This window comes from Cnephaeus nilssonii (assembly GCF_951640355.1).
Source record: "Cnephaeus nilssonii genome assembly, chromosome: 4".
NCBI classification, from domain to species: Eukaryota; Metazoa; Chordata; class Mammalia; order Chiroptera; family Vespertilionidae; genus Cnephaeus; species Cnephaeus nilssonii.
Genome location: NC_137075.1, coordinates 35,713,863 through 35,841,539, shown reverse-complemented (window position 1 = coordinate 35,841,539; position 127,677 = coordinate 35,713,863). Strand labels below are relative to the sequence as shown.

General features: G+C 46.0%; 7 protein-coding genes across 13 annotated transcripts; 2 read left to right on the top strand and 5 right to left on the bottom strand.

Annotated features, from left to right (window-relative positions):
* The first annotated feature begins 15,250 nt into the window (after nucleotides 1-15,250).
* Nucleotides 15,251-27,186, top strand: PARP2 (poly(ADP-ribose) polymerase 2). The gene is made up of 16 exons (XM_079768280.1): nucleotides 15,251-15,401; nucleotides 16,778-16,918; nucleotides 17,442-17,512; nucleotides 18,281-18,331; nucleotides 20,152-20,248; nucleotides 20,662-20,737; nucleotides 21,551-21,653; nucleotides 23,361-23,523; nucleotides 23,777-23,915; nucleotides 24,788-24,851; nucleotides 24,933-25,067; nucleotides 25,342-25,469; nucleotides 25,627-25,726; nucleotides 26,360-26,458; nucleotides 26,678-26,802; nucleotides 26,921-27,186. Exons 1-16 carry the CDS (start codon nucleotides 15,350-15,352, stop codon nucleotides 27,078-27,080), a joined length of 1,704 nt encoding a protein of 567 aa, XP_079624406.1. The 5' UTR covers nucleotides 15,251-15,349; the 3' UTR covers nucleotides 27,081-27,186.
* On the bottom strand, nucleotides 15,411-16,807 carry LOC307097990 (small ribosomal subunit protein uS10-like). The gene is given in 3 exon segments (XM_079768327.1): nucleotides 15,411-16,237; nucleotides 16,240-16,257; nucleotides 16,260-16,807. Coding segments are annotated over 3 exon segments (378 nt in total). The 5' UTR covers nucleotides 16,471-16,807; the 3' UTR covers nucleotides 15,411-16,088.
* An 823-nt stretch (nucleotides 27,187-28,009) lies between the features above and the next one.
* On the bottom strand, nucleotides 28,010-71,009 carry TEP1 (telomerase associated protein 1). Of its 2 annotated transcripts, XM_079768273.1 has the most exons (55): nucleotides 70,888-71,009; nucleotides 65,068-65,657; nucleotides 63,131-63,313; nucleotides 62,697-62,831; nucleotides 61,552-61,713; nucleotides 60,759-60,920; nucleotides 60,375-60,449; nucleotides 58,196-58,320; nucleotides 57,822-57,979; nucleotides 54,463-54,572; nucleotides 53,675-53,765; nucleotides 53,277-53,463; nucleotides 49,294-49,462; nucleotides 48,642-48,800; nucleotides 48,380-48,457; nucleotides 47,488-47,618; nucleotides 47,103-47,162; nucleotides 46,083-46,241; nucleotides 45,211-45,387; nucleotides 44,892-45,012; nucleotides 44,126-44,250; nucleotides 43,697-43,810; nucleotides 43,486-43,603; nucleotides 43,139-43,333; nucleotides 42,844-43,019; nucleotides 42,588-42,744; nucleotides 42,301-42,480; nucleotides 41,749-41,841; nucleotides 41,347-41,479; nucleotides 41,041-41,191; nucleotides 40,697-40,830; nucleotides 40,409-40,497; nucleotides 40,032-40,146; nucleotides 39,365-39,605; nucleotides 39,043-39,166; nucleotides 38,041-38,165; nucleotides 37,816-37,915; nucleotides 37,456-37,611; nucleotides 37,102-37,314; nucleotides 36,713-36,866; nucleotides 36,406-36,618; nucleotides 35,634-35,794; nucleotides 35,326-35,439; nucleotides 34,087-34,194; nucleotides 33,591-33,723; nucleotides 33,412-33,488; nucleotides 33,175-33,307; nucleotides 32,898-33,034; nucleotides 32,621-32,745; nucleotides 31,905-32,048; nucleotides 31,658-31,754; nucleotides 30,386-30,491; nucleotides 30,074-30,279; nucleotides 29,851-29,955; nucleotides 28,010-29,630 (listed from the first exon to the last, which is right to left on the bottom strand). In XM_079768273.1, the coding sequence occupies exons 2-55, from the start codon at nucleotides 65,632-65,634 to the stop codon at nucleotides 29,508-29,510; spliced, it is 7,884 nt and encodes a 2,627-aa protein (XP_079624399.1). In that variant the 5' UTR covers nucleotides 65,635-65,657; nucleotides 70,888-71,009; the 3' UTR covers nucleotides 28,010-29,507. The 2 variants fall into 2 exon arrangements, 1 of the variants encoding a protein (XP_079624399.1); XR_013813392.1 differs by lacking the exons at nucleotides 28,010-29,630; nucleotides 29,851-29,955; nucleotides 30,074-30,279; ... (4 more) ...; nucleotides 32,898-33,034; nucleotides 33,175-33,307 and having other exon boundaries at nucleotides 34,079-34,194.
* An 8,110-nt stretch (nucleotides 71,010-79,119) lies between these two features.
* KLHL33 (kelch like family member 33) lies at nucleotides 79,120-85,643 on the bottom strand (the record flags this gene model as incomplete). The annotated part of the gene is made up of 4 exons (XM_079768279.1): nucleotides 85,480-85,643; nucleotides 80,077-81,001; nucleotides 79,800-79,967; nucleotides 79,120-79,672 (listed from the first exon to the last, which is right to left on the bottom strand). The coding sequence occupies exons 1-4, from the start codon at nucleotides 85,547-85,549 to the stop codon at nucleotides 79,120-79,122; spliced, it is 1,716 nt and encodes a 571-aa protein (XP_079624405.1). The 5' UTR covers nucleotides 85,550-85,643.
* Nucleotides 85,644-99,472: 13,829 nt separating this feature from the next.
* OSGEP (O-sialoglycoprotein endopeptidase) lies at nucleotides 99,473-107,876 on the bottom strand. The gene is made up of 11 exons (XM_079768283.1): nucleotides 107,524-107,876; nucleotides 105,277-105,396; nucleotides 104,935-105,110; nucleotides 102,885-102,980; nucleotides 102,710-102,759; nucleotides 102,490-102,568; nucleotides 100,474-100,539; nucleotides 100,300-100,390; nucleotides 99,998-100,073; nucleotides 99,806-99,904; nucleotides 99,473-99,657 (listed from the first exon to the last, which is right to left on the bottom strand). The coding sequence occupies exons 1-11, from the start codon at nucleotides 107,636-107,638 to the stop codon at nucleotides 99,618-99,620; spliced, it is 1,008 nt and encodes a 335-aa protein (XP_079624409.1). The 5' UTR covers nucleotides 107,639-107,876; the 3' UTR covers nucleotides 99,473-99,617.
* A 257-nt stretch (nucleotides 107,877-108,133) lies between these two features.
* On the top strand, nucleotides 108,134-110,838 carry APEX1 (apurinic/apyrimidinic endodeoxyribonuclease 1). 3 transcript variants are annotated; one of them, XM_079768285.1, is made up of 5 exons: nucleotides 108,134-108,239; nucleotides 108,523-108,642; nucleotides 108,852-109,045; nucleotides 109,711-109,903; nucleotides 110,075-110,838. In XM_079768285.1, the coding sequence occupies exons 2-5, from the start codon at nucleotides 108,585-108,587 to the stop codon at nucleotides 110,590-110,592; spliced, it is 963 nt and encodes a 320-aa protein (XP_079624411.1). In that variant the 5' UTR covers nucleotides 108,134-108,239; nucleotides 108,523-108,584; the 3' UTR covers nucleotides 110,593-110,838. The 3 variants fall into 3 exon arrangements, with proteins under 3 accessions (XP_079624411.1, XP_079624413.1, XP_079624412.1); XM_079768287.1 differs by having other exon boundaries at nucleotides 108,165-108,305; XM_079768286.1 differs by having other exon boundaries at nucleotides 108,186-108,364.
* Nucleotides 110,839-110,929: 91 nt separating this feature from the next.
* PIP4P1 (phosphatidylinositol-4,5-bisphosphate 4-phosphatase 1) lies at nucleotides 110,930-114,800 on the bottom strand. 4 transcript variants are annotated; one of them, XM_079768311.1, is made up of 7 exons: nucleotides 114,511-114,800; nucleotides 113,993-114,183; nucleotides 113,423-113,529; nucleotides 112,882-112,987; nucleotides 112,636-112,688; nucleotides 112,442-112,532; nucleotides 110,930-111,764 (listed from the first exon to the last, which is right to left on the bottom strand). In XM_079768311.1, exons 1-7 carry the CDS (start codon nucleotides 114,671-114,673, stop codon nucleotides 111,621-111,623), a joined length of 855 nt encoding a protein of 284 aa, XP_079624437.1. In that variant the 5' UTR covers nucleotides 114,674-114,800; the 3' UTR covers nucleotides 110,930-111,620. The 4 variants fall into 4 exon arrangements, with proteins under 4 accessions (XP_079624437.1, XP_079624438.1, XP_079624439.1 ...); XM_079768312.1 differs by having other exon boundaries at nucleotides 114,532-114,800; XM_079768313.1 differs by lacking the exon at nucleotides 112,882-112,987.
* Between the last annotated feature and the right edge of the window lie 12,877 nt (nucleotides 114,801-127,677).

Genomic DNA, 127,677 nt, shown 5'->3' with positions numbered 1-127,677 from the left:
TAACTTTTAAGTGACTGTATAATCTTGCATTATATGATCTTGACAAAATTGATTTAACCAACACATGGATTCTCTTAATCTTATAGACTAGTAAAATAGTGATTAGTTAAAAACTGCTAAGTGGTTGATGGAATTATATCAGTTACGAGTGCTTTTTCTCTACTGTTTGAATTTTTAGATTAAAAGTTCCTCTAAGATTTTTTTAAATTGATATTTTACAGAGAGGGAAGAAGAGGAAGAGAGAGAAACATCAATGTGAGAGGGAAACATTGATTGGCTGCTCCTGCACACCCCACACCTGGAATCGAGCCAGAGACCTGGGCATGTGCCCTGACCAGAATCGAACTGACAACCTTTCAGTGCAGGGGATGACATCCAACCAACTAATGAAAAATTCTTCACCTTATTTCTGTCTATCTCAGAGAGGTTTTTTTGGTCAAAAGATCCTATCACAATGAAGTATTGTGGTATCAAATTAATAAAGATTTAGGAATTACTTGGGATCATGGGATAGATCCCAGTAAGTATTCCAAGAATCAGAATTCAATTCCAGGTGTTTGCCCTAGCTTTAGTCTGCTCAGAGCATGTGTTTAATCATGATAATCAGCTGAAACACGGACTTAACATGCATTTCATCATGGCAAACTGTAAATGACTGGTGAAGGGCAAACAAACACGAGCTCCTTGTCCCTAAACCAGGAAAACCCTATTGAGGTTAGAACTAAGGCTTTTTCAACTACCAAATTTCAGCCACTAAGAACACTGAGCCCCAAGACTTGCTGGGTGATTGGAAATCCAAATGAGGTAAAAATGAAGATTTTTCTTTCACACTTACCTCTGATGTCAGATGAATCCAGCTTCTATCTAGGATAAAGTTGAACTACAGGATCTATCAACTATCAGGCATCATCTCTGGAAAATTAAAAAATACACAAAGGTTACAATTACAAGATTTGAATGTACACCAGCCTACTCCACTCCAAATCACACCCATACAGCATCAAGGAAAATTACATCAAGGAAAACTGCTCATTCTTTTACTCAAATCTCCATTCACTATTATAAATTGACCCATCTATTTGCAGGATGTCATCAAATGCTCAAACTCAGTATCAGATTAGGGCAAACTTCTATACCAGCTCTGCTTTTTGTATAAATGTAAAAGTTTGGGTAAAACTATACAATAAGTCTAACCATCCCCTGCAAGTTTATAACAGTCAAGTCTCTCAATAAGAGAACGGGTATGCAAAACAAGAGCCGTGTGCTGGCTGAGAGCTTGGCAGTCATGGGAACAAATGCAGGGAGATGCAGTAAAAATGACATGGGTTACTGCCAGCTTCTCCACTCTGTGGGTGTGTGACTGCAGAACACATGTAACCAGTCATTAAATTTACAAAACTCACTTTTTAAAAAAAATTTTAAGGGAAGGAAAGCTAAGATTCAGGTAAATGAGAAGGTAATCCAAAATAGCTTTCCAAATCATGTTTCAATTTCATTTGAGCCAATATAGATTATATTTAGCCTTTACTATTGGTAAACTTTTTATCACAGTAAACCTTCCCTTGACAAAGCAAAATTGAATTCCCATCACTTGGAGCCCAAGTTGGCCACAAGATGGCAATATAAGAAACTCATTTCCTCTTCCAGAGCTTTAGTGTAATCTGAATTTTCAGGTGAAGCATACTAGACAATAAGTTCATGGCTGCAGGCAACTTTCAGACTATTCCCTATTCTTCACATCATTTACTAACGAGAATATTTTTTCTCTTACATTTACTTTATTTAAAACGTATTAACTAAAAATATTACAAGTATATTTTTACCATGTTCCTTTTTATGCAGCAATGTAAAGATTTAAAACTTCCTAACCTCAAAGACAATCTAATTGGAGAGACAAGATTAATGAAAATTAATGTCTATGGTAAGTACCAAACAAGTGGTAGAGACAATAAGTAATGTTAAGAATCATTGGGCCCTAGCTGGTTTGGCTCAGTGGATAGAGCGTCGGCCTGTGGACTCAAGGGTCCCAGGTTCGGTTCCGGTCAAGGGCATGTACCTTGGTTGCGGGCACATCCCCAGTGGGGGGTGTGCAGGAGGCAGCAGATGGATGTTTCTCTCTCATAGATGTTTCTGGCTCTCTCTCCCTCTCCCTTCCTCTCTGTAAAAAAAAAAAAAAAGAATCATTGGGCAAGGAACACTTCATGAAGAAAAAGGTAGGTCTTGAATGAGCCTTAAAATTGCACTTAAAATAATACTGTATTATATATATGAGAGTTGCTGAGAGTAGTTCTCCATCACAAGAAAAAAGTTATAACTGGGTGTAGTGATAGATCCTAACCAGATTTATCGTGATGATCATTTTATTTTGCAATACATACAAATATCAAATCATGTTGTACACCTGAAACTAATGTCACTTATATCTCAATTTTTAAAAACTGCACTGTCCAGTATGTTATTCCACACAGCCATGCAAATTAAAATTAAGTTAAAAGACAAAATTCTTCAGTCAAGTCACTTTTTTTTTTAGTCACTTTTTAATTGCTTAATATCCACATTTGGCTAATGGTTACCATATTGGACATTACAAATATAGAACATTTCTATCACAGAAAGTTCTGAACAGTAGTGCCTTGAAGGATAGGTATGACTAAAATAAGCTAATAAAACCATAGAAACCATTTTATCCAAACTTTACAACAACCCCATATTTATAAGAAAATTTTAGTCTCAGAGAAATTTAATAAATTTCCTAACACCACCCAGCTATTAAGAGCTAGGATTTAAATCCAGTTCTGTCAAAACTCCCTATTTTCACTTCAACATGAAATAAGCAAAGCTACAGAAGATGGTTTGCTTTAGAATGTAATGAGACATAATCAAAGTGTTATTTTACTTCTTTGTTGTCCTATAGTTAAAGACTTTATAATTATGTAAACTGTTTTCAGAACAGCAGCATTTGAGATTAGCTAAGGGAATGTAGACAGAAAGCAAGACATAAAGTCAGAGATTTCCATAGCTTTAATGTCTACCTCAAAACTTCATGATCCAAATAGATCTTATAGGAGAATAATTATAGATTTAAAGGTACAACTTCTGTATTTGTCTCATCTCACAAAACCCAGATTGCAAAGAGCCTGGTCTTTGGTCTTACCATATAGCACAAAACCCAGCACATAAATCCTGATGTTAACCCTTTGCACTCGCTTGCTTTTTTCTCGATTCCTTTATTCTAATGCTAACCCTGTCGAGTCACACTCGACATTCGAGTGCAAAAGGTTAAATGTGATGCCTTTCCCACATTCCAGTCATGCTTCAGCAAGTGTCATTCTACCACATGAAGGCCACTTCACATTTACCGAGTATTTACTTAGTATTAAAAGTAAATACCCCATAAACAATCTATGACCCACTCATTTGGTTCCCTGTAAGAAGTGCTTCAAAGTACTGGAGCTCATAGCCAAAGGGTTCATTTTATATATGTGAACAGACACTTCATGAAGGCCTGATACAAACTAAAAATTGTTAATAATCAACTGATGCTTCTGTGTAATTATACTGCCACTCAATTTTACTCAGTTCCTACTGTGTGTCTAGCAATTTGGAATACTACAGTAACTCACAGAACTTCCTATCTTTTGAGGGGTTGTAAATAATTTTTGTTTTTGTATTATTGATGACAGAGAGAGAGAGAGAGAGAGAGAGAGAGAGAGAGAGAGAGAGAGAAAGGGAGAAAGTAACATTGATTGACTGTCTCTTACCCCGACTTGGGATGAGTTAGAAAACCTGGGCATGTGCCCTGACTGGGAATCCAACTAGAAACCTTTTGGTGTACAGGATGATGCTCAACCAACTGAGCCACACCAGCCAGGGCCCTCCTATCTTTTTTTGATAGAAAAGACATATATACACGTGACAGAGAACACTGAGAGTTGAAGTACCTACCTTTATGGTCCTATCAGCTTATAACCATTCCTGCTGAGAATGTCCAAATCCAAGTCTACTTGTTTAGGGGGTCTGCAGCAGATGTAACAGGCTTTCAAATAACACTTCTGGGCTAGCACACAGAGTGCTGAAGACCCAGGTCTTTCTTCTCCAGTGGATCCCATTTTTAACCTGAAGCAAAGGAAAATAAATTGGTTGCTTGGCATAGTTCTCTTTTAGAGCTAGCTTTATAGGGCACTACTCTCAAAACAGACTCCAAAATGTTTTGTTTTTAAATATATTTTTATTGATTTCAGAGAGGAAGGGAGAGGGAGAGAGATAAACATCAATGACAAGAATCACCAATTGGCTGATGCACGTCATACTGGGGATCTAGCCCGCAACGCCGGCATGTGCCCCCACCAGCAATCAAACCATGACCTCCTGGTTCATAGTTCAGTGCTCAACCACTGAGCCATGCTAGCTGGGCAGACTGTTTTGTTCCCCAGGCACTATCAGCTAATTTAGCAAATAACAGTGAATGTTATAACCTCTCAGTGCAGGAGGTATGCACTCAGAGCATAACTATATGTATAAAAGCCTAAGCGACCATCACAACCGAACGGACAACCGAACAGGCTGCGCGGGGCGACTAGGCTGGCAGGGGAATTAGTGAGGGGTGACCAAATGACCAAGCAGCAGGCTGCGTGGGGCAATCAGGCCCATAGGGGGGACAGTTGGGGGCAACCAGGCTGGCAAAGGGGGGCAGTAAGGGGCAACCAGGCCAGCAGAGGAGGGCAGTGAGGAGTGAACAGGCCAGCGCGGAGGGGGGGGGGGGCAGTTGGGGATGACTAGGCTGGCAGGGGAAAGTTGGAGGTGACCAGGCCAGCAGGGAAGGGGGGGAGAAGTTAGCGGCGATCAGGCAGGCAGGTGAACAGTTAGAAGTCAGTGGTCCTGGATTGTGACCTAAACCAGCAGTCAGACATCCCCCAAGAGGTCCCGGATTGGAGAGATTGCAGGCAGGGCTGAGGGACCCTCCCCCGGCACAAATTTTGTGCACCGGGCCTCTAGTATGAAATAAAAGTGGTGAGATCAGAAACATCACTAACCATGCAGTTTATCCCAAGAGACCACCATTTCACCCAGTCCCATTGCTGGTGAAACAAATGAAAATATAGGACCTAGGGCTTTGGGTCAAAACAGCAAACAGGAATAATTTGAAATCAGGATGCAGGTGGAAGTAAAGACCTACTCTGTTAACTTGCTATTTTATTTCATCCTTTGCCTATCTTGAATATATATAAAGCACTTTTCAGATATTACCTTTTTGCAAGTACTATGTCATCTCCATTTTACAAATAATGCAAGCAAGGTTAGACTAAATGATAGGCAATTTAGCTTAGTGGATGAGATAATGGATGTAAGTTGGACAGAACTGAATTTGAATCTTGGGTCCCCTACATATTTTCTGTGACCTTGGGCAAATCATGCAATTTCCATAAGCCTCAGATCCCCCCCCCCCCTTTTTTTCTTTTTTAAATATATTTTTATTGATTTCAGAGGAGAGGGAGGGAGAGATAGAAACATCAATGATGAGAATCATCAATCGGCTGCCTCCTGCATAATCCCCTACTGGAGATAGAGCCCACAACCGGGACATGTGCTCTGACCAGGTATCGAACCATAACCTCCTGGTTCATACTAGTAGGTTGATGCTCAACTGAGCCACACCAGCCAGGCCTCAGATTCCCTTTCTGTACAATGAGGACAACTACCACCTACCTCTTATAATTGTTATGAAGAGTAAGTGAGGCAAAATATAAAATTTTAATTTTGAATATGTTGTTTCTATTAACTGTCCAAACTCAACCACCTTAATGAATAGAAATGCAGTTATTCTGCCTAAAAATTTCACTTTTTGTAACAATCTTGAAGCCAAGAAAATCACTGATATGCTCATAAGGTCCCTTCCAAATCCAAGATTTGGCATATTTTAAGAAAAAATTTACTTCTTCCTTTCCCTCATTCCCTACTTAACAGTGAAGATTCCAGTGTAGTCTATATAAAATTACTGAACAAAAGCATACTTGAATTGGAAAGAAACTAATTTTTCTCCCAATCAGCAAAGCCTAACTGGAAAACTAGATGTTTCACAAGACATGATCTTAGCCTTCTCTCAAGACTTTAAAAATGAACTCACATTAAAACCATCAACATGGTGCTGCTTTTAATAGAAAATTCTTTATCACTCAATCAAGATGTTTATGGTGTTGGTTTCTAGTCATTGCTATGTGCACAAAATAAATATAACAGAAGGCATGCATAGAGTCCTTATAAACAAGTATATAGCAAAACCCAACTGAAATGTCTAATGTGACAACTGAGTTATGTATAAGGCTATTCAATTTGGAGGAAATAACATTGTAAGCTACTTAAATGTCCAATGATAAAAGATTAAATAAATGATGGTTATGCACATACATTCGATTACTATGTAACCATTATAAAGAACGCAGTCACTCTATATTTAGTCATTTGGAAATCTTAAGTTGAAAAAGTAAGGTACATGGTGGTATATGCATACAGAAGAGGGGAGGGAAAGTACATATATCTGCATAAAATATCTCAGGAAGAAACTGCTAACAGTGTTATTGGGGAGGGGAATAAACTGGCTTAGGACTGCATTGTATATACTTTGATCCTTTTGAATTTCGAACCATGTGAATGTATTACCTATTCAAAAAATAACATTAATTTAACAATGCTCGAGAATTATTAAAATTCCATACAGATGTCTTTCTTACACCTTTTGCCTGTAAGAATAACAAACACATACATTTTATTCAAAATAATGTATATTAAAGAGACAAATGGGAATCGGGTGAAATTATACTCAAAGACACTAGGCAAAACATTTTATGAGAAAAAGATATACTAAAAAAATAATGTATTGCTTACTTTTAAAAGTTACCTAACATTTATTATACACCAACTAATGCCTGGCCTTCATATGTTTTGATCCTCAAAAGCTGAGCCTCAGACTGAGTAGTTCAGTTGGTTACATAGTGTCAGCTGGATACGTCAAGGTTGTGGGTTCCCAATGAGTGCAACAGCAACTGTGGTCTCTCTCCTTTCCTCTCTAAAATCAATTTTGAAAAATAAAATAAAATAAAATAAAATAAAATAAAAGCTGATCCTCACTGACTCACAAAGGTCACTGGAATGGTAAAGTGTGGCACAAATTTGATTTAAGCTTATATCAAGCTAGGCCCCTGATCTTTTTTAGTATATCCTAAGCTTTCTAGGGCACCCTCCCCACAGTGAGGACATTAAAATCGGGAGCTCTCTTGGAGCTCACTAAAACCATCGGACTTCAGAGTTTGCTGCTTAGTCTCACTAAAAAAACTGGAAGGCTCTGGGCAAAGACAACATCCACTGCAGCTCCCACAACCCAGTAAGGTCCTGGGCCCTGCAGACACCGAAGAATTAAAATGTACTGGTCTGAACTCCTCCCAAGATCTACCCTCTCAGCCAGGGAGATAACATTCAAACCAGCACTAGGCTAATAGCAACACCTTTTTCTTCAAGTAAAAAGAATCCAAGTGTGTTCCAGGAACACGTGCACTGTGTGCATAAAGCCGAGTCTATCGTTCCTAGGTCACCAGTCTCGGGAAGGAAGGCAGACCCAGGACTACAGAAGCCCACGTGGAAACAAGCCAGGCAGAGCATTTCACTGCCTTCCTCCCATCTCCACCAGCCCCACTGAATCGCCTTATGCCTCACACACACACTCTCCAATTCTGTCTTGAAATCAAGGCCTGCCAACGGGAAACGTGGCTCAAATGGAAGAGATATTCAAAACAATTAGGGGACAAAATTAAGAGCACACTTACCAGTCTTTCACCTACAGGAGAGAGAGAAAGTGGAGAGACAGGAAGTGGCTTTAAGAAGGGGCCTCAGAACCTGATTGGCTAATGAGTTAAAGGCAGATGCCCTCCTCTTCTACCTTAAAAGGTACTAAAATAACACAAACCCCTCCTTCACCAACTTTCCTCTTAATGAACCAAAAATGCTACCTTAATTGTTTTAGGGTGAACTTTTTTAACCAAGTTTCCTTTTGAGTTAATGTCGGTAGCACAAGCAAACACTGCCTAATTGAGGCTATTTATAAATATTCTTGTTTAGATGGGCCTACTGCAATCAATTTTCATTCCTTTAGAATCAGGGGTGGGGAACCTTTTTTCTGCCAAGGACCACTTGGATATTTATAACATCATCCGTGGGCCGTACAAAATTATCAACTTAAAAATTAACCTGCGCCCTAACCGGTTTGGCTCAGCGGATAGAGCGTCGGCCTGTGGGCTGAAGGGTCCCAGGTTCAATTCCGGTCAAGGGCATGTGCCTTGGTTGCGGGCACATCCCCAGTGGGGGGTTTGCAGGAGGCAGCTGGTCGATGTTTCTCTCTCATCGATGTTTCTAGCTCTCTGTCCCTCTCCTTTCCTCTCTGTAAAAAATCAATAAAATATATTTAAAATATATATATATATATATATTTTTTTAAATTAACCTGCTATATTTGGCCAAACATTTCATTAACTCACCCCTTTTGGCAGGGCAGACCAAATGATTTCAGGGGGCCTTATGCGACTCAGAGGCCAGACGTTCTCCATCCCTACTTAGGATAATTTCCTATCCTTTGTGACGCCAACATGGTTAATTTATGCATGGTTTCATTATAAACAGTCTAAGTCTGTTCACCTTAGAAGTTACCTTCAGGGTAACATTTAAGTTAATAGGCTTAGTGGTTAAAACATGGGTGGTTAAAGGCCTAGGCTTTGAAATAAAATTTAGCTGTATTAGCAAACCTTGCTAAACTAACCCTTTCCGTTCTAGTTACTTTTTCATCATTTACTACCCCTAGTTCCTACACCTTAGACTTGTCAATTCTTTTTTAAATTATTATTCTTTTAAATCCTCCTGCTAGGCTATTTTTCCATTGATTTTAGAGTGGAAGAGAGAGGGAAAGACAGAGAGAAACACTGATGTGAGAGAAACACATTGATTGGTTGCCTCCTGCACAAGCCCTGGCCATGGCCCCGGCAGGGAGGAGCCTGCAACCAAGATACATGCCCTTGACCGGAATCAAACCCGGACCCTTTGGTCTGCAGGCCTATACTCTATCCACTGAGCCAAATTGGCACGGGATGACTTGTTAATTCTTTACAAACTTATCATTGTCTAGAAGGCATAAAAGGTTCCTGTCCTAGACATTTCTTTGGATCTTCATTCTCTTGTGAAGTCTCCCACGTCCATGTAAAAATTCAATAAAATGTGTATGCTTTTCTCCTGTTAATCTGTCTTTGTCAGTTTAATTTTTAAGCCTAGCCAGGGACCCTAAAGGGGATGAGGAAAACTTTTTTCTACCTTATAGTAGCAAATGAAAACCTCTATTTCAGGGTGCTGCACACAGATATTCCAGGATACTTTCTAGCTGCACAATCTGGAATAAATTTCTTAAAATCTCTGAGACTCCATTTTCTCCTCTGTAGCATGGTGCCAGTAATACCGATCGAGGACTTGTAAGAGCTTTAATACCAGTATCATAAATTGCGGACCAAAATTTGGATTTTTGCAGCTTGAGCTCTGAAGTTGCTTGCAGAGCATAACTTTGTCCTTTTGGGCTCCGGAACTGTCTGCAGAGCCTCCTATGCTGACTGTACTGTTTGTTAATAATACTCTCTGTACTATAATTGTGTGATCAGAGACAGCCTATTTATTCTACAGGCCTGGCTGAAACTAGGACTTGATAAGTGCTTAATTATATATTACCCATTGTTCTCACCTCACAACCCCAACCCCGCCAGTTTGATCAGAGTCACCCAACCATTGAAAGTCCAGTTGCCCCCACCAATCAGAAAACAAACTATGTAAATTTATGGTCTGTTTCCCCTAGCAATCCATTTCTTTGATCAACAGTTCCTTCCAATTTTTGCCTTTGTAAACCCTGCCCTATCCCCTCCATTTTGAACATATGCTTGGTTCATACTGAAGACTGACTACATGTCCCATTTTGCATATTGTTACCTGAATATATTCTCTAAATTTCTTTAAAAAGGTATCTCCAGATTTTTGTTTACATATTTCCCTAACATATATACATATATATGAAAGAGTCTAGCTGCTAGCATGATGACTAATCTATAGTACATGCTCAATTCATATCCTTCTTCCTTCCTTGTTCATTACCCATTCTTGTGACTAGAGGAAATGCAAAAGTAAGAAAATGCTTGCATGAATTTACTTATACTATTCTATTTGTCTATACATCATACAATTCTTTCTGGATACAACTAAAGCAATGGAAATCAATTTTTGCTGTAATTCCCATATGGTTATAAACCTACACTTACCCATGCTGTTCTACTTTAGCACTAGCAAGGTTACTTTGCAAATTTTCTTCTCCAATGAAAGGTGCAGGTGATCATTTTGGAATTCCAGAAGGATGATTGTAGGGCTCTCTGAAATCACTATGGGAAAACTACTTTATTTATTTTATTTTATTTTTTTAGGGAAAACTACTTTAGTTAACAGCTTTAAAATACCAAGATAACATATATAGACAGAGATTAACAGACCCTATGTGTTTTAAAGATTGAAAAGGAAAGCTGCCCAATCTCTAAAGTGGATTCCTGGAGAGGGAAAGAAGAAAGACTGGGTTGCAAATGCTGAAATTAGCTGACTCTACAAACCTAGAGAGGGTATTAAAAATGTGGAGCCTTGAGTGGCTCTAAGTGGGACATTTTGGGCTGTGCTTAGCACTAAACAAGTTGGATCATCTGCCCTTAGAAAACCTTGCTGACCTATACATTCTACTTGAACAAGATGATCATTCCAGCACCATAAGCCAATGCAACCACACCATGTGACAGTGAGTGAAACAGACTCTGTGTTTTGGAATGTATTTGGGAGTCCATAGGCCTAAATATTCGTAGACAATTCAGGAGAAGAGAAAGGTGTGTTCTTAGTAAGGTGTTGGAAAACAACCATCTCCCCACCCTCCACACACATCCTGAATTTGTGGAAGAAATCATTTTGATTACATATCTATAGTTACCAAATGATATAATGATTATAGAGTATCACAGATTTAGCCCATTATCCCCAATTCTTCATGGTGCCATTATAAAGAAAAACAAAACAAAAGCAAAAGAAAGCAAAACTCCCCACCTCAAAACACCATTCCAGAAACCCCTTTCATCCTCACTCTAATCACCTCCTGTGACAGCTACTCTTCATCTCTGCTGGTCCTGCACTTATATATCTGTTCATCTCTTTTCCACTTCCATTCTTCCTTGGGGCTCATCTCATTGTATATAATCCCTGACCTTGAGATTCCTGGGACCAATTTTAGGCCCCTTTGCTTTAATCACAGTCCTTCTTCACCAGGCTTTTTGGCTAACTCCTTCTTTCTTCTCTGAACCTATAATTCCTTCCCCTTCCCATCTTTTCCCATCAGTACCTGTGCTGATATTTCTTTTCTTTCTTCCCCATTCATCAGGGACTGGGGATCTCCTGAAACCTGGCTACTATTTTGCTTTCCAAAAGTTCAACAAATTTATGATGCCACAGCAATATGAGCAGTGCTGGTAAATCCATGGAAATGGTATCTTGTTTTAATGTGCTTTATAAATTACAAACACTCAAAAACTTTAAATACTTAATTACAATCACAAATTTAAAATATTGGATTTTTTTCTAATGATTTAAGCTCCTTAGAAAACATACTAATTACAAAGCTAAGCAGTAAAACTCACATTTACACTCCACAAATGGTGAATGAAAAAGGGGCTATACAACAAACCTGACAAGCTCCTAGGACCACAAGGCAGGCCTGACAAGCTCAGTGACCAAAAGTAACCACACAGGATGGTCTGATTAAGTTCCTAACTGGGCAGGTCCTGGCAGGTAGTCGTCCTAGGCCTATAGCCTCCTAAACAAAGGGCACTCTTTACCTTAAGTGAGCTCTGTCCATGGTTCTTAAGCATCTAGGACAACAAACCTTTGGAATGTCACAGTACTTTTCTTTTCCTACCCGTCAAAGTCACAACCACAGGATTCAGACTCAAGGCCACCAGAGGCTAGGACCACAGAACTCCACACTATTATCTTGTTCCCTGCATACTCTCTCTATGTGCTTCGAATCTTTTTTTTTTTTTTGATTTATTACAGAGAGGAAGGGAGAGGAATAGAGAGTCAGAAACATCGATCAGCTGCCTCCTGCACACCCCCTACTGGGGATATGCTCGCAACCAAGGTACATGCCCTTGACCGGAATCGAACCTGGGACCTTTCAGTCCACAGGCCGACGCTCTATCCACTGAGCCAAACCGGTTTCGGCTATATGCTTCAAATCTTAATTAACTATCCTGTACCCACCGATGTAAAACATGTGTTTCTCCATTTTGCCTTTTATCCAGTCCTGTTATGCTCCCTCCCATCCCCTTAATCTACCACCAGTAGATTTCATGTACCTTCTCTATGTCTTATCCTTTTATTCAAATGTATAAAATAAGCTGCAAAAGTGCCATTCTCCAGAGAATCTGAGATCTTGCTCCCTGGCATATGTCATCAGTTTACCTCCAATAAACACATAAAAATTTTCTACAGGTTTGGATGTTACTCACGTCAACAAAATACTTTTGTTTAAATTTTTATTTCTTCTTTTTCCCTTTTCTTCTACCTCCTGTCTTCCTCGTGTTTCTTCTGCTCCTGCTATTTTTCCTAATTTTATTTTATGTATTATAGGATTTCAGAAATTTTACTAGAAAATAGTTTTATACCTTTTGGGGACCCACATAAAAAAAATAACTCATCTATTTATAGATTGCTTCAGCTGCCTGAAGTTGCATAATCTTATGTATGAACTAAATGATTATTTACCAGGACATGGGTGCTAGTTGCTTAGTCAGATATGATACAAAGCCATACAACTGGTCACTAGGAAGACTCCCTATTTTAAAGACCTATTTGTTTAATCTTGGCTTCATAAATTCCCACTTACCATAGGTTTTACTTTTTGAAACGTGAACACTTCCCCAGTAATAATGTACCTGTATTTTAGCTTAATAATCAATTTTCCTGTAATTTTAATATGTTGTTCTAGAGTACAGATAAAAGAGAAATTTAAATAAATCTTAGGAATATCACATCAAAATCAGTGATACCACTTAAAATGTTCACTTATTAGGATATGAAATCTTGATTGGCACAGTTAATTATTCTCTTTAGTTATACTTTTTTTGATTAGTTTATCATTTTTGTTAATATTTTTAAATTTATTATGACTATTATAAGCATACAGAAAAACAGGAAAAAGAATATAATGAATATCTCTATGCCTATTACCTAAATCTAACAATTATTTATATTTTGCCATATTTGATTATTTTGACTGAAGTATTTTAAAGCAAATTCCATATACAATGACATTTTATCCCTAAATACTATAGCATTCATTTAAAAAATATGTTTTTATTGATTTCAGAGAGAGGAAGGGAGAGGGAGAGATAGAAACATCAATAATGAGAGAGAATAATTGATCTCAGCTGCCTCTCACACACCCTCCACTGGGGATCAGCCCGCAACCCGGGCCTGTGCCACAATGGGAATTGAACCATGACCTCCTGGTTCATGGGTGGATGCTCAACCACAGAGCCACACATGCATTTTTAAATCTTAACTATAATACCATTATCACATCTAATAAATAGTTCCCTAAAGTCATCTAATACTCAGTCCATACCTACATATCCTCATAGGTCTTTTATTGCTGGCTTGTTTAAACCAGCACCCAAATATCAAATGCTGCATTTGGTTGCTATGCCTCAAAAGTCTCTTTTAATCTAAAAAAGTACCAACCTTATTATTTTTTTTCTTATAACAATAACTTATTGAGAGAGTAGGTCAGTTGTTCTGTGGAATATGCATTTGCATTTTTATGCCACGTGAGTCTGAATATTTTTCCATGTGCTTGCTTATCATAATACAAACTGTTTATTCATACCTTTTGTCCACTTATCTACAGAGGTTTTGATTTTTCTTATGATTTTGAGACAGCTCTTTATATGTTAAGCACAGTTAATTCAACTTTTAAAACACTCTGCAGCTTTCCTTTGGGCTTTGTCTCAAATTCTTTCACTTTCTTTTTTAAGAATAGTCAAATATGTTATTTTCCTCTGTTTTCTTGTATTGTCTAAATAAAACCTAAAAAAATTATCAATCACTTTGTTATGGCCTGAATTGTCCCCCCCCCCGCCCCCCCACTGCATATGTTGAAGTTTTAACCCCCAGTACCTCTGAATGTAACTGTGTTTGGAGGTAATGACTTTAAAGAAGTAATTAAAGTGCAATAGGCCATGTAAGTGGGCCCTAATCCAATATCACTAGTGTCCTTACAAAAAGAGGAGACTAGGACACAGACTCACACAAAGGGAAGAACATGCATGGGAAAATACAGGAAGAAGATAGCCATCTACCATCCAAGGAAAGAGATCTTGAAAAAAAAAATCAACTCTGCTGACACCTTTATCTTGGATTTCTTCCTAGCCTTTAGGTAAAGGTAAGTGAGATGGCATACTTTTGTTTGAGCCACCCACTTATTTATGACAGCCCTAGCAAACAAATACACTGTAACATTTAGTAAGTCACTGAAATTTTTGTAAAGATCAATTTAATAACACCTACGCTATACGGGTGTTGTGAGAATTAATATAGTAAGCATTAAATACTCTAGCTGTTATCCTCATGAAGGTTAAATAACATTTCCCAGGCAAAACTGAGCACTCCGTGCAGCAAAAGAGGACGGGGGGAGAGTAGTCTGAATTGGGTTATGAGGCCCCCTGGCGGAGTGCCTCACCTCAGCCATTGAACTCACTTGGCTGGCCGTGAGTCTGTTCCAAGCTCCGCTTGAGGAGGCATCCGCCAGGCCCCTCCCGAGGGCGGGGTCCGTGGCATCTCCTGCCCAGTCTGTCCTCGCGCGGAGACCCGTTCTCTGGGAACTCACCTCCCCGCAGCTCAGGGAGGGCCCTGTTGGGGCCGCTCTTGGCCCTAGTCTCAGACCTTCCCAGGGGACATGGGTAGAGTGACGAGGTGCACTCAGCGCGTAGCCCCACCAATGAGCTTCCCTCCGCCCTGGGGAAGCGAGCGTCACACGGCGGGTATATAAGGCCCCCTGACCTAAAGGCCTTTTACGGTTAGGGTGACTTCCCACAACACCTAGCGACATGCAAATTTAGATGGGCGTGCCTCCCCGTCCCTGTGAGCATCTTCTCTCCTGGACGCGCGCGCTCGCGCTGAGTGTTCCCGCCTTTTGACTCCAGCCGAGCGAATCCTGGGAGAGGGCAGATGACGTCAATAGTCCGGCTCCATGGCGGCGCGGCGGCGGCTGAGGGGGACTAGCGGCAGCAGTCGGGCGTCAGGTTCGGAGATCATTGTTGGGGGGCGGAATGCTGGGCGACGGGAAGTCGGGAACCGAACGGCGCCTCCTACTCTAGCCCCGCCCCCTTCGTCGCCCCCTGTCCCGCACTTGGCTGCCAAACTAGTTTTGGTAATAAACTTACAGGATTTCGGTTTTCAGAGCTTTTTTTTATTATAGAATTGTGGACCTAACAAAGTGCCAGCTCTATTGGGTATCTGTCTAATGTCATCCAACCAAAACAAATTTAATTGTAAGATGCATTATTATTTTATGTAACAGTAAGAACGGAAAAACGCTTCCGGTTAAAACATGATTCATGGTTTATATGTCATCCGTGGTAAGATGCAAGTCTCAGAATTGATGAGATCTTTATTCTCTGTGTTACATATTCTTAAATGCATAGTCCCGTCCAGCAGGTTCGGTATTATTGTCATCCTGTGGATTTTGCATTTGGGGCAACTGATGAGATAACTTCTGCAAGGTTCCACAGCTGAGAGACAGAGCTGGGCTCAGCTCCACACAGACTCCAAAGCGCTTTACTAAACGCTAGCTCATTCCACCACAGGTATTTTTATAATAGGTATTGGGGGTAACAAGTAAACAGAACCGATACGCATGCCTCAGCCTATGAACTCACAAGAGTCCCATGGCTCCCGTTTATTTATTTATTTTTATTTTTTAACAACTGCTAGTCAATTATTAAAAAGGTTGATTTAAGCATCGGCAGTTGTGACTCAACCTTGACTCCTGGCTCATTACTGATGGCAGTAATCTGCTCAACAATCTCAGAAGGGCTGTGCAAGTCTATGAGTCCTCTGGGGATCCTCACCTGAAACCATCCCAAATCTTAGAGCCCTCCCACACGGAATTTTTCTTGTGATTCTCAGAGTTTTGGTAGGCATCTCATCTGGTCCTTTCACTTTGAGATTCTTTTCCTTTGCACTTCTGATCAAGTCAGCACACACCTTCTCCAAAGACCTTACCTTGGGGCTGGTTAGAGTAATTCTAATTCGGTGAAGCACAGCCGCCTCTGGTTCCACGGGTGCCTTTCTGGAATCTTCAAAAGCCATGGCTGTGGTGGGGTTTCCTGACTGACTTGTTTGAGCGAATAGTGGTGAGTAAGGAGCAGGGGTGGGCAGGACGGAGCTCTGCTGCAGCTGCAAAGAGCCTTTTATTTTACTTTTTTATTTGGCCAGAAGAGCAATTTCGGATGCGATTATTCAGACTGTTATCAACAGTTGTCATTATTTCTTTGTAACCTTACAAAACCATCCTAAACCATTTCCTTAAAAAGGCGGTGCTTTTTCAAAGTAGGATTATATTCACTGTACACTCATTCTTTGTTTTGCTTCTCTGTCTGCCCATTCTTGCCCTTAGCTTCTAAAGCATCAAATGAAACCGACAATACAGAAGACTCTCCTCCTGCCAAGAAAACTCGAAGATGCCAGAGGCAGGAGGTGAAAAAAGAACCTGTGCCTGGAGGAAAGGCTGATAAGGACAGAACAGAAGACAAGCAAGGTCAGCCGAGTGTGGGAGGCCAGGGAGGACATGGGCCAGCAAGAGGTCTCTGGGAGGGGTAAACGTGGAGGATATTCTGTTCTTTGAACTCTCATTTCTCCAAGGCACAATAATTTTCTATCTTTTGGGTTTGCTATTTCTTAGAACCTTCAGTTTCATGATTTTTAAAAAAAAATACATTTTATTGATTTTTTACAGAGAGGAAGGGAGAGGGATAGAGAGTTAGAAACATCGATGAGAGAGAAACATTGATGAGCTGCCTCCTGCACACCCCTTACCGGGGATGTGCCCACAACCAGGATACATGCCCTTGACTGGAATCGAACCTGGGACCCTTCAGTCCGCAGGCCGACAATCTATCCGCTGAGCCAAACCGGTCAGGGCCAGTTTCATGATTTGAAACAGATTGAGGCTTGGGCAGATCAGGATTCCTTGGGAAGGACAAAGTTAATTATGAAAAGTTTCTTTCTAACCAGTTTGATCCCCATACAAGTAGACATAGTACATGCCTGTCTTTCCTCAGAGACTGTGAAGACCTTGCTGTTAAAGGGCAAAGCTCCCGTGGACCCAGAGTGCACCCCGAAGGTGGGGAAGGTGAGAGACTCCTCAACCCATTGATTTCTCAGAGAGCAGTGGTCTATTGTTATTGGGATTCTCACTGGAACATTGCTAGTATTTATTTCACGAATCCTCACTAAAATATTACTAGTGATTCATTTTCTGCAAGGCTAAATGATGGGAATGGTGGTGTTAAGGATTAATAATCAGGTTATTAATAAGTCAACCTGGTTAACTTATGGGGCTGTCATCAGCTTTCCATACATCATTCTCTTTTTCAGTTAGAAAATTTTATCATTATCAAGGGAAAAATGAGAAACTATGCCTTGGTATGGCATGAATTACTGAGTATAGGTTTTCTTTAACTGAGAATCATTTGTATTGTATTTATGTAATTATAGAAAGGCACCATGTTTGTTTGTTTTTAAAGTATGTTTTTATTGATTTTAGAGAGGGGGAGGGAGAGGGATAGAGAGAGAGAAACATCGATCAACTGCCTCCTTCATACCCCCTACCAGGGATCTACGGGGGATAGAGCATGCAACCCCGGGGATGTGCCCTGGCCGGGAATTGAATAAGTGACCTCTTGGTTCATGGTCGATGCTCAACCACTGAGCCACCCTGGTTTTTATTATAGGAATGACAGCTTATGTGTGAAAGAAGATACTTTTGCATTTCTTTCCCTGGAAGATGGGTGTTGGTAGTGCTGGAGAATGACCTTTTATGCCTTCTGCCGTGTGCCTTATGCCTCACTTAGGATCTCATCAAGACTACACAAATGTCAGTTTCTTCTTTTCTCTCTAGGCCCATATCTACTGTGAAGGGAATGATGTGTATGATGTCATGTTAAATCAGGTAAGGAGAGAAGCCATTCTATTTATGGGAATTACTTTTTGACAGTTATTGATGACAGTGTTCCAATGCCCAGATCATAATTCTGGAGTCCCTTATGTTAGGCACATGCTCTTTAAAGTAGGATAAAGTCTACCTGATAGCAGAGTCCTCAATAAGAAGCAGATTTTTAAAAAATATATGTATTTATTGATTCCAGAGAAGAAGGGAGAGGGAGAGAGAAATAGAAACATCAATGATGAGAGAGAATCATTGACCGGCTGTCTCCTGCACGCCCCCCACTGGGGACCGAGCCCACAACCCCGGCACGTGCCCTTGGCCGAATCAAACCTGGGACCCTTCAGCCCACAGGCCAACGCTCTATCCACTGAGCCAAACCAGCTAGGGCAAGCAGATTTTTTTGCAGATTTCTTGTCTTTTATTGAACCTATGGACGCTCTATTCATATCATTTTGCACATTTCACGACAGGTTGTTGGTCTTTTTCTTACTGGCTACAAGGAACTTTATATAATATGAGAATAGTGTTTCAACTATAACAGCAATTTTCAACCTCTTTAACCTCTTGGCACATAAACTAATTACTAAAATTCAGTGGCACACCAAAAAATGTATTTTTGTCCACCTGACAAAAGAAATAGGTATTGATTTGATTCATTCACATTGGACAGCTATTGTGTTGGCTGTTGTCATAGTTTTATTTGGCAATCAAAGGGAAAAGAAGTCAGTGCCCCTAACTGAATAGTCAAGTATTGCATGTTTTAAAAATTTTGGGGGACACATCATTTGAAAATCAGTGGTCTGTAATATAAATTGCCAATATGTTTTCCAAATTTGTCATTTGCCTTTTGATTTTCTTTCTGGTATACCTTTTGCCCTTATTGAAGTTTACATTTTTATGTTAAATTTATGAATTTTTTCTTATTAACCTTTTCCTCTTCGTTTATTTTTGTTGTTTTGAATAGATAATACATTTGCCTGGTTAAAATATATATCCTAATTATGTATCTTCACATTTGAACTTATACACCCATCATATATAATTTTAACGGCTACCTAGTAGTCCTTTGTTACTACTTCTTTTACATGAAATATGAGCAGATAGGAAAGATCTTACGGCTCCTTTTTGTTCTAACATCCCATGACTTCACAGGGTGAATAGGTATAAGGTAGGAAGGGGCAGACACTTAACAAAGAAGAGTGCCTGGATAACCAGGACGCAACCTTATCGCACAAACTACTATTCCCTATCATGGACTACTCCCGCTCTTCACTCTGAGTAAGTTACTTATCGTATTACCTCTTTTAAGATTCTAGTCACAGTCTCTCTGAACGTCTCCAAGTCATGGCAGGGACTGATGTGGCAGTGGTTTCTGCCGTCCTCTACCCCTTCCTACCATTGTCCTGCTCTCAGCTCATTGTCAAATCACTGCAGTTGACAAAACAAACCTTAATTAAAGCTATTAAACAGTAAATTGTCTAAACAAGCATAATAGTTACAGACCTTTGAGGCATCAAAATTGTCTTCATTTGAAAAACAATTATTGAGAATGGATTGGGAGCTGGAAAACACATCTGAGATTGGGTAGAAAGTTTGAGGAAGCTTCCGGGCTCCATTTTTAATTCCTAGAAATTCAAAGTTTAATGTAGAACCTAATCCTTCCTTAAATCTTCACTCTTACAGGAACCTGATTGCCTTGCCCCATGCTATTCTTTGCCTTATGGCAATTACTGGCACCTCTGTCCAAGGAAGCGTCATTGGTTTATGCTTCTTCTATTTGCAAGCCTGTTATTTTATGTTTCTATTTGTCTCACTCATCATAGACCAATCTCCAGTTCAACAACAACAAGTACTATCTGATCCAGCTGTTAGAAGATGATGCTCAGAGGAACTTCAGTGTTTGGATGAGATGGGGCCGAGGTAATGACTTATGCATTTTCTGAATTGTCATTCAGAAAGCCAGAAGCAACTTAGTGAGTGGCCGAGGATCCTCTAAGCTTAAATTGGTGGGAGGGAGGTTCTGTAACTTGGGGCGGGGCTTAAGAGTCAGATTGTGCTTTCTGTAATTGGGCAGTGGCAGGCATTTTCAGTAGGAAGCTCTCACTGGTAAAACTATGAGCAGCCTGTTGAGAGACAGAACTCATAGTGCTGCTCATGAACTATGGCAGTTAGTAGGAGGTAACTAATAGCAACAAGATATATTCCCTAAGCCCTTTCACTTTTTCCTGTCCATTTGTTAGAAGTTAACCAGACCCTAGAGAACTGGCTTGTTACTATTAGAGAACTCTTCTTGGGTCAGGTTACCAATCTTATATGTGGCATTTACTTTGCAGTTGGGAAAATGGGGCAGCACAACTTGGTGGCTTGTTCAGGGGACCTCAACAAGGCCAAGGAAATCTTTCAGAAGAAGTGAGTACTAAGAAATGAGTGTAAAAATATACCCTTCTTCTTCTTGGATGTATCTTCTTTAAGAATTTTATAAATGTGATTTGGCCTAAATGTGTTTTTTTTAAAATATATTTTATTGATTTTTTACAGAGAGGAAGAGAGAGGGATAGAGAGTTAGAAACATCGATCAGCTGCCTCTTGCACACCCCCTACTGGGGATGTGCCCGCAACCAAGGTACATGCCCTTGACCAGAATCGAACCTGTGGCCCTTGAGTCCACAGGCCGACGCTCTATCCATTGAGCCAAACCGGTTTCTGCTGGCCTAAATGTTAATGTCTTTCCACTATAACACGCTGTGACTAGAACACCAAACTGCATCCTTAGTGATTACATCACCTGGAACCTTGAAATTGACTAAAAGTAGAAGATGTAATATAATTTAGCACATGATCAACATTTAGGAAATTTGGGAAAAGTGGTATGAGAATATATAGCTAGAGTTTAAAAAAAATACTTTTCCTATGGATGGATGAAGAACTTTTCTGGAGTCTCTAGAAATGTTTCCTTCAGAGAAAGGGGTTGGATAGGGATCTTTTTGTCTTAAACTTCCAATGGCTTGTGTGGTGTTCCGGAGGCTTTGGGAAGCCCAAAGGTCCGTTTTCCCCTTTTTACTTATTTTTTTGTTCCCTTTATAGCCAGAGCCTTACTGTTATTCAAGGCTTTAATATAAAATCCAGATTTATGGAAAGTTGATGTGTAAAAGAGCTCTGTTGTGGGAAATAAAGTTTAGACCCTTATTTGTAAGATTTTTCTCACCACCTTGGACTCTACAGATTCCTTGACAAAACAAAAAACAATTGGGAGGATCGTGAGAAGTTTAAGAAGGTGCCTGGAAAATATGATATGGTACAAATGGACTATACCACCAATACTCAGGTAAACTGACTGCATGTTTAGGGGGAAAACTGTTTCCTCTTAACCAGGGTGAAGTCTAAAAGAATGACTTAGATCAGGTCCTAGATCAGAATGGGCCAAAGTATCCTGAGTCTTGCTATTTCCTACCTAAGAAAAGATTACAGTTCCCTCATGGGTTACCTTCACTCATCTTTGTAATCTTCAAGGGACTATAGAATGAGGATAAATGTGCTTTTTTCTAGTCTCTATTATTGACTAAGTTGCTATAAAATCTTAGGTCCTATTTCCAGAAGTTTAATGTTACAAATCAAGAGAGGAATAATTAATACTCAAATGGATAAAACTACATTTAAAGTTGTATTCACTTCTGGTTTTATAGGGTGGGGCAAAAGTAGGTTTACAGTTGTTTGCATGGAAAATAATACAATCCTATCTAATAATAGAGTAATATGTAAATTACCATCACTCCGCTACGCCCACGATTGGGCCAGCAGAGGCGCAGGGGGCGGGACTCGGGGTGGCCGGGGTGGCCGATTGGCGACGCTGGGGTGCGACAGATGGCAGGCAACTGGCGGTCGGCTCCTGCGATCCAGGATGCTGGGGTGCAGCCGAGCCCAAGGCCGGAAAAGCCTCCATAGGAGGCTTTTCCGGCCTTGGGCAAAAGCGGAGAGCCTGCGACGGATGGCAGGGGATGGCAGGGGATGGCAGGCAACTGGCGGTCGGCTCCTGAGACAACCAGAGGCTGACCAACTGGAAGTCAGTGCTGGCCCCGCCCCCAAGCAAGCGGTTAGGGGCAATCAGGCAGGCAGAGGGGTTAGGGGTGATCAGGTAGGCAGAGCAGTGGTTAGGGGTGATCAGATAGGCAGGCAAGTGGTTAGGGGAGATCAGGTAGGCAGACCAGCGGTAGGGGTGATCAGGTAGGCAGACAGACCCTCACTGGGCTGGCCCCGCCCCCAAGCAAGCTGTTAGGGGCAATCAGGCAGGCAGGCAGAGTGGATAGGGGTGATCAGGTAGGCAGACCAGTGGTTAGGGGTGATCAGGCAGGTAGGCTAGCGCTTAGGGGCAATCAGGTAGGCAGACAGCCCCTTGCATGGCTGGCCACACCCCCCAGCAAAGAAAGAGGGAGGCCCAGGACAGCCAACCCATTGCACCCCAGCCTGTCGCCTGCAGAGGGAGGCCACTGGTGGCAGGGGAGGGGAGGCAGTGCTGCACAGATGGCAACCAGTGGCAGCGGCGGGGGTGGGGCCAGCTCCCTGCAGACCTGGGAAGGAAAGACCCGATAGGCCCTGATCTCAGGCCAGGCCTAGGGACCCTACCCAAGGGGTCCCGGATTGTGAGAGGGTGGTTGGGTTGAGGGACGCCCCTGAGTGCATGAATCTTCATGCACTGGGCCTCTAGTAATTAATAAACCAGGAACCAGGATGTTGAAAGCTGTCCTGGAGAAATCTTAGTCTTAAGATGAGAAGATTTAAGACAAAATAGGTGTCTTTACATACTGATTATATTATATTGTGTTTTTTTGAGGCTTATTCTGAGTGTTTACCTATGGGAGGCAGAGTAGGACTAGAAGGTGGAAGTCATATTGAGTACTCTACCTAGGTAATAATGGTATGGGCCTGTGTTCAAACAGAGGCAGATGTTCACCTGCCAGGAATATTGTACAGCCAGTCCTTGCAGAGAGCTTAAAATAGATCCTTTTAGATTTTATTGTTTATATTTTGGCTGTAGAATGAAGAGGAAACAAAAAAGGAGGAATCTCTTAAATCCCCTTTGAAACCAGAGTCACAGTTAGATCTTCGTGTACAAGAGCTGATAAAGTTGATCTGTAATGTCCAGGCCATGGAAGAGATGATGATAGAAATGAAATATGATACCAAGAAAGCCCCACTTGGTAGGACTTCAGGTTCTATCCTACATTCTCTCTTCATATTTCCTAGTTCCTTTAATGGGATCTTTCATCACTATCATGATTGAAAACTTGCTGATATGAATGAAGAAAAAGAGATTTGGGGTGAGGGGCAGTGTGGAAGGAGGAGGGTCTATTTTGAAAATTGAAAGGTGAGAGTCTGTGTTGGGCAGGGCATAAATGTAGTTTACAGGATAGGACTTTAGTTGTGGAGTCTGATCTCTTGCTGGGTCTGCAGGGAAGCTGACAGTGGCACAAATCAAGGCAGGTTACCAGTCTCTTAAGAAGATTGAGGACTGTATTCGGGCTGGCCAACAAGGACGAGCTCTCGTGGAAGCATGCAATGAATTCTACACCAGGATCCCACATGACTTTGGGTAAGGCCTGTGCTGTTACTTCACTTTGGAAGTCTTTCATTTCTAAGGACATGATCATCTTGAATAGATACAGAGCCAAAATGATTTATAGATAGCCTAACTAATCAGCTTACAAGTATGGAATGCAGTCTTCTGGCCTGATTACAACCATATTCTCTGACCAAGTGGAAGTTACCAACTCAAGCGAGAATGAGTTTAGCTATCCAACCAACAAGTAACTATCCAACCACCTTCAGGCATATCACCCCCCCCCCCCCCTATTTTCTGTCCTTTAAGGCGACTATAACCACACACCATTTCTGTGAACTTAAATATTAGGTATTTACATACCTTTATCTTTGTTGATTCTATATTCTTGTGCTTATTTTATTCCTTCCATTGCTTTATTGAGCTCTGTGAACTAGAAATAACCCTGAGTGGTCTACTGCTTCTAGACACAACGTTCTAGTATTCCTTATTGATAGCCATATATCTTCTTTTTATTTTTTTTAATATCTTTTTTTAGAAAAGCATCCTGTAAAGAAGAATTTCAACTCTAGTCTCAAATGTCAAAATCTATATGTTTTATCCTACTCAGAGTATATACATCATATCTCTCTATATTTGGAAGTTAAAATATCTTTACGGATCTCTCTCTCTCCTTCTCTCTTTCTCTTTCTCTCTCTCTCTCTTTCTCTCTCTCTCTCTCTCTCTCTCTCTCTCTCTCTCTCTCTCTCTCTCTCTCTCTCTTTCTCTCTTTCTCTCCCTCCCTCCCTCAAGAGAAAAACCCCAGTTTCTTATATCTTTTTTCTAAATGGCCTATCTTTAGTCTGTTATTTTTAGTCATGTGCCACAGATCAGAGACTTATTATGGGTTATATCTCTATCCTTAGACTCCGTACTCCTCCATTAATCCGGACAGAGAAAGAACTGTCAGACAAAATACAACTACTAGAGGTGAGAGATGTATGGATTGGCAAGTATTAAATCTCTTATCCCAGGTTCTTCCTATATTGATTCTGTATCTCATCTTGTCAGGCTTTGGGAGACATTGAAATTGCCATTAAGCTGGTAAAGACCGAGCTGCAAAGCCCAGAACATCCATTGGACCAACACTATAAAAAACTGCATTGTGCCTTGCACCCTTTAGACCATAAAAGTTATGAGTTCAAAGTAAGAAAAATGTTAATTTATGTTCATACCTTTAAAACCTACCCTTCCCCACCCCACTGTTTTCTGGCTACGTCTGGTTAAGAGCAAACTTTTGTATAGGACAGAATTTCTATTTCCTAGAAATTTGAGAAGGTAGAGCTCTTTCTGACTGCCCTGTGAGACCATTTGGGAGCAGAAAGGTCTGTCAATTTATACCAGAGGCCCTGAAGTTCTCAGCTTAGTCTGGTCTATTATAGAGTCCACATTAGCCATTTCTTTCATTTTTTTTTCACAGATAATTTCCCAGTACCTCCAATCTACCCATGCTCCCACACACAGTGACTATACCATGACCTTGCTGGATGTTTTTGAAGTAGAGAAGGAGGGTGAGAAAGAAGCCTTCAAAGAGGACCTTCATAACAGGTGTCAGTTTAGCTTTGGGTTTGGGAAGATATTCCCTTGCCTGAAGTGCAGTTATGGAACTAAGGGAAGGATGGCACAGAGAGCTGTTGGCTTTATGCTTAGAGCCTATGTTTGCAGGAGAGCACCAGAGACAACAATAATAATGGCTTTTCCTTAGGATGCTGCTATGGCATGGTTCCAGGCTGAGTAACTGGGTAGGAATCCTGAGCCATGGGCTTCAGATTGCCCCACCTGAGGCTCCCATCACAGGTTACATGGTGAGTAGAAATTGAACCTTAGAAGGAGGCACAAGGTAAAAGGATACAATAGTTTTCTCAGTCCTAGTCCTTTTTCCCCCTAGATCAGTGGTCGGCAAACTGCGGCTCACGAGCCACATGCGGCTCGCGAGCCGCGGTTTGCCGCTCTGTTGACTAATGAGTTTGCCGACCACTGCCCTAGATTATGATTAGTGGTGCCCTTTCCAAGCATTGAACCAGCTCACTTTTTTTTTTTTTTTTAATTTTAGAGAGAGGAAGGGAGAGACATTGATCAGTTGCCTCCCACACATGTCCCAACTGGGGATCAAACCCACAACCTGGATATGTGCCCTGACTGGGAATTGAACCCGCCACCTTTTGGTGTATGAGACAACACTCCAACTGAGCCACACAGGCCAGGGCCCAGCTCACTTTTTACTATGTCCCTCTTTTTTTAAATTCCTAAATATATCCATCCTTTCCCCCCAGAAGCAGAGAGTCACCAATGCTAAGCTTCTCTGGAACATAACTGTGAGGGGAAATGGGAAAAGGTCTCTATTGTGTTTAAGGTTATAGAAACGCAGGGTTAGTGATGTGAGCCTCCCTTTTACCACCATACGTTAAGCTGCTGACGTTGGTGTTTATATATTTCAGTTTGGAAAAGGAATCTACTTTGCTGACATGTCTTCCAAGAGTGCCAATTACTGCTTCGCCTCTCGCCTAAAGGATATTGGATTACTGCTCCTGTCAGAGGTAGGGCAAGAACACCTCTATGATCTCTAGTTTATTATCCCTATTTTTCCAAAGAAAAGTTTGACCACCAGAGAACTTGAGTGGGGAGCCAAGTACAATTTCCACTGCATTCGATTCCCCTGCTATAGGGGAAGAAAGTACTGGTGGGCTTTTCTGTTGGCTTCAGAGCCATCCAATCCTTGGTAGGGGGTGGGCGTTCACAGATCTTTTGCTTTGTAGGTAGCTCTAGGTCAGTGTAATGAGCTACTGGAGGCCAACCCAGAGGCAGAAGGGTTACTTCAGGGCAAACACAGCACCAAAGGACTGGGCAAGATGGCTCCCAATCCTGCGAGCTTCGTCACCCTGTAAGTACTCAAAGCTTGGAGGACCAGAAAACTCCTTTTGGCTAGATAGGGCTCTACTTTCTCTGTTTCAACTTCTGAACCAGAGGCAAATGTTGACATGCTTTCCTCTATTTGGCAGGAATGGGAGTACAGTGCCCTTAGGACCAGCACATGACACAGGAATTCTGAATCCAGATGGTTATACCCTCAACTACAATGAATTTATTGTCTATAACTCCAACCAGGTCCGCATGCGATATCTTCTAAAGGTTAAATTTAATTTCCTGCAGCTGTGGTAACATTAATATTAAATAAACCAAAGAAGATATCTTCAAGCAAGGAAATAAACAATGTTGTACTTTTGAACTTTTTCTTATTTTATGTAATAAAAATAGTACAAATCTATCACTGGCTTCTTTGGGCTTTACTCCTACAAGCACATATTTCTTCTGATGTTAGTGTATCTTCATTTCCAGGACAGAAAGTATAATTCTTGATATCTCACACCTAGCTAGCTGCAGGTTACTCAGGATGATGGGGTTGTTGTTTTCTTTTTCTTTTTTTTTTTAATTTTTTATTAAAGTATAGCTGACATAAGTTTCAGATGTACAACATGGTTAGTCAACATTTATATACCTTATGAAGTGATCACCATAATAAATCTAGTAACCATCTGAAACAAAATTACTATGATATTATTGACTATATTCCCTATGCTATACATTATATCCCTGTGGGATCCTGTTCTTTCACAGCAGAATAGCTACTGTGCATTGAGGAATACTAATTGAAGCTATTACTTTTTGCCATTTAATTCAATTTTTCTGCAAACTGGAATTTGTTGGTTATTATTACAAGAAGAATAGAGGCAGCAAAGGCTGAATTGGTCCTTTTTCCCCAATCAGATCTTCTCACTTGCCTTTTTCCCTGTTTATCAACTGCATACCAGGTCTCCCACCACCTTTTTCCCTGTTTATCAACTGCATACCAGGTCTCCCACCAGGTCTCCCAAAACTAGCTAGCTGTGTTTTAGGACTCAACAGATGTCCAGAATATAGAAACAATTCTTACAATTCAAAGATAAAGACAAATAATCCAAATAAAACCAAGGATTTGAATGGACATTTCCCCAAAGAAGAAATACAAATTCCAATAAGCACGTGAAAAGATGTTCAACATCATTGGATATTAGGGAAATGCAAATCAAAACCACAATGAGATACCACTTGACACCCACTAGAAGGCTATAATAATAAAGACTAATAACAATAACAAGTTGGTGAAGGTGTGGATGAAGTGGAACCCTCATATATTACATGAGAATGTAAAATGGTGTAGCTGCTTTGAAGAATAGTTTGGCAGTTCCTCAGTTACCACATGACATACCAATTCCACTCCTAGGTATATAACCAAGAGAATTGAAAAATGTCTACAGGGTGTTCCTTATGTCTTTATCCTCTGGGTGAGGGAGACCACGAGGCATGGGGAGAAATAAGGTAAAGTCCCTCAGGTGATTTCTCCATGTAAAATCTGGAATTGGTGAAATAAAAACAAAATATCCCACTCAAGTCCCCAAATCTCATTTCTAGACTAGAGTGCAGTTATATTTCTCTGAAAGAACCATAATGGCTTATCACATACAAGTACTTGAATTCTTGGACACAGAAGACCCTTAAGCCTTGTTTCACCCATAGAAAGAACAGATAACTTCTTCCATAGGACAGAATTACAGGAAAATAAGAAGGTTCTAGAACTTTTAAGAGGATCACAGTCTCTGGTAAGTCCGTAAGTAAAAGCCTACCCCTTTCAACTCATTTTAACCTTTGTGAACTTGAATTTGAAAAAGATACACTTTTGTGATCTCTTCCAAGAATGCAGATGATCCCGGCTGGTGTTGCTCAGCGGTTGAATGTCAACCTATGAACCAGGAGGTCACGGTTCGATTCCCAGCCAGGGCACATGCCCAGGTTGTGGGTTCGATCCCCAGTGTGGGGCATCCAGGAGGTGGCCAATCAATGATTCTCTGTCATCATTGATGTTTCTATCTCTCTCTCCCTCTCCCTTCCTCTCTGAAATCAATAAAAAAATATATTATATATTTAAATAAAAAAAGAATGCAGATGATTGTTACTGACTTATGCTTGCAAGCCACGTGGCTGCTGCTGTTCCAGCAGAGGCTGTGAAAGCCAGAAGAATCCGTCTGCTTTCAGTGCTCATCTGGGCAGTTAGTTCTGAGTACATGGGACTGTTTCTCTAAGATGAACCTAGTGTTTTCCCACTTCTATCCCAGTTCTTTCTAAAGGCCCTTGCTAGGGGCTCAATCAACTTACTCTTCCTTCCCTTGTTTTTTCTTGACCAACTGAGAGGTCTCCAGTTCAGTGCTGGCCACCATCACTTTCATTCCTCCTCCAGGCAGGAGTGGTGTCTTGGGCTCCCCAGCCCAGCAAATGACACAAGAATTTTGAAGCCTAGTTTCAAAGAATATCTACTAAAGATCTGGTTCACTTTCTTGCAGTTCTAGTAAAAATTCATCTTAAATCAGAAAAGAAACATTATAACATCCATTTTCTTCCCAGTTGGTCCAAATCCACATGAGAACTCAGGCAGGACTGCACTTGAAATTTCTTGATACTTTATTTTTATAATTTTATCAAGAAAGTTTCCACCGGTGTCTTCAGGCTTGCACCTCTAGCACAAATGGTACCTCTGCCCTGAGTAATGCATCTTCATTCCCAGGACAGAAAGTATACATTGCCCTGTGTGTCTCCCACTGCGAGCTGCAGGGTAGAGTCAGGCCCCAGCCAAGGTTCCAGGCAGCTCACTGCCCCTTCGCACAGAAACAGGCCCAGCTACAATGAGAACAAAAAAGAGGGAGATGAGAACTACAAGCCTACGGCCTCCTTACTACCTTGTTCTTCTCTCACATTAGTGCTTTTTATTTAGAACAGGTTAGCCCCATATTGCAAGAAGGGCAGAAGAAAATAGAATTTTGATCTTCTGAACTTTCTTATCCCAATTTTGCTTCCTTGTGACATCCTTTCATCCCTCCTTGCACATACACACACTTACCAGTTGCATGCTGGGTCTCTCCCACAGCTTAACATCTCTGTCCTTCGAAGCTGTCACCAGCAACTCAGGCAGCACATGGAGGGCTGTGACAGAGCCTGAGTGAATCTTAGAGAGGAAGGGGAAATGTATGGTGAGTTCTCGCGGGCCCTCCTTAGTCGAGAAAGCATCAGGATCAGACCTAGAGCCTCATCCCCTGTATTTGTAATCCTTCCCTCAAACTCACCTTTTTAAGCTGCCGTGTCTTTAGACATGGGGTTGTTGGCCAGTACTCCATGTCACTATTCACAGATGAGTCTGTTTCTGAAGTTTGGGTTTCAGGCATTTGTACTGTTTTCTGCCAGATGTTACCTGTGGTCCATTCTCCTTCAAAGGTGCATTTGGCTAGGTTCCACAGCATCCCGTCGGAGCTGGCACACAAATATGAGGACTCTGCCATTCCAAGGGCAGCGTTAGAGCCAGGTCTCGGTCTTTGAAGGGTCCACCATCCTCCCCTAGGCCACCTCTAGGTTCCTTGGGTCCTCCCCTCGCCACTCACCAGATTCAGGTTTGGCCTGAGTTACTGATATTAGGGTCCCACTGGGATTCTCTAAGTTCAGATCAAAGTCCAGGCGCTCTTCAAACTCTCCAGACTCCTTTTGCCTCTGTGAAAGGACAGGTCATTTTGTTTAGCCTACTTGTGTCACTTACCCCGGCCCAGACGAAAGCAACTGTTTTCTCTTCTGGACTGGTCAGGATTTTTTTTTTTTTTTTAATTTATTTCAGAGAGGAAGAAAGTGGGAGAGAGAGATAGAAACATCAATGATGAGAGAGAATCATTGACTGGTTGTCTCCTGCACGCCCCCTACTGGGGATCAAACCCACAACCCGGGCATGTGCCTTTGGCTGGAATCAAACCTGGGACCCTTCAGTCCCCAGGCCAGTGCTCTATCCACTGAGCCAAACCAGCTAGGGCCGGTCAGGATTTTTTTAAAACTGTAACCCAGATATAGTAAAATGCACAAATCTTAACTGTGCATCTCAATGAATTTTTGCACATCCATGCAATCATTGCCCAGATCAAGACATAGAACATTTCCATCACGTTGGAAAGCTGCCTTCATGCCTCTTCCCAGTCAATACCAGAGACCTCTACCCTGAGAGCTAACAATATTCTGACTTCTGTCACTATAAATTAATTTTGCTTGTTCTTTTTAAAATATATTTTATTGATTTTTTACAGAGAGGAAGGGAGAGGGATAGAGAGCTAGAAACATTGATGAGAGAGAAACATCGATCAGCTGCCTCCTGCACACCTCTTACTGGAGATGTGCCCACAACCAAGGTACATGCCCTTGACCGGAATCACACCTGGGACCTTTCAGTCCGCAGGCTGACGCTCTATCCACTGAGCCAAACTGGTTAGGGCAATTTTGTTTGTTCTTAAGCTTCATTGAAGTGAAATCGTGTAATACGTACTCTTTTGTGTCTGGCTTCTTTCACTCAAAATAATATCTATGAGAAATGTCTGCATCATTCCAGACACTAATATAGTTGTAAGAGACAACAAATGCAATTAAGAAAACACCTAGATTTATGGTTTCCTATGATTTTCTTAAACACTAGAATTTTTTTTTTTTGTATCCATGAAATCTTAGAGGGAAAGTCAATATACAATGTGTTTAAGTATAGCTGCTCCAGTTGAAGGAAAAGAAGGAGGTTTGGAACCAACCACCTTTCCTTTTCTCTTATCCTCCATCATGTCCCCAAGGTTTTAAAATATTGGTTCTGGACAAATCTTTATTTTCACACACACCCAAACAGGACTTACTAAGACAGAAAGAATTCCAGGGGCCGTTGGCTGCAGGGCAAACACACCATAGTCCCGGTGGGTGGACAACATCATAGGATGTTCTGTGTAGTCGTGCCTGGTGTACAAGGAAGAAAGAGGCTGAGCCCAGGAACACCTGACTGTAAGACCCCAGTGCTTGTTCTCAGTCAGACCCAACCTCAGGGTAACCACCAACCCCTTTTCCCTCTTTCTCCAGCCTGAGAGGAAACTACATTTTGGATCTTACCAGATTTCAGAGGGAGCATCCCCTGGCTTCAAGTGCAATAACTGCAAATCCGCCGTAGCCAAGATGAGGGAGTGGCCATCAGGGGCCAGGCCCACACCTGTCAGGAACCCTAAGTCCTCCTGCAGAACTCGGTTCAAGCGGAGACTGTAGCTCAAAAAGGCACATGGGAAGAGAAAGAGCCTACTTCAGTCCACCTCTCTGAGGCTCCTCAGTGAAGTGGAAAACAAAATGTATTCTCTTCCCTACAAATTCTATTCCTCATTCTGTTTTTATTATATCAGTATTCATCATTAACATCCCCTTACTTGCTCAAACTAGGAATCTCTAACATTCTTGCCTTTTCCTTCCCTCCTGACCTCCAAGTGATCAGTAAGCTCTGTGGATCCTACTTGTAGCACATGCCTAAATCTGGATCTCTCCTTCTCACCCCCACTGTCCCTGGCCAGGACCCACATTATGTCTTCCCGGACTATAGCAACTGCTATAACAGTGGTCTCCCTACCTTTAGCATCTCTCTACTACTATCCATCCTCCTTACTGCCACCCAAGTTATCTTTCTAAAATCCAGATAATTATCCAGATAGGGACTGTTTTCTGCCTAACAACTTAGCATCCTATTGACCTAGTTCAAAAGCAGAGGTGCAGTGATTTGAGTAAAATCATGAGCGTAAGGAGACTACCGTTCCTACCACATTAACCCGGCTGCTTTGTTTCACCTGAAATTTCTGGGTGTTGAATCCCTCTGCAGTTCCACTTGCCACTCGCTGACTTTTTCATCAGCACTGACAACGATCAAGGTGTTTGCCGAGTACCAGATTAGAGCACTGATGCGGCCAGGAGCCTGGTGTGCACAACTTCATTTCAGTATTTCTGAGAAGCCAGGATTCACTCTCTTTCCTCTCCGAGGCACCTATGCAACCTCCAACCCAGGCCATTAAACACATAGCAGGGGCAGAATTCACATAGACAATGAACTGAGAGTGCCCAGCTCACCTGTACTGTGGCCACCGCCTTAGCTTCTTGCCATAAGGTTAATTCTCCAGCTTGATTCCCAGACACTGCCATAGAACCATCTGGGGCCCAGGCCACAGCTGTGATGGCTGCAGGACTCCTAGGTATATTTGCCTCATCTGGAGAAGACAGCAGTGGGATTCATTAGGAGCTGGACCTCTGCTGGGATACAAGAGGAGATATCGGGCTACCCTTGACCTTCATGATCCCAGTTACACAACCCTCTTTCATACCTTGCCTCTCTCCGCACCTCACTCACCTGCTTCCTTGGGTACCTGCCAGAGCCGTATGGAACCATCCTCCGAGGAGGTCAGCAGGAGGCCTGAGGCCTCTGAAACAGCTGCTGCATTGATTGGGCCACTGTGTCCCAGTAGGGTATGTGTTTGAAACACCTAGGAAGAAAGGATGGAGATGGGACAATAGGGGATGGGACACACAGAAGGTTATCCCGCTACACCTCCTCCACCTCCCCCACCTATCCTTTCAGGAAACTCACCAAGAGCGGATGCCACAACCGTGTGAGCCCATCCAGTCCAACAGTCACCACCAGAAGCTCTGACCCAGGCTGGCAAGCTGATAAGACACGGAGAATGAGTGAGAAGAAGAGAAAAAGAGGAGACACGGGGGAGAAGGGAAGAGGCAGCAGGGGAGGGAAGGTGGCTGACATCTCATCACCTGCATGGGGCTCCAGAGCAGCTGCACAATGGCTGATGGGTCCTGAGTGAGCAGGGATGCTGGTCAGCTCCACTCCCTGATGGTCCCACACTTTCAAGGTTCCATCCCGGCCCACAGACACCACGTGCTCCTCCTGCCCCAGAGCAGAGTCACACTAAGCAAGACATGGGAAGTCCAACCCCACCACAGAGCTATGGGCTGAGCTCTAGGGGCTTAGAAGACTTTAACGAGTGAGGAGAACTGGGGACCTAAAGCTGGGGGGTTCATGGCTGCAATCCTCCCACAAGGTCATAAATTTAAGATGCTGTGTTTTCATGCTTGCCCTCCCGTCACACCAACTCTCAGCCTCAACACCCTAATCCTGCTCTAATCCAGGCCCAAACACCTCATTCTTTATACCCCTTTGCCTTTGGGGTTAGATACCCAATGCATCTAGTCTCCCAAAGCACCCTTGGCCTTCCCAGAGACCCCAGGAAACTCTGTATTGCCTTCTCACCACGGCCACTACGGCGCTGACAGCACTCTGATGACCCAGGAACTGACCAAGCTGCTGTCCCAACTCTGGGTCCCACAGCCCCACAGAGCCATCACTGGAGCAGGAGATCTGCAGAGTCAGAGGAGAGGGAGAATCAGCATTCCTCCAGCATTTTTGTATATATATAATGGAGGGCAGTACACCTTGTGACTGAGAGCTCGGCTATCCTGGGTTCAAATCCTAGCTCCACCATTCATTACTTCGTGACCCGGGGCAAGTTCATCTCTCTGAGCCTTAGGTTTTTATCCAACCAGGATAATGACAGCTCGCCTATCTGCCTTGGTTGCTGTGGGGCTGATGCATCTATAGAGAAGGATTTAGCACAGCTGCCAGGTACACAATGAGCAATGAATACATAGTAGCTATTGTCCTTGGTATTAACATAATGTCAGTCAACAAATCTAGACACAGGTGAAAAGTCTGCAATGGAAAGGTGTGGCTGCCTAGAAGGCAGGAGAAGGACAAACTATGACAAGTCTATTCATGTTACTCTCTCCTTTCCCATCTCTTTTTGAGAACATGGGGACTCTCCATTGGAAAACTAGGCTTCTCCAACCTCGAGTGTTGCCTTCGAACAAAGAAATAACAGTAGCACCCTTTACTGCAGGGATGGGGCATCCTAAACTCTTGGGAGACAGTTTTGTGTTCTTGTCAAGAGCATGAGCTTTCTTATCTGAAAGTTTACTGGTTCAGCTTTATCACTTCCACGGCCTTGGAAATGTCCTCTAATCTATCTGAACTCAATGTTCTTCTCTGTAAAACAGATGATAGCAGTATCTACTTTACAGGGCGTTGTAAAGATTAAATGAGACAATATGTGCAAAGAGCTTAATCCAATGCATGGCACATACTCACTGCTCAATAAATGTTAGCTATTACTATTTCTTCAAATATATATTTTATTGATTTCAGAGAGGAAAGGAGAGGGAGAGAAATATAAACATCAATGATGAGAGAGAATCATTGATCGGCTGCCTCCTACACGACCCCACTCAGGGGATAGAACCAGCAACCCAGGCATGTGCCCTGACTGGAAATGGAACCATGACCTCCTGGTTCATAGGTCGGCGCTCAATCACTGAGCCACGCCGGGTGTTAGCTATTGCTATTCTAACCGGGTGTCAGGAAAGGATCAGATGGGGAGTGTTGTCCTCCCCCAGGAACCCTGCTGAGCTTTACACCCTTCTACTCCTCACTCACCAGTAGGTTGTCTTTGGTCCAGGTGCAGCCAGTGACCCAGTCACGGTGACAGGCAGAAAAGGAGTGAATCAGAACAGGGGCTGTGGGCGTCCTCACATCCCAGCAGAGGAGACTCTGGAGAGGTCCCAAAAGATGAAGAGTCAAGACCATGGGAGGGAGGGAGGAACACCAGGACCATTACAGACAAGAAGTTTCAAGGAGAGAGCGAACGTATTAATGAAGGAAGGAGGGCAGATCAAGCAAAAAGCCGGAAGAAGCAACAGAAATTGGGCTGTTGAGGAACCGGGGGTGGAGGGAGAGGGGCTCACCCGATCCCGGCCCCCGGTGGCCAGGCGGCACCCATCAGTGCTGAAGCTACAGCAGTTTACGGGGCCCGTATGTCCCCACAGTTCGGTGGCACAGGGAAAGTGTTCTGCCTTTTGTGGCAGTGTCAGCAACTGCCGTGGCCATAGCCGCACTGTGGAATCCTCTGCAATGGGAAGAGGGAGAGAGGAAGAGTCCCTGAAAGAGGAGGCAACACTAGCCCGGGCGGGGGTGGGGGGGTGGGGCAAAGACAAAGGCAATCACGGGGACTGAGGGCCAGGACTGAGGGCACAGCTCCAAGGGAGGGAGGAGTGATCACAGGCTATGCAGAGGCCCTGGACAAGGGTCAGCCATCACCTGAGTACACAGGATAAGATGCCAGGCTCTCCCAGCCCCGGCTCTGCAGCTGTCTCTCTAGACCCGCCCCTTCCCAGTGTTCGGTGTCACTGGGACCAAGCCTTCTACCCAGAGAGGACTGAGGCCACTCTGCATTTTCACCTCCACATTTCTCTCACCTCCTTAGGGAAACCCATCCCTTTACACAGTCAAGTCCCCCACTGGGCAGGAACTCAAAAGGATCATAGACATTGCAAAGAGGTCCCAGAATCAGGGTTAAAGAACAAGAAGAAACAGTCTAGACCAATTGTGCAAGATAAATGCATTTAAAAAGACTTTTAAAGTTGTTTAAAAAATGTGGAAAATGTGTGTGTGTGTGTGTGTGTGTGTGTGTGTGTGTGTTTTCAGTGATTCACAGCCCTGCCCACTGCCCAGCAGTACCTGAGGCAGAAGCCAAGAGTTCCTGGGAGGAGGCCAGGCCCAGCACGGGTTTCTGGTGTCTGGACATGAGCCAGAGGGACTGAAAGGAGCTCTCCTGGAGGGCCCAGCCCTGCAGGGATCCATCTTCTGCACCACTCACCAACACCTCAGGGCTTAGCCAGGCCAGTGCCGTCACTGCCACATCTAGTGCTTGACCCTGAGCCCCCTGAGAACCTAGAGAATGAGAGAAAACAAGAGAGGAAGACACCTGGAAAGGAGGGGGTCTCTTTCCAAAGGCTCAAACACCCCATCCTTTCTCCCTTTGTACCTGAAGATATTTTGTAGATCCTGATGCCATCGGCTCGGTATCCAACAGCCACCTGATGACCATCTGGGCTGAGAGCCACGGAGAGGGCCGGAGAGAGAGAAAGGGAACCCAGGCACCCACGGGGCCGACCCAGAGACCCGGACCACACCTGAACCTGAGGGCCGATAAAAGGGCTTAAAGATACCCCACTTCCACCCCAGAGTTATAGCCACCCTGTTAAAGTCCTCCTTCCAAACAGTCTTCTGAGAGCTGCCTGTACGCACACCCACACCTTCTCCCTGAAGCTCACACCAGCCACAGTCCCCTCAACCAAGGCCCACCCTCAACAAACATTCCCTGCCTTTGCCACTCCTTCCCTGGAGCCCACCCCCAGCCCTCTGACACCTGACCTTGCCATCCTCTCCGGCTGTCAGTAACTGGCACCCAGCACGCAGGAAAAGGGCAGCAGCCACAAAGCCATGGTGGGCAGGGAAGGCAGCCAGCCGCGCCCCCTCCTGCCAGGCCCACAGCTCCACCATCCTGTCCAGCCGGCCCACGGCCACAACCCGCCCAGGCACATTGAAGGCCAAGGTGCAGACGGAGGCTCCTGGAGCTCCCAGTTCCTACCCGGGGAGGTAGAAACAGAAATGTCAGGGCTGCTCTCAACACAGCCCGAAGTGACACAAAATGTGGACGTCCATCATTCCCCGCCTTCCACGCCCACCTCTGTGTTCCTCCCCCTGGGCCACACTGGACCTTCTCACCTTGGTGACTCTGAGTCCGTCCACCTGGAAGAAGCTGCAGCTGCCAGCCCAGCTGCCTATGGCTATCACCTGCCCCTCTGGGTGAAAAGCAACACAATTCACGGGCTTGGGAGAGGTGTGCTGGGAGGCCAGCTGCCCATGGACTGTGTCCCACAGCTGGAGGAGAGAGAGGGGAGGAAGACAGAGGCGTGAGCCCCTCAGTCCCACAGCTCCAGGGACCACCCTGTCCAGTCCCCACCCTCAGCAGGAAAGGCCTCCCCAGGCCAAGCCGTCAGCAGCCCCTGCCATACTGACAGAGCAACCTCCCAGGCTGATGCAGCACTTAGGGCAACTCTGACTGCCACAGAGCCCAGGCATTACCTTTAGGCACCCCCCCAGGCACACAGTGGCCAGCAGCCGGCGGTCTGGGCTCAGGCAACAGCTGGTGATTTGGTACTGGTGAGCCTTGGTCTGCAGCACCCTACCCCAGGGAGACAGAGTCAGGCCCTGGGGCCATCTGGCTACAGGCTTCCCCTCATTCCCCCCCTCCCTGGGCTTCCCACCCACAGGGAAGGCCTCCACTCCGAGACATGGGAGAGCCCTTACCGACAACCATGCTGCAGGTCCCAGAGCTCCAGGAGCCCGTCAAAGGCAGTAAGAAAGAGGGAATTGTCCGAGAGGAACAAACAAGAGGAGATCCCATCACAGCCGCTTACCAGAGACTTCTCCTCCTGTGAGAGTGAGCGGGGAAGCGCGCTCAGAACACTCCCTCGAACCCCCCCCTCTCCCTCCCACCATGTCCAGCCAATCCAAGCCCCAAGCAAAAAGGATATCATGGCAAGAAGGGCTGGCATCCCTGGCTCTCTACGTTCTCTACATAAGCCTCCACATGTGGCTCTCTGGCCCCACATCTGGAACACCTGCTTAAAGTACAAAGCTTTGGGCCCCACTGCAGACCTAGGCCAAGCTCAGGTCCAGCTAGAGCCTGGTAATCCAAGTGGGGTCACACCCTGTTCCCCACTCCAAATTCCATACATATCCCTAATCAGAGAACACTTTGATGCGTCTGGGTAGGGGATGGGTGACTGTATGCAGACATATGGGAGGTGTGATATGGGCAGAAAGATGAGAGACCCACCTCTCCAGCCTTTAAGCGCTCTCTGCTGCAACTGTTCCCAAAATCTACAGACGTTCTTCCCCATGTCTTTGCTCAGGCTCCTCCTCAGCCAACCCTGAAGGACCGCTCTTCTCTGTCTAATATCCTCTGGTCACTGTACAACTTAGCTCTGATCTATGAGACACGGCTATGTTTTGGTTCCTCTTTATGTGCTATGTCTCATCTTTCAACCAAAGTAACCACTAGGCAGGCAAAGACAATGTCCTAGGCCCTGTGTTCCTTGCAATGCTTATAACAGTGCCTTGAACGGAAGGCATATGACAAATATTTGCTGTGTGACTCATTTTTGCCCAAGCCCTTTTGATCTGCTGTGAGGGAAGTAAAGCTGCTAAATCAAACAGGGTGGCAGCAGGTGGGCTTGGCCTGTTAGGGTCTCAGGGCAGTTTGTGAGGCATCTCTGAAGGTAAACTGCCCCACCGTGCGTGTCATACCTGCCAGGTTCTCAGGTCCAACAGGTAAACTGTCCCACTGGCAGTGCCCACGGCGGCTCTTTGCCCACTGGGGGAGAAGGCCACCGCTGTGGGGGATGAGGAAACTGCCAGGGACAGGCTGGAGCTAGAGAAAGAGCAGGAAGAAAGGGAGGAAATGAGGAATGAGGGGAAGGAAGCAAACAGGAATTCATTTCTGCATTTCTGTGCCTGGGTTCCCCTCGCCCACGGTGACTCTGGCTGATCTCTCCTTCGTTGTCCCATTTCAGAAAGGCTGCAGATTGCTCTCTGGTGGGCTTCCAGAGTCTGGGATTAAGTTTCTTACCTTTGCTGGCCCCCCATGGTGTGGGGTTTATTAAGCCATTTTAGCATGCGCTGGAGGTGCCATCGCTGGGAGAGCTGGGGGGCCTGGCGGCAAACAGGCGAGTCCAGAGGCTGGTTGGCTGCCTGCTGAGGCAGGAGCAGGGGGTACTGACTGAGGACCGGAGCCTGCTGCTTCAGGAAGGTGTGAAATGCAGCGATGTCAGCCGCAGGAAGCTGCTGGTCCTCTTCAGGAACTGAGGACGCTATGGGAGAGATGCAGATTGGGGAGCCAGCCTGGACCCCCATGGACCCCAGCACCAATACCTGTATCTAAAATGGTAAGTCTCAGAGTGTGGCCCTCTGGCCCACATCAGGAACATCTGTTAAAAGTACAAATCTCTGGGCCCCACTCCAAACCTCGGCAACCAGAATCTGTGGGCCCAGAGCTCTTCATTTTGAACACGTTTCCCAGGTAATTGTTGACCCACTAAGTAAAGTTTGAGAACCTCTCATCTAAGAGATCTAGGCAAAAGGTCTCTCGAGACTCACTTGCTCATCCTCTTGGCATTTCCCACTTGGAATGGAAATTGGACTGTTCTTTCCATGACACCTCTCTCTGAGCAGGCCCCCCAGGAACACACCCAGGAGCCCCATATCTCAAAGAAGAAGCCACCGGTGACCCATCTCACCGTAGAGGGCATGGGCTTCCAGCAGCCGAGGGAGCAGACCCAGTTCCAGGTGTGCAGCCACCACATGGAGATTGGTGAGGAACTTGGCGAGAAGGCCGCGGTTCCCGCTCTGCAGCTGAGGGGACCAGAGTGGATTCGTAGGGCTGTTTTAGAGGCTGGCGAGGGGGGTCTTGGACCTGCCTGAGCAGCTGGGACCTAGACTTGGGATCTGGGACCAAGGACCCAAAAGAGGTGGGCAGGAAAACCAAAAGGAGAAAAATAGAGGGAGTTTGAAGGGGCAATGGCAGTGGTGATAGGGGTGGTCAAAGGAGAGAGGGGTCTCAGAACTGTTCAAGTAGGTGCTTGGGAGAAGGCGCCTGTGGGATGTGGGGACTAACCAGGTGGTAAGGCAGGTCTCCCAGAGCCTCAGGGGGGCAATTGCGGAAGGTGCATGAGGCATCAGGGTCGCAGGTCTTCCAGAGCTGAGCTGGAGGTCAGAGGAAGGACACTGGGATGATTCAGCCCTGGCGCATCTCCAGAGATCGCATCCTTCAGGCTATAGCAAGCCATCCACCCGCCGAGGTGCTGGGGAGGAGGCCAGCCCAAAGGGAGCGGCAGTGCGTGGTCCTAGCCTTGGGGCCAAGGCCCCACACTCAGTGCCCCGGGCTAATGTGAGCCATAGTTACCTGCTGTGAGGACGTGTGCTGTGCTCTCCAGCTCCAGCCTCTTCCCATATCGACCTTTAGCTGCTGTCCTCAGGGGCCCGGCAGGGAGGCAGAGCCGGGCACCAGGCCGCTCCAGGGGGCCCTCGCCTAGCAAACTGTGTGGGAGAGAAGGAAGGAGAAGAGAGGGAGGCCTGTCAGTGAGCATCCTGGCACAGCTGTGAACTCCCATCCCCACCTCAAATAGTGGGAAGTTAACCTGGGAGACAGGTGTCAGTGGCTATGCAGAGGAAGGGTAGGGTGAAGAAGAGACCACATGGGGCCCTTCTGACGGGAAGACACAGGAGGTCAGCTGGGTGCACCTGTACCTGCGCAGACTCTGGACGAGGTAGGCAAATGGCCCCATAGGGTAGGGGTCCCCACTGTTCCCAGCAGCCAACGCTTCTTCCCAGGTCTTGGTCCCTCTGGGAAGAACCTTCCATGCACTCAGCACTCCGTGCAGCTGGGCCACAGTGAGACCTGAAAAGGCAAGCTCTCTGAGGCCCCCACCAAACCACAGTGTCCCCATCCCCAGGATACCTAGTCCCTCCTTGCACTGCTTGGGAAGACCCCAGTTCAACCAAGGTCATCCAACCTCTGAGCCCTCAGCCTCCCAATCCACCCCAAACACTGACCGCTACGTGTGGCCCCAAGGGTGGCCAGGGCTTGGCAAAGTATGTGAGGGTCATGCTCTTTCTCCAGGGTGCCCAGGATATACTGCAGCAGCAGGGGGACAGTGGCCGGCAGGGTCCGAAGTCTCTCAGACACCTGGGAGAGGAAGAGACAGGCCAGTCGGTGGGGGAGAGGAGAGGCAGCTTCAGTTGTAGGAAGGGGAGGGGGCAGCAGGAGAAACCATGGGAAGGGATGAAAGGGAAAGAAAAACAGGTGAGAGAAAAGCAGGGTTGGGGTTGATCAAAGATGGCAAAAGATGAGGCTGGGCGAAGGCGAGGGATGGGAAGGAAAGAAAGCTGAATGGAGACAGGGAGGTGGGATTAGGACTTAGAAGATGAGCAATGGGGGTTACATCCTCAACCAACCTGCTCATAGAGGGTGAAGAGCCTCAGGTGATCAGTGACCAAGCGCAGGTAGAGAGGCAGGGCTGACCCCCGCTTCACCAGCAGCAGCCGCATCTGGTGAGACTCAGAAGACTCAACATGGGTACCAGAGAGCCTGCCCACGGCCAGCCCTCCGCCCCCTGCTCTCCAGTCCAGCACAAAGCCCACTGCAAAGCGGCCCCCTCCTCTGAGAATCCCCAGCCGTGGAAAGATCCACGGACGGCATCACCTCGGGCATAGTCATCCCTTCCCTACGCTGCTCTGCCCAGCCAAGCCGTTTTCTGGGAATCCCCTGTCTACCCCACCCAGTAACCACAGCTTCACTCCGCCCCTCGCCGATGGGCCTGGAGAGGCCATTCGCCAGGGAGAAGGCTGGGGAATGAGTTATCTTATTAACAACTTTCCCTTACACAGGGTTCCTGAGAAAATGAAGAAGCAGCTGGTCTGTGTGGGGCAGCTGGCTGCCTCAGCACCCTGGTCCTCACAGCTCCCAGCTTCACCCCACACACCCACCAGCCCTGGCCTCAATCCAACCTGGTTGTTAAAAGGCGACTCATCCAGCCGCTTCCCGTACAGAGCCAGCTCCTCTCTCACCAGCCGGGCCCGCGCAGAGGGATCCAGAGGCCCCAGGGCCACCACATGGGCACCTTGGCTCTGCTCCAGGGTCTCCCCCAGGCTCGAGTCACTAGACACACTGAGCACCAGGTGCACCGACTGTGAAATTTGGGCAAAGAGTATGGAGGTAGAAGGGAAAGAGACAGGGTTGAAGAGGCCCCTTTCCTCCCTGCTGCCTCCCACCCCCACCTCCTTCTCAGACTCACCCGGGGAAGGGTCTTTGGGATCCAGTCGGAGATCAGCTGCCCATGCGGGTCCACCAACCGGTCAGCCCCGTCGATGATCAGCACCAGGCTCTGGCCAGACTGCAGGGACTGAGCAGACTTGGGCAGCAGCCTCTGCTGCAGCTCCCACACCAGGCCCCTGAATGTGCAGGGGAAGGACCAGGGTCAGCAGAGAGGGAGAATCAGGGGTGACAGCATGTGGCATCAACGAGGCAGGGTTAACGGGGAAGATACACACCGGTAAGTACTGGGGAGGGCACTCGGCTCTTGCAGTTGCCTATGCAGAGAGGCACAGAGGCGTCTAAGCAGGGTGAGGGCAAGACCCTGGTCAGGGCGAGCCCCTGAGAAGTGGAAGAAGACCAAGGGGGCCACCTTGGCCCCATCAGGAACCTGCAAGGCTGACACAAGGGATGCCTGTATGAGAAGGGAACAGAAAACATGGTCACATTTTACATGCACAAGCTCCCACCTCCCCGACCCCCCTCAGCCCACATGGCCCGCCCTTCCTCCTGCCCAGGCCTGAGACTCTGTACCAGGAAAGCGGTCTTGCCCTGTCCCGACTGCCCGGTCACCAGGCTCAGCCTCCCTCGGTGCAGCAGCAGCTGCTGCACTGTGTCCCGGAGAAGGCGAGGTCGGGCAGAACTCGGAGGGCGCTGCAGCTGCTGAAAGGTGGCCTGGACCACGTCATCATCTGGGATGGACACCGGCTGCTCCGGCTGGGCCCCAGGCTGAGGGCACAAGGGGCAGTGACTATGTTTCCATGCCCTCAGGACCCCAGGCCGAAGACTCACAGAGCTCCCACAAAGTTACTTCCCACCCAGGAGTAGCTAGACCACCTCACCCCCTCTCAATTCCCCTGGCCGCCAGTGCTCCTGCTGACCTGTAGGTAAAGCTTCTGGATCATGCTCCATACATCCTGCAGAACCAACTGCCCGAACTCCTCCAGCCCCCCAACATAGGGCAGGCCGGCGGCCACACCCCCCCACTCACAGGGGTATCTGTGGGCAAAGCAAGCACAAGCAGAGTTACAGAGACCTGGATCCCCTCACCACATCTCTCTGCGCAGGGATTCTCCACCTCCCCCAGCTCACCTGTGACAGGTAACCCCTTTCTGTTTATTCAGGTAGCTCTTCAGTTCTGAGATCCGATGTACAGCCTCTTCAGACTCAGGAGTAAAGTCAGGTTTCCAGGCACCTGGCACAGAGCTGACCACCAAAGAAACCCCAAGAGTGGACTCAGACCCCAGCCTCTCTCCACACCACTCCCCTCTCCTCTCACCCCTTCCCCCTCCTTCCCGCCCCTCCATCAGACCTGGCTGTGTTTCCCTGAAACTCCTCAAGGGGAGCTCTCCCTGCTTCAGCTCCGAGGCTGATCTGGTGCCGCAAAGGCAGCCCTCCAAGCCGTTTCCCTCTACTAGCTCCCCTTCCTCTACCAGTACTCTGACTCTGGGGAAAAAGACATGGCCACTGAGCCTGTCTGGCCTTCTGTAAAGACCGAGGCCTGGAGGCCAGAGAAGGTACCTGAGGAAGCTGGAATCCCGGAAGTAGATAAGTGCTTGGGCGGAGGGCTGCAGACGGAGGCCCCGATCCAGGAACTGCATCACCTCCATCTCTGTCACAGAGCGACCTGAAGGGTACTGCTGGGCCTGGGGGAGAGGGCAGAGAACAGGCGGGCCCAGTTCAATATCACACTAACCCTCCCCTGCGATCTGCCAAGACCCCAGAGCTCCTTCATCTCAGGAATGTTCCTCCCCGCCTCCCTCCAGACACAAGCCAGTAAAATATAGCTAACAGCTAATACTTACTGAATGCCCATCATATATTGAGTATTTTTTATAGACTAGCTAATTCTCATATAACCCTGCAATGTGGATGCCACTGTTTTTCTTTAGTATATGGGGAAATTGAGGCCAGATTAGAATAAGCTACTTCCCACATCTAATGGCTGAAGGGAGATCAGCACCCAGATCCATCTGATGGCAGAACCTAAACAGACCTACCCTCTTAATTTTGCGTCCCACAGACAGCCCAGAGGTACTTCTCAAAGGAACTACCTCATCTAGGTCTTGGCAGCTCAGAGAACCGTCTGCCTGTGTTCCACTTCCAGTCTCAAGGACCTGCCTGTGCATAGTCCCAGGGTCTCAAGGACCTGCCTGTGCATAGTCCCAGGGTCTCAAGGACCTGCCTGTGCATAGTCCCAGGGTTCCTGACAAGCCATGGCTTCTCCCCACCCCTGTCCCAACCTTTGCTTCCTCCCTAGGCCCTGCTCCAACCTTGTCTGCCTTACCCAGCGGAAGTGAGGATGGTCAGGAAGGTTGTAGGTGGGGGGAACGTAGCCATAGCGGGAGCCCAGAATCCCCACAAACAGCTGCGAATTCTCCACCTCCCCGAGGCACACTTCCAGTTGTCTGCAGGCACATATCAGGGAACATAGGCACAAATGTGGAGTCAGGGCCCTGGCTCACAACCGAGTGGTGGTGAAAGGCAGGCTGCTCGGTAGCATCCAAGGAGCCATCCACTACTCTCAGCCCTCAGGCATCCTTGCAGCCCCAAGCCTGCCTACCATATGGCCCTCACCCCGCCCCTCTTCCCTATGGTCCCCACACCTGTTCCTACGGGTCTCCTCCTCAGTGATGCCCCAGCGCAGGTCGATGGCGTGAAGGCTAATGCGGTGGGGGGCCGCTCGGGCCTGCAATGCTGGTAGCACAGACCTCAGCAGCAGGTCCCGCTCCCCGTGCATGTCCCGGAAAGTAGAGGAAATGAAAATCCGGATGCTGTGCCATCTGGGGGTAAGCAGAGGGCATGTAAGCAGAGGGCTGGGCTTGATCTAGGGATCAGCCCCACAACCCAATTCCCCAGACACAGCTGCGATCACCCTTCGGCACAGAGCATGAGCCAGGTACAACAGACAGTGTGTGTGTGTGTGTGGGGGGGGGGGGGGGTGTCCAGCAGGCCTCCAGAAAATAAGCTGCTTGTAGCCCCAGCTGCAGAGCCCAGGAAATTAAACCCCACTTGCCATTTTTCAAGCACCCCTCTTCTGTCAAATAATAATTATTATGCACTTACTATCTGCCCAGGGAAAGCTCAGGACAACACTTGAGATAAGCACAATCTTTATTCCCAGTTTACTGATCAAGAAACAAAAGCTTAAAAATTGAAGCAACTAGCCCAAGATTCAAGCGACTATTTGGCAAAGTCAGGATGAGAAAGCCAGAGCCCGTGCTCCTGAGCCCTCTGCCTGAGCTCTGGCTGCAGGCTGCCTGCCTCACATTCTGAGCCCCTTTCTCCACTAGAGAAAGGGACATGCTCAGAGTCTGCCGATTCCCTGTGTTAGAGAAACCCCTGCCGGGGAAAGCAGAAGCACACCTCAGTGAACAGAGCAAGAGCATCTCGACAGCAAGAATTTCAGTCACCTGAGATTCTTCAGGTTTTGAAGGCAGCCCCTCCCAATGCACAAAAGCATGAAACATAGACTGACCCAGGCTGGGAAATAGGAGCCAAGGGGCTTGGAGTATTCTCTTCCAGTGGCCGGATAGCTAGGGCTCCTGTCTTTCCTGGGGGAGGTGGAATCTTGAATATTTTGTCCATTTGGCCCACATGTTCTAGAAGACGGGAGGCCCCACGCTCTGCAATGAACCTGAAACAAACAGTGACCAAAAAAATGAGAGCAGAATACCACAGTCAGAATCAGCAAGGTCTTCTAAGGGGGCAAGGGACAAAGACATGGCTAGGTTAGGTCCCCCAGTTAACTGGAGCTCCTGAAGAAGAAGACCATAAGCAGTGAATTTAGGCTTAAAATAAATGAGGGTGTGGATCCACAGGAATGAAGGAAAAGAGAAAAACCTAGTTCTGGCCCCATCATGCATAATTCTCCTAGGCTTTCTATAGGGCCAGGGGAAATTGGGCTGGGTGAAGGTAGAAAGATGAAGGCCATCCCAGTCTGGGCTTGATCAGCTCTATCAGCCTTAAAAGCTCCCTGAAGAAGGAGGAATTGCACGAGGCTTCCTAACAGGAGTTGGGGCAATGGATGGCATCCAAAGAAAAAGGCAGGGAAGTAAACATGTAAATAAGGAGGCTAAGCATGGAGGGGGAAAAAAAAAGTAAAAAGATTTCTGTAAATTTGGCATAAATAAATAACTTTAGCATTGGCTTTCCTCTGGATCAAGAATGGAACAAATAGAAGTAATGTGACCAACTCCTGAGTTGTTCACTTAAAAGCAAACAGTATAATCCCCTATATCCCCTTTTCCTACTAGATGTAATACAAAAATGATGGCTGGAGCTGGAGCAGTCATGTTGTACCATGAGGTGGAAGCAGAGTATTTGATAATGGTGGAGCAATAAGACAGAAAGTGTTGCTGCTATGCCTAAACAGCTGTAAAAGAGGAATACACTATGATCTTCCTTGAAAAAACAAATAAATGGAGTAGAGACCACAGAGCTCTCTGAAAAATGCTCTAACAAACTCCCAACCCCTTTAGTGCCCGCCTGTACTCACTTCAGTATCCCGTCAGTACAGCCTGAGAGTGTCACGTCATTGGGATTCAAATCTTGTAATCTGGCAAAGGAAGAAGAAGCCACTACCTATCAGAAACAGTGCCAGAAACACAATCATACCCGCCCCCTCCAACATCCTAAGCTAAACACCCTGCCTCTGCACTTTTAATGGGGTAATGTGCTAGGCTGGGGCTAGGGTGGCCCCTCACAAACGGGCATGAGCTAGGCTGAATACTTCAGAGAAGTTTCTTGCACCTGACGTCAACAGACATAAGAGGAAGAGCTGGGGAGGGTCTGGCGAGCGGGAGGGTCCACACTTATTAAGGTAGAGATTAAATATGGATCACTGTCTTCTGACACTGGGCAATGAGAATGAGCACCCTTACGTGTCACATGTCCTTCCTAGGAGAACGCCAACAAAGAGGCACTTGGAATTCACATGCTGCCAGAAAAGCTGTTTGGCCTTGTTTATCAGTTTCTCATTCATAGTTTGGCCAAAGACAATGACCCTGTCTACCTGAAAGATAAAAGGGGAGGGGCTGAGACCAGGGAACAAAGGCACAGAAGACAGGCCAAAGAGCTAAGGACATCAAGAGATCTCTGAGCACAAGGGGAATTAGGAGAATTCTGAGCACAAAAGAAAACTGCTTCTCCTGAGAGCACTGAGGACCAGGCAGCCATTACACCCCGACTTGGAGGGGCATCAAAGCGGAAGTCGGGGTAGGGGCAGTGGTGTGGGCAGCTGGCTCAGTCAGGTTCCCAAGAGCTGGTTGCCAAATATTTAGGAATTTTGTGAGCCAGTTGTGAAACATGACCGTTATTAAATATTCAACTGTATGAACTTACAATTAAGTAAATTATATTAAAAACAAAGGTAATAAATAAAAACATATCACTTCCTAATTATTTTATTACATCTTACCATTGTGTAGTCTTGATCTTACTCACATGTACTTTATCTGTATTGTGGAGAATTACACAATAGTGTGATACTTACCATCTCTTCCCAACTCTGAGTTCACTGATATCTTGAAATCAGCCATGGAAGGAAAATTTACACCATGGAAATTAGCAAATGCTACTAACCAAGACTTATTTTCCCAGATTGCTGGTTGCTATATATTACCAGCATACCACTGGTTAGGAAGTTGCAGCCAGCAGGGAGCCGATCTGGGTACTGCACTTAGTTTGAAAGGTAGCTTTGAGGAGTGAGATGCATCAGTTGTGGAGGGAAATGTGGGGGAGGGAAAGGTTTCTCAGAGACTGGGCAGTACTCACAGGAACCCTCTGTGCAGCCAGAGACAGCAGGTATTTCCCCAAAGTATGCAGGGACCATTCATAGCCTCCATCTAACTCCTGAAGGAAAAAGGCTCATGTTATGTGGTTGCCTGGGAGCTGATCAGTAAGCAACAAACACCATAGTCTGCTTGGGAAATCTTCCGAACTGCATTTACTAGTACAAGCCTTTCTCAGCTTTGCAGGCTGTTCCCAGGCCTGTGACCATTCACATATTTTTGCAGGGCAGGGGTGGGTGGCTGACCTGGACTTGAGCCTGGAGTTCGAGGGCAGTCTTCAGGATCCCATCTTCCGCCTTAACCACCGCAGGCTTCAGCGCACCTCTTCCGCACAGCAAGAGATCCGCGTGCTCCGCCCGCGCAACCATCATGCCCATCAACAGCAACACGTAGTTCAAGGGGGGCTGATGGGACAAGCGTCGGGGTGAAATAAGGCTCCCCTACTTTTAAAACTACTCTTGTCTATCCAGCCCTGAAGGCCCAACACCTCCACTGCTTGGGGAAAGAGACAAATCCCCAGGTCAGGAGGGGACCTTCAGCAGCCCTCAGGAAGAGCTGCCCAGGAAGAAAGTGGAGAGAGGCCAGGACCCCTGCCCAGAATCAGTTCTCGGATGTAGGGAGGTAAAGTGAATATTTTGGTGGCAGAAATTTAGAAAAAGATTATGTACCAGCTAATTGTGAAATGTTGGAATTATAATCCACGACCAGGCTTGAGATCACGTTCTAGGAACTGTCCCCAGGGACCAACGTCTGGCACTGGGAAGCAAATGCAAGTCATTTCTTTCAGTTGCTTGCTTGCTTATGCATGTTTGCTTGTGAGAACCAGGTCTGCACACAGGATACCTCTCGGGAGCCCCAGCATCCTAACAACCTCCTGTTTTTTAATTTTTTTTTTACCCCTTCTGGGTTGCTCTTGGGACAGATCTTGTCCGCATCAGCATCTGTCAGATAGACCAGCAGGGTGCGGCCCGGCAGCGGGGGCAGGCTGTGCTTCACGGAGAGGTTCACAGCTGTCTCCAGGGCCTGTCGATATCGAGCCAGCATTTCACTGTCATATTTCCACTGCCTGCAGACAGGAAAGGCACAGACACAAGGACTCAGGAGCTTCTCTGTTTGTCACTTTAAGGCAGATGGGAAGATGAGAACTGGCCACTTACGTGTTGAGTTTCCCACCCTGCCCGCCCCCCGGCCCCCGCCACCTTCCAGAGCCTGCCTCCACTGCCAGGAGAGAAGACAGGGACAGAGCTTCCCTTTGCTCGAATGCTACAGGACTCTCCTAATCCATTCTCATGGCAGGAGAGAAGTCATCTGCAGGCCCATTCTCTGAACTCACTTGCCACGCTTAACACGTCAATCCATACTTGCTTCACGAGGCAAGATTTAACTGCTACATATTTTTTATTGTGTTTTAAAGAACAAATACTACTTCCTTACTCTGCAAACTGGCAGTTAAAGAGGAAAGAATTGAGCATTCATTCCACCTTTCCAATACAATCGCTATTACAGGGTAACTAAATACCTTTAGTTGATGAGGCAAGTTCTTTTTAGAATTCCAACTGATAAATATGAGGAATGACAGAAAACCTCCATCTGCAACTGCTAATGAAACCATTGGTTCAGGCAAAGATCATCAATGCATGAACCATTAACTTTATAGTGGAGAGATCAGGCTGTCATCACCTAAGAGCACTGATCAATCTTAGCATCTTAGCATCACTATGACTGGGACCACCAGACTTTTTGTGCCTCCAGATCCTGTATCCTATTAGGAAGCAAAAAAAGACTGATAGTCTCTTTTTTTTTTTTTTTTTTACTTTTTTTAAAAAAATATGTTTTTTATTGATTTCAGAGAAACAGAAAGGGAGAGGGAGAGAAAGAGAGAGAAACATTGATGTGAGAGAGAAACATCGATCAGTTGCCTCCTGCACACCCCCTACTGGGGATCGAGCCTGCAACCTGGGCATGTGCCCTGACCAGGAATCGAACCAGGGACCTCTTGGTGCATGGGATAACCCTCAACCAACTGAGCCACACTGGCCAGGACTTTTCCTTTTTTTTTTTTTTTTTTAAGTCTAATGGTCTTATTATAGTGTACAAAGAATCACCTATGAAATAGTCTTATAAGAAAAAAAGTTAAATCTGAATTATTCAAGCCTTTGGAGTTAATGGCCAGGGTGCATGCAATAGAGGAACAAGTTAGATGACATCACGAGGAAGTAGAAGAATCTAGAATGTGGGACATTCTGTGGGGCCCCTGAACCTGGTTTCTACAGCAAGTCATGACATGAAAACAAAAGAGATTTAAGAGAATTAATAACCAAATGTAATGTGTATGCCTTGTTTGGGTCCTGATTTGAATAAAGCTGTGAAATATTTTTGAGACAAGTTAAAATTTTTAATATTATATTAGATAATCCTATATAGTAAAAGGGTAATATGCAAATCGACCGAACAGCAGAACTACCAGTCGCTATGATGCACACTGACCACCAGGGGGCAGACGCTCAACACAGGAGCTGCACCTGGTGGTCAGTGCGCTCCCACAAGGAGAGCGCCACTCAGCCAGAAGTCCAGAAGCCGGGCTCATGGCTGGCAAGCACAGCAGTGGTGGCAGGATTCTCTTCCTCCTCCACAGCAGTGCTAAGGATGTCCGACTGACAGCTTAGGAGCCTAAGCCATCAGTCAGACATCCCCTGAGGGCTACCAGACTGCAAGAGGGCACATGCTGGGTTTAGGAACCCCACTGAGTGCACGAATCTCGTGTACTGGGCCTCTAGTTTTACATAAAACCATATCTGTATACAATTTGCTATCTTCTTTTTAAAATTTATATTAACATCACGAGCATTTTGGCATTACATTTTTTTGTGTGAAAATACCATTTTTTATTGGTCACACTATAACTCTGCCACATGGATCTACTATCATTCATTTCATTGCTCTCCCAATGTTGGAACTTTCTATTCTATATAATAAAAGCCTCGGTGGCATCACGCCCTCATGCGACACCCTCGCATGATGCCCTTGTGCGAGGTCATCACAAGATGGCTGCACGCACAGGGGAGGCAGGGCCTGGTGGCCGCTCTGCACAGTGAGGCCTGGGGGTCCCATGGCTCTATGCCGCGCAGCGGAGGCCAGTCCCAGCGTCTCCGCCGCCTCACGGGGAGGAGGCGGGTCCCGGCAGAAGAGGCAGGTCATGGCAGGGGAGGGCAGTTCGGGGCCATCGGACTGGCAGGGGAGGGCAGTTGGGGGCAATTGGGCCGACAGGGGAGGGCAGTTGGGGGCGATTGGGCCAGTAGGGGAGGGCAGTTCAGGGCCACTGAGCCAGTGGGGGGCAGTTGTGGGCGATTGGGCCAGCAGTGGAGGGCAGTTGTGGGTGATCGGGTCAGCAGGGAAGCAGTAAGGCATCAATCAGGTTGGCAGGAGAGCAGTTAGGGGGCAATCAGGCTGGCAGGCAGGTGAGTGGTTAGGAGCCAGTGGTCCTGGATTGTGAGAGGGATGTCCAACTGCTGGTTTAGGCCTGATCCCAGGATCAAGCCTAAACTGGCAGTCGGACATCTCCCAAGGGGTCCCAGATTGGAGAGGGTGCAGGCCGGGTTGAGGGACACCCCCACCCCTGTGCATGAATTTCATGCACCGGGCCTCTAGTAAATGATAATACCAAGAAATTTTTTTCAATTTTGTTAAGTATATTAATGACACTCTGATTATATAAGAAAATGTCTGCTTTAAGAGATACATGACAAGTACAGAGGGGTGAAATAAAATGCATCATATTATTTGGCATTTGTTTTTAAAATCATCTTCAAAAATAGGAAAAAGAAAAAGAAGAGAGGGGTCAGGAAAGGAAGTGTGGTAAAATGTAGATAATCACTGAATATGACTAACAGTTCTATAGAATCCATTATACTATTCTCATTACTTGTGTAGATGTTTAATTTTTTTCATAATAATTTTTAAATCTATAGAAGTCAGTAGTTTCTACCAGTATTATCCAATAAAATTAAATTATAGTTAATTAAATTAAAATATTTTGATTTCGACATTCAATTAATACAAAAATTATGAATAAGATATTTTATATCCTTTTTTCATACTGTCCTCAAAACCCAGCACATCTCAGTTCCAACAAGCCACATTTCATTTCAAGTGCTCAAAAGCCACATGTGGCTAGTGGCTACCTTAATGGCCAGCAAAGGTATACTGTTTGGACTGTACGCTAGGCTTGATACTTAATGAACCGTGTTCAACCACTGGTCACTGATTCAGGATATTCCTGGCCACCAAGTTCTACCAAAAAGTCAGATGATCCCTGCCTTTGCCTTGAATGAAAATGAATGAAGATACTGTTGAAGCATCTGAAAGGACAGGGTGCTGGGACTTAGGACAGATTTCATGTCTGCATTTGAGCCTGCTTGATGATAACAATATACGTGTCAAAAGAAAAAGAAAAGTGAAGTGGTCAGAAAATACAGAGAGAGAGAGAAACAAAAAGAAAAACAGATGCCACAGAGAAGAAAAAGAAAGAAACCTGAACCAGAGCAGAAGCAGAGAAGACCCTAGCACCCACAGGAGAAAGGGAGATGCTACACAGACTCACAGAATCCATAGAAACCAATGAAACAATCACAAGAATAGGTTTTGTTTCATGATATCTGTATAGGACAATGTTAAAGGTATGTTTTCCTGTGCAAGAGACGATTGGAATCAGACAAGTCTAAGCCACTGGGATGACTGACAAGCATGTCTTTAAAAAATAAAAGTTGGAGTTCCCAGATGACTCCCAAGCCTTGTTAAGGTACCTTTTGTTGCCCATCCTTTGCTTCCACATCACACACACACACACACACACACACACACACACACACACACACCCCTACCTGATCCTGTGTACTCTCAGCTGCTCCCGCTTGAGTTGCTCATAAAACACAGGCACCATCATTGCTGCCCGAAGTTTCTGACGATTTAGGTTTTGAAGTTCCCTTTTATAGTCCCGTCTCTGGACATTTCTTGAGTGTCTAATCATTATCCGCCTCATCAGTTGTGTGTTGGAAGGAAATGGCAATTCTGTGTGGCAACAGGTAAGGACCTGAGTCAGGCAGCTTCTCTTCTCTCACCTTGTCTTCCCATCAATATTTGTCCTGCATCCCAGCCCTGGAGGCTGGCAAGCATCTGACCTCTGCCCACCCCAGACCCTGAGGCTGAAAAACACCAGTGCTGCTGCTCCATCTATTCTCAGACATGAGAGACAAACAGGAGTCGGAAGAAGAGATCATACCTTTATTTTTTAGCTGAGCCTCAAGGTCATTGATGGAATCATGGGCATTAAGAAATCTGAACGGAAACTGCCGACTGTGGATCACGGACTTCTGTAAAGCAAGGGAAGGGTCTGAGTACGGGAGGCATTAGGGGCCAAGGGACCAGGAATTTGAGATAACCGCTCTAGATTTGTGGGAAGGTGAGGAAAGACAAGATGAATACTAGAGGCGAGATGCAGAGAAAGGGGGAGGAGATTAAAGGAAAATGGAAGTCTATGTGAGAATATGAGAAGAAGGAAAGGAGAAAGGAGAGGAAGTAACAGAAGGAGCTCTGTGTTTTATATCAGACTCCTTCTGAAGTCAGTTAAATCACAGGAGTGCCTCCTCCTGGTAGAGCAGAAAACAAAAAGGAAAGTTATTTTTTCTTTAATTTATTGATTGTAGAGAGAGAGGAAGTAAGAGAGAGAGAAGCATCCATTTGTTTTTCCACTTATTTATGCATTCATTGATTGCTTCTTGTATGTGCGCTGACCAGAGATTGAACCCTCAACCTTGGCACATCAGGACAATGCTCTAACCAACTGAGCTACCCAGCCAGAGCAAAAGGAAAGTTCTTATACTCTAATTTCTCAAAGGGTTGATGAACCCCAGACCTATCTCCCCCATCCTATCTGTATCCCCTTACCTGCCCACATGGAAATAGCTTGGCGGCCATGACCTTTCCCAGCCACTAAGAAAAAAGCCCAGTTCCCAAAACTGCAACAGCATCTCCACACCCACCTTCCGGCTCCCTGCCCCTCACAAATACCGCTTGCTGGAGTCTCTGCAGTACAAGCTCGTGGTGGCGGGCACTGATCCCAACCCGCAGCAGGTTGCACAGATTCCGAAGCATGGCCATGAAGGGAAGCTTCCCATTGTCTGCAGAAGGTCAGAAGGTCGGGCAGGGGTGAGAAAAGGAAACAAAGGATAAGTGAGAGAGGTCAGAAATCAGAACAAGAAGTTCAGAAGATGTAGAAAATTCAGGATGGAGGGAATGAGGTATTAACATATGATCTATCCTACTCAAAATGATTTAAAGGTCCACAAAGAAAAAAACAAACACGGTTGGCCTGAAGTTTGGAGCAAAATTTATACAACACTGTTTATGGGACAGCTGTTTCAATAAACAACTTATGCTATCACTTTGTCTTTTGGCTCCAGCCCTGAAACTGGGCTCAACTGGCAAAATATATTCTCTAATCAAAAGTAGTGATTTCCCTAATGAACAAAATAAACTGATGAACAAAAAAGATCCAGAGACACAGAAGCATGGAACAGACTGATGAATCTCAGAGGGAAGGCAGGGGTAGGTGGGTGGGTGGGGAGAGATTAGCCAAAGAATTTATATGTATATATGCATAACCAATGGACACAGACAATAGTGTGGTGAAGGCCTGGGGGTGGAGTTCAGGGTGGAGGGGGTCAATGGGGGAAAAAGGGGAACATCTGTAATATTTTCAACAATAAAGATACATTTTTAAAAAATATATTTTATTGATTTTTTACAGAGAGGAAGGGAGAGAGATAGAGAGTTAGAAACATCGATGAGAGAGAAACGTCGATCAGCTGCCTCCTGCCCACCCCCTACTGGGGATGTGCCCGCAATCAAGGTACATGCCCTTGACCGGAATCAAACCCGGGACCCTTCAGTCCGCAGACCGACGCTCTATCCACTGAGCCAAACTGGCTAGGGCTAAAGATAAATTTTTTTAAAAAAGAGTAATGATTTACAAACTTTTTAGATGGCTAAAAGAGAAATATCCTGGTGTAAGTTTGTTTATTAATAAATTATATTCATGTAGTACTATCATTAGTTAATATTTCAAGGCACAATATACACTTAAGATAAGGTTCATCATCATGATAGTGAATGCAAACCCCTATTTCAAATAGTCTTCTTGATCCTTTTAAGTTTTCTGGGAAACTTGTGCAATCTGATTAAGCAGACAGAATTTCACCTCTGTCACTTCCTATTTTACCTGGGTGCCCCCACTTTAGAGACCAGGTCTGTCGGCCCCAAACCCACATCCCATGCTCTAGTCTGCATTTCTCAGCAGCTTTCATCAGGAGAATGGAAAGAGGAGGGTGTGTACACAGTATAAGTGATGTGTGATAGCTGATGAACTATTGTATCCTTTGTAAAGTCATGTTTTCTCAACTGTTATGTATGAAAGGTCTTCTAGATATAAGAACTTAAGTCAATATCATATTTATGACTCTAGAAAATAAACTGAGTATTTATCCTATAAATTGGGAAATTTGCTGTTTCATTCCAGTGAAATTGTTCATAAGTTAATGAACCAGTGGTCTTCAAAGAGGGGTCTGTATATCTAATTACATTTTATCTTTTTAAAAAATATATATTTTATTGATTCTCCACAGGGATGAAGGGAGAGGGATAGAGAGTCAGAAACATCGATGGGAGAGAAACATCGATCAGCTGCCTTCTGCACACCTCCTACTGGGGATGTGCCCGCAACCAAGGTACATGCCCCTGACCAGAATCGAACCTGGGACCTCTCAGTCCGCAGGCCGACGCTCTAGCCACTGAGCCAAACCAGTTAGGGCATACATTTTATCTTATATTTTATATTTATGTTTATATATTTTAATATTTTCTTTTATTTACTTATATTTACTTTCATACCTATATTAAAATAATTATATTTTCTATATTTTTAAGTACATTAATTTATTAACATATATATGAAATTTTTATAAATACAGGGTAGGGAAAAAGTAGGTTTACAGTTGTTCATATGGAAAATAATACAATAATTAATAAATAATAACACAAGAATAAACTTTTTCGTACTTACAACTATAAACCTACTTTTCCCCATTCTGTATATATACATATTCTGCTGTATCCCAAAATTTGTTTTGTAATATATAATTAAAAAAAAAAAGTCTGGAGTCCAGTGGGTTAGACTATGGACATTTGTCTCAACCAAGAATATTGCCACAGTTTTGGTTTTCAGGGGCAGAGAGAGGAAGTGGGGATGATGCATACAAGAGTCATCTACATATACTGGCTGCCATCCAGGCTTCTTTATTCTACTCCACCCAAAGTTGAATCAAGACTGGGGAAGAGGTTGCCAGGCAAGTGTGTGCATTTGTGTGGAACATGTGATTGTGACAACCACAAAGTGAGTGGAGTGCTAGCAGCTGAGCAGTTCGGGCTTCCCTGAGCATAATCTATAAACAGCAGCCCACAGAGAAATAAGGTAAAAGCCAACTTGGGCTCCCAAGGCTCTACAATGTGAAGTCTACAAAACTCAAGCAGATAAAAGGTCTAATTAGATATTTCTCAACAGAAGGAAGTTGACTTTAAATTGTCAAAGATGAGCCAAAACCGGTTTGGCTCAGTGGATAGAGCGTCGGTCTGCGGACTGAAGGGTCCCAGGTTCAATTCCGGTCAAGGGCATGTACATTGGTTGCGGGCACATCCCCAGTGGGGTTGTGTAGGAGGCAGCTGGTCGATGTTTCTCTCTCATCGATGTTTCTAGCTCTCTATCCCTCTCCCTTCCTCTCTGTAAAAAAAAAAAAAAAAAATTAATAAAATATATTTTAAATAAATAAATAAATAAGTGAATAAATTGTCAAAGATGAAAGAGGAAATAAAAGAAACCAAAATGGAATAGAAAGAACCTCCTATAGTCAAAAATTTAAAAACAGAAAGAGAAGATTGAGAGTAATTTGGTCCTCCCTGATTTGAAGTTTTTTAACTCAATATGGGCAAATTACCTAAAATTCCATGTTCTAAATATGAATTCCTGTGGAGATTCTACTATGCCACGTGCCAGAAAGTTCTATCTTATTTGAATGAATTACACAGATATGGATACAAGTGAAATCAGAGAGAAGTTACCACTTTTGTCATGTGTTGATAAAGACCTAACCACATCTGGAATAATGATCTATCTACAATTGCAATGTTACTCAAAGCAGGCACCCCTGTCCACTTGGGTGTGGTCGATGGCAGACCTTATAAGTCCAATAATTTTTAGTGACACAACTACCAAGCAATAGAATAACTGCATCATGTCATGGAAATCCTCTAGTCTAAAATGGAGAGGCATAAACCGGGAAGAGCAGAAGAGGGTGTGATGGTCAAGGTTACTGTACCAATGAGTTCCTCCCAGACGGAAGCTTTGTTCCCCCGCAAGCTCAGCTCCCGCTCCCAGGTCTCAGGCTGAGATAGCTTCATCCGCTTCCCAGCTCTGCAAGAATCCCATGGCCCGGGGAGGCGACTTCGAGAAAAGGCCTGCAGGTTGGAGGGGTATCTGGAACGGAAGAGGAAAAGCTTATCATTTCAAAGCCAGCTGAAAATAACTCAGGAAAGGAAAGGTGAGCCAGTCAACGCTAGTCAGTCATGTTTTCAGGCCACATCTGCCCAAACTAATGTTGCTGGGGTCAGAAATACAGGGATTGGGGCCATGAATGTAGAAGAGTCATGGGGTTTCCCACATGGAATGTATGTTCGGAGTGTATCTTCCCACCTGTAGCCTAGCAAGGCATGCACGTGCTGGGCAGGCTCCTGGATGTGCAGTCGCTGTACCAACTTCTTCAGGGTGAACCTTGGTGGCTTCTTTCTTTCTGGCACTGCATTGTAAGACTTCTCAAACTGTGGAAATATCCCCAAATCCCACTGGGGTCATTTAATCTATGACCATGGTCACTTTCTTCAGAAAGCAGAACCTAAGACCATCCTATACCTATGAGATCATTTCTTTCCCAAAAGCAGATTTGGGCAAAGAGTAGGAATAAGGGGTAAAAATCTCTATCAACAAGAACTCCTATGGTAAGCATAATATAACAGTGTTTTGGGATCACCATGTTTTATTTACATAATATTGAACTATTAATGGTAAAATGGAGTGATTGACTTGTGAATAGCAAAATGGAGGTAGGATGAACAGAGGATACCTTGTTCTCCAAGGGAGGAAAGAGAAAAAGGGCTCTTATTTAAATCACTGAGACTTGGACCAGGAGGAGACATCAGAATAATGCAGGCTGTGAGGAGTTAAAAAAAAAACAAAAAACTGAAAGAAGTTGCTTTACAGAATCTTCTATGGTGGAAGAGCTAAGTTTGGAATGTATTAATAGGATGAAGAGAAAAGATCAGCTGACCGACTGAGAATGTATTTTCTTATAATGCTTACATCTTCCTAATAATCTATTCCAAAGATGATGGTGGTGGTAGCTCACATTTATTCAGGGCCAGGTGTTGTTAGAAATACTGGAAATACAATAACTGATTTAATCCTCACAAAACCCCAATGAAGTAGGTACTATTATAATCCCCATTTTATATCTGAGGAAACTGAGGCAAGAGAGGGCAAATCATTTGGCCAAAGTCAGGTAGCCAGCAGTGCTGGTGGTGGAGGGATTCACACCCAGGTCAGAATCCAGATTTTATGCTCTTAACCACTAAGTGCAATGCCTTATTTGTCATTAATGCAAATTAAAAAAATGGTTTGGTTTGTTTTTAAAAATTCCCATGGAAGGTAAACATTTCATATCTTTAACTCATTTATCCAGCTGGACATGCCACCAGTCATTAAAGAAATGGGGGGGAAATTTCTGTAATTTATTGCTTTACTTGTGATCAAGTATTAGTAATCAAATTTTAAAAAGACTGTAATGAAACTAAACAGATATTAAATCCAAGTTTTAGAGAAAAAAATAAGAAATGGGGGCAAAGCCCTAGCCGGTTTGGCTCAGTAGATAGAGCATCAAGCCTGTGGACTGAGGGGTCCCAGGTTTGATTCTGGCCAAGGGCACATACCCAGGTTGTGGGCTCGATCCCAGTAGGGGGTGTGCAGGAGGCAGCCGATCAATGATTCTCTCTCATCACCGATGTTTCTATCTCTCTCTCCCTCTCCCTTCCTCTCTGAAAGCAATAAAGATCTATATCTATAAAGAGCATTTCCCAGTGCTCTACAAACCTGATCCCATAATCACAGCTGAGAATTCCCCAGGTAGGAAATTGGCCTGCACCTACCATACCCTCTATTCATATTTCTAAACCAAATGGAATTCCATTTCTAATTATCAGCTGAGAAGATTGTTCATCTATACTAATAAAAGCCTAGGTGGCGTCTCGCCCTTGTGTCATCACAAGATGGCCACCCCCATGTCATCACAAGATGGCTGCCACAAGATGGCCGCCCTCACATCATCACAAGATGGCCACCACAAGATGGCCACCCCCATGTCATCACAAGATCAGGGTAGGGCAGTTGGGGGACATCAGGCTGACAGGGGAGGGCAGTTGGGGGCAACCAGGCCAGCAGGGGAGGGCAGTTGGGGGCAAGCAAGCTGGCAGGGGAGGGCAGTTGGGGACAATCAGGCCAGCAGGGAAGGGCAGTTGGGGGTGATCGGGCTGGCAGGGGAGCAGTTAGGTGTCAATCAGGCCGGCAGGGGAGTGGTTAGGGGTGATCAGGCTAGCAGGCAGAAGCGGTTAGGGGCAATCAGGTAGGCAGGCAGGTAAGCGGTTGGGAGCCAGCAGTCCCGGACTGTTAGAGGGATGTCCGACTGCCGGTTTAGGCCTGATCCCGTCGGGGGATGTCCCAGATTGGAGAGGGTGCAGGCTGGGCTGAGGGACACCCCCCAGTGCACAAATTTCGTGCACCAGGCCTCTACTGCACATATAGAACCCCAGAACAAGGCACTCACCTTCTCCTGTTCATCTTTAAGAAGATTAAACATTGGCGAATATTTCTGTGTCTTAGGAAATGGATACTTCGTCTTCTGTAGGGACAGGAGAAGCGGTTTCAAAAAGGGAAATGGAGGTTGTCCCTGAAGAGATCCATTTCAATAGCCCCAAAGGCCCATCTCTATCCAAAAGGAAGCCAGCTAGGAAAGAGGCAGGCCCTGCCTTCTCTGACTCCTGAGCTCTACCCGGCTCCTCTGCATTTTTCAGACTATTTGTTCCTGATCGTAAGAACATGCCAGACACTTAGTGTGGGATCCCCCTGGATCAGCTTGTTCCTTCGTCCCTCCCTTTCCAGAGAAAAGGGACCTGGGCTGTGAATGACCAGAGCTGAGATAGGGACTAACTGGAGGCCGGGGGGGTCGATGGGGGCGTCTCTTGGCCCGGTGCTTCCGAGGGTTGTACTTGGCCAGCTGGTACTCATCAAACTGGGTGAATTTGTCAGTCATAGCAGCACGCAGGCAGGCAGGCAGGGGCACCAGCTTGTCCTCCTCTCCTTCAGCCAGGCCCTGCCAGAGAGAGGAGAGACCATCAGGAGTAAGACCCAAACAATCCCTCCAAAACAAAACAAGACCCATCACAGGGTTAAATGAGAATAGGGAGCAAGTTCTCAGCCCACGCTCTAAAGCAAGGGTGGGAAACCGTTTTTCTGCCAAGGGCCATTTGGATATTTATAACATCATTCTCAGGCCATACAAAATTAACAATTTAAAAATTAGCTTGCTATATTTGGTCAAACATTTAATTAACTCATCCTTAGTGCCTTGGCAGGGCCAGACCAAATGATTTCCTAGATCTTATATGGCCCGCAGGCCAGATGTTCCCTACCCCAGCTCTAAAATGACAATTTCTAGGGTACTGGGCTAGTCAACAGACTTCCATGGGCCTCATTTTCTTCATTGTAAATACAAGGTCCAGAATAAGACCAATTTTTTCTTAAACTGTGATCCAGCCCTTCTCAATCATATTCTCCCTGTTGGGCAACCCAGCCTGGTAGAGGGAGATGCTGTCCTGTCTGGGCACTAAGGTTGAGGGCAGCAGAGGGGAGGCCAAACTGTCCGAGAATTTTCTCCAGGGATGCAATGAGCAAAAGAGAGGAACCTACGTGAAGGCCAAAGTTCAGGGAAGTGAGTGCCATACCTGGTAAAACTCGGCTACCTGAATCCAATCAGAAGGCAGATGGACAATAGCGCAGAAATATCGTCGCAGGTGGGGGCGGCAGACTGGCAAGAAGGCAGCAATGGCCAAGACTTGGTTGGCTACATCCCTGATGTTCAGCTGCTGCCTGGCATACAGAGATGCCTAGGGTGCAGGGTGGGGAGAGTTAGCATCTTGGCCACTTCTCCCAGAACCTCATGCCCTAAACTAACTTGCATATCTAATCTACCTGCATAAAACCTTTCCTGATCCCTCCAGACTGTCTATGAAATATCAAGTTCAACTTCTGAGCTTTGCATCCTAAATCCTCTGTAATTTAGTCCATTTCTGCCTTTGCAGCATGTCTTCTTCTAGGTCTATGGATCACCTCCCGCATCAACCAGGCCCTTTCCCTCTTTGGAAGACCTCCCACCTTCAACATCTATCAAAGACTTACCCTGGGTTCAAAGTGCTGATTAAACCTGACATCTTCCAAAGTCTCATCAAAAATATCCTCCACCCTTTTCTACTTCTGAAACAGTCACTTATCTACTGTGCCATTTGCATTTACATATTTGGGAGTGTTTTGCTGACCTAACAGTACCATAAGCTCCTTAAGAGCCAGATCATGTTTCATTCTGTTGGTATGACCCTCAAGACACTGTATACTCGCCCTAACCAGTTTGGCTCAGTGGATAGGGCATCGGCCTGCAGACTGAAAGTTCCCAGGTTTGATTCCAGTCAAGGGCACCCCCAGTAGGAGGTGTGCAGGAGGCAGCTGATCGATGTTTCTCTCTCATCGATGTTTCTAACTCTCTATCCCTCTCCCTTCCTCTCTGTAAAATATCAATAAAATAATTTTTTTAAAAAAGAAAAGACACTGTATACTTAAGCCTGTGTACTTCCCTTCCCTAGCATACTCCTTCCCAATCCCATCTTCTCCACTCCTCAAAGAACCCTAGGGACCAGGCCACAGACTCACCCAGAGATCATATTCACTTCCTAAGTGAAGCTCCCTCCACCAACAGCACAAAGCTGGTCACCATCCCCCTCACACACCATAAGCACATTCTCTAGCTCCCAGCTTTCCAAGCAGCAGCTGAGCATCAGGGATGTAGCCACCCATCCACTCTCTCACACCACAATACCTTGAGGATAAACTCAGGCTCCAAGGGGGCAAGTTCACTACAGATTTCCAGGAGGGCAGTCTTGGTAGGGTTGGCTGCATCTTTCATGTTTACCTTTGATGCCACAGTGGAGCACAACAAGCTCATTAGAGCCATCTGGGAATTGAGAGAGGTAAGGAAGGAGGAAAGAGGTAATAAGGACCAACTTAAGCATCCCTCAGGCCAACCTACAAAATCATGGACAGAGAAAATGGATCCCAGATTCAGAAGATGTTTTTTCAACCAAGAGGTTGGAAAGGGGATTAGGAGGTGAGAAATAAGAGCTGGGTGATGCCCCCTCCCTCCCCTCCATCAGTGAAAGGGATCTGGTTCAGTCTTTGGGCACTACTCCTCCCACCCTCCCCACATCCTTCCCTCCACCACCATCAACCTCTTTCCCACACTGGAACTTTTACCTTCTTCTCCTGAAGGACCTGGTCAGTGGGCTCAGACCAAGACTCAGAGTCTCCAGGGGTGAGCTTCAAGGCCAGTTCCTCCACCTCCTCCTCCTCTCCCAAGCTTAGACTGTAAAAAGGCATTTGAGCCTCTGTCCATTTCTTCTCTCCTGGCTTTTTCTCTTCTGAAGAGGACCAATGACCCTGGGGATAGTGGCAATTATTAATCACAGTCTCTCAAACATAGATACTAGTAGATTTGAAGGCAGCTCCCAGGGATAGGAAGTGTCCACATTTATCTTCTAGCACAATGGTTCTCAACCTTTCTAATGCCGCGACCCTTTAATACAGTTCCTCATGTTGTGGTGACCCCCAACCATAAAATTATTTTCGTTGCTACTTCATAACTGTAATTTTGCCACTTTTAATGAATCATAATGTAAATATCTGTGTTTTCCGATGGTCTTAGGCTCTACAGCAGTGGAGAACCGCTAGCAGGGTCGCCTAAGACCATCGGAAAACACAGATATTTACATTACGATTCATAACAGTAGCCAAATTACAGTTATGAAGTAGCAACGAAAATAAGTTTATGGTTGGGGGTCACCACAACATAAGGAACTGTATTAAAGGGTCGCGGCATTAGGAAGGTTGAGAACCACTGTTCTAGCACCTCAACTCCTCTCCCTTCTTGACATAGGGATCTCTCATTATCACACACACCATCTTTCTTGGCTCAACCTTCTGAGCATTTGCTCAGGTGCTTCGTGATCAACCTGCTTTCATCTCCTTATTGATGTCACAGCCTAGGAGCCCTCCTATGATGCTATTAAAGTATTCTGGAGTCACCCTGGCCAGTGTGGCTCAGTTGGTTGGGCATCGCCCCATGCACCAAAAGGTTGCCGGTTCGATTTCTGGTCAGAGCACATGCCTGGGGTTATGGGCTCAATCCCCAGTAGGGGGCTTACAGGAGGCAGCTGATTGATCTTTTGCTCTTACATCAATGATTCTCTCTCTCCTCTTCCTTCCTCCCTCTCTAAAAATCAACAAAAATCTTTTCTTTTTTAAATGCATTTTGGAGTCAGAAGAAAAAGGGCCAGTCCCTGATCAATCTCCCAGCAACTTTGGGATCCCCCTTAACCTTTAAACCTCAGCTACCTCATTCCCTTCTAACGGTTTCATCAGGTAGGGTTAGGGCTACCTGATGGGGTCATTTAGATTAAATGGGATAATGCATGTATGACTCTTGGCAAATTGAAAAGCCCTAAATAAGTGTAAGATAGCAGTAGCTATAATCCTGACAATAACCCTATGAGGTAGATTTTCATTGATCTTGTTTTAAAGGTGAGGAAATTATGGTGGGTGGTAATGGGGAGAAAAAGGGGGACATCTGAAATACTCTCAATAAGAAAGATAAATAAAATAGATAAATAAATGTGAGGAAATTAAAGTTTCAAAAGGCTAAGAGTCTTGCCCAAGGTTGTGCTTGTAATAGGCAGAGACAGTATAGGGCTCAGATTAGTCTTTGCCTCAGTCCGAATCCCGAGGCTATCCAGAGGAATGTGTGTTTGTATACTGATTCTGACCTGTGCTCATATATGCGAGTATACGTGAACATGTATCTGTACATGCACCTCCAGGGAACTGGGTGAGGGTATAGCAGATGTGTCTCATGCCTGTAAAGGATCTCAAAAGCACTTGACTGACGGTGCTACTGCAACATCATGATGGCTCTCCTCCTGAGCAGAGGCTTTCTGAGGACAGGGCCTGTTTTTGCTCTACTGTCCAGAATGTCTGAACTAGATATGTAATGAGAGTAATGATGCTGATGAAGCCAGCCCTGGGGTAAAGGGCACCTCAGGAAGAGACTTCAAAGAGAGACGCTGTGGCATGAAAGCTAGGGACTAGAGCATCCAACAGACATGGCTGCAGTCAAGACGAGCACCTAGAGCTATTACCAAAGCTGTTTCCTGAGCTCCCCGGGTGGCAGAGATGGATTTCAGGGCTCTGGGGCAGGTCAGAGGGCCTGGTCCCTCAGAGAAACACTGGGTCCTCCAGGTTGGAGGCTCAGAGAGCAGGTGGTTACTGGTGTCCAGGCTGCACAGATCAGCTTGCACCAGCTGAGATGTCTGGACACACTGGAGAAAGGAGCTGGCAGACATAGTGCTCTTCAGAATAGAGTGTGTAGCCAGGCACCGGTTCTCCAAGGAGAGAATGTCTGGGTGGGCAGATACATGTCCATGTGGTTTCTCCATGACCTTCATGTCAGGAAGTGTGGCCAGGCACCGATTTTCCAAGGAAAGGATGTCTGGGTGGGAAGACACATGTCCATGTGGTTTCTCCATGATCTTCACATCAGGAAGTGTGGCCAGGCACTGGTTCTCCAAGGAGAGGATGTCTAGACGGGTGGACATATGCCCACATGATTTCTCCATGAGCTGCAAGTCAGGGAGCATGGCCAGGCATCGGTTCTCCAAGGAGAGGATGTCTGGGTGGGCAGACACGTGCCCATAAAGTTTCTCCATGGCTGGAGCCCAACCAGTGTATCCTAGATGGAGAGAAAAATGTGATGAGCACTTGGCAGCACTGGGAGTGTTTCTTTCCTATAGCACTCCTGGTAATGCCTGTGACCTAAAGGCAGAGAACAACCAATACTTCTTTTTCCAGGACTGGGTTTATTATAAGGACTAGAGGCCCGGTGCATGAAATTCATGCACGGGGGCGTCTCTCAGCCCGACCTGTACCCTCTCCAATCCGAGAGCCCTCATGGCATGTCCTGCTGATGGCATATGCCCGCTCCCTGTGGTTCTCTGCTCTCTGCGGGGCTTGCCTGCTCCACACCATAGCGATGGGCAAGCAAGCCCTGCTGGGTGCTGCCTGCAGCTGTGCTTGTCTGCTCCCGGGTCGCCGCGGCAACAGCCAAGCAGGCCCTGCTGGGTGCTGCCTGCAGGCCCACTTGCCTGTTGTGGGTCGCCAGCAGCTACTGCCAAACAGGCCCTGCTGTCTGCTGTCAAGCTGCACCACTGGACCCACCCCCAGGCCCACCCTGAGGTTGCCTGTCCAGCCCTGCCTGGCTCCCCGGGCCCCGCAGCAGCTGCGGCCGCTGGGGTCTGGCACTGCCTCCCTCTTTGGCCCTTGAAGCAGCTTCGGCGGCTGTTGACCAGGCCCTCCCCCAGTGCAAGTGCATGGAGGCGGGTCCGGGAGCGGGCGCCGCCCCGACCCGTGAACGTTGATGGGGGCGGGTCCGGGCCGATTGGCCGTTGAGAGGCCACCCCGAGTACCGCCCCCCAGCCTCCCGCCGGCCCAATCGTGGGCGTAGCGGAGTGATGCTTATTTGCATGTTGCTCTATTATTAGATAGGACTAGAGGCTCAGTGCATGAAATTTGTACACGGGGGGAGGAGGGGGTGTCCCTCAGCCCAGCCTGTACCCTCTCCAATCTGGGACCCCTCGGGGGATGTCCAATGCTGGTTTAGGCCCGATTCCTATGGGATCCCTGTGACATCCCTCTCACAATCCGGGACTGCTGGCTACCAACCACTCACCTGCCTGCCAGCCTGATCACCCCCTAACCATTCCCCTGCTAGCCTGATCGATGCCTAACTGCTCCCCTGCTGGCCGATTGCCCCTAACTGCCCTCCCCTGCAGGCCTGGTCCCCCCCAACTGCCCTACACTGCAGGCCTGGTTGCTCCCAACTCCCCTACCCTGCAGGCCTGGTTGCTCCCAACTCCCCTCCCCTGCAGGCCTGGTTGCCCCTAACTGCCCTCCCCTGCCAGCCCAGTCACCTAACTGCCCTCTGCTGCTGGCCCGGTCTCCCCCAACTTCCCTCCCCTGCCGGCCTGGTTTCCCCCAACTGCCCTCTCCTACCAGCCTGGTCGCCCCCAACTGCACTCCTCTGCCGGCCCAGTCACCCCTAACTGCCCTCCCCTGCAGGCCTGATAGCCCCCAACTGCCCTCCCTTTCAGGCCTGGTCCCTCCCAACTGCCCTCCCCTGCTGGCCTGATCACCCCCAACTGCCCTCTCTTGCAGGCCTGGTCCCTCCCAACTGCCCTCCCCTGCCGGCCATCTTGTGGTGGCCATCTTTGACCACATGGGGTGGCCATCTTGTGTGTTGGAGTGATGGTCAATTTGTATATTACCTCTTTATTATATAGGATGTATTCAGGGAGTATTCTACAGAGAGAATAGAGGGAGTATTCTAAGGGAGAAGAGTAGGGAAAGGTAAGGCAGAAGCTTAAGAGCAGGAAGTTGCTGTTTTAAAAAAACTAAAAAAAAAAACAGACATGTCTTCTTATGAAGGGGTAAAGGGACGCCCAAGGGCTGTACGCGTGATCCCAACTTAGTACAGGGGCCACACTTGTAACTTGGACTCTGGATTCTTAGCTCCAGAAACAAACGTTTTGATTAAGCTGTCTACATGCACCACTTCAATTTCTTTGCCTCCTACTCACTCTTCAACCAAATAAATGGGATTCTGTCCCACTATTCCTGCAAGGCTGTCCTCTTAGGTAACTAGTGGAATTCTTGTTATACAAGAACAGACACATCTGGGAACTTATTTTCCTTCAACTCTCAAGTACAATATGAGACTGTTGATCCTCTCATTGAAACTCTCTTTTCTTTTGGCTTCCATGATGCTACTGTCCTGGTTTTCCTCTTACAACTCTGGCCAGACCTTCTTGGGGGTTCCTTCTCTGCCACTGCTTGAATGTTAATCCTCCTTAGAGTGCCAATCATTCTGTATACTTTCCCAACATAGTCTCACCTATTCTGTGGCTCCAAATAACATTTCTATGCTGGCAACTCACAAATTTATTCCTTGACCTAGGTCTCGTCTGAGCTTCATACTCATTTACCCACTTGCCTGTTGGACATCTCCACTTGGGTAACTCAAAGGTATGCAAAGCTCCATAGATCTCAAATGTATTGTCTTTCTCACAATCCCACCTCTTCTCCAAATCTATCCCCCCTCCTTTGCCACCTCTGCTTACAGAGGTTTGGAGTGGAACAGACTTGAGTTTAAATCCTTATGGAACCTTGAGTCTACTTGGGACCGTGGGCTTCCTTGTACTTTCTGTGCCTCAGTTTCCTCATCTACAAAATTGAGATAAATGTCTCCCTCCACAGAGTTGTTAGAGGAATAAGTGAGGGGGAAAAAAAAGCACTTACAGCAACACTTAGTAAGTGTTCAATAAATAAAATCTATTGTTATTTTCATCCAATAAACTACTGAATCCTATTGATTCTACTCTATCAGTGTCTCTCAAACCTATCCAGTTCTCTTCATTCTGCCTGCCACCACCTTTGTTAAAACCCTGCAATCCATGTGGACCCCAGTATATAGATCTGTTTAAGTAAAGGAGCACCGCTCCAAAAAAGGAGCACCCTCATACATACCCCAGCCACTGTTTAATACATAGCCTTGTTTATTTTATCACTAGAGGCCCGATGCACGAAAACTCATGCAAGAGTAGGCCTTCCTTGCCCTGGCTGCTGGCACCAGCTTCCCTCCAGCCCTCGCCACCAGGCATCTGCACCAGGGCTTCGCTCTGGCTCCAACTTCATCTGGAAGGATGTCCATAATGATGCCCAGAAGGTCTAATTAGAATATTACCCTTTTATTATTATAGATGGTAAAATTTTACCTTGTTTGCTTATTTGCCTCCTTGTTCACTCTCTCTCCTTACAAGAATAGAACTCCCTGAGGGTTCCTTTATCTTGTTTTCCTTTATATGCCCTGCATCATACATGTAATCTGGCTTCTGATTGTTAGGTCTGGTCAAATAATTGAATCAACACCCCCTCCCCTTGGAACTGACCTGTAGGCCACTTCACAATAGACATTCCACTTGCTAAGACCATTATCTCTCCGCTCTGGAGTTTCCCAGAATCCGGACCTGCACAGAGAATTCTCCGCCCAGAAGAAGCCCACCTGGAGTCCTTTAAAAACCTCTGACTCCCCACCATTGGCTGCTGGCGCCATTTTGGGGCTCAGACCATCTGGTATCCAGATGACCTAATAAATTCATGATTCTTCACCTCTTTTGGCCTCATGCATTCCTCCTTCGGCAACCCTAACACTGATCATGTTTCAGCCTCATCTCTTACCGTTATTCCCATCTAACTCTAAGTTTCCACTTTATGTAATCACTCTAGATTACATAAAGGCAGGTACCTGGAACACTCTTCCTTCTAGGAAGACCACTCCCTCCCCATCCCTTCCTTTACCAGGCCTAACTGTACTTTCCTCTCACTCAGCAGGCTTCAGTTTAATAGTTCCTCCAAGGAGCCAGCCAGTCTAATTTAGGTGGCCCTGTGTTCTCACAACATCGTACCTCCTCTATCATAGAACATATCCTCTGGTTTGTAATTGCCGGTTTGTCTTTCATTCCACCAGATTATAAATTCCTGAGAACAAAAACCCTTGTAGCCTTGTTCACTATTGTTTCTACAATACCCTCATCAGTGGGATTCAGAGACTTTTGACAATCTGGTGAAAGCTATGGAGTTTTTCTTAGAAAAACATGAGTATATACTATTTTGCACTCAATTTTCAGGGTCCATCCATGGATCGCTTAGAATCTCCATTAAATGCAAATTAAGAACCTCTGCTTGACAGAATGCTTGATCTTATACTATTGGAATGTATTTACTTATTTGGACAAGTGGTTATCTTCTATTTGCATTTAAGTATCTTAGGAATAAGTACGTTGTTAAATGAATCAGTTAAACCTCAAATGCAAGAGCTTATGGAGAGGAACGTAGAATACTTCCAAGAAAATCTGAATGGACAGACAGTCCAGAACCAGAAAGGACACGGATAGCTCACTGGACGTCAGTGTGGGCAAACTACATCGCGAATGATGGCCTCTGTGCCCTGTACACGTCCCTCATATCTTGGTACCACATAAGCCCCAGGGAAAGGAGTGGGGAAATCTCAGAATTAACTCAAGGGTTTTTTATAATGTCTCAAAACAAAAATTAAGTTAACAGAAAAACACAGTTCAATATTTTTTGCACCCTGGAATTTGGGCAGGGAGAGTCAGCTGTAAACTACAAATGAAAAGTCCCCGCCCCACACCCCCATCTCTAGATCCATTCTCCAGGGATACCACTGCTGCTGTTTTATATGAATAGTTGCAGATATTTTCTATGCTTATACAAATATACATATACATATATATACATATATATATATATATATATATATATATATATATATATGTATATATATATATATGTGTGTGTGTGTGTGTGTGTGCTTCTTCTCCCCACCCCCTTTTTTTTCTTTGCTTTACATAAAGAGGATCATACTTTAGACACCATTCTGCACTCAGTGTGTCATGGAAACCTTGTGTTGACACATTAACACCCACCTCACTTTTACAAAAGTTGGCTGTCTGAGATTCTTTCCTGTTTAAGCACCGCCCGGGTTCCTGTGATGACAAACTGCGCTCAAACTCCCTTGTTGGTGGCAGTTACTGTCTCCTTCCAAGGAGCCCTGAGCAGGGAGACTCGTTCTCACCCGGCCTCTTCCTCCCTCTCACGTCCCTTCTACGCCCTGCCCCGCCCTGGCCCGCACTCTCTCCACCGGCTTTCCGCGGGCCGTCCTCACTGTCCCTTCCACACACGCACACACCCTCCCGGAGTGCCGGGAGGAGCCGGTACACGCACCCACCCGCGTCCGCCCCACCCGGGCCTGGGCCGCGCTCGGCCCTTCGCTCCGGCTCTCCGTGCCGAGCCCAGTGCTCCCGACGCCGGGCCAGGGCGGCTTTTACCTGCGCTCGGACGGTCCCCGGAGCCGGGCGGTCCCCGGAGCCGCTCCGGGCTGGAGAAGCCGGCTGCCTGGGATCTCCGTTCTCCGAAGCAGGAAGCAGGAGCCGGCTCTGGGCTCCGCGGGTCAGAGGCACTGGAGCCGGAGGAGGAGCCGGGCGGCGCGGGGAGGGCACTGCCGCGGGCGGAGACGCCGCTGGGCTGGGCTGGGCTGGGCGGCCGCTGGAGCTGCGAGCGGAGCGGGGCGTCGCCGGCAGGAAGAGCAGGTGCCTGGCTGGTGGTGCGAATGCCCGGATGACATTGCAGCCTTTTGGGGGGCCTGGGTTTGGTCCCCTCCCTTTTCCCCCTTTCTTGTCCTCCTTTCTCCTGCCCGTCAGGCTCCCCGTCTACCAAGGTCCCCTCTTTTGCTAAATTTTCTCTCCTTTCTTGTGACATATCTTCCAACACTGTTTCTTGAAAAAGATTTTTGGCATGTCCCTTTCCTGTCTGGACACTTTTTTTCCTGGTGTCAAGGATAGCTGGACTCTTAATTCACCCACAAGTTACTTTGTGGAAATAGAAATAAAAGGAGACAGAATATGGGCTAATTGGGGCAGGGTGAGCTGAGAGCAGCCCATGCCCATCTGGAGGAGATTGTCGATTACAAGGAATCTCTCTGAAGCCGTCAATTGAATCGATACTCCCTCCCCTGGGAACTGACCTTTAGGGCACCTCACAATTGACATTCCACTTGCTGAGACCACATTCCACTGCTAAGACCATTATCTCTCTCCTCCAGAGTTTCCCGGGATGCAGACTTGCACAGAGAATTCTCCACCTAGAAAAAGCCCACCTAGAGTCCTTTAAAAACCTCTGACTCCCCGTCTTTAGGTTCTGGCGCCATTTTGGGGCTCAGCCCATCTGGGTACCCAGATGACCTAATCCTATATAATAAAAGCCTAATATGCTAAGTGTCCAGTCGTCCAGTTGGCAGTTCAACCAATCAAAGCGTAATATGCTAATGATATGCTAAGGCCACTGAACTGCTTGCTGTGATGTGCACTGACCACCAGGGGGCAGATGCTCCAACCCGTAGGTTAGCTTGTTGCTGGGGTCCAGCCGAGCGAGATGGGCCTGACATGCCCTGGAGCCCTCCCGTGGTCCCTCCCTGGAGCACTCCGTGTTCCCTCCCCGGCTGGCCAACCTCCCACATCCCTCTCTTTGGCCCTGATCGTACACCAGTGGGGTCCCTTGGCCTGGCCTGCACCCTCTCGCAATCTGAGAACCCTCGGGGGATGTTGGAGAGCTGGTTTCAGCCCAACAGCGGAACAACCGGTTGCTATGACAAGCACTGACTACCAGGAGGCAGATGTTCAATGCAGGAGCTGCCCCCTGGTGGTCAGTGCACTTCACAGGGGGAGCACTGCCCAGCCAGAAGCCGGGCTCACAGCTGGCGAGTGCAGCGGTGGTGGCAGGAGCCTCTCCCACCTCCGTGGCAGTGCTAAGGATGTCCGACTGACGGCTTAGGCCCGCTCCCCACAGGAGAGGGCTCCCAGACTGTGAGAGGGTGCTGGCCGGGCTGAGGGATCCTCCCCGAGTGCATGAAATTTTGTGCACTGGGCCCTCTAGTCTATATATATAAAGAGGTAATATACAAATTAGGCCAGGAATTCTCTCTTTCAGACCTACATATTCAGATTGCTGTCATTGATTCAATCAGGGGGAGTGGGGGTTGCTAATCAAATAACTGTAGCAGAGTTGAGGAGACATTCTGTTCCCCACTGGAGTAACTCTCCTAGAGTTTATTTTTCTTACTTCAAAGTTCTTAAATTCACTTTCATCTCCATATGCATCCTACACCCCTAATTGTTGATCAGTGGCATTGAGCTCCAATGTCCAATTGATGAGTGTAGTATCCAGACTGGTTCCTTTCAGAGGCCAAGGAATGCCCTCAGCCCTTAGAAGCCCCTTTATGTTTTTGTTAATTCTCACCCAAGGATATTTTTGCATTGATTTTTAGAGAGAGTGGAGGGAGGGGGAGAGAGAGAGAGAAACATCTATGTGAGGGAGACACATTGATTAGTTCCCTCCTACACACACCCCAACTGGGGCCTGGGATCGAGCCTGCAATCGTGGTATGTGTCCTTGACTGAAATCGAACTTGGGACCCTTCAGTCCATGGGCCAACACTCTATCCATTGAGCCATACCAGCTAGGGCTAGAAGCCCCTTTATTGAAGGCCCTACTGGGACTATTAAAATTGCTCACCTCTTCTAGTCAGTTTAATTGCAAACTTCTTATTTCCCCCCACTTAGATTCAATAAACATCAGTTAAGCATCTATCAAATATGAAGGACAGTGTGTAAAATGTATACAACATGCCTCCTTCTAAAGTCTTCATGGTCTCACGAAGGAGACAGATATATGCAGAAGTCACAAAATTACAAAGTGGAGCCTTGGCCAGGAAGCTGAGTTGTTTGGAGTGTCATCCTGATACTCCATGGTTTCAGGTTCAATCCCCGGTTAGGGCACATACAAGAATCAACCAATGGCCCTAACCGATTTGGCTCAGTGGCTAGAGCATCAGCCTGTGGACTGAAAGGTCCCAGGTTCGATCCCAGTCAAGGGCATGTACCTTGGTTGCGGGCACATCCCCAGTAGGGGGCGTGCAGGAGGCATCTGATTGATGCTTCTCTCTCATCGATGTTTCTAACTCTGTCCCTCTCCCTTCCTCTCTGTAAAAAATCAATAAAATGTAAAAAAAAAAAAAAAAAAAAAGAATCAACCAATGAATGCATGAATAAATGGAACAAGAAACTGGTGTTTCTCTCTCTCTCTCTCTCTCTCTCTCTCTCTCTCTCTCTTTCTCTCTCTTTTCCCTTCCTCTCTCACAAGTCAATACATAAAAAAAAATTTTTTTTAATGAGGTGGGTATTGGGAAGTACTATATTCCACTAAGGAAGAAACTACAGGGTTATGTGAAGGAGGAACCTTCAGCAATTTCCTGGAGGGGTAGACTTTGAACTGGGAAGGGAGGCTTCTGGTAAGAAGTGGAGAGGAGAGTGAGAGCCTGGAGATTATAGAGGCCAGTTGGTTCCACCACAGTTTTTTCCCCTTTGTGGATAATTACCTTTACATTCACAGCTTGTGTTTCTGTTCGGTCTAATCACTGCCAACTTCAAAGCATTGCACAGGCTGTGATGGACAAGCACTTACTGCGTAGTACTTGACATCCCAGAGGAGCCCGTGGGGGCCAACTGAAAGCGCCAGAAGCCAGTCAGCAGGTTACATGAACTTCAAATATTAAGGCCTTCTCCATTCTGACTCCTCTGACTCAAAACAAACCTGCATTTGGTCTCTGGCCTATTGACATTTACTAACATCTCTCTTCACCTTCCTTCAAGGGCTATGTTCCCCTGTGAGCCATCCTTCCCCGACTAGTCTTCCTTACCAGATATGGTAGATTAAAGCAGGCCACAAGTTCTTTGCTTCTTTTCCCATTGGAAAGTGGAGTCTGATTGCTCATTTCTTGAAACTGGACTGACCCAGTGACTTGCTTAACCAATATTTGTAACCGAAGTGACATTCTGGCACCCCTTGGACCTTCCACCCAGGACTCTGGAATACTCCTTCTGGGAGCCCTGAACTACCAAGTAGGTCCAACTACTCTTAGATTGTCATGCTGAGGAGATCACATATAGGTGCTTCAGCTAACAATCTCAGCTGAGCTCAGCTTTCCAGCCATCCCCATCAGGGCACCAGACATGTGAACAAAGCTGTCTTGGGCCCTCCAGACCAGGCCATCTACCACTTCAGTACAACCAAGTAATTCCCATCAATGAACATGGAACAAAAGAATCATTTAGCTGAACCCTGCCTAAATGTAAGTGAAACCAATGACACATAAGATCATGAGAAATAAAGCAAAACTAGAGGCCTGGTGCACAGGTTCGTGCACATTGAAAGGAAATTAATTAGAAGAAATATTTTAGAGGCCGGGGCGGGACCATGGAATGTTGGCTCCAGGGCATGTCTGGCCCATCTTGCCCAGTCCCAATTAGCCGGACCCCAGCAGCAAGCTAACCTACTGGTTGGAGCATCTGCCCCCTGGTGGTCAGTGCTCGTCATAGCGACTGGTCTAATGGTCAAACAAAACAGTCAGACACTTAGCATATTAGGTTTTTATTATATAGAATGATTGTTATTTGAAGTCACTACATTTTGGGACAGTTTGCTATGCAGCATTAGATAATTGGCATACCACACCTGCAACATTTAATGCTAAGTTACATCAGATTACATTGTTGTCATCCTACTCTCCTTAAACCTTTTATATATTTTTTAAAATATATTTTTATTAATTTCAGAGAGAGGAGAGAGAGGGATAGAGAAATAGAAACATCAATGACAAAAGAGAATCATTAATCGGCTTCCTCCTGCATGCCTCCCACTGGAGATTGAACCCACAACCCGAGCATGTGCCCTAACTGAGTATTGAACTATGATCTCCTGGTTCATAGGTCAACACTCAACCACTGAGCCACACCAGCGGGGCTCTCCTTAAACATTTTAAATCACCTAATTCCTAACACATTGGTACTCTGCAATAGTTCCATGTAGTGAAATGCTCATTTTGGGAGGTAGGTTAGCTGAGATAGATGCCAACTTATATGGCAAATATATCTGGAAACTCATATCTATGTAATTAATTGCACTCCCTCCTACACATGCCCTGACCAGGACCCAGGCTGGAGAGGAGCCTGCAACCAATGTACGTGCCCTTGACTGGAATTGAACCTGGGACCCTTTGGTCTGCAGGTCGATGCTCTATCCACTAAGCCAAACCAGTTAGAGCTAAGCCACCTTTCTTTTCTTTTTTTTAATATATATTTTTATTGATTTTTTTTTTACAGAGAGATGAAGGGAGAGGGATAGAGAGACAGAAACATCAATGAGAGAAACCATCATCAATTGGCTGCCTCCCACACACCCCACACAGAGGATCAGGCAGCAACCTGCACATGTGCCCTGACTGGGAATTGAACCGGTGGCCTCTTGGTTCCTGGCTCAATGTTCAGCTGCTGAGCCACACAGGTTGGGCTGAGCTACCTTTCTTATGCACACTCTGGAGGCTGCTGTGAGACCTGCTGGACCTGTGCAATCATTTAGGTGATGCAGGGGCTGGCATTGTTACTTTAGCTTTTGGCAAATTCATAAAGAGAAAGTGAAACTATCTGGTCTATAGAGGAGGGATTAGAATATGTATTACAATCAGATAATCTCTTAGTACTGCCTCTTGTGAGGGCCTGAGGAGTTCCATGCTGTGGATTGGTGGTCCTGGAGGCTCTAAACACTCACCAAACTGTAGCCTAATCCCTGGATTGCCATGATTCCCCAGTCTGTGAATGGTTTCTGTTCCAATTCCTGATTCTTACTGTACTTCCCTTCTGGGTCCAAATTACTATCCTGAATCTCAGTCCACTTGGCAAGGGACCCAACTGTTAAATGGCCTATATCAGGTGACTCTCACTCAAGAGTAGATCATTAACCAGGGTCCTTTTTCAAATCAGAGACTTCCTCCTCTCTTCTCACTCCACTCTCAATTTTAAAACTAAATAATGAAAGCCAGAGACCTCTACAACTAACTGCTCCCATCTGTATACTTTTGGATTCTTGGCTGTCAGCTTCACGTGGGATGGAGCCATGTCCTCCTGGACACTATGATTTGGCTTTCTGTCACCTCTTCAGATTGAAGAAAGAAGGCTCAGGAGAGTGTGCTATAGCTGGAGCCAGGGAAGGAGAAATGTTTAGAGTAAGAGCCAGTTTTCAAGCCAGTCAATTCCTGCAGAAACATGAGTAAGAATGAGAATGGCCTTACCTGATTTGATTGGTGAGAAGTAGGTCATAATAACAATGATGGAGGATGGTTTCAGTAGTGTGTTGGAGACAGAAGTCAGATTACAGGGAATTTTAAATGCTTTTTATAATAAACTCAGACAAGAATAATTCAATCATAGGAAAACCTTTATTTAAGCCTATCTTTGCATACAAATCATAAACATATGTTCACAGTTCACCCTGGAGACTCAATTCTTCTTCTTTTTTTTTTTTTAAGAATAGTTTATTGATTTTTAGAGAGGAAGGGGAGGGAGAGAAATAGAAACATCAATGTGAGAGCACAATATCTATCGGCTGCCTCCTGCATGCCGCCTACCAGGAATCAAGCCCAACACCCAGGCATGTGTCCTTGATGAGGGAATCGAACCAACAACCTCCTGGTGCATGGAATGATGCCCAACCAACTGAGCCACACCAGCCAGGGCAAGACTCAATTTTTATAGTTTCTCGGTGCTTCCAATTTCCTTCTTTCCCTGTGTTCTTCGATCTTTCTTCTCTTTTCTCTTAAAAATCCTACTTACCCCTCCTCATTTTCAACTATGCTCCTAAACAGATATAGAAAATAACCTTAATAAAATAATAATATCTAAAACAACAAACATTTCAAGTACCCCTCGGGCCAGGATGAAGAGAGGTACAATGAGGCTCTTCTCACCCGTAAGAGTATGAGATTCTTAATGAACAATGGCAGCAGAAGATTGATCTATGCAAAGAACTTGCCCTTTGTCCTAAGCTGCTCAGGGGTGAGAAATGGAAATATCATACAGAAAAGATTTAGAGGGGTTGTGGAGGGAGGGAATATACAGTCATTAAGTGAAAGCCATTGTCTTCAGAAAGGCTCCAGAGAACAAAGACGGTTGGCCACAGCAGCAGAATTCTCTGAAGAACCGCTGGAATTCTAACTTCCGCTTTGCTATGGAGACACAGAGCACTACATTCCCCACTTGCTTCCTTTCTCTGTCAGGAATGCCTTCCTCCTTTTCTGACTGGTGAACCAGGCAGCCTTCCAGATCCAGTTCAAACTACGCCCATCTGATGATGCTGCCTTCTGTAACAGAAGCCTTCCCGGGGCAGAGTTCACTCTTCCATCCTCTGGGCTCTCACAGGCTAAGTGTGTATGAGAGGTGTGAGGGAAATGTCCATACTTCTAAGTCCACTGAAAAACTAGTATTTGTTTACAAGTCTGTCTGCTGGTCAGGAGCTCTCTGGCCTCTGTGTCCTTAGTGTCCCATATCGTTCCTGACATACAGTAAGGAATAAATAACTGTGAGGGAGAAAGGAGGAGAGAAAGAAAGAAGAAGAAGAAAAAGGAAGGAAGAGCAGGGTGGAGAAAGTGAGAGAGAAAGCATCTGACTCAATGTTCCCTGGCCAAGAAAACGGGAAACTGATTCAAAAAAGTCTGGAGGAAAGGCACAGAACAGAGGAAAACCAATTTTCCATGTCTTCTTTGTCTCTCACTCTTCTCCCTACCACTTCCTCCCACAACCTCATTCCACACTGTCCTCCTTTCGCTCCTAATGCCTCAATTGACTCCAAAGGGAAGGAAAGAAGCCAGTTAAGCTTCTGACTTCTTCTAACCCATCCCCTCAAACCCTTTTCCACCGTGGTGCCTCCCACTTTGCCTCTTTCCTCCTCATCTTCCCCACATGCAGCACTCCCACCTCAGCGCCATGGAATCTCACCCCTGTTCTGTGCCAGGTCCAGATGGGAACTTCCGCCTCAGATTAAATACCAAGAGGCTCTTAGGGGTAGCCTGTGGCGTCTGGACTGAGGAAACACTAGATTGGGCCTACAAGTCACCTGAGAAACAATATTGTCAAAGGGTTCAGGTGACCCAGGGATTGGAGAGTAGAGAGGAGCAAAAACTGGACAGGAGAAGGGCTCAACAATTACAGTCCTCCCTGCCCCATGCCCCTGACTCCTCAAACTCATTCATGGATGGCCTTTAAATGATTTTCTCCTTGTTCCATGGGTCAGAATCATCGTTTTCCCAGCTGTCCTCTTATAGCCCCTATACCATGGCTACTGGAGCTTCTTGACTATCTTCCAGCTAAATGTACTTTTCCCGCTAGAAATAGTACCAGGATCCCCAAACTTTGTACAGTTGCTTCTGAGCCTCCTCTTCTTAGCTAGGTATTCAGCTGCTCCCCTTCCTCAATGCTCTTTCCCTGGCAATTCTGGAGCCACCTTTTCTTCCATGAAGATCACATATTCAAAAGCAGTTTATGCGTTGTAAAGCACTGTACTAGAATAAAATACTATCCCGAAAAAAGACTTCTCTTTGTCCCCACTTCATCTCTGTCCTTCTCTCATGATATATCTTATCCCTTCCTCCCCCATCCACTGCTGCTGCTCCATGCTCACCCGGCAGGTTTGGTTTGGTGCCCTGTGGGACCCAAACCTATGTGCTGCACTGTGGGCCGAGTCAGGATGCAGGCAGGCATCTCAGCCCGAGGCCTTGGCAGAGTTCCCAGGCAGAGCCATCGGCCCAGGCCAGGACAGTAAGCATGGATAAGGTGGGAGAGGGCGTAAGTAAGGTGGCTGTAGCCCCCCAGCACCAGGAACTCTCCCTGCAGCACAGCTCCTGCAGCTCCCACGTGGGGGGAGGGCAGAGGTACCAGGTGAGTCCAGCTATCAGTCTTTGGATCATAGGCTTCAAAGCTCAGCAGGTCCCCAGTCTCACCTAACCCACCTGCTGCATACAACCGCCCACCCAGAGCAGCCATGACATGGCCAGCTCGAGCTACCCCCATAGGGCTCAGAAGTGTCCCTGGTTTCTTGAGTTTAGGGTCATAGTGCAGTAATGAGGTCAGGAATTGGCTAGTCCCATTGCAGCCCCCGCTGATGTACAATCGGCCCTCCAAAATAGCAGCTGCATGGGCAAAGCGTGGTGCTGGAAGTGCAGGTGCTGGCCTAAGGGAGAACAGAGCACATGATCAGGCAACAATCATCCTTGACTCTCCTCCTCCAAGTCTGCTAGTCTCTCCCTGATGCCTAGAAACTTGCCCTCCCCCCCCCACCCCCCACTTTCCCTGCTCACCTCCAGACGTTGAGCTCGGGGTCATAGGTCTCCACAGAGTTTAGGGCAACACCATTGGCTCGTCCACCCAGGGCATAAAGTAGTCCATCCAGTACCACCAGAGGGAAAAAACTCCGAGCCTGGCACAAAGGTGCCATCTCCTTCCAGTCCTCTTGACTGGGGTCCCACCTGGACACAGTGTGACAAGAGATAGGAGGAGTGAGTCTGGGAGTCTGTGGTTGGCCGGGCCAGCAATTTCCCTCAGCTGCCCACCTTCGGGTCTTGGGGGGGTGCCTACCTGAGAGTGGAAGCCAAGGTGTTGGAGTGGCTGTAGTAATCCTGTCCCCCACACACGTAGATTTCACTCCCTGCCAGGCTCACAGCCCCATGCCGGAAGCGTCCTGGGGCAGGCAGGGCCGGCAGCCGGCCCCACTCCACGGTTCGGACCAGTCCCGTGCCGCAGCGGAAGGCCCGGGCCCACCACACTCCTCGGGAGGGCTCTTTTATGGCCATGTCTGACCTGAGCCCGTCCCCGCCAATCACCACCAAAGCCTGGTCAGGCTCCCTCCGCCTCTCTCGACCTGGAATCTCAGACTCCACTATCAGTTGCAGCAGCAAGTCTGGGGGCAGGGGTGGAGGCAGCCCAGCGGCCCGTACTCTCCGAAGCTCCTTGGTGGACATACGGCCAAAGCGGACACATCGAAGCAGGGCCTTGGCCTCTGACTCCTGGGTCTCAGGGTTGGCTGCAAGCCAGCATCGTGCGGCTGCAAAGGCCTCAAACTCCTCCTGCAGGTGCAGTTCATCATTTTCCAGGAGTTGAGCCAGGCAGGCAGCCGGCAAAGAAGGGAAAGTAGGGCACAAGGTCACAGCGGGCAGGTGGGTGAGGAGGTAATGACGGGCTTTGCTCCAGAGCCTCTCCAATCCAGGGACTTCCGCCATGGGGAAGAGCGCCAGGCAACGGGCAGGGCTGAGGCCCCGGGCCAAGGCTGTCTCGCACAGAGCTAGGCAGGAAGAGCTCTGGTACTGCAGGGCCGCCTGGGCAGCTCTCAGCAGTCCTGGCCATCTTGCCCGCACCACCCCAGAGTAGGCAAAAGAGACGAGGAGTCGCAGGTCCTGGGCAGAGATGGTGCGCAGAGACACCTGTGTGCCCTGGGATTCCTTCATCCCACTCAGGAGCATGGCCCCAAAGAACTCGCTGCCACAGGCCAGGGCTGCTCGGTGCACTGCAAGAGGGAGAAGAAGGAGATGGGGATCCCGTTTTGCAAACTGCTAGGTACTATCCCAACTTCACAGCCTCAACTTTGAATCAACCACCCAAGGCCAACAGCCAAACTGTGATGTGTAACAGAATACCATGGGGTACTTGTTAAAATGCAGGTTTCAGCCCTAACCAGTTTGGCTCAGTGGATAGAGCGTCGGCCTGTGGACTGAAAGGGCCCAGGTTTGATTCCGGTCAAGGGCATGTACCTTGGTTGAGGGCACATCCCCAGTAGGAGGTGTGTAGGAGGCAGCTGATCAATGTTTCTCTTTCATCGATGTTTCTAACTCTCTATCCCTCTCCCTTCCTCTCTGTAAAAAAAAAAAAAAAAAAATCAATAAAATATAGGTTTTTTTTTTTTTTTAAAAAATGCAGATTTCAGGAACCTACTTCTGGAGATGCTGATTCAGAAGGTCTGAATGGAGTTCCTAGAATTTTTATTTTAACATTTTCAAGCACCCTGCATGACTCTCATGTTAGTGGCCTGTAGATACTTTGGTAAACATTGCTTTAGTCTTTTTGATCCAGGTCAATTAGAAAAAGTCTTGATAGATCAAGTACAGAAGATGCTTTAGACAGCATTTGCTAACAGGGGGCAGAAAATAAACTTCAAAGACCAATGTTCAACTTGTATAGGTCTCTATATTGTGTACAGAATAAAATTCTTTCCTTGACAATGGTAAGGGCCACTGACATAAGCCATTCTGTTAGTCAGGTTTTACTCAGAAAGTGGTATGACAACCTACTCAGACTACCATCTCCTCTTGCCCAAGGTTTAGTGCTTAAGATTTCCCATCTGTTCTAGCTTTCCTCTGCACACCCCCACTACACATCTCGGTATTTTTTTAAAATATATATTTGTATTTATTTCAGAGAGGAAGTAAGAGAGAGAGAGATAGAAACATCAATGATGAGAGGAAATCATCGATTGGCTGCCTCCTGCACACCCCCAAGCCCAGGCATGTGCCCTTGACCGGAATCAAACCCAGGACCTTTTAGTCCACAGGCCAATGCTCTATCCACTGAGCCAAACTGGCTAGGGTTCGGTATTATTTATGGAACATAAAATGTTAAACTGGAAACCTTCAAAATCATCTCGTTAAATTGCTCCCTTTAAGGTAAGAAAATGAGCAAAGAGAAGTGATTTATTTTCTATTGCCATGCAGTGGCTTTCTGGGCAGATCTTCACCATCCACTGTCACTGATGCCAGGCTGCTGTGTATCGATGCCCTGCTTATCTGCATGGGTGCCCTCACAACACTGAAACTGTCCTGTTAACAGATGCTGTTAAACAACTATATCTCAAATGCTTCCTAACATAACTCAACTGGAGGTCTTGGCATCACCTATGGAGTATTCTGACTGATATATTTAACCTGAATCTAATCAAGACTTAAGTTCTAAATTCAAATTTATAAGAATTTGAGAGGCTAAAGGAAAAAATTAAAACCATGGTGGCTGTGGCTCAGTTGGTTGAGCATTGTCTCGTGCACCGAAAGGTTGCTGGTTTGATTCCCGGTCAGGCATATACCCAGGTTGCAGGTTCGATCTCTGGTTGGGCACGTTCAGGAGGCAGCTGATTGATGTTTCTCTCTCACATCCATGTTTCTCTCTCTCTCCCTCTCTTTCTAAAATCAATAAAAACATATTAAAAATTAAAAAAAAACATGAGGGGAAACACATACAAACCTAGAAAATGAAACATTCTATAGGATAACTAATCTTGTTTCTTCAATAAGTCAAGTCATAAAAAGGGAAGGAGGACTATGCAAGAGGAAAGGAACCTTAAGAGACATACATCTGAGTATACAGCGCAGTCCTTGATTGGCTCCTGGGTTGAGCAGACCAGTACTAAAAGACATTTTTTGGACAAGTAGGAAAATTTCAATGTGGATTAGGTAATATTAAGGAATTGTTATTAATTTTGTTAGACTTGGTAAAGGTATTGTGGTTATATGAGAAAATGTTCTCTTTTAAAGAAAAACATACCCAAGTATTTATGAGTGAAATGTCACAGATTTATAAGTAAATTAAAATATTAATTGTTAAGTGTGGGTGATGGGTGTTCATCTTTTTTTTGTTTGTTTGTTTTTGTTTATTGTTAGTCCTTACCCAAGGATATTTTTCCTTTGAGTTTTAGAGAAACTGGAAGGACGGGGGAGAGACAGAGACAGAGAAACATCCATGTGACACATCGATGTGAGAGACACCACATGCCCTTGACAGGAATCGAACCTGGGACCCTTAAGTTCACGGGCCAATGCTCTATCCACTGATCCAAACCAGCTGGGGTAGATGTTCATCCTAATATTATCCTTACTTTGCTATGTGTTTGAAATGCTTCATAATTAAAAAGGGGGGTGAGGGGGATGCTCCTCGAAGTCCTCAATGGCAGGTGACACAGGGCCAAGCTCCCAGTGAGGTTTATGAACCTTAGGGTGCTTTGACCAGCTTTGCCATGTTCATCTCTCTCAAAGGGGAGGTGATGCTGCTATGGCTTTCCATTGCCTTTTTAAGCAGTAGGTAGTGGCTCGGTGCTTCCCAAGTGGTAAACATCAGTGGCAGCTTTCAAATATAGTATTGCCTGAGAAAATCTGCCTTCCTTGAGGCAGGTAAGCCATCTCATCTTCCATATCACCATTCAACCTATAGCTCAGAGTCAACTGTGAAAGAGCTCACAACCATTTGTATTCTTCTTACTCATCATTAGTCTCTAGAATTTTAAGCGACAGGCTCCCACCATTAAGCTGGAATGTCTCTTAGAGAAATGAAAACAGTGTGTAAATTCCAAACCCTAGTGGGAATTTTATATGAAATTTAAATAACTATGAAATTTTAAATCCTCCCTCCACGTATTCTACCTGATGTTATCAGAAATGATAACAAACACATTAGAAATCTGCTAAAGACGGAATGTTTTGTGTCCCTGCAAAATTCATATGTTGAAGCCCTAATCCCTAATATGATGATATTTGTAGGTGGGGCCTTTGGGAGGTAATTAGGGATGAGAGTGCCTCTCTACCATGTGAGCACAGTGAGAAGGTGGCTTTCTGCAAACCAGGAAAAGGGCCCTAACCAGAACCTGACCACGCTAGAACCTTGATTTTAGACTCCCAGCCTCCAGAACTGTGAGAAATAACTTTATGTTGTTAAACCACCCAGTCTCTGGTATTTTGTTGTTGTTGTTATTTTTGTTACAGCAGCCCAAATTGACTAAGACAGGATGCTTTTCCTTCTGGGAATCCCAGAAGCACTTTGGGTCTCAGTCATTCCTCTCATGAGCAGTAGCTATGTGACTTTGGACATGTCTTCAAGTCTGATTTCTTTATCAATAAAGAATAAGAGCTGAACTAGATAGTCTCTAAACTAACCCCTTTTAATTTTAAACAGGTATGCATCTGCATTCCAACTCCAGTTCCGATGTGTCTTTGGTTTGGCTGCATAGGAGGCATTGCATGGCCTGATGAGAGTAGGCTGGGCTAGCGGATGTAGACTTGTATCCTGGTTCTCACCAGTTAACATGTCTTAGTTTAATGTACTTTACCTGCACCTAGGAATAATGGTACCTACCTCACTAGTTTTCAGTGAGAATTAAAAGAGATAGCAGCCGAAACCGGTTTGGCTCAGTGGATAGAGCGTCAGCCTGTGGACTGAAGGGTCCCAGGTTCGATTCCGGTCAAGGGCATGTACGTTGGTTGCGGGCACATCCCCAGTAAGGGGTGTGCAGGAGGCAGCTGATCAATGTTTCTCTCTCATCGATGTTTCTGACTCTATCTCTCTCCCTTCCTCTCTGTAAAAAATCAATAAAATATATTTTAAAAAAAGAGAGAGAGATAGCAAATGTAACAATTCATGGTACTCAGCACCTCACTAAATGTTAGTAGAGTCTGAACTCCACTTATTCAACCCTCCTTGGCTTTTCTGGTGATGAGCAGAGTTAACTTCAAAGTGCCGTGGTCTGAGAACCTTAAGATTCTGGCAAAACAGTACCAGACCTTGCTCATTAGCTGTAGGACCACATCAGCCATGTTGTCCAGCACACTTAGGTGAAAGAACACACCATGCTCCTCTGGCTTTTCCTGTGTCCTAAATACAGGAAGGGCCTTTGGTTAATTCCTGTTTGAGGCAATCGCTTTCTGCCCGTTCTACTGGCAATGGCTGCACCTTAGCTCCAGCCAGCTGGCTGTTCATTCCCTGTTACTGGGCCCAGGAAGCTAACGCGTGGAGAGTCGGTTTAAATTTGTCAGTGCTCTTAGGCAAACAATCCAAGTGCGCATGCTCCACTCTCAAGTGGCTCCAGAGAGGCCCCGAAGACCCCCCAGGGGAATTCTGACGGCAGCAGAGATCAAAACCACTGTGGTAGGCATCAAACCACCTGCTGCTTGCACACACCATTCCGGTAGCATTTGCACCTACGGTAAGGAATGCCCCACCGGCCCTCACCCCTCAGCCTGCAGCCGCCTGCCTCCAGCTCCAGGTCGCACCCGACGCCCTCTTGGTAGAAGAGCTCCATGCTGCGCAGGCTCTCCCTCAGCTCCTCCGCCTGGCTGGGCGGCTTTTCTTCGTCCCGGGCGCCTCCAGCCTTCTTGGGTTGCCGCCTGGCCGCGGCCTCCACACGGGGTGCTCCCAGGGCCTTGGCTGCCGCCAGCACCTGCCCCAGCGGGGCGGGACTGAGCACCCCCTCATAGGCAAAGGTCAGCACGGCCTCCCAGGCCTTGGGGGCCACGTCGAGGCTGACGGGGGGTCGCGGACCAAGGCCGTCCCGCAGCCTGCCTCGAAAAAGGCTGCTAACCGCGGCCAAGATCACCCGATGCACCCCGTACACTCGCCCCTCCACGGACACCTCTTCATCCAGCAGCAGCCTCTGCTCCCGCAGCCGCTGGGCCTCCGCGAAGAACTGTCGGGGATGCTCCTCGCTGCGCAGCCCCTCGGGCTCCGCCGCGTCTTCCTCGTCGTCTTCCTCCTCCTCCTCCTCCAGGGACAAGGTGGGAGAGGGGAGGTCCCCCGGGGCCACGGACCTGGGGCCGGGCTCTTCCAGAGGAAAGGGGGGCAGACTGGGATCCTCGTCCGGGGTCTGGGGCCAGGACGGGTTTCTGCGGCCGGGCGAGGGGAGGCCGCGGCCCTCCTTCTGGATGGGGAGGGAGACGCGCGCCCGGTCCGAGGGACGACGGTCCGAGGCCGAGACGCTCATGGCCCGAGTTCACTGGGCTGCTGCAGAGGCGCGGAGGAGGGGGAGGAGGTCAGGGTGGACCCCGGAGGTCAGAGGAACCCCTGCCTCCAGCCGGGCGACGTCAGGATCTCCCCCTGCTGCAAGCCATTCAAACCGCCGCCGACCCTCAACCCCGCACCAGTCCCTCCACCCCCCCACCCCCCAGCCCGCACCGTCTCCCCTCCCCCGCCCCTGTTCCTCCCCCGCAACCCCACTCGCCACTCCAAGGCTCCAGCAGCCAGGCGATACCGCGCAAGTATGGGGCTCATGAGGTGCAGCGGGGCGAGCAAGAAGCGTGTGTAAAGGTCCAGCACCCGGGCAGTGCCCGCCCGTCTCGCCCGCATCCCCGCCGTCACCTTCCCGAGACGCCGGCGGCGTCCGCTGGCCCTCTCGCTCGAACTTGCTCTGCTCCGGGCGGCGCGGCAGCGGGGACTCGCCCGCCACCGAGCGAGCGGCCGCATCCGCTAATTTTAGCCGGCGCTGGGCTGGGCTCCGGGTGTCCGAAGTCCGACACCCAATCCTCCTGGGCCCGGGCCTGAGATGACCGCCTCTCCCCATCCGTCTGTAGGTCACGTCCTGCAAACTCGGATGCTGGAGGGCGCGGGGGTTGGGTGGAGGGAGCCGGCCCGGAAAGGCGGCGCTCCTCGGGACCGCGCTGGAGCGGGTGGGCGAAGACCGGACTGCGTAGACCCGCGGGAACCCGGGGCGAGAGGAGTGAAGCATGTTTGGGGTCATTCCTGGGTTTTGACTTGCATTTTCCCTGCACGATGAAAACTGGGACCCTGGAGCGAACAGTACCGATGTGACAGGCAAACGTAACCCGGCGGGGTCCGTCGTGGGTGGGGAAGATGAAGGGGCTTGTGTTAGGGCTACCGCCCGAGGTGGCCCACCCCCAGCAGGGGGTTTCCTTCAGGACCGCGGTAGGGTCCCTGGTGAGAGAGCGAAACCCAAAACCCTGTGTCTTCCTAGGTGGTTGGGGTGACGACCAGAGAGTGGGGACCAGAGTCCTGGACTGGATGGGCTAGGGACACTTTAGAATTTTGTTTGGGGCAAGACACCAACAGCCACTCCCTCTGCCCGGGACAATGCCCCTTTCTCATCCCGAGACCTTTAAATCCAGTTGCAGATATCCTCATGGACGAAGAATTTGGAGAAGGGACAGCATTCACCCTTCCCCTCCCCTCTACCAGGGCGGTAGGACAGGCCAAGGGCTGCTGGCGCTGGCTTCTCTGGATGATAGAAAGGCTGGTCCAGGCTGAGTAGCTTCACTGGACAAGCTGATTTAACCAGGGAGTGAAGCCAGGTAGTTCCTTAAGACTCAGGTGTGAGGAGTGGTGTTTGCATGGGGGGAAGAGGGGAGGGGTACAGGAAGGTGAATTGCTGGGGCACAGCAATCCCTCTGCTTTCATGGCTGCCCCTGCTCTCCACTTGAGGCTTGGGTACCCCCACTCACCAGGGGTTGCACTCCCCAAAATGGTTTGACAGAGAAAGGCAGCCAGCCAGGGGGTGTCCTGGCCAGAGAAGGGGTCCATAGTGACCAGCCTCTGTCCCTTGTCCCCCAGTTCAGACATTTCATGGCCTCCTGCCAGGGAGAGGAGGCCAGCACCGTGAGCCCCCACCAGGAAGAAGGGGGACTATTTTCCCCGATAAGCCAGTGGAAACATCCCTGAGGTGGGTCCCTGCTCCAGCCCCACCTCCCCAAGGAGGAGGACACTGGACCCCACTCTGAGTTCTATGCCAGCTCCCTGGTGCTGGGACTGAGGCAGCTGCCTGTTTGGAGACCCTGTGTGGCTCTGCCACAGTGAGACACGTACCCCACAGTGAACACCGAAGACTAGCTAAACCCTCTCTTCTGGGCCATCATCCACCCTCCATTAAAGCCTTGGGACTGACATGCCCCACCCTCACAAAACCTCCAGGTCTACTGGCCTTCCTCCTGGTTGCCGATGAGGGGTCTGGGCACCTCAGCCTCATCTTCGCTGTCTGTCAGGGGCTAGCCGGGCTTCCACCTCTGCAGAGGGGCCCCACACTCCCAAGATGATGGGAGAATGTGGGGGCTGGGGCTGGCAAAGCCCTAGTGCACTTCCACTGGGTTATGGGAGCCGTGGTGGCTCAGGGTTCCCGAAGGTTGAGGGTCTAGACAGGGGAGAGAGAACTTCGCTCAGAGTTCTCAGAGGGTATTTCTGTGGGGAGGAGAGAGCTGAGGGTGTCCTGTTTCTCCCTCTCCACCCTGCCCCACCAGGTCTGCTGCATGCTCAACACCTGTGGCATCCTCCTCTACCTGCGGCTGCCTTGGATCACTGCTCAGGTGGGCATAGGCGTGAGCTCAGGGCTCTGCTGGGCAGTAGGAAGGAATTGCAGGATTCGGCCTGAGTGAATTTGCCCTGCCGGTTTGGCTCAGTGGATAGAGTGTCGGCCTGCGGACTGAAGGGTCCCGAGTTTGATTCCAGTCAAGGGCACATGCCCAGGTTGCAGGCGTGAACCCCAGTAGGGGGCATGCAGCAGGCAGCCAACCAATGATTCTCTCATCATTGATGTTTCTATCTCTTTCTCCCTCTCCCTTCCTCTCTGAAATCAATAAAAATATATTAAAAATAAATAAATAAAGGGGCCCACTCCTATCCCCACCCCAGGGCTCACATGGCTCATTATCCTGCTCTCAGCTTCAGTCACTACCATCACCAGCCTATCTTGTCATCTCCACTGTGGCAACATCAAGGCTGATGTCTTACCACTCGGTTAGCTCAGGGCCTGTAAGGAATCGCTGAGACCACAGACTGTCCTGATCAGGTGACATGTACTTTTTTATCTCATACAGTTTGGGTCCCAGACTTGAAAGCTCCTTCAGGATCATTTTCACTTTTCTCAACCCAGTAGCTGTGGCTTTGCACATGGCAGGCTTCGTGGACACGCTTTTGGACCTGCTCTGAGTACTGCCCATCCCCTCCCTTGGTGCATCCTTTCTCAAGTCAGCTGACCACCAGCCTGCATTTTTTGACTCTAGCCTGGGCGAGTCATTTTAAGAATTAGATGGAGGCATCAAATTGGTCAGTTAAGTCTCCATGACCTCTGCCTCTGTGTTCTATACTTCTAGAAGCATGGGGTGCAGCTGCGAAACATGGATCCCGAAAATGAGTTGTAGGTGGTGGGCATGGCGACTGTGACCATCTTTCTGGGCATGGGAGTCTAAGACAGGTGCTGGAATTGAAGTCGGGGAGGGGGAGAAGGCTGAGGGGATGGCTGTGAGATCTGCACAGATCTGGGAGGGGCCAAATGTGGGGAGATGTATGTTTGTGTGTGTGTGTGTGTGTGTGTGTGTGTGTGTGTGTGTGTAGCTGGCAGAGCAGATTTCCAGGGACCCAGATCTGAAACTGGACAGTTTTGCTGGAAGAAACTCCACATGTCAGTTCTTGAAAGGGAAGGTAGGACTCATTCGGAGAGTCTGTTGGGATGAGCACCAGATAAGACTACCAGATGAGAAATTCTGTTTCTTGCTCCCAGATATTTATAACCTTGAGATTCACCCCTCTGGAATGGGAAGGGACACTGCTGTTTGAGGCAAGAAGGAAAAGAACTCCCATTTAGCCACACTCATGGAAAAGACTGGTGGGAAAAGAGGGGAGAGTTAAGATGGGACAAAGAAAGGTGAAGTAGATTGTTACTCCTTTCCTTCCATTCACATTTCTCCTTTTTTTTTTTTCTTCACTCATGGTATTTTAGGTCCAAATTATCTTCTTCCTGATCCTCCTCTATCAGCTACCAGCTTGCAACATTCCACCCACAAACCCCAGCCACTGGCTTCATTGGGTACCAAGGTGAGATAGTGGGAAGATGGCTGAGAAATGAGAAATGCACTAAAGGGAATGAATGCCTCCCCTTGGAGCAGGGACCTCATTAGCCCAAACCTCTTCAGAAAAGACCCCTTGACTTTTGATTCTGTATTCAATTTGCAAACTGACCATCAGACCACTCGAAGTCCTGTAAGTTCCTAGGCTGGCAAGTTTGCAAAATTCTTTTATTCTTTCCACCATCACCTCAGTTACAGGCACTAAACTGAGTAGAGGGGTAATAATCTTGGCTGAATGAAGGGAAGCCAGAGATACTCTAAAACCCCATCTTTTCTCCCTGCACTTTTATGTTGGAAGCATTTTGGGAAATAATGGCATGGTCTGGAGGACAGTTTCTTTGGTATGTCTCCCATCTTCTCTTTAGCCATGGAGTATTCATTGGGACCAATATCTCTGGGGACCTCAAGGTGAGAAGGATGTCTAGACATAAAGCATACTCTTCCTCTTCACTAATGGATCTTTTGTTATCAGAACCCTGCGACAGCTCTCCCCAAAGGAACCCTCTTTATCACGCTTTCTTACCTCCATCAGTAAGGTAAGGCCCGCCACTCCTGCCTTCTATCCAGAATAACCTAGTGTCCTGGTTTCTGCCTCTCTGAGGTGCTAGGGTATAAGTGATGAAAAGAGAAAGAGCACCGTCCTACTCAGTGAGCCTGACCAACATGCAGGACCATGTCAAGAACTTCCGGTGAGGGAGTCTCTAGACCAGGGTTTGAAAACTGATAGCCTCTGAATTGGATCTTGCCTTCAATGAGTTTGGTTCATATTGCACAGCATTTACAATTTTAAAAAATTAATTGGCAACATTTAACATACACCTGGTAGTCTTGGGCCTCCATCATATATGACATACTTATCTGGTGCCTGGGTGCTGCTGTTCCATGCGACAGGGCAGGTGCTCTCCAGCCCGGGTGATTTTGTGCAGGTCTTCACAAGAACATGAATCTTGTAATCTGTGGGAATGTGGTCTCGATAAGAGAAGAAAGGACTCCCAGTGGGAAGGGACTAAGTACAGGGAAGAAAAAGGGGGTGGGGAGATCAACAGGTCAGTGAGTGAGTTCAGAGAACTTAGAGAGTGGTGAGGGTTGTTGGTAGAAGGATGCTTTAAGGAAGGGACAGTCACAGCCTATATTTCTGCCTCCCCCTCTTAGGAGCCCCAAGCCATTCAAGGCTCTGAGGATTATGTCAACTGGCTAAATGTCTGGAAGACTCATTCATTCTATATAGCCATATCTAACTCCAGCCTATGTTCTAGCCTCATGCAGGTCAGCCTGCCAAACTGCATCAATGTCGCCCTGTGCCCAATGTCACCCCACCCCCTTCTTTCCTCGTAGCCTCTCCTTTCACATCACAGATTTGGGCCAGCAGAAGCCCAATGTACTAGTTGTGGAATATAAGCAAAATTGGCAGGAGGTGCTGATATCAGCTGTGGAGGACTGTGTTGGCATTTTATAGCAAGTGGAGGGTGGAGGGCATGGGGAGGTGAAGCTGGGCTTAGAAATGGTCAGAAACCAGGGGAAGAGGAAATGGAATCATGGTGAAACCGTTCCCTCCAGCTGCCAAGCAGTACCTGTGTCCCCAGGAAGGAGAGCTCCCCTTTCTTCAGCTCTCATTCTTCATCTCCTTTTTTCCTAATAAAGGACTTGGACTACAGCTATGATGTCTGCCTCTTAAGGATGCCACAGGGGTTCAGCCTGGCTATCCAACATCATCGAAGTGTGTCAAACAGGGACGGGTCTAAGCGAAGGATAAGGTGTCAAAAGTGGTGTAGAAATTGGCTGCCAAAGACAGTGTGACAGGAGGTAAGTGTACTTATTTAGTTACCAAGACTTGAGTCCTAGGTAACACAATGTGAGAAAAATGAACTTTGCTTAGAAGTTCCTACCTGTTATAGTAAGTTCTCCTGAAACCTTAGGAATGGGGGAAAGCTTTGAAGTTATCTCCTAAATTCAGGTGGCAGGAATATGGATGAAGAAATACAGTAGCAGGGTGAGGGTGAGCTGGAGTGTGGTCAGGAAGGGGTATGACCCAATACCAGAACAGGGTTTCTGAAAGTACTCCAATTCTAATAATAGCATACATCTATACTTGATCTTAGCCAAAGGCTGAGAAGCAATTAATAATAGCACACATTTAAATAGCTTACACTTGGGGTGTCCTCATTGATTGGGTGGGCTCCAGGAAGGATGCAACAAGACATTTTCTATTATACCCCTACATTTCTCAGTAAATCCAAGGTTTCTGGATACCACAGGAATGGATTCTCAGAAGGGAGAGGAGACCAATTCTAAAACAGATCCTGTTTTAGGGGGAATAGAGTTGGGGAGAAAGGAAGAGAAGAGCAAGGAACCCAGTCAAGTGAACACAAAAAGGAATGTGAAAGAAGCTACGTGACATTTCTCTGGCATAGCAACCGTTTTCTTCTGGGAGGGGCAAGGTCTGATATTGAGTTGGGGGCAGTTGCTAAGCTGGATAAGGAATCTGACTTGTTCTTGTCCTTCCTCTTCTTGTGTAGTATCTTTACACTGGCAGCCTCAAATCCCATTCCAGTCCAAGCAGGGCTGGTGGACATATACTGGCTCAGTGATGATGGAGGTAGGGACTCTTGCTAAAAAGCCCAACTCTTCTGCAAGTTCCAGAGGAAAGGGAGGGTAGGGATATAAAGTTGAGGGAGGACTTGCGAACAGGCTGCATGTACAAAGCACCCAATACCCTTCTCCCACCTCCGAGGCCATCACAGCGTGCTCCCTTGTCCCTAGGAGAAGGCAGGCGGGGAGGCTACCATCTGCTCTCTTATAGTCAGAGGGCTGACTGTGCTGATCTCCTACTTACTGGCTCCCAAGAAAAATGGGATGTCCAATAACAGTTTTTGTGAGAAGTCCCCCTGAGCAGCTGGAGGAGAAACACCAGGAGTAAGCACGACACAGAAACCCAAGGTTATGGCCTAAAATACAGAAGACAGGAAGGGGAGGAGAGGGTACTGGGCCACTGTTTCAGATGAAGGGATAGAAAAAGCTATGAAATGTAGCCAACACTGTATGGGAGAACATATTTGCAAATGTTATCACCGATAAAGGTTTAATCTCCAACATTTACAGGCAACTTATACAACTTAATAAAAGGAAGATAAATGATCCAATAAAAAAATGGGCTACGGACCTAAATAGAATCTTTTCGAAAGAAGACAGAAGGAAGGCCAAGAGACATATGAAAACATGCTCAAAGTCACTAATTATCCAAGAGATGCAAATCAAAACGACAATGCGGTACCATCTCACACCTGTCAGAATGGTTATCATCAACAAATCAACAAATGACAAGTGCTGGCGAGGATGCGGAGAAAAAGGAACCCTCGTGCACTGCTGGTGGGAATGCAGACTGGTGCAGCCACTGTGGAGAACAGTATGGAGTTTCCTCAAAAAACTAAAAATGGAACTGCCATTTGACCCAGTAATCCCACTCCTAGGAATATATCCGAAGAAACTAGAAACACCAATCAGAAAGGATATATGCACCCCAATGTTCATAGCAGCACAATTTACAATAGCTAAGATTTGGAAACAGCCTTGGTGCCCGTCAGCAGATGACTGGATCAGAAAACTGTGGTACATCTACACAATGGAATACCATGCTGCCATAAAAAAGAAGGAATTCTAACCATTTGCAGCAACCTGGATGGAACTGGAGAGCATTATGCTAAGTGAAATAAGCCAGTCAATGAAAGAAAAATACCACATGATCTCACTCATTAGTGGATAATAAATAACATTATAAACTGATGAACAAAAAGATAGATACAGAGGCAGTAAAGCATCAAACGGACTGTCAAATTACAGCGGGAAGGTTAGGGAGAGGTGGGGGAGATAAGTGATCAACCGAAGGACTTGTATGCATGCATATAAGCATAACCAATGGACGCAAAACACTGGGGGGTGAGGGCATGTATGAAAGTGGGGTGGCGGGGGGCAATGGGAAGATATGTACACATGTAATACCTTAATAAAAAAAAAAAGGAAAAAATTAAGCATAAAAAACAAACAAACAAAAAACAACTGGCTTCAACACTAGTTACCTAATCCCTTTTTGTCCCCTAACAAGAAATCCCTTGGATTACCTGAAGTTAATTAGAAGCTACCAAACATTAAATATGTATTTCTTTTTGGAAAAATAAAAAAAGAAATGTAGGCAAAATGTCCAGTTCCTCTCTTGTCCTGCCCTAGGATACGTTCATCATCACAAGGTTCAGGCTTGGCTTCCAACATGTGCCCACTACCTGAGCTCACAGGCAAACCACAAGAGGTGTGGTCAGAACCAACCCCCCACCCCCAACACTGCTCTTCCTGCCTTCCCTCCTTCTTCATAGCTAAGTACTATAGGAGCAAGTAAGTGTCGGACAAGCTACACTTTCACTGAATATTTTGGCAAACAAAAGGAGAGAGGGGGAGGAGGAGCCGGAATCTGATGAAACAGGACTGCAGTGGGAGTACTGGCTGAGGGAAAAGAGAAGCTGTAGAAAAGGGACTGACAATGGCATTTACCTTGTCCTCTGCTTCTTCTTCCTAGCCATGTGATTGGAGTGGCACATGTGTCTTCATGAAGTCCTATGGCAATGTTTCCTCAGGGTGTGGCCCTCAGTCATGTGAGTCTGGGAAAATCCCAAACTGCAGGGCATAGATGCTAGGATAGGGCCAGTCCAATGGCTAAACTGAGGAACAGCACCCGAACTCCCTCAGTCAGCCTGCCCTGGGGCCCGACACCCCCCACCGCTTCGTTCCTGTTAATCAGCAGGACACACTGGGCCTGGAGGAGACTCAGGAGACTGAGCTAGAAGGAGGACCCCATAATTTAGGACTCACAAAGCCATGATTTTAGTCACTTGGCTCCACAAATGTTAAGACTAGTCTTGGGAAGCCTCAAGCAAGAGCCCAGTCCAACCAGAGTGGCTCAGTGATTGAGCGTCAACCTATGAACCAGGAGGTCAAGGTTCAATTACCGGGTTCAATCCCCGGTGGGTGGCATGCAGGAGGCAGCTGATCGATTCTCTCTCATCATTGATGTTTCTATCTCTTTCTCCCTCTCTGAAATCAATAAAAGTACATTAAAAAAAAAAAAGCAAGCAGCCAAAGCTTGCTAAGGTAAGAATGCCCCTACTACAGTGCCAAAGGTCCTCCCTTCAAGATCCATTCCACCCCATAATATTAATAAAAAATTACACATAAATACCCAAGGCAAATGTTAATAACTCACTTGATTCCCAATTATAAAATTAACTGCCCAAGCCTAGAGAAGCAGAGATCATTCCTGTTCTCAAATATATTCGAGGGGAATTTATCTTCTTTCTACTTGTATCCCGAACACTCTATCTTCCATGCCAAAGTTTCTGATTTTAAACTTCATTATCTTAATGCATTTTCAACCCATTTATGTGTCTCTTCTTTGTAAATAAAAGTGTTTGTCACTACTTTCTACTTAGTAAGTAATCAGAAACTTACTCTTTTCCCAAGCTCATATAATCCCAATTCTTTTTTATTTTATTTTTGCCTGTCTTACTTTACAGTCCTTTGATTATCTCTTTGCTTTACTTCCCCATCAACTTATTCATCCCTCGGCAAATACTGATTGAATGGCCATTCTAAGTACTGGAAGATAATATGGCAATGAATAAAATAAGATAATCCCCTCCTCTCATGGAGTTTCTTTTTTAAAATTTATTCTTAATTATAGTTGATACACATTATATTACTTTCTGCTGTACAACATAATGATTAGACATATACCTCACGAAGTGATCATCCTGAAAGCTTATGTTCTAATGGGAGGAGGCAAGCAATGATCATAAAACCATTAGATTAGAAGGTGGTAAGTGCTATGAAGAGAAAGAAAACAGGGAAGAGAGCTAGGAAGTGTTGGAGGAGTGCAATTTTAAGTAGGGTTGTCAGGAAGACCTCACTAAAAGAAAAAGAAAAAGTTAAGCAAAGACTTAAAGACTCTGATGGAATAAGCTACATCTGGAGGAAGAGCTTTCCAGGCAGGAGCAAGAAATATAAAGACCTTGAGGGGTGGGCACACCTTCGGTGTTGAAGAAAAACAAACAGGCCAATATTGCTGGAGCAAAGTGAGCAAGGTGAGTAGCAGGAAGCAAGGTCAAGCAATAAGTGGGGAAGGGTGGGACCGCTCATGGAAGGCCTCACAGACCTTTAAAGGACTCTGGTTTTTACTCTAACAGAGGAAAACATGGAGGGTTTTGAGTGTGACTGTCACAATCTGCCTTCCACATTAACACTATTCACTCCGGTTGCTGTGTTGAGAACTGACTGTAAGTGGGCAATGGTCGAAGTAGATAGACCAGCTACTGCAGTAATGCTGATTTTGTCTCGGGTTGGGGCAGGGGAAGTGAAAAGAAATGGGATTCTGGATATATTCTCAAGGTAAAGGCAACATGATTTGATAAACTGGAGAAGATGAGAGAGGTGTCAAAGATAACACCAAGGTGCTATGACACAGAAGCTGTCATTAACTGCAATAGGACACTGCAGCAGTAAGTTGGGAGACAAAGAAGTTCAACTTCAACATGTCAAATTTGAGATGCCATCCAAATCCAGATGTCAATGGGCAACTAGATATTCAGGACAGAAGTCCAGGTTGGAGCTAAAAAATTGGAGTCATCCACATTAAAATAGTCTTAATGTAAAAGACTGAATGAGCCCTGGCTGGTTTGGCTCAGTGGATAGAGTGTTGGCCTGCAGACTGAAGGGTCCCAGGTTCAATTCTGGTCAGGGGCACATGCCTGGGTTGAGGCCTCGATCCCCAGTGGAAGGCATGCAGGAGGCAGATCGATGATTCTCTCTCATCATTGATGTTTTTCTCTCGCACTCCTCTCCCTTTCTCTCTGAAATCAATAAAAAAAATATTTTTTAAAAAGATCAACATTTAAAAAAAGACGGAATGAAATCACTGCAGGTATGTGTGTAGAAGTGGTCCAAGGACGGAACCCTAGAGTTACTAGTTTGTAGAGATCAGGAAAAACCAGAAAATGAGACTAAGAATAGTCAGTGAGCTGGGAGGCAACAAGAGCCCATGTCCTAAAGCCAAGTAAAGAAAATGTTTCAGAGGGAGTCAAATGCTGCTGACAGCTTGTGTAAGATGGGACAGAATGTGCCTTTAGGTTTGTCCAAGTCATTGGTGACCGTGATAAGAACAGTCTTGGTGGAAAGGACTAAATAGGGAATTGGTGGGAATTGGTGGAGAGGAACTGGAGACAACTTTTAAGATGTTTTACTGTAAAATGGGGCCGAAAAACGGGAAGCTATTGGAAGTGGCAATGGGGTCTAGGGGTTCATGTATTTGTAAAATGAGAAAAATGATAGCATCTTTGTGTGCTGATAGGAAGATCCAGGAAAGAAAAGGAAATACTAACTAAAGGAGGGAGAATTGTTGAGAGACATCCTTAAAAGCTAGAGTATGGAGTGTACTGCTCAAGGTTTTGGAGAGGAGCAGGGTTTCCCAACCTTGACACCAATGGCATTTTTACCCAGATAATTCTTTATGTGGGCAGCTGTTCTGTGCATTGTAGGATATTTTGCAGCATCCCTGGCCACTGGCCAGTAGCACTGCCTCCCAGTTGAGAACTACTGGTATACAGTAACAGGAGGAAAAGCAGAATATATGGGGTACAAGCACTGAGATAGTTAAATGTAGTGGTGGGAGCTTGTGAACATTTTCTGATTGTTTCTATTTTCTCATTAAAATAGGAACCAAAGTAAGATTGAGAATGAGGAGAGATGTTGGAGATGTAGGGAATATTGCTAGGTAGTCTAAAGGACTCACTTAAGCTTCATGGTGATGGATTTAAAGTAAGACAAATCAACCTTTTGGCCACCCCTTTCAGCTGCATGGGTCTAGGCGTAAAGTAGGTGAAGAGTTGACTATTACAAACAGAGAGAGGCAAGGGAGGTGAGGTGTTTGCAACAAAGTGCTCATAATTAAAATTTAGATGGAGGGAAATGAAGACACAGAGGGGATGAGGTCAGTGGAAAGGAAGATCAATGGATTATAGGTCCTGGTGAAGGGATGAATTGTTGGATTCAGTGCACTAAAGGGGATAAACTGGAAAGATCGGAGGTAATGGTGGGAGAGTGGGATATTTGGGAATGATTTATGAAGTGGTCATAGTAGACCGTCTAGAATATGACCAAGGGAATGAATGGCTGAAGGAGGGGTGGAGGACAAAATCACCGAAGGAACAAAAAACTGAGAGCATTAGAAAGTTAATCCACATGGATACTGAAATCAAGATTCATGACAGGAGTGGTATTGACATTGTATAATCGAATGACAAGCGTTTCAAAGCTGAAGAGTGTTATGGATAAGAGAGAAGTCTAAAAATGGTGTAAGGAAAAATGAGAAAAATTCACTGCCTCTAGGACCAGTGGTACAATGGATGTGAGAGAAAACACCACCATTGGAGGTGGTAGCAGAAGCAGAGTCCTCAGGAGAAAGCAGGGCTCAGAGCAGGAATGTAAAGGGAACATTCAGAGGAGAGGCTAAGGGTGTAGGGAATTTTGTTAGTAACTGGCCATTAGTTGAAAAGAGCACAAAAGAATTCCAGAAGTTAGGAGAGGAAGGTAGGTGGGGACAAAAAAGAGGGTGAAGAATAATGGTTATTAGCCTAAAAGATGAGAGATGACTTGGTAGTTTGGGACTTCTTATGGTGATTGACATAAACAAGACAAAGAGCATGATGACATTCATTCTCATAAGGTTTGTGTATCTGGGGCCCCCCTTCAAGCCTGCCAATGTAAGTGCATGTAGGAGTGACAGTTTTATTCATTCTTTTATCTTCACCAGAGGATATGTTTTCACTGATTTTAGAGAGGGAGAAAGGGAAACACTGAGGTGAGAGAGAAACATTGATCGGTTGCCTCCTGTACCAGGGATCGAACCAACAACCTAGGTATGTGCCCTAACAGGGAATCGAGCCCACATGTAACCTTTGTGTACAGGATGGCACTCCAAACAACTGAGCCACCTGGCCAGGGCAGGACAGTTTTATTCTTGCGTTTTAAATTAGTATGCAATTAGACCTGGCTCCAGGCTATTTTGAAGGAAGTCCTGAGCACCTATTTCAAAGAATTTAAATGAGATGATGAATGTAAAGCAGTTAGCACAAGGCCTGAAACTAAAATATTAGTTATGATACCACTATTAAGGGGATGTTAGAAGAGGGCCTAAGATATCCCCTCAATCTTCGCTTCAGAGTAGCAACCCCCAAGGCTACGCTGCTCTGACCTCTGCCTCCTTATCCACTCACACCACCACCACCAATTTATTAGTGCCATCTCTATATCGTTCCTGAAAAAATACAAGCCCATTACCAACATACAAAACCAAAAATATTTTATTGCTGAGTCATCTTGAGGTTCAAATGATGGGAAGGGGAGTCCACAGCCTGGCCAGGACTCCCATCAGGATGGAGATAATGGGCTCCACTTAGGGCACTATCTACTCTGATCCTGTCCACCTTGTCAGTCCCTCCAGGTGACTTCTACTTCATCTGTGCGATACCTGTGAAAAAACAGGAAAAACTTGGTGGATGGACTATCCTTTAACATCGTCCATTCTTCTCTGCTCTCATGATTCTGGACCCACTGATGTGCTGATTTTTGCCTACCTCCCATATAATCCTATCTACACCCTCCAAGGGGGTACCTACCTCTGCGTGACCCCAGATTCACTGAGGGGAGTCCTGTGTCCTGCCCGAAACATCTCCCAGCCAGCCTGGGCTATCATGGCTCCATTGTCAATGCAGAATCTGGGAAGGAAAAAGAGATATGAAATTTGGGGTCTGAAGGTAGAAAACTACAGTAATTGGAGAAAAAAATCAAGAAAGGACAAGGACCTTTACCTCTCATCTGTGGCAAAAAGCCGGGCTCCACGTTCCTGGCACATTGTCTCCATCATTTCCTGTAGCCTCATATTACCTATGATGAGGTGGTGGGTAGGATTAACTTAGTTTAGCCATTTCTCCAGTCTAGCTGTATGCCGCATGTGCATTTAATTAGGAAATTGAAGTACGGGTCCTAGGGGGCAAGGATTGGGAAGCATAGGATAAGAAATAAAACTAGTAATTTCCCCAAACCCTCAGATTTAAACTATCAGGAGGAAGATGCACATGCCCAAGAATAGGAAGAGTCCAATGATACATACACCCCACACCTCCCACGACGAGGGCCTCCTGGGAGCCACAATGTGCCATGGCCCGCTCTGTGATCTCTACCAGCATTGCAAACACTGTTTCCTGTGGGGGACAGACAAGGAGTAAACATCAGAGGGAATCCCAACTTAGCCCCAGCTTTCTGTCCTAGCTTTTTACTCCATTACCTGCAGGGAGAAACACAGATCCTCAGGAGTACACTCGCCTGTGGCCAACATCCGCTGGGCTACATCCTATTATTAAAGGGGGAAAAGAACTCATAAAACTCAAAACCAAACAAACAAACAACACAATCAAAAAGTTGGTGGAGGACTTGAAAATACACTTCTCCCACGATAACATACGAACAGCCAATAGGTATATGAAAAGATGTTCAACCTCACTGGTAATTAGGGAAATGCAAATCAAAACCACAATGAGATACCACCTCACACCTGTTAGAGTGGCTATTATCAACAAGACAAGCAATAACAAGTGATGGAGAGGTTGTGGAAAAAAGGGAACCCTCATTCACTGCTAGTGGGAATGCAGACTGGTACAACAACAACAGAAAGCAGTCTGGTGATTCCTCAAAAAATTAAGGATAGAGCTACCATATGACCCAGCAATCCCTCTCCTGCGTATATACCCGAAAAACTCAAAATCATGTATTCACAAAGACATACGCACCCCTATGTTCATTGCAGCATTATTCATGGTGGCCAAGATATGGAAACAACCAAAGAGTAAAGAGGACTGGAGAAAGAAGATGTGGTACATATACACAATGGAATACTACACAGTCACAAGAAAGGATGAAATACTGCCATTTGCAAAGATATGGATGGACCATGAGAATATTATGCTGGACCTGGAGAGCATTATGCTAAGCGAAATAGTCAGTTGGAGAAAGATAAATATCACCTGATCTCACTCATTTGTGGAATATAATGAACATAAACTGATGAACAAAAACAGATCCAGAGACAGTGAAGCATCGATCAGACCGTCAAACCTCAGGCAGGGGAGGGTGGGGGTAAGGAGGAGAGATCAACCCCAAAGGACTTGTATGCATGCATATAGGCCTAACCAATGGACACAGACACCAGGGGTGTGAGGGCATGAGCGGGGGGCGTGGGGAGCAATGGGAGAATAAGGACACAAATGTAATACCTTAATCAATAAAGAAAATAAAAAAGTAGCTTAAAAAATATTAAAAAAAATAAGTCAGGCAGGAAAAGCTAATAACTATATGATTCACTCATATGTGGGATATAAAACTGAAACTCGTGCACACAAACAGCAGTGTGGTGGTTGCCAGAGGGAAAGGGCGGGGGGGGGGGAGGGGAGAAAAGGGTCCTAATATATGGTGACAGAAGGTTTGACTTTGGGTGCTGGGCTCACAGTGCAAAATACAAATTTTGTAACATATAAAAGCCACACCTGAAACCTATTATGATCATGTCGACCAATGTCACCCCAATAAATTTAATTAGAAAAAAAAATGGTGGGGAAACAAACAGATAAAACAACGAACAGTGGTTTGGCAGATGCCATGAGAATAAAAGTTCGTGCACTTAGAGGATCACCATGTTTCACCACAATTCAACTGACCACACACTTTGTCCTTCACTGGTACCAAACTACAGAATGGGCAGCATTCATTCAAGATTCAATAATTATGAATATCCTCCCACCACTCCCCACCACTCCCGTACTCTGCTGCATTTCTCTTCATCACTTACCACTATGCATCCTTTATATTTTATTATTTTCCCCGCTTCCCTTTTTGTTTTGTTTCTTTATCCATCTCCTGTTAGAACGCAAGCTCTGACCACCAGGGGGCAGATGCTCTGACCGGTAGGTTAGCTTGCTGCATGGGTCTGACCAATGGGAACTGGGGTGAGAGGGCTGGACACACCCTGGAGCCCTCCCTCCGTCCCTCCCTCCTGGCCAGCCAGCCCCCATCCGCCCAATCCCACTGGGCGAGATGGCTCCGATCACCCGCCAAGGAGAGGGACCCCACCCATGCATGAATCAGTGCATGGGGCCTCTAGTTCAATAAATATTTGCTGAATGAATTTATTCAGCATCAAAAATGGGCCAGTACTATGCTATATGCAGGAAATACAATGGTGAGCAAAACAGTTATGCTTCATTAAAAAGCATGCAAGTGCTCGTGTTCTCACCTCTTCCACACTCACCTCAATGAAAGACAGGATCCCTGAGAATGAGACGTCCATTCCTTTTACAGTGTATGGCAGTTCAACTAGCTTCTTGCCTCTATGGGAGTACATGAGGCACTAAGCCTGTAGTCAGCTGGTTGCTCACCCTCCAAAGCCCCTCCCGAACCTCATTAATGTGTACATAAGAAAAGGCCAGAAGCCCCACCAGCCAGCCTCTTTCCACCTTATGGCCCCTTACCGCTTTGCCATCTGTTCAATGTTGTAGCCCGGACTTGGGTCATTGGAAATCTAGCAGATAAAAAAAGACGATAGTCAGATATCCAGGAAGCATAAGAAATGAATTTACTACTTTCTCCCTCCATTTCCATGGCTCCCCAAAAAGTCACCCACATCTTATGTTCTCAACGGCTTACCTTCAGCACTCGAGCAAAACGATCCAGACAATTACCCACAGCAATATCGATGGTTTCCCCAAAGATGCGGTAACGATGTTCTGAATATGCAATCACCTAAGGGTGATGAGGATGTCCATGAAAACCTCAAGTCTGTAAAGAGGAGTAGTTGGCTTTGGGGAAGAATATAGCAGAGGAGGATCAACATGGCCACTAGAGCGTCCAATAAGAAATAGAAAGTGCTTTGCCAAACTCTGAGTGGATATTTTCTGTAGCTCTTATCTGAGAAGAAGCTCACATATACCTTGAATATTCCCAGAGCAGATTCCTAATCTATAAAGATGGTTAGAGCAGAAGCAAACTGTCACTTCAAATACATTTTTCTAGCTTGGAGATTCCTGACATGTCCCTTAAAAGCAGTCTTGACAGGGGACAGACTAAGGAACAGGCTTTCCTGCTTAAGACAGGGAACCAGAGTCCTTTTAGAGCATCCTATCAGGGCAGTACTATTTGTAAACATGAGAAGAAGTAGTGGTAAAAAAAATCACCTCAAAAATCCTATATTGGGTCAGACTGATGGCTGATCCAACTCAACCCTGGAAATCAACTTATGTCCATTCTTCCTAAGTGACCAACTTCTAGCACAGAAACATAGAACCCACTGACACATATGCTTCATATTTTTGGCAGTGAGTGATTCCTAGGGACCAGAGACGTCTCTTTCCCCCTGGTGCTGCTCAGGATTTCCTTGCATTCTGATGTAGATTTTACTCTGCTGTCAAAAGGGTGGTGAACAGCCTTGGCTGGGTGGCTCAGTTGGAGTGTCATCCCGTGAGGCAAAAGGTTGGGGGTTCAATTCCCGGTCAAGGCACATACCTAGGTTATGGGTTCGGTCTCCAGTGGAAACAACCAGTTGACGTTTGTTTCTTTCTCTCTCTGCCCACCTCCTTCCCTCTCTAAAAATCAACAAAAACATATCCTCAGGTGAAGATGAAAAAGAAAAAACTAGTGACAAAAGGGGAAGGAAATTTTCCTGCCTTTGTTCTTCTTCTTCTTCTTTTTTCTTTTTTTTTTTTTTTTTTGTTATTCCTCACCCGAGGATAGTTTTCCATTGATTTTTTTTTTTTTTTTTCCTAGAGAGAGTGAAAGGGAGGGGAAGAGACACAGAGAAAGAGACACATCGATTTGCTGCCTCCTGCACCTGCCCTGACCAGGGTCAGGGATTGAGCCTGCAACAGAGGTATGTGCCTTTGACAGGAAATGAACCCTAAGCCTCTTAACTCTTGTAAGCTTCCATTGCTACTTTCCACACCCCAAGTCCCTAACCTTGCATGTCATCCTCCAGGCCTCACACAGATACGTGCCCTCTACCTGTTAAAGTTCCCACATTATATTCGTGGGAATGTGTGCTTCATCTTTAAAAACTATTTCACACAATGAAGTTTTAGAACATAACCCTTTCATAGGCTGGGGACGATGACTATTTCTGACAATAACTCCATCAGGTGTTCTTTGAGAAAAAAGGTTGGAGTTCTCCAATCCCAACCTAAAAAGGTCTTATAAGGCATCCCAAACAACTATGACTTCCCCTATAAACTTAAAATATCTTCAACCATTTATAAAGTGTTTTAAAAAGTGTATGTTTACACCCTTAAAATAACAACTTCTATATATTTCTACCAGTAATGCAAACAAAACATATAATTGTCATAAAGAAATAAATCGTGTAGTGCCCTTTAGTTTTAATTGCTAAGATCTGTACAAAAATTAGCTTCAGAATAATGACATTGAAAATCCTTTATTTTGAGGGCTTCAATCCTTACCCTTCTTTCATTTTCTAAGGAAATTCCTAAGAAATTCCTTATCTTTGTATATAAAAGTCATTTGATTCTGATTTTCCAGCCCAAATCTGCACTGTTACAAACTGTATTGTGGCTTTTCTAGTGTGCCACAGCTTAGGTTCAGACGAGCCCAGCTTTGTTCTTGCAGTTCCTGCCACTCAGGTAGAGCATGAAAGGTGCCGGTGTAGTTCCTTAGAAATTAAGAAGAAATGGTGCAGTCTGCTAAATACCTGTGTGTTTCCTCCACTGACATACAGCACAGTTGGGCTGGTGGCTCCAGTGATGAGGCGGCCCATTTCAATGTGCCCTATACAGTGGTTCACTCCTAGCAATGGCTTATTCCACAGCTGGGCCACAGTTCGGGCCACAACAGCCACAGAAACCAGTGGGGCTCCCATGCCAGGGCCTAGGGAGATTGAAATGGGAGTTAGAATCCTGTAGAGATTGAGGAAGCAGGAAATACGAGCGATAGGGCTGAGGCAGTGATGGTAGCAGAGGCAAACGGCAGGCTATTTTGATACAGCCAAGTTCCAGGTATATTCTTCCACTGCCCACCACTCACCCCGCCATACCTTTGGTGTAGGCAATGCAGTCAATATCCTGGGAGGTTAAGCCAGCCTCTGTTAGCGCCTCCTGCAGCAAGTCCAGGACAACAGCTCGGTGGTGCCTGGCAGTATCACCTGGAAGAAATCCTAGGAGATGAACAGAAGTCAGAGATCAGAGGGGGTTTTGGTAGAAAAGGCAGATAGCAATCCAAGACAGGCGTTTTAGTAGTAGGAAGAGTCCCTTTCATTCTCCCCAAGCATCCTGTCTTCCAGGTGCTCAGACATACTATTGCCAGTCAGCTAGGATGACCACCCCTCCAAAATGCCCTTCTTCATATCCAACTTCTTCTCAGCCTTTAGGACTCAATCCAAGTGACACCTACCTCATATCCTTTGGTCTTCTCTATAACCCTACAAACCCTGTGCATGACCACAATATTGTATTTAACCATGCCCAGTATTTTCATCATGAGCCTGTTTACTGTAACATCTTTGCCACAAGCATTTCCTCCACAAACATTTTCGCAGCCCAACTACTTGGCCTTAAGGTAATTGCACAGTAAAAGATAAAATAATGGAAAATAACAGAGGGGCACTGAAACATGAAAAATTAATACCAAAATTAAAAACACTTTATTGTGAAAAATAAAAATATATTGTCTTCTAAGTCTTTTGTTCATAGTATTATACTTTTTTTTTTTTTTTTGCTTTTTGATTTCATCTCCTTGTTTGGCATCACATTTTTCCTTTTTCGCTGTAATTCTTTCTTCATTAAAAGGTATCAGTTTCAGCTAAAGAAATCAATATTTTTTTAAAAAATATTTTTATTGCTTTCAGAGAGGAAGGGAGAGGGACACAGAAATAGAAACATCAATGACGATGAGAGAGAATCATTGACCGGCTGCCTCCTGTATGCCCCCTACTGGGGATCAAGCCCGCAACCCGGGATGTGCCTTGACAGGAATCGAACCTGGGACCAGTCCGCAGGCTGACACTCTATCCATTGAGCCAAATCGGCCAGGGCAAAAGAAATTGTTAACTAATGCTCTTGAAGACTGTTGTGAATTAGTAGCTGCCTCTTTTGTATTTGCTATTGTTTGGTAAACTTTTGGTTTTGATGGGTGGGAGGGAAGACTGCTCACAAAGGATTTGCAAACTGATAAATTATCATTTTCTAGTATAGTATGCAATCTGACTTTCACAGAGCTGTGCAATCTGGCTTATACATAGTTGTTATCCACTATTTGAAGACTACCATATCTACTCATCACTGTAGAGACCATTATGAGGACTATGATTTCTTTAATATAAAAATGGAAGTAACTGCAACAATTTCCTCAATGGAGAAATGAAACCAAACTGTCAACTACCTGAAATACATTAAGTCTGCCAAATGTTAACCAAACTGTCAACCAGTTATTTTACCTTTTATAGTGAAATTGCCTTAAGGTCAATGGCTTGTGCAGTGAAAATGTTTGTGGCAAAAATACTTAGAACTGCATGTAACAATTATAGCATTATGATTACCGGTAGTTTCTCCAGTTCAACTGTGAGCGTCTCAAAACATTGGCCCTTTTATTCATCTTTGCATTCCTGTTGCTAAAATGCCTAGAAGAGTGAGTGCTAAACATACATGTATTTCTAATGAGTAACCTGTCACAACATCACCGGCTCAGGGAGCCGTTTCGGGTGCACACAAGTCAGTTGCCCTCTCCTACACGTACACAGGTGATTTGGGAGAGGGTAGGCATGATATAACATCATAACTTACAAATAATATTTATTAAAAGTTGTAACGTGACAGGTACTTTAATTCTCAAGACCCCATGATGCAGGTATTATTCCCATTTTAAGAGACAAGAATTCCCAAAACACATTATTGACCATGAATATTGTAAAGCCAGCCAGTTCTGTCTGATTACCTAAACTGGGAGTCTTTACACTCATTCTGGAATTTTTTTTTATTACATCTATATGTTATACTATTTATCACACTGTAAAGTTCTGTTTACAGGTCGATCTCCATAGCAGGCTCATCACATCTGCTTTTGTATGCAACTATTTTTTTTTTATCCAACAGACACTTAGCACATAAAAGGCACTCAATAAAAGCTGAACGGACAATGAAGGTCCAGGTACAAGTGCCTGTGACTCACACCCATCAGCTTTGTGACGTTAACAGACGTCACATAACCTCAGAGCCTCCAATCAAAAACCCTGCGAGGGGACAATGGGAAGATGGGAAATGATGCCGGGCGCTAAGTCCCTACTCACCGGTGCCCGGAGGCGTGACGTACGTGCGCCGCGGGTTGGCCAGCACCGCGCCGTCCCGCACCACTCCCACGCCAATCTTGTTGGCGCTGCCTTCAAAGCCCAGCACAGTGGGCATGGCCGAAGCGGGGAGACAACACCCGCCGGGTCCCGGCTGACACGGCGGCCGCGGAATCCCCACCGCTCCGCGCGCAGAGGAAGGAGCCCGCGGCAGCTAAGCGGCGGGACGCACACTGACGGGCACCGAACCACTCCGCACGTCGCGCCGTCCCGCCCCCCGTCGTCACGGCGACCCGTCAAGGCCCCTTCAAGAACCTGTCCTCCTAACTGCCAGGGACGCGGAGCCGGCATCCGCTCCTCACACGCCTACCCGCTCCGGCGCCTCTCTCCGGCGGTCCAGCCCAGCCTTCTCCACGGGCTGTTCTTCTCGCTCGCACAGCGCCGGCATCTTCGGCCGGGGTGGCGGGAGGAGCCGTGCAGCGGGCACACGGATAAACAGTCCGGGAATGGAGGGCTGGGGCCTTTCGTCGCCTGGAGACTTTGGAGAAGGGCGGGCCTCGGCTCTCCGTCACGTGGTGCCAGGCAGACTAATCGCCGGCGTTCCTGCGCTGCGCGGTGAGACCCCGGGTCACGTGACCACGCCAGTTACCCACGTGGGGGCGCAGCGTGCTCCCTTCTTTGTGCTCGGGTGAGAAGGATCCCGGCGGCAACTTTGGCAGGTCAGGCACCGGGTTGCTGTTCCTTTGCCCATCAGAAGGGCGTTTCTGGACGTCTGACCGGCTAGCGTAAGCCGGGTCCCTTGACTACGGCCCCCGATTGGCCTGAGGGAAGATCTTGCAGGAGGGTACATGGATGGCTGTGGAAGGATCTGGTGTTGTGGGTGCGGGGCTAATGAGCCCATGGCGCAGGGAGGCGGGGAAGGGATTCGGAGATAGCGCGCCGCTCACGGGAGGAGCCTTTCCCCCAGCGCTGGCTGCCTTCACCATTTGTTTGCATCTGTAGGCAAGGCGGTGGGAATACTGCTCCGCCGGGCGACGTGGTGCAGGAGGGCGTGCGTTTCAGGGATGCCGAAGCGTGGGAAAAAGGGAGCGGTGGCTGAAGACGGGGAAGAGCCCAAGATTGGTAAGGGCGTGAAATGAACCCCTCTCCCTAGAGGCTGTGATGGTGGTGCTTCTAATTTATTCGATAAACGGGAAGTACGGGCCGACGCACCCCATTTTTGCAGTTTGAAGAACTCGCGGCAACTGCAGGCTCTCAGGGGGCCTATAGTTAACCCCGGATGAAAGTTGGTTACCGCCAACTTTGATCGCTATGTATTACTTATTTTATAGAACCAGAGGCCAAGAAGCGTAAGGCGGGAGCAGGAGCAAAGAAAAATGAAAAAGAGGCAGCAGGAGAGGGGTCAGTCCTATATGAGGACCCCCCAGATAAGAAAACCTCGCCCAGTGGCAAATCAGCCACCCTCAAGATCTGCTCCTGGAATGTGGATGGGCTTCGAGCCTGGATTAAGAAGAAAGGATTAGATGTGAGTGGAAATCAAGGAGGGGAAAGAGATAGTTTTTAGTATTGAATGATTTTGAAGTTTAGTTACCTTTTCCCATTTTAGTATCCACCACGCAGGTTTATTTTTTTATAGTTTTTTTTTTTTTTTTTGTGGGAGAGGTATAAGGAGGGGCTTCACCAAGTCATACCAACCATTTCTTGCCTATCCATTCCATTGCCATTGCCTTAAATGTCTAATGTCTTCATCTCTTCCCCAGCATATTGAAAAAATCTTACTGGACTTGCTCCATTTTTATCTCCAGCGTATTTTGTTTTTAAATAACAAGTGCTTACACAATGCAATTCACAGATGCTATATTATATAATTGTACTATTGAAACATATAATCTTATTGGCCAATATCACCCCAATAAATTTAATAAAATTTAAAAAACTAAATAACTAAATGCTTTAAAAATCTTAGCTATCCACTCCCTATAGAAAAAAACACACAATCTCCACAGGGTTGTAAGCAATCCTTCTTCAATTAGTTACCAGTTATCTAATTGCTTATTGTGCTAGACTGTTAAACTCCTTATGCACAGGGACCCTGCCTCCTGTTTATCACTAGTACTTAGCATACTTAGCACAGATTCAATAAATATCTGCTGTATTAATACTATCTTTTACACCTTTCATTTTACTCAGTGGGTAAAGGAAGAAGCCCCAGATATCCTGTGCTTGCAAGAGACAAAATGTTCAGAGAATAAACTACCAGCTGAACTTCAAGAGCTGCCTGGACTATCCCATCAGTACTGGTCTGCTCCTTCAGACAAGGAAGGGTACAGTGGTGTGGGCCTACTCTCTCGCCAGTGCCCACTCAAGGTCTCATATGGCATTGGTGAGAGCCTACTGATTCCTAATGCCTGCGCACTTTCAAACTAATTGCTAATACCCCACTCCAGCCCCAATTCTTGATTCCTTTATTCTCTTTCCCTTTGCTTATTTATACTTCAAAAAAATTTTTTTCCCCTTATGCTTTTTTTGTAATGATACTGTTTCATTTCTCCAGGTGAGGAGGAACATGATCAGGAAGGCCGAGTGATTGTGGCTGAATATGACGCATTTGTGCTGGTAACAGCCTATGTACCTAACGCAGGCCGAGGTCTGGTGCGCCTGGAGTACCGACAGCGCTGGGATGAAGCCTTTCGCAAGTTCCTGAAGGACTTGGCTTCCCGCAAGCCCCTCGTGCTGTGTGGGGACCTCAATGTGGCTCATGAAGAGATTGACCTTCGCAACCCCAAGGGAAACAAGAAGAATGCTGGCTTCACCCCGCAGGAGCGGCAGGGCTTTGGGGAACTGCTGCAGGCCGTGCCACTGGCTGACAGCTTCCGGCACCTCTACCCCAACACCGCCTACGCCTACACCTTTTGGACCTACATGATGAATGCTCGATCTAAAAACGTTGGTTGGCGCCTTGATTACTTTCTGGTGTCTCATTCTCTGTTACCCGCATTGTGTGACAGCAAGATCCGTTCCAAGGCTTTGGGCAGTGACCACTGTCCCATCACCCTATACCTAGCACTGTGATACCTCCCCCAAATCATTTTAAGCCTGGGAAATAAGCCCCTAAATTAGCTTTAAAACTTCTTTGCTTTCAAGAGAATTCTGCACTGTATTTCCCTTCAGCCAGGCTCCTAGTGACAGATGGGCTTCCTTTAAGCCCAAGGCTTTGTGTTTTTGGTGTGGAGGGGTTTTTGTTTTTATTTTACATTGAACAAGCTACTGATGACTTCCTTTGAACTGTCCATGTGAAAATAAAGAGCCATAGTTTCAGCCTTGCTGTCTTTGTATTCTACCCCTCTGTGGAGCTACAAATTCCCCTCCTCATTTTTGTCTTACATACAGATTGACAATTAGAAAAGGGCAGAGTCATGACCTTATTTATTTACAAGCACAGGATGAGTCCTTAACTTCCCCCAACACAGCAACCCTACCTAGCCCAGTGAAATACTACTGCTGGGGGGTAAGGTTGGAAGGAGGAATTAAGGGGAACACAGGACTAGGGGAACATACCCCATATTAAATAGTTATATATACACCAGTTCCTGTGGTTCTGTACAAAGCAGCGGTTAGCCCCACCCCCACAGGACATGGAATGGGGAGAGAGGAGACTGAGGGGACTGAGGCCAGAGCCAGTCCCTGGTGAAGTGCAATAGCAGCAAGGTCCTAATGGTGCACAAGAGGGAGGGACACCCCCAGGGCAACCCACCCCAACCCTGCCCTGGAATGTACAAGGGACAGGAATGGCTCAGGGAGCATACAGGAAGGACAAGGCTAGAACCATCTTTTTTAAGATCCAGGTTTAGGAGCAACATTTCCCCTACTTCACCCTAAGTACAGCAACCCTAGGAGGAAAGCAGATGGCCTGCAGCAGTCTTATCTACCCTCCAAACTTAGGTGAGGGCCTGGTTCCTTCCTACTCCCCAGGGAAAAGGAAGGCAGCTGCTTGGCTCCTCTTAGAGAAGCCCAGGGAGCCTTTTGTCCTGGCTCCCTTTTGTAGTGTCACTGTCCCCACCAGGGAGGGGCCAGGCACAGTCTGTGGGTCATCCTGGGGCTCAGGAGAAGTTCTGGACAGGGTGGCTGACCTTCATACAGGCCCAATAGAGGGCCCGCCCTAAACACAGAACAGCCAACAGGATGGCAAATGCCCAGGCTGCATAGATGCCTCCATATCGCCGTGCTTGCTTCCATGTCCCAAACTGACAAAGAAAGAGAAAGAAGGATGGGGTTACTGTGATCTCTCACCACCTTCTAGCAGCCCTAATAACAGTAACACAAGCTTCCATCCCTGTTCCCTATCCATGTGCAGCCACCTTCAGGGACCTGAATATACTCATACCATCCCAAACATCTGTCCGTCTTTCTTAATGTCTTACAATTGCACCAGGTTTCCTAAATAGCAACTCCTATCTTAAGCCACTTCTCCACTGTCCTATCTTCTGCATAAAGAAGATGGCTGGCCCAGCCAGCGTGGCTCAATGGTTGAGCGCTGACCTATGAACCAGGAGGTCACTGTTCAATTCCTGGTCAGGGCACATGCCCGGGGGATTGTGGGCTCAATCCCTAGTGTGGGGTGTGCAGGAGACAGCCGATCAATGATTTTCTCTCATTACTGATGTTTCTATCTCTCCCTCTCCTTTCCTCTGAAATTAATAAAAATATATTTTAAAAAAAAGATGGCTGTTCTTTACTCCTATAGTAACGAAGAAGACTATTATTCAGTCACCTCAACTTCAGCTCCTCTATACATTAAGACACAAAATAAACACAACGCCCTTGATTTCTTTCCCCCCCTTTTTTTAGGTTAGCCATTCCCAAATCTTAGCCTACAGAGATGAGGCTGAAGAATCAAAGGGGTTGGATCACAGTTACTCACAGCAAGGCCAGTGGCAGTGACTGCCAAGAGTAAACCAAGCAAGAAGCAGCAGACACATCTCTTTCGTGGATATCTGCGCCCAATAGATGACCTGTGGGGAGGCAAACAGAAATGGATGTTTGAAATGGTCCTGTAATTTTTACTCTAGCCCTTACCCGATCACCAGCTCAATGATGCCGTTCAAAATCACTTACACTTTCCTGCAGTGAGGACAACGGGCCAAGGTTCGGTCTGTGAACTCTGTCCACTATGGAGAAAAAAGGGAGAAACCAATTAATAGTAAAAGCAGGGTCATCTATATTGAGAGTCCTAGGGCAGGGGAGGGTGGGAAATGGGTTCTCATGGAACAGGCCTGTTCAGGATTCATTATCATAAGTCAGAAACACATTCATGATTCCCCCTGGGGTTTTCCCCCAGGACTTCCCAGTACCCCTCCTCACCAGAAACGTGTTCTTGCAATGTCCACAGATGACCCTGACACCCACGGGTTGAGGTTCTGGACTTAGAGGTCCTGGGTGCACAGGCCCCAGATTAATGATTCTTTTACTGTCCAAGAAAAAAAAAGTGTTTGAAAAGTTTTTAATCCTAAGGACCCCTCCTTCATACCCCCCACTCCCTGCCTCACTATGTTCCTCTACTTCTCTGTACATTTCACATACTCTGCTCCTCAGTGCTACCCCAGAGATCCCTTGAGGAAGAGCATTGCTTTAACTACAGGTCTCTAATTTCCCTTTTATCTCAGGATAACTGACGCAGGCCCCAAAACTCTCCGTCTTCCTAGAGTACACCATTTCATCCCAATCTTTTTATTCAGAGATGAGAAAGATGGCTACGACATTCTAGAGGCACAATAGTCCTTAGCCTTTTCTCCTTCTAAATAAACACCAGGCTCTCTCACCTTGACATTCTCTACAACCATTCATCCTTTTTGGGCTTTCCAGGTTTCCCCACTGATGCCCTTCCCCACCTGATGCCTCTTACCAGTAGGGTCGAGGACAGGCAATTCGCTGCGAAGTCACTTTGCAGATAAGGAGACAGTTACAGGGGCATCGAACATATTTTTTCCCCGGGGGTGCATTCTTGATTGGCTAGAGAATAATGGGAATATCAGTAAGCAAACCTCTAATCCCAATCCCTTTCATTTCCTCCAAAAACACCTTCTGAGGAGAGATCAGATAAATAAAAGTCTTAGCCAGAGCAGAGAAATGAAAGAAAGGCATACAGCACGAGACTGGCAAATGAAAACGAGACTTAAGTAACTGGGATAGGTATGAAGGTGAAGGATGGTAAGCATTAGCTTTGGTGAGTGGCTGCTGGGGAGAGGGCTGTATGAGACTCCTCCAACTGAAAGCTGGGTTTTATGAAGAGCTCTGGCTGAAGGTCAGGGTCTAGAATCAAGGAATCAGAAAAAGGATTCAGGAAACAGGATATATATATATGTATGTGTGTGTGTGTGTGTGTGTGTGTGTGTGTGTGTATATATATATATATATATATATATATATATATATATATATAGTGTATATATGTATATATATGTGTTTAACTCACGGTGGCTTCGTTGCAGACGCCACATTTGACTACATGCTGATGCATCTTGCCTTCCACGTTGATGAGAGACTGGCAGACTCGGCAGGTGATCATGGGGGCATTCCCACTGTCTGGGCTGGTCAGAGGTGAGTAGGGAGGTGGGTCATCCCCAGGCAACACGGCTGGGTGTCCCTCGGGGAACGGGGGAAATGCTGGGGAGGAAGGTAAAGAGAAGGGCTGGCATCACTTGCAGACACCACCATTGATGCTCCACGGGGTCAGGGATCGCTTTCTGGTCCTCAATCCTTCTGACCACACTCGGCGGGCTCCTTATATAATATAGACCGTCCTGCCCTCAGCTTCCTCCGAAACCCCTTCCGTTTTCAAGATCGGGTGGCGATCGGGAAGGAAGAAAACCTCGCCCTGTCACAAGTGCAGCAGCTCCGCACCTGGCGCTGGGGCCCCGCCCTCCCCCTGCGGCCCCGCCCCTCCCGCCTCTCCGAGTACCCCCGGGAGCACCTCGGACCCGCCCGGCTTACCCTGGGGTGGGACATGTTTACCGGCTCCGTAGGGTGGTGCTGAGGGGGTCAGGCCTCCCCCGGGCCCAGTCCCACTCCCGCCTGGCCCCGCTAATCCGTTGCCACCGGCGCCACCGTCGATAGGCTCGGAGAGCAGCGGGGATCGCTCTCCATCGGCCGCCATGGCCGTCACCACCGCCTTCAGCTTCGGCCAAGGGTCCGGCTCCTGTCGCCGCAGCCACAGCCACCGCCGCTACCGGGTCCCCAGGGCGCCTGCGCGCCGCGCGCCCGGCTCGCCCCGCAGCCCGCGGCCTGCCCCGCCCTGGTCTGTCCCGCAGCACGTGATAGGCTATCCCCGCCCCCGCCGGGTGATCATTCGTGGAAAGGATCGAATTCCCGGTCCGGTGGCGGCAGCTCTTCTCTACCATTGGGGAGCGCTGCAAAAACGTCAACTGTCACATGACCTTCCGAAAGGCCGCTGGGCCTGCCAAAGCTGCACGTGACGAGAGGATGAGCACGCCATTGGCAGCGTGGCCATCGCGCTACCTCCGGGCCAGCGGGTGGGGCGGGGCAGCCCCGACTCACGGGTCACGTGTCAGGAAGCCGCGAGTCCTCTGTTACGCGCCCAGAGCGGGGGGTATAATCATTGCTCCTCATTGGTCCAAAGACACCATTAAAAAGTTTTCTCCCTCTTTGCGGTTATGATCGGCATCCCATTGGCTGGAGGCTTCCATTCCCTCGTCCGGCGATCCTCGGGCGCAAGTTTATTGGCCCGAATTTAGCTCCAGAACCCGGAGACGTGGCTCAAGGGATGGGCGGTGGAAGAGTGCGGAGCTGGGGATGTCTGCGCAGCTAGAGGAGGATCTGTAAGACACTGAGCTCAAAGAAAACGTGTTAAAAAGTCAGTGAAAGGTGTACCATGAGGAAATGATTTAAAACGTTAAGATTATTACCCCAGTCTTTCTTTGGAGTCACTTCTGGAACAGGACACAAGACGGGCTTCTCCTGGAAGCTGGTCTGCAGATTTCACCTTTCCCCCTATCCCTAACTGAATTGTGAGATTATCTTTTTATGAGTCTGCATCTACCACTTAAAGGAGATCTCAAAGTTTTACTCAATTTTCTGACCCCTCAATCCTAAACACATCAGCATGAAAAATATTTTTTTTTAATATTTTTATTGATATCAGAGAGGGAGAGAGAGAGATTGAAACATCAATGGTGAGAGAGAATCACTGATTGGCTGACTCCTGCATGTCCCCTACTGGGGATCGAGCCCGAAACCCAGGCATGTGCCCTTGATCACAATCAAACTGGGACCCTTCAGTCCACAGGCTGACATTCTATCCATTGAGCCAAACCAGATAGGGTGAAAAGTATTTTTTTTTATCGAGTTAACCAATCAAGCCCAAGGGTATTTTTGTCACCTGGTTTGGCAGATGAGACCGTCTTGAGACTTTCTAAAGTCAACTTTGCCCCCAGGCACCAGACTGCAATGGAGGTTGTTCTGACAAGTATTGGAAAAGTTCTTAAGTAACTCAGGCATTTAAACATAAAGCCAATCCACTCACCTGTTCTTCCATATTCATCTATACTCAACTTGCACAGCAGCTAAAGCTTAATAGGTGCTCTATTAAATAGGTACCCAGGAAAGGGAACTTTTTTCTTTGTTTCAATTTTATTGGGTGTTTCAGGGTAGAGCAAGGGCAGTCAGTCAAGGTGAATGGCTTTGTTATGCAAATAATAATTTAGGAGGATTTCCTTGATTATGTAAGGGTAAGGTGAGTAGGCTGTTATTCTGGAATTCAGAAGTGAGTCACTTTAGCCCTAACTGGTTTGGCTCAGTGGATAAAGCATTGTCCTTCGGACTGAAAGGTCCCAGGTTTGATCCCAGTAAAGGGCATGTACCTTGGTTTTGGGCACATCCCCAGTAGGAGGTGTGCAGGAGGCGGCTGATCGATGTTTCTAACTCTCTATCCCTCTCCCTTCCTCTCTGTAAAAAAATCAATGAAATATATTTTTTTTAAAAAAGTGAATCACTTCAGCGAATCTTTGTTTTATGATGTTAAGTAATATCCTTTAGTTAAGCCAGTACAGGATAGGAAGGGCCATTGTCATAAGAGAAGGTAGAACCAGGAAATCAAATGGAAATGGTTCCAGCTCCTGCTCTTGGAAAATATCTGATTGTTACGAATGGGAATACTTTAGCTCAGGTCTATTAAATGTAAGGGTTCCTTGACTGAGAATAATGCTGGAATGGCCACTTTTCCCTGAAGAGCCCCTCAGATGAGGGTTCTATCTTAACCCTTCCAAGAAATCAAAACAGAACTCTGAGAGTCTATCAGTAACCTCTGAACTCAACCGTTTATGATAGTGCCCTGCCAGGCCCCTTCCCTAACCTTCTGTGGCCTTTATGGAAGCTTGAACCATACCTGGTTTCCCCACCCCCCAGCCCCAGCCCCAGGTCATAGCCCAAGTTGTGACTGTCCTATACAGGAGAGGCAACAAGGAATTGAAAAAAACAACTTGGAGGATGAAGACCAGTTTAGCTAGAAGCCTCTTCACTGAGCCTAATATTGGGGAAAATGCAGCCCTTCCCAGATATTTAATAATAAAGGTATTGTTGTTGTCCCAGCCATTATGGCTGCTATAGGTGCTGAAGCCTTCACCTGGGTTCTGAGTTTTAGACACAGAGTTTTCAAGTAAGCTTCTACTTAGAAGTAAATATCCATCTAGCAGTTCTGTCCCACAGACACTTAAAGAACTATAGGATCTCTGGATACAAAAATAGGCAAGGGGTTGTAGCTATACAAGGGGACAGGCCAGTCTGCCGCTTTTTCTGATGTTTGTGGCACACAGTTGCTCAAGTGTTCACTCTGGGGTGGAGTAGGTTCATTATTTGCACCTTGGTTACACATATTCCAAAACCTATCCTAATGTGACTCTTCCACCCTCACCAAAGCCTTACTTAAAGTTCATTTATATTTAGTATTATGTGTATCAAAATGTGGGAGAGATAGAGGATTAGACACAGTACCAAGGATCCTCTAGGAATGAGTGAGTAGAATGGAGCCTTTTGTTGTAGTAGTAGTAGTAGTAGTAGTAGTAGTAGTAGTAGTAGTAGTTTGGGCTTCTACAGGTGAAATATAGGGATGTGGCTAGAGAAGTAAATGGAGAAGTAAATATTAACAAATAGAAAGAATATTCTCTCTGACAGGTATGTGAGGCACTGAAGGAAAGGTGTAATGGAATAATCCCTGAATGTGTCCTGTTATAGATCCCTTTTAATGCCAGACTAACCTCTTTTCATACAGGTGTGGGTTAAGGAAAGGACAATGGCTGTCTAAGTGCTCTCATGATGAAACTTCTTTTTTTTTTTTTAAATATATTTTATTGATTTTTTACAGAGAGGAAGGGAGAGGGATAGAGAGTTAGAAACATCGATCAGCTGCCTCCTGCACACCCCCCACTGGGGATGTGCCCGCAACCAAGGTACATGCCCTTGACCGAAATCGAACCTGGGACCTTTCAGTCCGAAGGCCGACGCTCTATCCACTGAGCCAAACCGGTTTGGGCATGAAACTTCTTTATAATAAAGAATATATTTATTTATTTATATAATATAATAAATTCCTTTGAAACTTGAGTTCCAAGGCTCCATTGGAAGGAGCCATTACTTATTCTACAAATGTACTCAACACCCACTCCCTACAGTTCTGGGCACAGTACTTTAGCAGAGATCTAAGATCAATAAATTCTGTCTCACCCCAGTGACATAACAATCTGGTAGTGGTTAGAAGACACATGCCCAGAAAGCAAGGTAAGTTGTGAAAAAGAGGTAGGAAATAAACCCTGTCAGTATGGAAGAGAGAAATGCCTCTTCTGGTCTTCAATGATCTATTCCTGTATAATGAACAACACCCAAAGTACTGTTTTTTCCCCCTCATGATTCTGCAAGTTGGCTGCATGGTTCTATTATTGGTCTCCCTGGGCTCATTCATGATCATGCAGTCAGAGGTAACTGTAACAACCAAATGGTCCAAGATGGCCTCATTCATATGTCTGGTAGTTGTATGTGTGGGCTTGGTTGGTGGTATTTTGAAGGATGGTCGAAGAGGGTGAAAGGAGAAGATAAAAGGCATCTTAAGTCCTTCATTCCTACCACATTCTAGTGGTCATATCAAGTCACAAAGCCTGCACAGATTCAAGGTGTGGGGAAATGAACTTCAAATCCTGGTGAGATATTTTAGTTGTTTTTCAACCTACTATAAATGGTAGAATTTCAGCAATCAATACATCTGCAAAATATTTGTTAAATATTTTCTCTTTGTGAAAGAAGAAACTGACCCTCTGGGTAGGGTGACATAATAATGTAAAAATTAACAGTATACAATATAAGCACTAGTAATCTTTTATTACATGGAAAAATCAATATTAGAAAATCATGATAAAAAAAAAAAGAAAATCATGATACAACATGTGCTTCATAACAAATGAATTCAACAGTATAATATGAATTCAGAGAAAGAAATCATTTCTAGTCAGAGTAGACAGAGAAAATTTTAAAAATATAATGAAGGGCCCTAGCCAGTTTGGCTCAGTGGATAGAGTTGGCCTGCGGACTGAAAGGTCCCGGGTTTGATTCCCAGTCAAGGGCACATGCCTGGGTTGTGGGCTCCATCCCCAGTAGGGGGCATGCAGGAGGCAGCGAATCAATGATCCTCTCTCATCATTGATGTGTCTTTCTCTCTCTCCCTCTCCCTCTCTGAGATCAATAAAATATTTTAAAAAATAAATAAGAATATAATGAATACAATGAAGAATTATTCTATTGTTGTTCATGGATAACTTGGATTTGAGCTCTGTCTTGAGTAGGTCAATTGGCAGAGAAATGCAAAAAGTAAAGATAATATCTGTAATTTGATCATAGTTAATAAAACACTTTTATAGTCATACTTATTTCAAATCCCCTTATGATACTGCCCTTTGCTAAGCAAAATAAATCAATCAGGAAAAGCCAAGAACCATGATTTCATTTATACGTGGGATATAAAACTGAAACTCATGTGGCAGGCATGGCTCAGTGGTTGAGGTCAACCTATGAATCAGGAGGTCACACGTTTGATTCCTGGTCAGGGCATATGCCTGGATTGTGGGCTTGATCCCCACAAGGGGGTGTGCAGGAGGCAGCCAATCAATAATTCTCTCTCATCATTGATGTTTCTATCTCTTCCTCTCCCTCCCTCTCTGAAGTCAATAAAAATATATTTAAAAAAATAAAATAAACTCATGGACATGGACAATAGTATGTATGGTGATTACCAGAGGGAAGAGAGTGGGGATGTAGTAAAGGGGGCCAAATATATGGTGATGGAAGATTATTTGACTTTGGGTGGTAGGAACACAATGTAATATATATCATGTATCATAGAAATGTACATTTGAAACCTATATGATCCTATTAACCAAAGTCAACCCAAGAAATTTAATAAAAAAATAATAAAGTAGGTTCAAATGCCCCTATGAGATGGACAGGGAAGGCAAGACTATTATTATTTTACAAATGTGGAAACTGAGGCTCTGTGAGCTAGTCACTTAAGCTGAGAGAGATTGAAGTGGGACTAAAATCCTAAGTCTTATGACTATTGTTTAATACTTTTGCATTCACATCATCTGCTAAGCAGATTGAAAAGGACAGAAAAACAGAGGTGGTAGAATGTAGAGAGCACCTGGGAAGGCACATGGGCATTCTTTATTGTCAGCTGGGAACACACTTTGCCAAAAAGGCAAGGGTGATGTCAGCTTGACCTTCATTTCAGCCCAGGTATCAGGAAGTGGGTTTTGATATCTAAATCCAGCCTAGCACCAGGAATGCTCAGGGCCTACTCAAGAATGCAAATAATCTCCTTTGTCTTGACCTTTTGGTGAAACTTCCTGGTATTTGGAAGTATAAAATAAACAGGCTGCATTGGCTCTGGGTCACTGTCTCTCCATCAGAAGAGGGCAGCGGTCCACCCAGTCCCAGCTTTTTCCTTCTATCTCTGTGTCTTGTTTCTTTCTTTTATGTCTCAATCCCCAGCTGCCCCTACTCAGGAACTGGACCCGCTCTCTAGCCGCACTGGACGCGGAAAAGAGAGAAATATTTACAGTAGAATGCATGGTATTCAGACTGAAGCCCTTTTTATGCTCAATATCTGGCACATAGAAATTGCTTGATAACTGGCTATCAATCAATTAATTAACTCAAGCTCCATCTTTTCTTAAAATATATTTTTATTGATTTTACGGAGAGGAAGGGAGAGATATAGAGAGTCAGAAACATCAATGAGAGAGAAACATCCATCAGCTGCCTCTTGCATGCCCCCTACTGGGGATCCAGCTGCAACCAAGGTACATGCCCTTGACTGGAATCAAACCCAGGACCCTTCAGTTGGGGACCAATGCTCTATCCACTGAGCAAAAGCGGTTAGGGCACTTGAGCTCCATCTTGAAGTCAATTTATGTACCAAGCAGTATTGTGAGCTGTAGTACCAAGCAGGGTGAATATTCAGCTTGGGACTCTAGCACAGCTGACATCAGTTGTTAAAGGCTGGCATGGGGTTTTATTCGTTGGTAGTCCTGTATCATGTAGGTAAATCATTTCAATAATACCCCTGGTACTAGATACCTTATTTATGGGGTGGGGACTTCTCACTTAGATTGAGAAAAATCAGGCTATGGAGATGTATTAGTTTGCTATGGCTGCCATTATAAAGTATCATAAACTGGGTGGCTTAAACAACAGAAATTTATTTTCTCACAGTTTTGGAGGCTTGAAATTCAAGATCAAGGTGTCAGCAGGCCTCTCTCCTAGGCATGAAGATAGCTGCTTGCTCCTTTGTGGCCTCACATGGCCTTTTCTGTGCATACACATCCCTGATATCTCGTCTACTTCTTGCATATCCTATATAATAAAGAGGTAATATGCAAATTGACCATCACTCCAACACACAAGATGGCTGCCCTCATGTGGACAAAGATGGCCACCACAAGATGGCTGGCAGGGGAGGGCAGTTGGGGGGGGGGGTCCAGGCCTGCAGGGGAGGGCAGTTGTGGGGACCAGGCCTGTAGGGCAGGGCAGTTTGGGGGGGCCAAGCCTGCAGGGGAGGGCAGTTGGGGACAACCAGGCCTGCAGGGGAGGGCAGTTAGAGGTGACCAGGCCAGCAGGGGATGGCAGTTAGGGGTGACCAGGCTGGCAGGGAAGGGCAGTTAGGGGCAACCAGGCCTGCAGGGGAGGGCGGTTGGGAGCGACCAGGCCTGCAGGGGAGGGCAGTTAGGAGGGATAAGGCAGTTAGGGGCAATCGGGCCAGCAGGGCAGCAGTTAGGCATCAATTAGGCTGGCAGGGGAGTGGTTAGGGGGTGATCAGGCTGGCAGGCAAAAGCAGTTAGGGGCAATCAGGGAGGCAGGCAGGCAAGCGGTTGGGAGCCAGCAATCCTGGATTGTGATAGGGATGTCTGACTGCTCATTTAGGATCGGGCCTAAACGGGCAGTCAGACATCCCTTTGAGGGGTCCGAGATTGGAGAGGGTGCAGGCTGGGCTGAGGGACACACACACACACACACACACACACACACACACACCTGTGCACGAATTTCATGCACCAGGCCTCTAGTATATATATAAAGAATGTTTTTGGTAATATGCAGAGTGAATTAACCAAGACAAGGGGTAGTATGGAAGGGTTGGATGAGGTGGGGTAGGGTGTGGTCTGGTTTTAAGGGGTCAATTACTGTTTATTACACTGAGCCTTTGCTTCCTGGTGTTCCATGCCCTTTCTGTGCCCAGTTCTTTGCCCTGTTCTTTTGGGTATAGTCTGCCTCCTTATCTGGGTATTCAGGTTGTTGGAATTGAGGGTAAATAGTTTTTTAAAAAATCCTCACTCAAGGACATGTTTTTATTGATTTTTAGAGAGAGAGAGGGGGGGGTGAGAAGGAGAGAGAGAGAGAGAGAGAGAGAGAGAGACATGGATGTGAGAGAAAATCATTGACCGGTTTCCTCCCATGTGAGCCCTGATCTGGGATGAAATCCACAACCTAGGTATGTGCCGTGACCAGGAATCAAACCCTCAACCTTTTGGTATATGCTCCAACCACAGGCCAGGGCTTAAAAAAAAAAAAAGTGTTTTAAAAAAAATCTTCACTCTGTTTCTGCCACTGAGTGAGGCAAGATAGGAATCTCACTCTTAGAGAAGAGAAATAAAAATGATCCTTTAACAGGAGAAAACCTCCACCTAAAATAAAATAATATTTTAATTTTAGGAATTAGATAAAATAGAGGGTTTAAGGTTGGTAGTGGTGGTGGAATAAGTATTTAAAGAGGAGAACATCTACTTCTGATCTAGAGGGAATGAAACATCTCAGTGGAGAGAGCAGGAATAAAATAGATTTTTCACCTAAAGGATCCTCAGCGGCTGAGTCTCCTATAAATGTTGATGTCGGAAGTCACTATCTGGAGACATCTTTTCATTCTGTAAGGCAATGCTGAGTGACTTAGAACCTGTCCCTTCTGTTCTTCGGTTTCCTTGATCTTGAGTGTGGGGGATGGGCGGGTTAATGAGTACATTTGGACAAGAGAGTCCCTCCGCAGTTAGAAGGCATGATAAGATAGAAGAAAGGGTAATAAGCAGTAATAGGCTATAACCACCCCTTGATGATTATTTGATTCCTGACTACGGGAACCCTAAATGTATAGAATAAAACATAGTTCCAGCTTCTTTTATGTGGGTACAGGGCAGCGTGACCAGAAAAGATAAGAGCAGTGTTGGGCAGTAGACCTTTATGTAATGATGGAAATGTTTCTATGCTTTGCAATATGGTAGCCACTAGGCACATGTGGCTATGGAGCAGTCAAAATGTGATTAGTATAACTAAGGAACGGAATTTTTATTTTTATTTCATCTTTATTTTATTAAGTTTAAATTGTTACATGTGGCTAGTGGGTACTGTTTTAAATAGTGCAGGATTAGAATTGCTGTTGATGGGCTGGGTGTACCTCTAGCTTTTCTTCTGATCCAATTCACAGTTAAGTGGTCTAGAGAAAGAAAAAAAGAAAAAGAGACAATGGGGAATAACAATAATAGACAACATTTACTGTGTGCTTACTATAATTCCAGGCATTATCTAAACACTTAAGCATTTTATATAATTCTTGCAACAATAGTAAGTACTATTATTATCCCATTTTACATATGAGGAAACTGAGGCATAGTGAGAATTTTACTTGCCTTGGGTCACACAACTGGTATGTAAGGCGCAGAGATAAAATTCATACACAGGTAGTTTGATTGCAAAGTCCATTCTTTTACACTATACAGATTCAAGATAACAAGGTGGCATTGAATGATTAAGGCCATACTTGCCAAACTCTGTGCCAAGGTAAAAAATCACAGAGGCACCATGGGATATTAAAATTTTTTAAAGGAGCCCTGGCCAGTGTGGCTCGGTTGGTTGGGTGTCGTTCTGTGCACCAGAAGGTGCTGGTTCCATTTCCCTTCAAGGGCACATACCTGGGTTGTGGCTGGATCCTCGGTAAGAGGTGTGGAAGAGGTAGCCAATGGATGTTGTGCTCTCACATCGGTATTTCTATCTCTCCCTCTCCCTCTCTCTCTCTAAGTCAATAAACTATTCTTTTAAAAAAAATTAAAGGAAACACAGCAATAGTCAATATTTCCTGTATACAATGCAAATTAGCAGCTGGAGGTAATTCACAATTTGAACATTAGATTCTGCTACATTCTTTTTTATTTCAAAATATCTTTGCAAAACCTGGTTTTCGATCCCTCTGATAAAAAAGTAAGTACTGCCGAAACCGGTTTGGCTCAGTGGATAGAGCGTCGGCCTGTGGACTGAAAGGTCCCAGGTTTGATTCCGGTCAAGGGCATGTACCTTGGTTGTGAGCACATCCCCAGTAGGGAGTGTGCAGGAGGCAGCTGATCGATGTTTCTCTCTCATTGATGTTTCTAACTCTCTATCCCTCTCCCTTCTTCTCTATAAAAAAACAATAAAATATATATTTTTTAAAAAGTAAGTACTATGTGAAAATCACAGAACAGGAAATGGGGGTAGCAGTGTTGGATTCCAAGGTTTGAGAAGTTGTGCAGTCTCCAACAGGCACATCAATTCCTTCAGTAACTATTTGCGGCTATTTAAGAAAAAAAATTTTTTCCTTCCAACTTGTGTATATTGTTTTTTTAAAAATGGTTATTAAATTGTTATGAACCAACTACTTAAAAAGCAAAACTGTTAGGTATTTCTTATGACCTAGGGTTGCTATAAAAAAATTGTTGTGATACTAAGCTCATTATAAACTAAGAAATTGGTAACCTCTGACTGGGGTGCTGAAAATAGATCAAAATGGTCATAAAGGAGCAGAGCAGCAATTTTCAACTGGTGTGCTGCAAAAAAATTTTAAAGCATGCCATACATGCTTTGGCACTGACCTCTTTTCCCTTAGATTGTCAAATAAAAAAATGACAAGGGCCAACACAACAACCGCTGTCCGGTGTGAATGAATCAAAATTACAACTATTTTTTTAAAGTCAGATCGGTAAAAAATATATTTTTTGGTATGCCACAGAATTTTAGGGATTATTGTACATGTGCCTTGAGATGAAAAAGGTTGAAAATCACTGGAATAGAGTATGGGGCCTTCGCTTGAGATGACTATAAAAACTAATATAAACAGAGTCACTTTACGTATGAGTCAGAACTGCTTGCGCAGGGGGAGTTCCCGTGTATGTCTTACTCCTCAAACTCCTGAAATGTTAAAACTGGCAAAATAACCGTTGGACTAAAGAAACATTGTATCCCCAACAACTGTTTCTGTATATAAGAAGAAAGCAGATATTATGACTACAGGCCTAAAAAACATTCCTTAGAATTAACATCACTGCATTAGCTTATCTGCACCTAAAGAAATTCCTTCTGTTTGTGTATGTGCTCCCGTTTCCCTTTCTCACAAACACCCTTTCCTCTCACCTCCTACTTGGGTTTCTGCCTGAGTCAGTGCTTCCTGAATAGCTATTCTTTTGGATCTTAAATGCTTGTTTGCTTCTCACATTTGCCTATTATTATTATGTCCAAATTATAAGAGGAAGTTTATTTAGAAAGTTAACAGAGGTAGTAGAAGTGAGCCCACGGGGCTTTGTGGACTCAGGAAACAAGTTACAGAGGCAAAAGAAGGGCCCTTGGAGCTTAGGAGAGAGAAGGGTAGTTACCACGCCTGGGGGGAAGTAGAGGGGGAAGGGAAAGACGGCAGGCTCCGAGAGGGACAGCCACTGGCCTATTGTTTTTTATTTATTTTTATTTTTTTAGAAATTGCTTCTGCATGTGGCAGCTCCTTCTTTGCTATTTTTTATTTTTTTAATCCTCACTTGAGGATATTTTTCCACTGATTTTTAGAGGGAGTGGAAGGGAGAGGGAGAGACACAGAGAGAGAAACATTGATGTGAGAGAGACACATGGATTGGTTGCCTCCTGCATGTACCCTGACCGGGGCTGGGAGCCTGCAACTGAGGTATGTGCCCTTGACCAATATTGAACCCGTGGCCCTTCAGTCCGCAGGCTGATGCTCTATCCAACTGAGCCAAACCGGCTGGGCCCTATTATTTTTAAAATAAATATTTTTTTGTTGATTTCAGAGAAGAAGGGAGAGGGAAAGAGAGATAGAAACAACAATGATGAGAGAGGATCACTGATCGGCTGCCTCCCATATGCCCCCCACTGAGGGTTGAGCCCTGCGCATGTACCCTGACCGGGAATGGAACCCTGACCTCCTGATTCATAGGTCAACGCTCAACCACTGAGCCAAACCGGTTGGGCTGGCCTATTATTTTTAAGTTAACGTGGCCTAAATAGAAATAATAGACATTTTATAGTTTTGACCATTAGGTATCTGCTATACACCAGTGTTCGTAGTGCCGCAGATGCACACAAACACAGAACACCTGAATCTGTACCATTTAAAGGTCAAAACCTGTGAGGATAGCAGTAAGAGATGTAAATAAACCAAAGTTAGGGATAGGACAGGATCCAAGGTAGGGCTTAATGCAACCTAGAGGCTGGGTCCTCTTGTTGAATAGACCAAGATAAAGATGTGGCTTGAGAAGATCTGCTGGACCTTGTAGGGTAGACTCCTCTCTGGGTCATAGGTGAAACAGATTGAAGAGATTGGGGCTTCAAGTGAAACTTGGCACTCAGGCCTTGAGTTGGCCGGGAGAGGGAGCATAACATTGGTTGCTGAACTTGAATTCAGAATAAAGTATGTTGTGTAGTTCTGAAGGTTATACCATCTGACCAAGGAGGCGTCTGATAAACTGTCCTTGCCTGTCACATAACAGTACATTTCTTGGGTGACGGGAATGTTTATATATAATGCAGGTTCTTTCCCATATGATGCTGTAGAATTACTATAGAAAATTGAGACTTGTCCCTGAATGTTTCTTTTGTAGATATATTGTAGAGCAAACTTTTGGTTTCTATACACTAACTTTTAGAGAGTCCATTAAAACGAATTAAGTTTGCACTTTTAAAAAAAATATTTTTTTTATTGATTTTAGAGAGGAAGGGAGAGGGAGAGATAGAAACATCAGTGATGAGAGAGAATCATGGGTCGGCTGCCTCCTGCACATCCCCTACTAGGGATCGAGCCCACAATAATTAGCATGTGCCCTCGACTGGAATTGAACCCAGGACCCTTCAGTCCACAGGCCAATGCTCTATCCACTGAGCCAAACCAGCTAGGGCTGCACTTTCTTATATATAATCATGTTCTAATCTTGTCTTTTGTGTAAATTGGATTGGATTTGGAGTGGTTTCTTTTGTTTGTTTGTTTATTTTTTGTTTTTTAAAAGCTTTTCAGCAATCAAATGGATAGATATTTCCTTGGGCTGAATTTTACCAGTGACTGATCTTATCCATCATCTATAATAATAAAAGTGTAATATGCTAATTAGACCGGGCATCCTTCCGGACAACCTTCCAAATGAAAGCTAGGGCTGCGAGCGAAGCCTGGGTCCTGGGTGCCGAGGGAAGCCGGTGCTGGCAGTTGGGGGAAGGAAGGCCTACTCTTGCACGAATTTCGTGCATCAGGCCTCTAGTTTAATATAATGCTTTTGATGTCTCAATTGGTCATAGTCTCATTACTAAGAT

Coding starts and splice junctions, on each gene's coding strand:
- TEP1 (XM_079768273.1), bottom strand. CDS start 65,634: ATGGAGAAACTTTATGGGCACGTGTCTGCCCACCCAGACATCCTCTCC. Junction 45,013..45,210: donor GAGGAGACCCGTAGGAACAG/GTGTGGGGACCA, acceptor ATGTGCCTGCAG/ACAACTGGAAGTGTGCCTCG. Junction 33,489..33,590: donor TGCTCTGGAGCCCCATGCAG/GTGATGAGATGT, acceptor GTGTCTTATCAG/CTTGCCAGCCTGGGTCAGAG.
- OSGEP (XM_079768283.1), bottom strand. CDS start 107,638: ATGCCCACTGTGCTGGGCTTTGAAGGCAGCGCCAACAAGATTGGCGTG. Junction 102,981..104,934: donor TCAGTGGAGGAAACACACAG/GTATTTAGCAGA, acceptor CATCACCCTTAG/GTGATTGCATATTCAGAACA. Junction 100,391..100,473: donor ATCTGTGTTTCTCCCTGCAG/GTAATGGAGTAA, acceptor TGTCCCCCACAG/GAAACAGTGTTTGCAATGCT.
- APEX1 (XM_079768285.1), top strand. CDS start 108,585: ATGCCGAAGCGTGGGAAAAAGGGAGCGGTGGCTGAAGACGGGGAAGAG. Junction 108,643..108,851: donor CGGGGAAGAGCCCAAGATTG/GTAAGGGCGTGA, acceptor CTTATTTTATAG/AACCAGAGGCCAAGAAGCGT. Junction 109,904..110,074: donor CAAGGTCTCATATGGCATTG/GTGAGAGCCTAC, acceptor TCATTTCTCCAG/GTGAGGAGGAACATGATCAG.
- PIP4P1 (XM_079768311.1), bottom strand. CDS start 114,673: ATGGCGGCCGATGGAGAGCGATCCCCGCTGCTCTCCGAGCCTATCGAC. Junction 113,530..113,992: donor GCGTCTGCAACGAAGCCACC/GTGAGTTAAACA, acceptor ATTATTCTCTAG/CCAATCAAGAATGCACCCCC. Junction 111,765..112,441: donor TCACTGCCACTGGCCTTGCT/GTGAGTAACTGT, acceptor TTTCTTTGTCAG/TTTGGGACATGGAAGCAAGC.
- PARP2 (XM_079768280.1), top strand. CDS start 15,350: ATGGCGGCGCGGCGGCGGCTGAGGGGGACTAGCGGCAGCAGTCGGGCG. Junction 21,654..23,360: donor ACTATACCACCAATACTCAG/GTAAACTGACTG, acceptor TTTTGGCTGTAG/AATGAAGAGGAAACAAAAAA. Junction 25,068..25,341: donor ATAAAAGTTATGAGTTCAAA/GTAAGAAAAATG, acceptor TTTTTTTCACAG/ATAATTTCCCAGTACCTCCA.